Here is a 102,759-nt window from a genome sequence, read left to right on the forward strand (position 1 = left end):
TGACCCGGAAGTGTCTCCGGACAGCGCTGGCCCCTGGCCTCTTAAGTGAGATGGGCGCACAACCCCAGAGTCGGACACGACTGGCCCGTACGGGCAGGGGTACCTTTACCTTTACATATATATATATATATATATATATATATATATATATATATATATATATATATATATATAAAATGCCATATATCAGCTGTTCTCAACATGTGGGTCCCCAGATGATGTTGGACTACAACTCCCATCACCCCTAGCTAGCAAGGCCAACTGAAGAGTATTGGGGGGGCACATTCTATAAAGATTTGGGGGCCCCCGAATCTCTTGAGCGGGGAGCTTTGGGATTCTGCAGCCCCCCTGCTTTGTATTGGGCACATTCTATAAATATTTGGGGGGGGATCTCTTGAGCGGGGAGGTTTGGCTTTCCTCTACCCCTGCTTTGTATTTGGGGGGGCACACCCTAGGAAGATTGTCGGGATGGGGGAATCTCTTGAGCGGCCCCCCTGCTTTGTATATTGGGGGCGCCAGCCAATTGCTTGATTTCCTCCCCCCCACGATTTCTCCAGCCCCCCCGCTTTTATCTCTCCCTCCCTCCCTCCCCCCATCCGAAGCCCTGCCCCCCCCCACTAAACGACGCCACATTGGTGGGCCTCCTCCTCCTCCTGTCTTTGCAGGGGGGTTCCGGCACCTGCTTTGTATATTGGGGGCTTCAGCACCGCAGCCAGCGGCGGATTCCCCCCCTTTCTTTGCAAGGAGATCCGATGGCTGTTTGCAAAGGGGGGCCATTCAGAACGAGTGATAGATGCGGTTTCTGCAGGGGGCCAATTCAGCACCAGGGACTGTGACGTTGTTGCAGGGGGGGCCAATTCAGCACCAGGGACAGCTGCATTTCTTGCAGGGGCAATTCAGCACTAGGGACAAGGGCATTTTTGCAGGGGGGGCCATTCAGCACCAGAGACTGTGTTTTTTTGCAAGGGGGTGATTCAGCACCAGCAATAGCTACTGGGTTGTTTTTTTTTGCAAGGGGCAATTCAGCACCAGGGACAGCGGCCGCCTCTGGTCCTTCTGCAGGGCTGGTTGAGGACCACGGATAGACGCTCTTGCAGGGCAGTTCTCCAGTGCCTGGGGCCCTTGCGCCACGCCGGGCGATGGTGGAGTGACTGCCATGCTGCTGGCCGTGCTGCTGTGCTTCTTGGTGGCGCAGGGGGACTGCGAGCCCAAGATGGTGAACATCGGAGCGGTGCTGAGCACCAAGAGGCACGAGCAGGTCTTCCGCAAGGCCATTGGCCGGGCCAACAAGCACCACGGTGCCTGGAAGATCCAGCTCAACGCCACCTCTGTCCCCCAAAGCCCAATGCCATCCGGATGGCCCTCTCCATCTGTGAGGACCTAATCTCCCACGTAGCCAGGAGGCCCCCGTTCAGTCCTAAAGAATAAGCCTGGGGTCTCCTCGAACTGATGGACCAAGCTCTTGACCTGATGGACTTGTTGGCCCTAGAAAGGACCATCCAGGGACCCCTGGATCCTGTGGGCTTGGGGCACAAACCTGGGGGCCGCCTTGGCTCTAGAGACCAACCTAGGGAGCCCCTTCCCGCCCTAAAGAATTAGCCTAGGGCCTCCTCAACCTGATGGACCAGCCTCTTGACCTGATGGACTGGTTGGCCCTAGAAAGGACCACCCAGGGTCCCCTGGATCCTGTGGACTTGGGGCACCAACCTAGGGACCCGCGGGCCACAGAGACTGACCTCGAGACCCTACCGCCCTAAGGACCAGCCTAGGGACCCCATGGCTCTACTAAAGACCGGGCAAGGACCCCTAGACCCTACTAAGTAGTTCCAATTGACCCTATGGGTCAGGCTCTTGGCTTGGGGGGGCAGCCTAGGAACCCTTGGCCCTAGGGACCACGCTCAGGACCCTACCACCCTAAGGACCGGCCTACGGACCCCATGGCCCTACTAAGGACTGGCCAAGGACCTCCTCACCCTATGGACTAGCCTCTCAGCTTGTGGCACAACCCTAGGGCCCCCTTGGCCCTAGAGACCAACCTGGGGACCCCCTTCAGTCCTAAAGAATTAGCCTGGGGTCTCCTCAACCTGATGGAACAAGCTCTTGGCGTGGGGCACCAGCCCAGGGACCCCTTGGCTTTTAGCAACCAACCTAGGGGACCTTCAGTCCTAAGAGACTAGCCAAAGCACCCCTTGGCCCTACTAAGGAGCACCCAGTGACCCTATGCGTCAGGCTCCTGGCTTGGGGGGCCAGTCTGCAATGAATTGAAAACAGGTCATCAATAGTTGACTGCAGTCATCTCAAAAACCAGGGATAGGGAACTGTGACCATCCAGATGTTTTTGGAGTAACACTAGATAGCCAGCATGGCTAATAGCCAGGGACGGTGGAAGTTTTAGTCCAACATCTGGAGGGCCACAGGTTAGCCACTCCTGATGCAAATTCATCCTTCTAGAAGGCAGTTTGTGGCGTCTGATGTAATGTCTTAAGTAACATTTGAACCATTTTTACTGCAAGCAGAACAAAAATAGTTGCAAGTTTGATTAAAATCTTGATTGAGAAAAAGTCTTGCTGTGTCGTGCTAGAAGATTTTAAGTGAGGATTGCTTGTAGGATATCAGTAAATGTTAAAATGCTATGGACAAACAGGTGGCAGATGCCTTTAAGGGAATCAGTTGATTTTCATTATTAGTGCATTGGTCATATGCTCATTTGGTTTTGTAAAATACTCAAAAGTCAAATAGTAACATTTGCTACTACTACTACTACATTTTCTATTGCAACATTATACTGTACATCAGTGGGTTTAAACCTTTTTGAGTCCAGGCTCCCTTGCGGCTTCCCTCTGGAGTGTAAGTGTCCTTTGGGAGGTTGGACTCTCCTTCCTTGGAGGATTTTAAGCAGAGGTTGGGTGGCCATCTGTCATGGATGCGATTCCTGCATTGCAGGGGGTTGGTCTAGATGACCCTTGGGTCCCTTCCAACTCTAAGATTCTATGGCTCTAAGTCTGCAGGTGAGTCCTGTGCTGTGTGTTTCTCGCTTCCCTTCCCCGCAATAACGTATTTCTGCTTCTGATCTTAATCTTGTTTTGCTCTCTCCACCCCACACTATGTGCACCCTAATTTCGGGAAAGGCAGGCTGGGGCTCCCAAGTGGAATGTGCCATATCAGCCCTAGAGGGCGGTGGTGTTGCTTGGGTTCACATCGACACACACGAGCCAAAAATGGTGCTGGAAAGGGTGGAGCAGAAGGGGAAATCCCCACTTACATGTGTAATGGCATGGAACCCAGTGTTAAGTGGGGAGCCACAGAAAGAATGTGGTTGGTCAAGGAAGCCGTGAAAACCACTGCCTTAGGTTAAGGATGTACTGTATGAAGATACAATTTCCTTCTGTCCGTCCTCAACTTCCAAACATTCAACTTTATTGGCTGTGAGCATTTACCAATACTATTAAATTTGATACAGCCTGGATTAGAATTTGACCATCTGTGAGAACCACTATCTTTTTTGTCCAAAAAGCAAGATGCAAGTCAGTTTCTTTTCCCTTTACATTTCAAAATTTCCATTCTGGAAAAATACATGAACAAACCACACCCTTTGCAGCAAAAGGGAAGAACTCCAGGCAGCAGGCCTAATTTCACCCAGCATGGGTACCATGAGGGAATTTCCCCCCAAAACACACACCTGCCTCACACCCAACATCACATGTCTCTGGGACAGGCAGACTCAACTGCCAATGTACAATGGGGAGCCCTAAATTGTCCCCGATTGGGCACTGGCAATGGAGGCTTGCCTACTGGGGCTGGCTGCGCTTCTGAGTTCCTCGTCAGTTTATTTGCTGCATGACCCCGGGGGGGGGGGATGCATTCCCCAGGGGATGGGGTCTACAGAATACTCCTCTAAAAACACTACCCAGAAGGCAGGAAATTGGCTGTTGCGAACCACTAACTTCAATGTACTGCTACACTTTATTGAATAGACTGCTATAGATTACCCTTGAGGGCAAATGCTCTTAGATTAAATCTGATAGATTTCCATCAGCTTCTTGAAGCTGTATTTCTACTGCACTTGAGCTAGTAGTCATCTCTGTAAGTGGTAGTTGCAGTTTCAAGAATAACGAATTACTGATCACACAATACAAATCTATCACCCTATTAAGTCCACCACCAAAGAAAAAATGTATTCTGCTCTTACTTTTTAAAGAGGTTCTCTAGAAAACCATTGTGTCACATTCTAGTTCAGTTCTCTTTTAACTGCACAATTATGCATGCATGGACATACCTTGGTGGTTTTCTCTGTAAACCAATCCATTTTTATTGTGTAGAACAGATGTCCTCCAACGCAGAAAGGAAGATTTGAACCTTTGAGCTGTTACAAATATCTTCAGGATATGTTGCTCTTTACAGAGGATAAAGCACTGCACTATAAGGTAATCATTGGAATAAAGATATTTATTCCAATATTGTATTTTTTTTTTAAAAAAGCATTTAAGGAGAACAGTAAGCCAAAAGTACTTCAAGAGATGCAAATGCAAAGAAACGAAGATACTGGTGTACAAAAGTATGGCCAAAAATGTTGTAATTTTAACTAGCAAGGTCATATGGGGAGGTTTATACAACATTCGTTCATCAAAAACTTTAAATCCCCAAGCCGTAGACAATACATGCATTTGAAGGACATTAAGAACAAGTGCAATTTATAAAACACTGCTAAGTTAAAAGTATGAGTCCCACCTGTTAAATCTACAGGTCCTGTAAGGCCAGCTTCCAAGATGGTGGTATAAAGACACCATTAACAAATCACATCATATCCTTTGGAGAATTTCTGAGGCAGCTGTATCTTTAAGCTGTCTGGCATTTTAAATCTTTCATTGTCTATTTAACTTGTATTCCTTTCCCCATTTTTCAGAACTAAGGTCAAACCAGGGGTGTTGTCTGTAGCATTGTAAAAACTGCCATCAAATGTTAAAATGAGTTGCGCTTATAGCAATAATTATAGTAACAAAGTGCATAATTAGAAAGACTTTTGAAAACCATCAGTCGAGGTTGAAGGAAGTCTTAGGCTGTGATAGCCCAAAATTTTCAAATGATGTTTAAAAGGATGTTACGCTGGAAAATACGTATAAAAACTAATACAAAATTATTTATAAAATGAGTGACCAATTAGCATTAAGCAATTAACACAAGAAATTAATGGGACCACTCATACTTAAGTGGCCACTAAATGATCCAAATGTAGCAATAATTCCCTTTCTGGATAAAGAAAAACTAATTTCTGGATATAATGCAGCCTGATATGGCAATTCCTCACAGTCATGGGAAGCCCAATGTATACATGAATTTTCTTGCCACTCTTGGGTCACTTCAACAAATATTTTAATCGAGTCCCAGTCAGTAAGGAAACAAAATAATAAAACCCAGGTACACACCAGAAGACACAGAGCTCTGGCTGAGGGCCAACTTGATTTGAATAAAAGTGTGTAATTTCTGAATTAGCATAAGGCTATGCAAAGAATGGAAGATACACATTTAATGCCTACTATGATGTGAGAGGTATAGGTGTATGTTGGGACGGCTATTACTTACAATACTAGGTTATCTGAGTGTCTAAAATACAGCAGTCAGGCATATGCAACATGTTTCGTAATTTGATGGTGGCACTGTGATGGAATCCCAAAGACATGAGCTGGCTATGTGATTAGGGTTCTTTTCTAGCTAAGGCTGGTCTTTGGTAGGCCATGTTAACATATCAAGAAAAACTGCCCTTGTTCTGGGCGCAGTACTCGGTCTAAGATTTCAGATTAAAACTGCAGAGTGGAAGGAAAGGAGGACCTTTTTCTGCCCGTCCCCCCACTTCCAGCTACTCTCTGAAGATTGGAGAAAAGACCAAACCATGTGAAAATTGAACATGTTTTAGCTTCAGTTCATTCATTTTCAGCTTAGTATTCTAGTTATAAAAAAAACTGTGCCTAGACATTCCATTATTGTGCCCATAACCTAGGTTTAAGGTGCGATTTAGCTCCTTGCTTTCATATCTCTGTTTCTAACACTGCACACCATTAGTTAAGGAAAAATACTGTTGTAGTTGGCATGAAAAGCTATATATATATATACCGGTATTTTAAAAAATTTCAAGAAGAGCAACACATCATTATAATTTATTTGGGTACATTTTATTTTTTTTCATGTGTGTTAACATTTGATTTTCTATCATTTCAGGCTTTTGTGAGAAATGCAAAACCAATGGGAAAAGTCAATCATTAAGTCAAAAGTAATTTGCATCTTACAACCAAAGGCTGGGAGAGCCTAGAAGTCACTTAATATGCAACCCTTTCCCTCCCCATGTGATTTTTGTTTGCAAATCATGCAGTCAGTTCCAACTTGATATTCCCACATTTTGTTTTTTTTTTAAATGTCTGCTCCACTTTCAAACTTGGGGTTGGGGGAAAAACTATACTAATGTGATGGCATAACTAAAAACAAACAAACAATTCCTATAATCTTGGCAATCAAAGTAGTTTTGAAGAATAAAAAATGAAATGACCTTGTTCATGTATTTATCCTTCGCATATCTGGAGAGCGCCAGCCATCTTGTGAGAAAAGCAAGTTTTACATGTTGGTGTTTTTAAGCTACCCATGAACATCTCATATATTAATAAGTTTTATGTGCTAGCACACAATTCTGTTTCTTCTGCACAAGCCCCATTGAGTTGAATGGGAGCTGCACTTGCTCAGCTCCTACGATCTCTAAAAGGGATTGTGCACAACTTTATAGCTAGCAGACAGTACTCCTAATGAGCTCAAGGACACACACTTCCAAGCAGCTTCCTTTTGGTCCATTTATGATATGCCATGTTACAATGCTTTGGCAAATGTACACATCTTTTTCCTTTTGTTAGCTTTCTTCCAGCTCCCTGCTAAGAGGCACTAATGTCTGGGCTCAAAACCTGTAAGGCATAGCAGAAAACAACCAACAGTTTATGAAAGTAAAATACATCTGAGCAGTATAACTTACACGTGGGAAGAGCAGTGTCATTTCAAAAGGGAAAATAGTGGCTGTGAGGAACTGGCACATGGCAATGTTGTAATGGCAATTTAAGGGAAGCTTGCCTCAGCACACCAAAGTCCCCTTCTTTCAACCAACAAGATGATCCAATGCTCTAAGCATTTGCCACAAGTCTTAACTTTTCCTAGAAGATGCTAGTGGAACATCTTTGTAATACAATGAGGAGACATAAGTAAACTTTGATTCCTTGTTATACAAGTTTTAAACCTCCCCCCACCAGACCCATAATAATAATAATAAAATACTGTCACCCCAAATAATATTTTAGACTCCTCCATTCTTTCCTTTCTGTAGCTTATTTATAGAAAAATGTATCAAATTAAATTGGAGCGGTCAATTTATTCCCTGTTAAAGAGAAGGAATGTTGTTAGGCATTCTCGCATTTAGTGGGAAGAAAAATCCAGGACTGAGCAGAAGCCACCAAAATTAATGCACCACAACCCCCAGTGAAGACCACAAGCGCCTGGTCAACTACATAAAGATCTGGCAGATCCAGCATCTGCTATAGATTTGTCACATAGCAAGTCACTACTTCAAGGTGGCTTCAGATAAGCACAGCTAGCCCAATGGGTGTCACTTCTGCATCTGGCGGACACAGCTTGTTCATCTTCTCCAAAAGGAATCTTGCGCAGCAAAGTTTCACAGTCTGACTGAGCTTTTTTGTCTAATTCAATGCTATTACGGGATTCAGTTCCCACAAACATCCCACTTTATTTTAATATTTTGAGGAGACCACAGTACAAACTGAAAATAAAATACTATTATAAATGATAAATAAGTGTGGGAACATACTTTAGCTTGATAGAAATGAATGGCAGTTGCGTAAGCAACAGTTCCTGCTGTATTATATCCGTTGTTTTATATAAAAATTAGGACAGATTTCATAATGTTGTTAGTAAAGACTTAAGTATCATTTCCTTCCCATTCCACCCCATTTTAGTGTCTTTTCACATTCTATGCCTATCATTTATAGTTCTGCAACACAGAATACTTTTTAGAGCTGTATCAGTGGTAATTTTGCTATATATTTAAAGAAAGGCACAACCTTTCAAATGTTACTCAGTTGGGTCTGACAAACTAAATTCTGGAATACGGCATATTTAGGGAAGTAGTAATGTATGCACAATAATTTTATTTGCATAATGAATTGAGGTGGCTGTTAAAACCATCTCATAAGGGCCCCCATCACATACAACCATTTCTGTATCTCAACTTCTCATCATATGTACACAATGATATAGGCACACATGTGCTCACCACACATGGGAGTATATTAGTAGTATATATATGTTTGTCCCTACACTGAAGAGATGTTCATGTAGGAAGACTGGCATGTGTGAAGCAGCACAAGAGTGGAACCAAACAGTCCTCCCTGCTCACTTTGTTGCATTTGGAGATCTATGAGAGCCACACTTGTGAATGGGTTCAATATACACCAAGTTGTCTCATCGCCACACACACAAAAGACAAGGCCAAGAAATTAGCAAGTTTGCCAGTCACACGTTTCTGAACAGTCAGAAGTGTTGAACTCGCACAAAATTGGTACCATACAGATCTCAACTATATGGTGACTGTAGAGCATAACCTGGTGGTTAAAAGAAGAAGAAAGTTTGCAAAGTCAGGGAGGTAAACTAACCTTCTTTTCATTTACCAGAATCAATGCAGCCCAGCAGCACATTTTCTTCTAAGAAAGCTACCTCAAGAGTGAAACCTTCTGAAAACTTGTATAGAAACATCAATGACTTTGTGTGTGTGTGTGTGTGTTTTCAGTCCACTTCTATTCAGGCTGTGCAAATGATTTGACACAGCGCGATGCTAGTACCGCTCTGCACTGTAATAATTATTTTTGTAAATAAAAATAAAAAACCCTAGTCAGAAATAAACTGACAAAAAATTACATTCTTCTCTCTTAAAAAAGTAAATAAAATAACATTATTTAAAATGTGAATTATCTATAAGACATACATTACAATTACATAGATACATATCAATACAGCACATTCAATCTGCCAAAAATTAATGATTACAAAGCCAATATGGATGCTGCCATATATATATATATGTTTGTTTTGTGTGTGTGTGTGTGTACAATGATTATAGCATTCATAATTGCACTATACCTACAACCATTTTTAAATTACAAGATGTTTCATTATGAGGGAACAAAAGCAGCTCAACTTTTCATTAATTTTAATGGAAAAAGTTAAGTGTGAACGGCATCTCATTAGAAATCATTGAGAAGTATCCACCAAGCATGGGTGCACTCACACTCATGCTCATTGTAAATGGGAATCTTGCACCAGCGCCACTGAAAATAATGCTTGATAGATTGCAGCCATAGTTAAACTTTGGTACTAAACTAATACACCAGTCTCACTGCCCCTCTGCCACAAATGCTGCTGCTGAGCTACAGTTTCTACTAAAGGGCTGCAACATGGCATTTTAGGAAAAAGTTAGTCAATTTCTCATATGCTCTTTCTAAACTTCATACACAATTTTGCAATCTGACAGTAATCTTATTTACACAAAGCCTAAAAAATATCTTTCAATCCATGATGTGAAAGAGATATCCATCAAGGCATACACAGTCTTATCTCTCCACCCTTTATATTGTTAAAAATAGGCATACTTACAATCCCATACATGTCCACTCAGAATAAATTGCTCTCAATGGGAAATGTGGATAGGACTGCAGCCTTCACCTTCCAATATGTCCCCCCCCTGTCATTTCACATATAATAACAATTCTAAGGCCAGGTCCTATTTAGAAATCCCCAAATAAACCAATTAAGCAACCACATCAAGGATGCTGTACTTCCAATTTTGTGTTTTTCAGTTAAGAAGAAGAAGAACGAAATACTGTGGAATGCTATGTCACCTAGACAAGAGTAAAACTGACTTTGAATTAGCAGACCATATGTATGTAGCACCAAATAACATTTTCACTCACACTGCAGTGGTTTTTGGCATTGACAAAGGAATGTTTCCCAATACAAACAGGGAACAGAGAAGCTGAACTCTAGCTGCTTAAACATTTGGCTGTCATCTGGAACAGACAGATCCCCAATCAGTTAACTTGACCTTTAAAATCAGTAACTTACACTTCCATTTTTTAAAAAGCCAGATCTGGCAATGTCAAACTTGGTAGACAGTAAGAATAGGCTTGAAATGGTGAGAGAAATCGAGAAGGTCTGATTAATTAAAACAAAAAACAAAAACTTCCAGGCTACTGTAGTGTCCATGACATCTGTTTGGCATCTGTGATTAGGACGCAATAAAAAAAAGGGGGGAAATAAATTTTGTTATGGCACATGAAAATTAAAAAAGCTATCCTATTTCCTTATTTGCTTTTGTGTCTTAGTTGTTTGTTATTGTGTTCTGCGCAGTTTGCCAACTTTCCATGAGAAAATTAAAGGTAAATTCTGTAACACTGCTACAATTCATGTTGCCACTGAACAACACTCCCAGGCCTTCAGTGCAAAGACAGTACCAAGAAGCAGATGCATTTGACATCTCTGCCAGAAATTAAATGAAAAACAAAAGAAAGTTAAGCACATCAATACTTTTGATCCTTCCAAAAACTAGTTGCTGAAAAATCAGAACAACTGATGGCTTAAATTCTAGAGACAGATTTTTGCTGACCATATCACTATAGAGGAAATGAAAGAATGAAACTTGGGTAAAAGGCCACTGTACCTCTTAAGACAAGAGGGGAGAGACACCAACTTGATTTTGCTTCAGAAACAAACAAACAAAAACCATCCAAGTCCCTATCCTTTGTGAGTGCACGACTGAGAATTTAACACACATCGAGTCACAAAGTTTTGACTAAAAAAATGAGGAAATGTGCTGTGAATGTAGTTCAGCATCTTTTGTTTTTCCTCTGCAAAGTTTAAATAAAATCATAATATTTACTATAAACCCTGTGAACATTCACAGAGTCCAGGCCAGTAATAAATTAGTATTATGCAGATCGTTTTCACAGATAATACAGTCCCTCTTGAATATCTTCCATTGCCCAAAGGGGGAATAAGGGGTGGTAGAGACTTTAGAGGCACAGTTAGACCAAGTTGTACTCCTTCAGGTTCAACTGTAGGATAGTGTCTTTGACAGCAGCAAAGACAAAGCGGATATTCTCCGTGTCTGTGGCACATGTGAAGTGGGAGTAGATAATTTTTTCGCTCTCCGGATTCAGGTCAACAAACATCTTCAGGATGAACTCCCTTGCCGCTTGTGCATCCCGCTGAGGTCCTGTTATAATAAAAACAACACCAACAGATGTTCAAATTAGAAAGTGATAAATGTTGGAAATGTAAATAGACAGTAGGAACATTCCACCGTATGTGGTGGTCTTATAGTGTTATTTAAGACTATTGGGAATTAATCCATAATGAATTGAAAAAAATGTTTAAAAGATCCTTTCTTAAAAAACCAGAAGCTTATCTTCTAGGTATAATAATGACAGAAATCCCCCCCCCAAAAAAAACCCAAGTGAGTCTACTGGTGCATGCGACCACGGCTGCACGAATTTTATTTGCACAAAAGTGGAGAACAGATGCGTTTCCAAAAAAAGAGGAGTGGCATCATAAACTATTGGAATATGCAGAACTAGCGGGTATGACTAACAGAATAAGAAACACAGATTTTAAAAAAGAGGATTGGATGTTATATATAGAATACATGAAAAGTTATTATAATAAGACAATCAACCTAGCAGAATGATGTAATTCAGCAGCATAAGTTATTACATGAGATAAAGAGAAGGAAAGAGAAAAATTTAGAGGAACAAGATGAAAGGATAGGTTGGGAATAGAGAGGAAAGCATGGAAGGAGTGGAAGGGAAGTATATGAAAAGAAGTTTACTTGTCTTAGGAAGCCAGGTTCTCTCTTACCATCATACTCTGGGAAATAGTCAACTAGATGCGAGTACATTATTTTCTCTTCTAGAAGATCTTTCTTATTTAAGAACAGAATGACTGAAGAGTTCTGAAACCAGGGATATGTGATAATTGTCCTAAACAATGCTTTGCTTTCCTCCATTCGATTCTGAGAGGGAAAATACAGAATTAAAGGAGAGAATAACACAATTCATACATACATGTTAACTATAATAAATGTTCCAAGGGCATAATCTGTAAATTAAACATATTGTATTAGGTAACATTCTCAAAAAAAATGTAGCTCTAATTACATTACTGGACTCAATGAAGTGAAAGAGCCTTTTTGGTGGTAGCACAGTATCTGTGGAACGACCTCCCCTACTGAAGTGCATCTTGCCTAAACTTTTTGTCAGGCTTTCAAAGGGTTATGATCACGATGCTTTTTTAAAATGTGTGTGTGTGTGTGTGTGTGTGTGTGTGAGAGAGAGAGAGAGAGAGAGAGAGAGAGAGAGAGAGAGAGAGAGAGAGAGAGAGAGAGATTTGTTGTAAATTGGACTTTGACAGTTTTTGGTGAAGAGCTGTATAGAAATATCTTAATAAATCAATTGATTCATAAATAATCATTCAGAAACGAGCTGGGGGCTTGCGTGCTCCCTCTTCCTCTCTTCTTGCACAGGGCTTCATTTTCTTGCTTAGCACTAACAATGGTTTGCTATAATGTCTCACTCAGCCGGCTATGCTTAGCATTCTTCCTCCAAAACCAGATCGGAAACCCACTTCCCTTGGTTTGGAGCACAAGCACCAACCTCCCCACTTCCAGCTACTCTCTGAAGACTGGAGAAAGGACCCTCTTAAGAATATTAGGGGACCATGTGAAAATGAACATATTTTAGCCGCAATTCATTATTAATTTTATTATTCATTTTCAGGTTTGTATTCTTGTTATTAAAAAAGCAAGCCTAGACATTCCTTTGTTGCATCCATATCCTAGCTTTAAGGTTCCATTTAGCTCCTAGTTCTCGTATCTCAGTTTTTAACACCGCTAGAAAGTAGATAGGCTTTTCTTTTTGTAAATTATGCCAAGCAACAAGCTGTGAAAATAACTTAAGAGTCACCATTCCTGCTTAAAGCAGATCTCCCATTAACCCCAAGATCTCAAGCATACATTACCATAAAAGACAAAACAAAATCCACAAATGACATGTACAATACTGTATAAACAGACACTGTACATACATTTAATGACTACAAAAATATGCCACGTGAGTAAAGTACGTGAGGTTCTTGGTGCCTCGGCATATACTTTATCAATACAGTGAATTTGCTGAGCCTGGCTCACTTATCTTATTTCTCTCTGCCCCCGCCCTCGCTGGGATCCTGAAGGTTCCCAAACCAAATAGATGTTCAATACAACAGAGGTACATGATCTGGCCCTATGTAGAGAAAGTATGAGCTTTTCTCCTGAGTATTTTAAGCATAATTCCTGACACTAGCCAGTGGAGACTACTAATTCTAGGGATGCCAAACTTAAGCAGATGTGAGATACGGTAAGTTGTTTTGATTCAACCAGAACAATGAAAATAAAGAAACTGTCTTAAGATGTAAATGAAATATTATCTTGACTACAAACTACTGTATACACACTATGCATGCCTAAGAACATTGAATTGTTCATCAGAGTAAACATTATACTTATTCTTTCATTTACTTATATACTGCCACATCTACACCCAAGGGCTTTTAGAATGGCATTGTGGAGTAAATGTTGCATTCAAATAATAGTCACCTAAAATCTTAGAGCTCATCTCAACTAGGTCCTTTATTTCACATTTATAAAAAAATAAATCCCACAAGTGTTACGCTGCTTACACACAGTGATATCACTGCTGCTCATTATTCCAGATATGGATGCTGGTCCTTGATAAATAAAGTAATTGTGATGCATAAGGAAATCATAGTATTTAAACTGTTTCACTTTTACTCAGATGTTGCAGAACTAAACTGGATTCGAAACATTGGCAACTTGAGAAGTGATCTTGTATCAGAAACCATCAATTTCTGTATGCATGGTTGTAACACTAAAACGGTTTCTGAAGCCCAGAATACTGACAGGTGGCTTTACGTGAGGAGGGAAGGATCTTAAAATCTTACCAACTTCTAGGGGGGCTCAAAAGATAACACTGAAAGCAGCTGTGGAAAAAATGTTTGGTGTAGAAACAGATTTATTTCTTGTATCCAATTAAAAATTTTAACAGCTAAAAGAAATGAAGCAGACTCAGGCAGGGAGCCGACCAATAAAGAGGATGTCAATGCAAATCCAGAAAATCCACAGCAAAAATTAGGAACAGCTGGCTGATGATCATGCAAAAAATGTGGAATGAGCACCCAAACCTGTCAACACCCAGTCATCATTTTGAGGCTTAGTCAACTGAATAAAGAAAAAGTCAGCCTGTTTTAAGTTGGGCTTATCTACGGTGAATGAAATTTAGCTTGCCGTATTTAAATCAGAGGTTTTGTTCATTAGCTTCATCAGTAATGAGTTTTCTAAAAAATAACAATTAAAAAACCACACGAGATTCACACATTCAGGTGTGTCATCAATATCAAACAACTGAAATGCTTCTGGTGTTGTACTTGGGGTGGGGTGGAATGATCTGAAAGCTGTTTTTACACATGCAAATTACGGCTGGATTTTATAGTCGCCATGGGAGAGGTTCACACTGGCTGGCAGCCCCCAAGAAGCATGTGGCGCTGCAGGCAGACTGCTCTCCTGGCGCCTGAACATTCCTTTTGTCTGAAGGAGTAGAAAAACAGAGCAGGGTACATTGAAATTGCAGAGGCCTTAAAAGAAATTCCAACCTAGGACCTTATGGAATTTTCAAGAAGTGCAGACACGCAGGATGGCTACAGAGTGTAGACCAATGTTTCCCAACCGGGGGCCCCAGGTGAAAATTGCATGAATGGGGGGCCATGGCACAAGACTCAGAGGCCACAGAGGGAAGTGAAGAAAACAGAGAAGTGACCAAGAAAAGAAAAAAAGGAAAGGAAACGGAAAAAAGAGAAGTGAAGAAAGCATAGAACAGAGAATGAGAGTAAACAGAGAAGTGGCGTGCTTGGCAGTGGAGGGAGTGCCATGTGCTCTCTGCACCAACTTGCTGCCACTTCCTTCTCCCTCCCACTTCTGCACTCCAATCCTGCCTGCGCCAACCTGCCCACATCTCGTTTGTCACAGGCAAGGTGTGTGACTGCAGCAGCACTAGTGTGTGGGACGCTGTTTCTTTGTGCAAGTATTACTGTGAAAGGAAGTATGTTACTGCACGCAAGAGGTACGCAGCCTAACCTGGAATCACCTTAACACACTGGACAGCAGAGGGGACAGCAATAGAACCAGATATAAAAAAGCTTGTTTCTGGTCATCAAGCACAAGGGTCACACTGATCGAGAAATACTTAAAAGTATAATTTTTGTATTTTGTATAAGTTATAAAAATATAAATAAAACATGTTCTATTTACAAACAAGGGTAAAATACCTAGGGGTTAATATAACAGCCAAAAATCTGAGTCTATTCAAAGATAATTATGAAAAATGTTGGTCTGAAATTAAGAGAGACTTGGAAAGCTGGGCAAAGCTGAAGCTTTCTTTGTTAGGCCGAATTGCTGCAATTAAGATGAATGTGCTGCCAAAGATGTTGTTTTTGTTTCAAACATTGCAAATTGTGGACAAAACAGAGTGTTTCCGGAGGTGGCAGAGAGATATTTCCAAATTTGTCTGGCAGGGCAAAAAGCCCAGAATCAAGTTTAAGATATTAACAGACGCAAAGGAAAGAGGGGGCTTTGCCCTGCCAGACTTAAGGTTGTATTATGAAGCCGCAGCTTTCTGCTGGCTAAAAGATTGGCTACTTCTTGAGGACACTGATGTCTTAGATCTGGAAGGTTATAACAATGCGTTTGGTTGGCATGCATATTTGTGGTATGATAAAGTTAAGATCAATAAGGCCTTTAAGAACCATATTGTCAGAAAAGCAGTGTTTAATGTCTGGACAAAATATAAAGACTTACTGGAAAATAAAACACCAAGGTGGCTTTCACCTTTGGAAGCTAAGGCCCGAAAAGGAACCAATATGGAAGCCTACTGGCCAAAATATTGGGAACTGTTAGAAAAAGACGGAGACAATTGGAAATTGCAGAGTATGGAGAAAATGAAGGATAAAGTGCGAGACTGGTTACACTACGCTCAGATTAAGGAAATTTTTAAAAGTGACAAAAAGTTAGGATTCCAGGTGGAGAAATCGAAGTTGGAAACAGAACTGTTAGAACCTAAGACCAAGGTACTTTCAAGAATGTATAACTTGCTGTTGAAATGGAATATTTACAAACAAAACCTTTACCTAAATAGCTACCTTCTTATCAGTAGGAACGGGGGGGGGGGGGCGCCACTGGAAGGAAACAAGGTCGGAAGAGGGCCATGGTTGGAAAAAGGTTGAGAAATACTGGTGAGATTATTTGTAGAAAGAAAAAAAAAACTCACAAATAGCTTCTGGGTGCCTTGAAAGAAAAGAAAGCACAACCATATCTGTTGCATCCTAAAGTTTCAATAGGAAAGTGCAACTAGCACCCAGCACTTAAGCCATGAGACTATGCGAATTATTTGTCCCCTTGGATAATTTCTGAATGCATTTTCTTTTTTCGTTAACTGATGAGAGACTGATAAATCTTTTGATACAACACTAAACTGAATGGAGGTTAATCCAGATATTTATACTATAATCCAGAGGATTATAGCACCATCTAGTGTTCAATTAGCATAAATTAAACGCCACCCTTATTTTTAGCCAACTCACTCCTTGCTTTTTCTTGTAAGGCAGTCGTTAGGTCAACAGGTTTATCACACCTATCAGCCAATCACCCATTCCCACCACCCTTCTGAGTAATACCCCTCCCCACCCTCTCACTATATATAAGGGTCTGGTGACTTCTGTTTCAGTGTATCTGAAGAAGTGTGCATGCACACAAAAGCTCATACCAATAACTTAGTTGGTCTAAAATGTGCTACTGGAAGGAATTTTGTTATTTTTTTAATTTGTTTTGTTTTGTTTCAGCCACCCTTATTTGTAATCCACTAGGTGGATACCTGCTAATCTGGTATCTGTTGCATACCAAAACTTCACTCAATACTGAAAGAAGAATTTGGGTTGGTTTGGACAAACATTTACACATCAACATTTTCATACTACTGTTTTAACTTTAGCCTGCCACATTCATCACAACATAATGGTGTAAGCAAACTCATTTAAACCCAAAGTACACTACTTGTTAGCTATAGTATTTCGTTACAACTAATATCTGTCATGTGTGTATGCATCCTATATTATCCTAAAGGATAAACTGAATCCTTGAGGAAATAAAAAGAATTAAACTACTTTGTACAGTAGGCATTCACATGAATTCAGTTATTCAAACAGGTAAATTGCTCCTTGTACCTTGCATAAATATGTGAAATCTGAAATTTATGAATGAAAATGGCAAATTTTATTTGCGCGCGCGCGCGCACACACACACAATTCTGCCCCCACAAACATGCAAACCACACAATAGTAGCATACACTTCTCAATACACTCCAATATTTCAGTTATCTTGCCTTTTCTAATCAGGATAATTTTGGATTTGAATAAGCTTTAAATCACTCAGTGCAAAATGTCTGAATCCTTTAATGAACTGAACACACCTGGTATTCTGTCACCTAAGAATCATTCAATTGTTCACAGTATGCCAAAAATAAGCCAGTAAAAACTTGCTACTTTTCATTCTTTGGCATTAAGCATTTTCACTGTACATCTATATTGAACAAAAGTATGTCCCATTAAGATTTGTGGACCTTACAACTAAGGTAATAGAGAACTGAATATTTCACCAAGAGTCACAGAGCAAAGAAAAATTTGATGTGCATTATCAGGTTATGGGCAACAAGCAACCCAAAGTACTAACAGTCTTGAGCCAGAAGGTCTTCCTTTATTAACAACTTTGAGATCCAAAGGACCAGGTGCACAGCCTGGGGCTCATTTTAGACTCACAGCTGTCCATGGAGGCACAGGTTAATTCTGTGTCCAGTGAAGCTGTCTACCAGTTCCACAAGGTACACCAGCTGAAGCCCTACCTGCTTGCAAACTGTCTCACCAGAGTAGAGTGGTGCATGCTCTGGTTATCTCCCACTTAAGATTACTTCAATGGGCTCTGTGTGGGGCTACCTTTCAAGGTGACTCGGAAACTACAACTAATCCAGAATGCAGCAACTAGACTGGTGACTGGGAACAGCCACTGGGACCATATAACACTGGTCCTAAAGGATCAATATTGGCTCCCAGTACGTTTCCGAGCAGAATTCAAAGTGTTGGTACTGACCTTTAAAGCCCTAAACGACCCAGGCCCTGAAGGAGCGTCTCCACCCTCATCATTCAGCCTGGACGCTGAGGTCTAGTTCCAAGGGCCTTTTGACAGGTTCTCTCAATGTGAAAAGTGAAGTTACAGCGAATCAGGCAGACGGCTTTCTTGGTAGGAGGGCTGGGTGATACCAGCTTTGCAACATTGTGGTATATCAGCAGCCAAACATCACGGTCTGGTGATATACTGTGATATTGAAAAAACAAGCTGCATTGGCCTCGGCCCGCAAGGTGCCAGGTGAAACTGCCTCAGCTCTCACCGCGGGAGCCAAGGCGGTTTCACCCCAGTGCCTCACAGACTGGGACACAACAGCTCGTTTGCACGGCTCAACTAGGGCACGGGAGGCCTCCCTATCCCCAGCTGAGCCAGCCCTGGTGCTCCTCCCGCTCACATGCAAGCCTGGGCTGGGGGCTCTTTTAATTGCTTGGTGTGCTCCTCTCAGCTGAGCAATTTCACAGAGCCCCAACCTCGCTGCTGGCTTACGGGAGCCAGCGCTGGGCTGAGGTATCCTTTAACTCAGGGTTTCCCAAACCTGGGTCTCCAGCTGTTTGGGGACTACAACTCCCACCATCCCTTGCTAGCAGGCCTAGTGGTCAGGGATGATGTCAACTGTTGTCCAAAAACAGCTGGAGACCCAAGTTTGGGAACCTCTGCTTTAACTGCTTGGCTGAGGGGAGTGGCAACCGTAAACCCCACAGCCGAGCAGTTTAAAGATGCACAGGGAGGAACAAGATGTATCGTCGCCTCAGCGATGCAGCTTGTTTCTCCTTCTGTGCCATATGAGGGCAGAGTGGGGTGGCAGTTTCACTCAACGGTGTATCACTGGTGAAACTGCTGCCACTCCTGAGTCCTTCTGCCAGCAGCACCCACTAGAGGAAGTCAAGATGTGGTCTGCTCCTCATACCAGTCCTGGGTGATATATTGGTATATCACCCAGGCCTACTTGGTAAGAGCCACTCACCCTGTGAAATACTCTCCCATGAGATGTCAAACAGATTAACAACTGTATGACTTTTAGACGACATCTGATGGCAGCCCTGTATAGGTAAGATTTTAATGTTTGGTGTTTTATTGTGTTTTTCATATTTTGATGGAATCCACCCAGAGTAGATTGTTGTTGTTAGGTAACAGATTTTTGTATTGCTGTTACTTTGCATGAACATATATATGTATTTGAAGTTGTACTATACAGAAAAAGGCCCACTGGTCCATTTGCCCAGCACAACAAGCAACAGCTTTCACGATCTCAAACACATATTCTTCCTAGCATACAAAAGAAATAAAGCCAGACAAAACAGGTATGAAATCATCATTTTTTCTTTGGCCACTAAGGACTCTCAACTTATTAGTTGTTGCCCTGCTGAAAAACTATCCCATTATGAAAAGGAGATTTCCCCCCACATTGCTAGTCAAGTGTCTTCAGTTATGTCACATTTTAAGTTTGTGTTCCAGGAAATTCTTAAACTCATTTGGTTAACAGGTTCATATCTGAGCAAAATTTTAACAATACTTTAAATTGTACCTTTTGAATAGTGTGAAGAAGTAAGAGACTAAAATTTTCAAAATCGGAAATCACATGTGGCAGAGGTTTCAACAGTTTAGTTGTGCAGAAAAGCACTAATCTGTTGTCATGTAAACCAAGGGATGTGGATGTTTTCCAATTTCTCGTTCAATTCCATTTCTTTGATAGGTTTCCCATTTATATAGAAATCTCTCTGTCAGTAAAGTCCCCTACTCCTCCAGCCCTTAATATCTACTGTTCTTTAGAATGAGAAAGCGGGTGAAAATACAGGGGACTAAATAGAGAGATTTCAGAGACATAAGCTAAAGGTTTCTGTTTCCGGATTTGTATGGTTGTTTGTAACTGCCACCTACTTTTAAAAGAGGGGGAAGGCATTTTAGAACTTTGTTGCAGACATGTATAGCAGAAGTGGCGCTTCACAGAGCAATTTGCCCAACCGCCCTGTCCCCACTCTATTAAACATTTGGGCTGCCTGCCACCCTGTCATAATGCTGGAGTCGGCACGGCCACCTATTGGCAGCCACAGAAACTGCAGCATGACAACATTCTGTCACACTACACTAGATACAGAGTGATACCAGGACTGGCAGTTTCAAGTGATGAAAACTAGTTATTCTGTCATTAATACATTGAAATGAAATTACTTACACTTCAAGAAACCAACAAATACAATTCAGAAAGCAATTGTTCAATTATTTCTTAATAATAGAAAAAAGTAGAGAAAATTGAGAGGGGGATGGTTAAGGCAATATAACTAAGAGGTCCTCTTTTTATAAAGTATTTAAAATAAAGTATTGAAGAAGGAACACAGCAGAGCAACCACGTATTGTTTAATCTAATAAATTAATTATGAGATTAAAAGATCAAACAAATGCAGAGTAGGATTATACTATATCATATGCTTCTCATAGTGGTGATAAAGGATAAAGTGTCCTCAACTTTCCTTTTGGGTTGAGATTTTCATAAAGGCTCTTGACTCAAAACTGATTCATGAGTACATGAAAATAAAGTCCACCCAGCCTTAAACAAATATGAAAAAACTGCCCTGAGACCTCTGAGTATAGGGTGGTATATAAATTCAATGAAGAAGAAGAAGAAGAAGAAGAAGAAGAAGAAGAAGAAGAAGAAGAAGAAGAAGAAGAAGAAGGATGAAATGATTTTTAAAAATAAAAACCCCCAACCTTTGTTGCGTTATACAGTGGACGCTTGGGTTGCGAACGTGATCCGTGCGGGAGGCACGTTTGCAACTAGCAGCGCTGCGTCTGCTCATGCACGGGTCGCGATTTGGCGCTTCTGCACATAGTGCGACTTAGTGCTTCTGCGCATGCGCCGAAACCCTGAAGTAATCTGTTCTATGCACATTTGCATTTAAATGTGATTCAATCTTGCCGAAAGAAAAACTACATGGTAGAAAAAGGAAACACCCAGCTAAATGGGATGGTTCATTGCACAAGTTCAAAAGACATTGTGATTTGGATACAGATTTCTTCCTGCTGTCAGGAAGTTTCCCTCACTGTAGCTCTACTAAAGGAATGTGGCCCTGCTAGTGGAGACAAATGACCTAATTTTCCTCTCTAGCTCCTCAACGCTGCGCCCCAAAAGCAGGATCCTATGTAGTAAAATACAACCATCAGAAAACAGTAATCAATACATATAAAACTACATTACCTAAAGCCCCCAAAACACAGTCCAGCAGGAAGTGATACTAAACTTTTGGGTTCCAAATCTAATTTTGTCCCCAAAGCCCAGATAAACAGATGTGTCTTTAGCCAATGGTGAAAAGGTTGTCAATATAGAGGACTAATACACTTTCCCAGCAAAGGAGCTCCACAACTGGAGCACTTCCACCAAGAAGGCTCTGTTTTGCGTCACTGTGCCACAAGCCACAGTTCTGGATGAGACCACAAGGAGGGCCTCAAAACTTCGGCTGGCAGCTATTGGCTGAGAAAGTGAGTAGGATTTCAAGCTCCAGCATCCTTAGGGCTACAGTATTTCCGCCCACAGAAGGAGTAGTCAGGGAAGGGAGAAGCAGAAGCATAGAAAGTGTGCACTATGTGATGAACACACATGGGTGATATTTTCCTAATCTGAAATGATGTGATATACATAAAATATTATTATTTTCATCATGTACTTCCGTGTTACTCCTCTTGACAGTTTGATAAGCAAGAGTAATCTGAGCAAAGCTTGTTATAGTATGCCGCTATATCAATTACATGAAATGAATAGACATTTATTTGAACAGGGCTATGCAAAGGATAAGATAGGGATCCATCCTCTTCCTTGACTGAGGGAATTGTGAACAGGGATTTCATAAAACGTCAGACAAAAACAACAAAAGAGACTCAACAACTCCTCAAAAGCCCAATGTATTAAAATGTCTCAGCCAATTTGCAAAAGACCATGGAAGGACCATCCTGACAAACTTCTTTGAGCAGCGTCTTCCACAATAGGGGTGATACCACAGAAAAGGCCCTGCTCGCAACTTATCTGCATGGCCTCAGAATGCCATGGGAAAATGTCAGCACATGGGCAAATTCATATGGGAGCCTTAAATTACTTCCCAAGTAATGGTGCATTTTTAAAATTGCTTACCTCATTGTCTGATTCCACAAGTACTTGATCATATTCACTAAGGGCTACTAGAAACATGATAGAGGTGACATTTTCAAAGCAGTGTATCCATTTTCTTCGCTCTGATCGCTGCCCCCCCACATCCACCATTCTGTAATAATAGCAAAATACATGGGTCAAAAGGTAAGATATACAAACCATGGTATTATTTACATTATTGCAATCAATTAGAAAGGCATTAGATTCAGCCAACTATACACTGGCATTCCATCCACATTTAAATGGAAAACAGGTGTGTGTTCTGTATCATGAGTAAACTACAAGAGGAGGACCAGCTTGAGGAGTTGGCCAGTCTGTAGCAGCTCAGTAATAACCAAACCTACCTAAATAGAAGTTCAGTGAGATTATTCCATAATAAATTGAGTAAAGGTGCAGCCTTAAGAATTCTGATCATTAATGCCTCAACGTACACCTTGAATAAAGTTATGGAAAATATCTTGTTGCATCGAATATTGACACCTGCTTTGCTTCAGCATGAGATGTCATTTAGAAGTCAAACTGGGATATAAAAGATTCTGACAACTAATGTGAATGTATAAACCTTGGAAGTTGTGTATGGAACAAAAGCCAACATGTGGTCTATCTACTTCACTGCTGCATTTGTGTGTGAGTCCAAAGCTTGTGCATTCCCCCCCCCCTACCATTCTGGTGCAGCTGCAGGAAAGAGACTGAACTTTCTCGTCATTTTTGATTAACTAAAGTTAATCCAAACCCTAAACTGTGGTTAATCTTGGTTATAGTTTGTTTGGAACAAACTGGTTTAATAAACCACAATTTGAAGATGACTTATTTTAGTAAACAATCATAGGTCTGTTCTTGCAATATGAAAGCTCAGTTTACTATTGTGTGAGAATGCAGCCTATATTTTACATTAATCTGTAACAAAATAGCATGTATAGTATGAAATACTCTTTTTTTCAAGAGAAAGCTAGCATTCAAACACATTATATAATTATATGGGGGGGGGATCTAAAGCAGAAAAATGAATAATGGAATAGAGCTGATGGGAAATACTGCACAGATCTGACAAATAACTTTTGTTAGTTATAATTCCTAAAGACATTTAAGAAGAAATTTAACAAAAAGTTATAATGTTTAGAATGCATAATGCACCCAAATCCGGATTTCAGCTTTTGTTGAGAGGCACTGGTGCTCCAGACATCACCGAGCAGGAGACCTATTCATTACTTTTAGTTCACGTAAAAAAGTTTCTGTACAAGTTGTTATAAACACATTATAGTTAACTGGCATTTTAAAAGATTAAAAATGAAACTTTCTGCTTGATATGGTAAACAGTCTGCTCCTTTAAAACAGATTATGGTAACATTCTGAAATCTTTTAAACATGCACAGCTAATGTCAGCATAATAAGGTTGTAAAACGCATAAAATGTGGAGATTTCTGTTCACTAACAATTTGTTATTTTTAAAGTTTGTTTTTAAAAAACTAAAGATGAGGCAGAATTTGTAGTGAGGATTTTATACCAGCAACTGGTTAGTGGATGCAATGTATTTATATAAATTTGCAGGTGCAGAGGCACTACTTTCATTTTAAAAAATGGGTGCTTGTTTGAAACTTATATTTAAATTGTACATTAAATTGTATGTATGTTGTACATACGTTAATGCAAGTAAATCTCTTCTCTACCCCACATTCTTGAACAATGTAAAATAAGAGGTGAAGATTGCAGTTTGACAATAGTTTCCCTGAATGTGTATCCAAATGGGAATTGTTGTTACCATTTTTAAAAAAGGAAAGGACAGAAATTCTTCAAAATTAATATTTTCTCACAGTTGATTATACATGCTAAAAAAAACCCCCAAAATTAATGTATCAAGTAATAACAATTTTTAAAGCCTTTTTCTCTACCTGAAAATGACACTTTGCAAGTCAAATGGGTATTCAATGATTCCTGTAGTTGGAACTCGGACTCTAAGGACATCTTGTTGGGTAGGTAGATAGCCAGAATCTGCTATACGGTCCATATCATTAAGATAACTATAGACAGGAAAGAAACAACAGCAATGAAATACAGTGATACTCTAGTCCTTTTGAAGAAAGACACAGTATGAATTGAAAGGACAAATAAATTTTTGAGTGCATGTGGTAAAGTTGTAACTAAGTGTACTGGAATGTAATTAATTCTTGAATAACTGTAGAAGAAACAAGCATTTTGACACCAAGAACTAACAATTTTGTGTATTATGGCTTTGTTAGTTTTAATCAGTTGTGGCTGAAAATCACCACAATTCCAAGAATGTTCAAAATCTCAGGGAAGATAATTGAAAAATGGAATTAGCCTGTCACAGAAAATACCAGCTCTCACCATGTGGAGGGGTATTTGAACAAAAGATACTCCATGTGAAACAGACATAGCAGGATTAGCCTTCCAGGGCAGTAAATCAGAATTTGGACAGGGTACTTGACTGCAATCTATGGAGAGGGAGATAATCTTGTGTTGCAATCACTCTTCTCCCTTATTACACAAAGGTTTGACCTACTACGTTTTAATAGGTGCCTAAGTAGCAGTGTATTAAGAAACAATATTCAGCCATCTTCCTTTGAAAATGATCTCAAAAACATAGAACTGAATTTAAAAGCACCATAATTACTCCCCCGCCCACCGCAGATCCAGACAAAATGAAAGCCAGAAACTGATGAAAAGAATAGGATACTTCAACTATTAAATTCCCCTCAAAAGAACCGATCATAATTTACAAAACTAAAAGGACACACTAAATTACTCAGGGTAGAGGGTGAGAGTATATAGGTGTGGCATTTTCACTATATTCCTACATTAAAAAAGGTAAGCTGCCTGCCCAAGAAGAGAGTGTGTCTTAAGCCCCTTAGATGCTGCCAGTCTCTATGCCCCTTGGCCTTTTTGCACTGCAACCCCTGGGAAGCAGCCCCCCCACTTCAGAAACTCCTGATGTGACTCACTACCTTCACAGGTTCACATTCCTTTCCTGCATTTCACATCAACCTGTCTTGACTAATCAGAATTTTTCATACAAGATCAAAGACAGGTTAGCGAGGCCTAATGAGGGGCTGCTGCACAACGAGGAAGAAATAACAGAATCTGACTTGCTTTGCAGGTTACATTCATGTTTCATTTCTACAGCAGAGCGCAATGCCAGGTACATACAGTGGTACCTCGGGTTACATACGCTTCAGGTTACAGACTCCGCTAACCCAGAAATAGTACCTCGGGTTAAGAACTTTGCTTCAGGGTGAGAACAGAAATTGGGCAGCAGCGGCACGGCGGCAGCAGGAGGCCCCATTAGCTAAAGTGGTGCTTCAGGTCAAGAACAGTTTCAGCTTAAGAATGGACCTCCGGAAGGAATTAAGTATGTAACCAGAGGTACCACTGTATTTCTCATATTGGTGAGTCTACCATGAAAGTCTACCACCACATAATCTGGCACCCTGAAAAATAACAGCTTACATTCTGATTTTTTCACTCATACCAAGGGGGGGGGGGGACAGTGGAAGATGAAAACCAAGAACCAAAGCAGTTTTTCCACTGGTCAGATGGGTTTGTGGATCCATAACCAAAAAGCTCCTCCCACCCACTCCTCTAGAACAGAATTCTTGTTCTATTAAAAGCTTTGTTTTCAAACATGAGGGTACTCTGACTGACTTTTTCTTTATGAAGAAATATCTAAGGCTACTGCATTTGTGGTTTTTCCTCACAGGAGGCTACTTTTTAAAGGACTTCTTGCTTTTATCATATTTATTCCCAACCTAGAGTTGCCATTTGACATGACATTTTTAAGAGTGAGTTTGTAGTTGTGATTGTGTGGTCTGAACCTTTGGTCACATGTCACTCTTATTAAAGATTGCTGGGTTTTTCTTTCCACATGAATGGTGGGGTGCTGTGCTCAAATTTTGTGGCTTTGATTACAAACTCGCATGTTCCTCCAGCCAGTAAATGCAGGAGTTATGAGCATGCACACACAGAAACCTGGACGATGATTGAGCACAGGCCACACAAACGAAAACATTAAAGATCCATTCCAGATCTTTCAAAAAAATTCTTTTTTTATTGTGGCAAAAAAGATAATGTTTTTAAGTACATTATTTTAGAATACTAGCTGATTAATAACACTGTGTGGCAGCATGCTGAAAAAATCCCGTATTAGTCTTGTATGAAGGTGCACTTGATATGCATAAATCTGGTTTGGAATATTTGGTTTCACAGATTGTACAAACCTGCTTAATTCTTAAAAGTGGGTTTTAGAATATATGAACCTATGATAACTTCTCATCAGAACAAGGGCTGTCACATGGCAATGTGAGAGTCTCACCTTACCTAAGTATTATCAAAACTTCTGTTAGGAAAGTAGCAAGGTACGTATGTATTCTGTATGTGGATATATTCACCTGCTGTCTTAAACTGATCAATAACATATTTGTGCCTGTTTAAAGTCATTCAAGTCAGGAAAGCTCATGCAATTATTTCTGGAAAAAACACTATAAGACACCACTATCTTTTGTCTCTCTCAGAACAAGTGGAATCTATCCAGCTATGCTATAAGGCTGCCCAGACAAAGAGAATTCTGTCAAGAATGTAAAAAAAGATGCTAACTGCCCCACCAAATTCTGTTTCTTCCCCGTATGCAAGAAGAGATGGACTCTCCCACAGTGGTAATGTGGGCAACCATGTGGGGTGACTTGCGCTATGGGGGAGAAGTGGAGATCAGCCTATTTAAGCCCCATACTCTCCCCTCTTTTCACTGAGGCTCCCACCCTCCCGCCCCTTTTGCAGTGTGGGCTCTGCTAGTCACTTTCATTGCAGTGACTGAGTAGGAATTTTTTGGCTGACACTAATTGACACTAATTGGCCCAATAGGTATGCGGGTGGCGCTGTGGGTAAAACCTCAGCGCCTAGGACTTGCCGATCGCATGGTCGGCGGTTCGAATCCCCGCGGCGGGGTGCGCTCCCTTTGCTCGGTCCCAGCGCCTGCCAACCTAGCAGTTCGAAAGCACCCCCAGGTGCAAGTAGATAAATAGGGACCGCTTACTAGCAGGAAGGTAAACGGTGTTTCCGTGTGCTGCGCTGGCTCGCCAGAGCAGCTTCGTCACGCTGGCCACGTGACCCGGAAGTGTCTGCGGACAGCGCTGGCCCCCGGCCTCTTAAGTGAGATGGGCGCACAACCCTAGAGTCGGACACGACTGGCCCATATGGGCAGGGGTACCTTTACCTTAATTGGCCCATGTCACATCTTTTTTGCCTACTTCACACTGTTGGGTGTTGTCTGTGTGACTGGAGTGGCGTTTTGTTTTAATCTGGCTAATTGGCATTTGGTCCGGGTAGGTGAGTGGATTTTGGAAAATATCTGACAGAGTGGTGCTTGGGCCTGTCTGGCGCACTGGGGTGAAAAATGACCAACGGGGTCACAGTGTGCATGTCAGGTTCATATACCCAAGGACTATGCAGTGAGGGGGAAGAATATCATTAGACCTTTACGCAGGATCACAGTGTGCAGCTGGCAGCTGGATCAGGAGATGGGAAAGTTGGAATATTCCCATAAATGTACCTCACCACCCAGATCTCATTGGTGTTGGCTACTTTTGGTTGAATTATTCTGATGGCCAGATTCTATAGTTATTATATTTTAATAAATATAACTTGCTGCCCATCTTTCTTGTCTCGAGTCTTCTTGAGTGTGTTGGCAGTTTCTTATTGTCAGGCAGCCTTTGAATCTCCTCTTTGAAATTTACATTTCTTTCCCACCTCATCCAAAGGACTTTAATGTAATATTATCTAGACTCTCCATGAAATTTTTATCTGCCTGATAACTGTGACCATATTCCTATCTCCTAAACTACACTGCAAATCCATGCTATACTAGGATTCTGTAGATGCATCAGAAAGTGTTGTGGCCAATTGCTTGTTATATGCATATTACCTTGGTAATGCACCTCAGGTCTATCTCTATGGCAACCCAGCAGAATTGCCTTAGCAGCCCGTTAATATTATTTTTATAAGATGAATTACAACTATAATTAACTTGTAAAATATGGCCTATACTAGACATATATTAAGATTTGTAAAAATGTGTGTGCGCACACATGCTTCATTTTTTCTTGGTTAAATAGTTAACTGAATGTATCTATCAAAATATAAAAAGCCAGTGACTGAAATAGCCTTCCAGAAACGTGTGTGTGTGTGTGTGTGTGTGTGTGTGTGTTTGGAAGGAGGGAGGGGGAGAGGGAGAGAGAGAATATGTGCCGCACAGCTTTCAAAGGTGCCTGAATTATTCTAAGTCTAATGAGAATTTCCAGGAAAAACATTAGAGAGCATTACTGCAAGTATAAATTATGCAAACGAAGAGTGTCAGTTCTTAACCACAACAGTCAATGAGATTTCTTGTCTCAAAGTTGAAGGTCATGACTTTTGAGTAAGTCTCCTTTAGTGCTACACCCAAACATAAATTTCAGCATTCACAAAGGATTATAAATCTTATTACAGGTTTTGTAGCATGCATATTATTAGTTATGTGGCACTATCAGAATAAAAGTTGCCTTATAGCATTACACAGGCAAAATGCAAGGGCAAACCACCACCTAAGCAGTTTTCCAGAGAACTCCAGGGTTCCTTGTAAGCCTACCCTTGTAAGCCTCCCTCCAAGATAATGTAGTACAGCTTACCCATCACAACCAAACTTCATCTGCAACATGCAGGGAAGAACAGGCTATGTTCAAGAATGCACTTCCAAAGCAAGGGTGAGGCCAAACTGCCCTGGTTAGTCCCTGGGTGAACAGAATGTGCTAAGAGAAATACATGGGGAACCAAATGCTATTGGAATACAACTTCCATCAACCCCAGCTAGCACTGCCAATGGTCACAGACAAGGCAAGATGTAGTCCATTAGCATCTACTGTACAAGCCCATCAGTTTGCCATCCTTGTCCCGGCCCATACCTCAAGAATTCTCCAGAATGTGCTGGGATTCCACAGCTGACACAAAAGATTTCCTCACATACAAGCTGATATAAAATGGGTTCTGTGAATGTAGATAGTTAGCAACAATGGCTTTAGCTAGCAGTCTTCCATGTGCATTTTCTGTGGCCTACACTACATACGGTAAATGTTACTAAGCTCAGTTTAGCTGGAACTCTGCAAATGTACAGGGGCTGTGTGTCTCTTTTGGCTTTGACCTGAGCAATGAGCACAGCATCAATACAAGGAATCAGATGGAGGAAGTGCCATTCATGTGGTGTCCGCCCATCAAAGGAAGCACCAGTGGTTTCTACCAAAGACCTCTCCATAGTAGTTGTGATGATAGGAAGTTCTCAACCATAGCATAACATGCCTGTCAAACTGATCCACCGAAGCTCTAGCCATCTCTAATGCAAGTATCTGTTAAGGATAATGATATAATTTCCTGAAATGCGGATGTTTACTTATGCTAAATTACTGGGTATTTTTAACATGGGTTCCCCCTCCCCCTGGCAGTTGTTCTCATGTTTTTGGCTGACTGAATCACATGAGAGAGGTATTTCATTCTGTTGTGACTGTTATTCCAGTAACTGTTATTTTTTAACTGTTTTCTGCTCTCTCTCTGTGTGTGTGTGTGTGTGTGTGTGTGTGTGTGTGTGTGTGAGGGACAATGGCTGCTAAGGGAGGGTATTTTCAGGATACTGCTGAGGACAATATTGTGTCAGTGTGATCTGTCAGAAGTGAAACAGACAGAGAAAGATCGCTAAACGTTAATAGGGAGAAACCTGTGCAGGAGCTCTCTGTAAGGAACAAAGAAAATACTGCTGAGGTGAAAATAAAAACCTTTCACAATTGTAAGGCCTGGGTGAGGTAACACTCTGGTGCACATCTCAACACAGTTTTGTTTATAAGAAGACTTTGATCAACAATTCAAATGGGAACATACCCATGTTTGAATAAGCATGTGAGTGTTTATGTTTAAGAAAGTAAAGTAAAGCTTAACACAGAGCAGCCTCCTGAAGGACTAGAAAACTTAACAAGTGGGGAAACCAGCTCTAACAAAAGGGGTAAAGTCCGGTGGGAAAATGATATTGTGACAGCTCATTACAATGTACCCAGACCCCTTTTGTTAGAGATGGTTTCCCCACTTGTTCAGGTTTCTAGTCCTTCAGGAGGCTGCTCTATATTACGCTTTCCCAAGATGTTTCAAGCCCTGCAGGAACTAGATTTCTTCAGTATAGGCTGGTTCCTTTCTTTTCTTTCTTTCCTGTTCACCTGCGCCTAAGTAATGCTTTCTTTGGGACTTGTCAGGACCCTTGTAAGAAGTGCAAGTCGGTGGTATCCTGAAGAGGCGAGTGGATCCCTGTTCTATTTTAAAGCATATTAAGGCCCTTCTCTGTGTGCCGCCTCCGAGAGGGGTGGGGTGGTCACATTCCCCATTTGTGGAATGCTTCAACCAGGGAGGCACGCTGGTGCCATCACTATCTGTTTTTAGGCACTAGTCAAAAACAATTTTATTTTTTCATTATGTTTTAATTTTCAACATGTTTAACAAATACAGTCAAAACAGCTTTCTCCTTCCTCTTATTTTTGTCGACTTCCCACCCCTTTTTCCATGGAGTTGTTTCTCTGCTTTTGCTGCACCCTATTTTCTATCTATCAAATCACAACCACAGTATTATGATCTAATTACTTCTGATGCTCATAGCTCAAGTCCTGCTATCAAGTTCATCATACTATAATCTTTCTTTAAATAGTCCGAAAAAGGCATCTATTCTTCCATACAACACTCATCATTAGATTATCCTAATTTTGCTTAACGTTTTGCCAGTTCTGCATAGCCCATTATCTAACTTAACCACTGCTCTTTCGTTGGAACGTCTTCTTCCTTCCATTTCTGTGCATATAGAATCCCAGCTGCTGTTGTTAAACAACTTTAGCATGGGGGGGGGGGATTTCTACCCCATAAGCGTTTCTAAAATGATTGGCAGTACAGAAGAACTGGAAAGATGGGCAGTCTTTCAGAGGAGAAAATTGAAGAGCGTCCCTGGGCACGTGTACAGTGATACCTCATGTTACGTACTGTCCCCCTTACCAATGCTTTGGGTTACGAGCTCTGCTAACCCGGAAGTAGATGCCTCTTGTTGTGAACTTGGCCCTGGGATGCGAGAGGAAGTTGCATGCCAGCGGCGCAGCAGCAGCAGGAGGCGCCATTAGTGTTAAGAACAGTTCGGGGTTACAAACGCACCTCCAGAACAAATTTAAGTTCGTAACCGGAGGTACCATTGTACTTCGATCTTTTCCTATTGAAGATTACAGCTTCCTTTGCTACTCTGTTCTGTATCAGAAACAACTGTAAATCTATGTGTGTATAAAACTTTGAATAGGAAAGCCATTAAAAATTTGCACCACACTGAGATTTTCTTAACACTCAGTAATCAGGTAGTTTAAACGGCTTTATAAAATTATACAGTTTTTACCACATTTGTCACAACAATGATGCAAGCTGATGTTATATAATTGTAAGTTAAAATAGGTACATCATTTGACTACAACACATTGCCTAGAAAATCTAATTAGGGTGTGGGAGGACATGCTCCAATCCATCATTTCTGGTCATTTTCAACACTGCAGACTCTATGTCTGAGGATTCTTCTACATCAAAGATGAGATCATTCTGATGCACAACTTTGACCACGCAGCAAAGACTGAGGGGAGAAACTGCTGTGGTTTATATTCAGCAGTTATTTAGCTGAAGCAATGCCACCTTGAGTTTTCCATACAAATAAGTGAAAACAGGGACAGAATCTTACAGTGTATTCCCGTCTCTTAAGAGAAATACTGCCATTTTGGGCTCCGAAATAGGGTTCTTCTTGTCCTATTTGGGATTCTTGGGGACAAGGGAGGAGTTTCAATCCGAGCTGGGAATAGTTTAGTTCAACCCTATGAATCTTATTCATAGACCTGCATAGGATTTTACTCTTAAATACACTAAATTATATTGTTTCCTTACTGTGATTTGTATTGCATTGTATTAGATGTATAGTCGTACCTTGGATCCCGAACACCTTGTGACTTGAACGTTTTGGATCCTGAACACTGCAAATCCGGGAGTGTTCCAGTTTGTGAACGTTCTTTGGAAGCCAAACGTTCGACGTGGTTTCCGTGGCTACTGATTGAGTACAGGAAGCTCCTGCAGCCAATCAGAAGCCGCATCTTGATTGTTGAATGTTTGCGGAAGTCGAAGCGACTTCCAAAACAGATTCTGTTCAACAACCAAGGTACGACTGCATATTGGAAACATGAGGTCAGACAAATTTTATTTTATCCCCTTCCCTCCTGCATCACTAATATATTAAGATTTTTCATCATTCATAACAACTAAAATGAACAATAGAATTATCAACTACATTTAGAATAAACACTTGAACACAATTTGAAAAACAGAAATATATGGTCTTTGGGCAGCTTAAAAGTACCAAGATCAAAAAATGCTTCTAGTAATTAAATTATTTTAAATTTAATTTTAGTCTTCACAGTTGTGTGTGTGTGTTTGTGTGTTTTAGAATTCAGTCTTTTGATTTAAATGAGATATGATGGATTATTAGTACAAGACAGGCAAAGATAGATCTGGTAAGGAAAGGATGAGTTGGTATGGGGAGGATGTTTATGTGTGGCAGCTGGGCAAGGAAACTAATTATTAAGTAATATTATTATAGTCAAAAGTATTCCAGAAAAGCGGGTGGCATGCCTACCTTGGCTACAACAAGGTGAAAGTTTACAAAGGATTTACTAATCACGTAGTAAAGAATGCTCTATATAAGCTGTGGACCAGATATCAACAATTACTAGAACCAAAAATGCCATGGTGGCTGTTCCCGCTAGAGGCATTCGCAGTTAAAAAACTAAATATGGAAAGTAATTGGGCAAACTATAGTCAATTATTAAAAGATGATCAGGGACAATTAAAGCTCAAAACATTTGAGGAGCTAAGACTTCACCTCACTGTTTGGCTTCAATATCATCAATTAAATAATGTACTGTATTTAATTCAGATAAAAAATTAGGGTTCAGGAGAGAAGAATTTAAATTACAAAAAACAATACTAAAAAATAATAAGAAATTGTTGTCCAAAACTTATGACCTATAATTGGAATGGAGCTTAAAAGACAAGGAAATAAAAGAAGTTATGGTCAAATGGGCGCAAATATCGGCCACACAGTATATACGGAACAGTGGGAAAGGCTTTGGAGGTCGGATATACGCTTCACTGCCAGTTACACTATTGAACTGCGGGAGGCAGTGGAAGACAGGAGTGCTTGGCGTGCTCTGGTCCATGGGGTCACGAAGAGTCGGACACGACTAAATGACTAAACAACAACAACACTATTAAAGAGAATTTAATGAAAATGTGCTACAGGTGATATTTGACACCTTCCAAACTCACCAAGATATATAAATTTAAAAACAATTTATATTGGAAATGTAATAAAGCTGAGGGAACAATGATGCATGCATGGTGGGGCTGTGAAAAAATTAAAAATTTCTGAGGATGTATTCATGAAGAGTTAAAATTTCTATTGAAAAGAAACCAGAGGCATACCTATTAGGCATTTTGGGGGAAAGACATCCCACAGGATAAGAAAGGGCTATTTTTATATGCCACAGCCGCCAGATTATTACTTGCAAAAAACTGAAAAGGAGTTATTATTCCAACAAAAGAGGAATGGATAAGTAAATTATGTGAATTTATAGAACTGGCAAAGTTAACAGTAGCCACAAGACATCAGACAAATCAGAAGTAAAGGAAGGAATGGCAATGCATTGAGGATTATATGAAAAAACACTGCTCTAAGGTTAATATGTTGCTATGCTTAGACTAAGTGTGTAAAGTACATATTCAGACAAAATAGAAAATATATATATAAGGAATAATATTCAAAAGACGCAATGTCAATAAGATTAAATAACTACACAGAATGTTGAGTTGGGGGGGGAAGGGAAGTCATATGGGTATACAGTGGTACCTCGGGTTAAGTACCTAATTCGTTCTGGAGGTCCATTCTTAACCTGAAACTGTTCTTAACCTGAAGCACCACTTTGGCTAATGGGGCCTCCCACTGCTGCTGCACCGCTGGAGCACAATTTCTGTTCTCATCCTGAAGCAAAGTTCTTAACCTGAGGTACTATTTCTGGGTTAATGGAGTCTGTAACCTGAAGCGTATGCAACCTGAAGCGTATGTAACCTGAGGTACCACTGTATGTGATGGTATTGATTTTCACTAATGTATAGTATACATTTTGCTTGTCTGTTTTTGGTATGTTCATTTTTTTTTTGTATTTTTGTGCAATCTTCAAATAAAGAAAAGTGTTAAATGGAAAAAAATAGTACTCCAGAAAAGCACCTAATTAAAACCTGTATAAGGAAGGTATGTTTAATTATTTTTCGCTTTAAAGACCAGTGGCTAACTTTCAAGGTTTCGGGGGGGGGGGGATGCCAGTGGTGGGTGTGGCCATCCCACATTCTACATGCGCACTTTCTTACTCACAGCACACAGTCCCTTCTCGCCTGATCCATGCAGATCAGCTGAGATGAGGAGTTAATCACCCCCCTCTCCCTGATCCTTCTTCATATGATTTCCTGGGAAGAGCATTGTGCTGCAGCTGTTGGAGGTAGGTATCACTGCTGTGCAGTGGCTGATATTGTCACCAACAAGACACAGGAAGCGGAAATGGTAGCAAATCATCTAATCTAGTTGTGTGTGTTTTTTCTCTTTATGCTGCTGCCATAAATTTTGGGGAAGTGACAAAAAATTGTGTGTGCCTGTATCAGGCCTGCAGTTCATTACTAGTGTGTGTATCTACACACACACACACACACACACACACACACACACACACACACTGACTGTTTACAATCTCAGGATGCCAGTTTTCATCAAACTCTATGCAGTAAGACAGTGGAGTACATGCACATTTATAAACTAAATATATTATCAGTAGTGGTATACATTATCCTAAAATAAAACAAGGTATGTATCTTAATTCAGATAGAAAGGAAGTTTGAACAACTAAGATTCCCAGTGACTGGACACCTCAAATAATTCTTGAAAAACAGCTGCCCATGAGATATGTCTAAAGCATTACTATCCAAAACATCTTCCCGTTTATACTTACTATTTAGTAGAATCTGACAATTGATACTCTCGCCGCCTGTCATAGCATTCTTGGATTCCAGGGTCATTCCATAAATACCTTATTGCATCTACATAAGGGTTCTCAAATGAGCACACTTTCTCTATGTCAACGTCTCGAACTAGCTGCGCATTAGCCTATAATAATAAAAACAAAATCCAATTACATTTAAGTGCATTAGAACTATTGAACAAAATATATATTAGGTTACTTACGTACTTACTTACACACACACACACACACACACACACACACACACAAAAGCATAATGTGTTGATAAGAACATTTGGAAATGTTGTTTCCTAGACATGCGGTCAGACTTCTTTTCTAAAATATGTGGTATGTTTTTGTTTTTTAAAAGAAAATACTTTCTGGAAGGTAAAATGGGTAAAGGTAAAGGACCCCTGGAAATTTTAAGTGCAATCGAATTTGACTTTGGGGTGTGACACTTATCAGAAGGCAATGACAGCACTCAGGATATTGAGATGCGAGTCACAAAAGGAAGTAGAATAGAAAAAGAGAAGTGATTGTTGGCTGGCAATCAGAGTACCGGTAATTTGGACAGAGCAAAGGTGTGTGGACATCCTAACTAGGTGGAAGCTGGGGTGCAAGATTAAGACCTGCTAATATTAAACTGTATTTGAAAATACTTATATTCACTAATTCATTAGCAATACTACAGTAGCATATATGAAAGCTATAATAAATGTATGTTAACAAATCAAAAGTTGTTAATAAATATAAAATACACTACAAAAATAGTGTTATGTTGGATATAAACCTCCAGTAGATTATTGGGAGCATGAGGGAATCGTATTATTTTATTCACTTCATATAACTGGGAAAATGTCAACGACAATTCATCTAATATAAAAGTAAAACATTTTAACTGGCAAAGATATTGGCTTAAAATCAATAATCCCACAGTTGGCTACTGTAAGAACAGGATGCTGGACTATATTGACATTGGCCTGATCACACACATTCGTCTTATGTTCACCTAAGATAATATGAAGAAGCAGCTCTCTGTGCCAACCAAATGAACTTTCTCAAAATGATGTACATGACCATCACTTGCTCGTGCAGAAAGTGAATTATCCTTGACTCAATTCACTATACAGTGGTACCTCAGGTTAAGTACTTAATTTGTTCTGGAGGTCCGTTCTTAACCTAAAACTGTTCTTAATCTGAAGCACCACTTTAGCTAATGGGGCCTCTTGCTGCCGCCGCGCCGCTGGAGCACGATTTCTGTTCTCATCCTGAAGCAAAGTTCTTAACCTGAAGCACTATTTCTGGGTTAGCGGAGTCTGTAACCTGAAGTGTATGTAACCTGAAGTGTATGTAACCCGAGGTACCACTGCACTCAATACTTGCTTGTAGGGAACTGTCTGGAACTGACACCAAAACATCAACAGAAACTTATTTCGATAATGTGGAAAATCCCCTTCTTTGTTTGCTTAGCTATCAGACATTGCTAAACAAACAATTCACAGGCTCAAATTTTAATTTTCAGTTCCTGTTTGAAGTAGCCAAAGAAACAGCATAGTTTCAAGCTAAGGAAGTTATCTTTTCTTTAAGCAAGCAGTCTGCATTACCGAAAAACCTTTTCAGTAAGTCCATATAGTCTACCAGGTGTTAAAATTTAGGTCAGACATGGGAAGCTGGGGGAATCAGCAGTTACTCGTGAAGTCTAATGAATGTCTACTAACATTTAACCAAAAGATTGCACAACATCTTGCAATAACAGCCAAATAGCACCATGCCTTGTGCTTATATAACACTAGCTTTGTGCACCGGGCTCCAATAGTTATATTCATTGATGCTACCTGGAACTATAAAATAAGGGGAAGTTACTGGTGCAAGAATTAAAAAGTTCGTTCCTATGTGTAGCTATTAGTTACATTAGAACCAACTAGTACTGGTCTTCATAATTACAGTAAGAGCAATACAGTCAAAGTGGCTCACTTGTCTAGAAATACTGAGGCACTATTTGGGACAAACAACTCAACCCCTTATTCAGCAGTGTAATTTGAATACATGCCTAACAATATGCACACACTGGAGGAAGGAATGGCAATAAGTATGGAACATGAGACACTGTTTTTAATCCGTTACCTTTTGCTGTTCAATTACAAGATGCACAATACAAGTTACTATGATTTTTGTATTTATTTCAATGTACAACGTACCTTTTCCTAACTGTAATTAAACTGTTTTATGGTAGAATTTGATCATTAGCCAATTAGCTACTATCATGAGTAGTTAATATCACAGCAAGCATATATTGCTGTTCATTAATAATGAACATAGTCAGAGAATGCACTTTCCCCTGAAAAGTACACAGACTAATTTATTCAAATATTGCCAAGGATCATTAGTGAAATCTGCAACACACAAAAAAGGTGACTGCTTAAAAGAGAAATGTCAATAAATCGACAATAAAGTATCCTTGGCAGTTGTTGTCTTTTTAAAAAAGGAAAAGTTACAAACATTAAGTCCGATTGTGATGCATATAACAAAAATGGGCAGACTATGGGCAATATCCCATTTGCAAACGGGTTGCATTCTGAGTCACTGCAAGCTTGTGTGAAATTGTGTGCAACAGTAACACCTATTGAAAAAGCCTGCAAACACCCCATTCTGCTCCCCTGCCCCTTTCTGGGATGTTTTTGTAATGTTTTTAGGTCACTTCCGGGTTCGGTGCAATGTGTACATGTGTGGTTATGCCAATACTGGATGGACCTAAAACGTATGCTGCCTGTATATCCATCAGTATCTTTCCACAATATCTGCAAACAGATCTTAAGAACTGGAGACTTGTTAAAGCACTTGCTGTACTATTAAATGATATCAGCAAATGCTCAGAACAGAGGAGTATTTCTAGTAAAATCTAGCTGTTACAATTGTAGATCAAAGATCTGCAGCAGACGAAATCTACAATTCTGTAGTTGTGAAATGAAAGACAGACTAAACATTCAAGTGAGAACAGAACAGATACAGAGCCAGCCATAGCAAGAAAATGCTGGTAAGTTCCTCACTATGGGAAGCCATGGTTTCCAGTAATTAAACATTTGACGTTATAAAAATGATGGCACATCCATTTTTGTAAGCCACAGGAATGGGAGTTAAGTCCTTTATTTTAATCAAAGGTCTCTTGTGAACATAGGAATCAGTTCATTTGTACAGTGCTGTCTTCAATGTTTGGCAGCGATTCTCCAAAGTTCCAGACGGGAGTCTTTCCTACTCATACCTGAGATGCCAAAGACTGAACCTGGGACCTTTCACACGCAAGACATGTGCTTTCCTACTGAGCTGCTGCGCACTAGTGCCATGATGCCAGACATTAGCTAAATGCAAAAATTCCAGGACTTACAGTATTATCAGCATCTGAAGTGCAGAGGCTGTTAAGAGGGTATGGAATAAAGCTTAGAGGTGCACTAGAGCGAGAAAATATGCCAGATCGGTAATAAGAATATAAAATAGTCACAATGGCCAACATAAAGCACAAAATATCTTTCTGTTAACATGGGCCTATTCCAAATATATGTAACATGGGAGAGAGGAAAGGAGTGTAACCAGGGTGGATGAAAATCAATAATTTTTAAATAAAAAAATAAAAATAAATCAGATTTTAAAAAAAGTTTAAATCAGATTTTTTAAAATTTTAAACTGGATTCTTAAAAAATAAAATGCTTTTGGAAGAAAATTCTTTCTAAAGATAGTTTTCTATTTAAGTTACATTATAGTCCAGGAAATAAAGATGTGCTTTTAATTATGTAGCATGAGGCTTTATATGCAATGTTTAAATGTTTTGGTAAATGAATTCCATTAATCCATTCACAATGTCATGCTCTTCCAGAGGTTTCTGTAAGATTATTTGGGGCAGTTTTTCTAACGAGATGATATTATCACAGGTGCTTGTTTTTGCAGTTCTCAAAAGTGTGAATTTGTGTCTGCAGAGATAACATGCCTTTTCACAGGAAAAATGTTATAAAATAAACATATAGAGTTGAGGAAAATAATTTAAACCCATTGTTCCTTTGCAAATCTATATACACAGAATCAACCCCATCTCTCTTAAATGCTGAGTTCCAAGAAGTTCGATCGTTTGGAGTGGAATAGATCTGCACAAGTAGCCAAGTGTGAAGCAGTAAAAATGAAAGTGCAGTCTTGTGAGCAGAATACTCCACAGGTCTTGGGATCTTTGTGTAATACAGTGGTACCTCGGGTTACAAACACTTTGGGTTACAAACTCCGCTAACCCAGAAGTAGTACCTTGGGTTGAGAACTTTGCCCCAGGATGAGAATGGAAATGGCGCAGCGGCCCCATTAGCAAAAGTGTGCCTGTCAGGGAACTGCAGGCAGCGAGGGAGGAAAGAATGGGAGGATACAGAGAACGATCTCCACTGCTCAGTACTGAGTCCTCCTCAGAAGACAGGGAAGAGGATAGTGAGTCTGGGGAAGAAGGGTGCTTCCGAGAGAGGGGGATCCACGCCACGGGGAGAGCGTTGGCTGTGCTGGTCTCGAGGGCGAGGGAAAAGAGAAACCAGTCAGAGCAATGCGTCATGAGAGGCGGATCGCTTTGTTTATTCTGCATGTAATCTTGTCAGAAGGAAATAAAGAAAGCAATTTATGGCTGGCTGCCGGGAGTGCTTTCTCTGCTGAGAGCAGCAACCCATGCAGCTGGCTAGCTGACAGTGCCTCAGGTTAAGAACGCTTTTGGGTTAAGAATGGACCTCCAGAACGAATTAAGTTTGTATCGCGAGGTACCACTGTAATTGTGCAAGTCAGTAATTTTTGATATAACTGTAAAAACTGCTCTGAAAATTTATTATTCCAAAAATGAAACCTTCATCTGCTTGTAAATATTAAGATTATACTAGCAAGAATGAGTCTTTCTGTAAAAAAAAAAAGATTTAAATCAAGTCTTACTGAATAGTGATTTAAATCGTGATTTAAATCAAATCCACCCTGCTTGTAACCGTGTGCTGCAGGGATGCTGAGCTCCCCCCCCCCCCCCCCGCCTGCTACTTCACTCCACCACAACCCATCTCCCATTTCTCTCTCAACTTGATGCACTAACCAGAACTGAGCTCAGAGGACATTAAACTGCACCTGCCCCTTGGCATCACCTGTTATTAATACAGACCTGTGTTGAAAAAAGACACAGGTCTGCTGCCACTTGCTGCTTGGCCCTCTGTTGAATAGCTAAAAAGACTGGGAGCATCATAAGACTCTGGGTGCTCTGACCCCCCTTGTCCTGGGCTGGGGAGGAAGTGGATTCAAGGAGGAAAAGCGCTCAGCAGGCAGGAAAAATGAAAACTATAAAAACACTCCCTTAGCTTAATACATATGGCAGAGAGGTTGTTGTTGTTGTTGTTGTTTAAGTATTCTACCATTTAAAAATCTGTACATTCCATTCCTTATAAAATAGATTAAAATTACCCTATATGTATGAAATTTAGTAAAGAAAATCTCTTTGGTGAGATACACAAGTCCTCCAACTTTTAGAAACACTGAATGGGGAAAAACAGCTGTTCAAATCTGTGACTGGGCCAGCGGTTTTTTGGGGAGGGTTCATATTAACCGGGGAGATGTTTAACTTGAAAAGCTGATATGAAAAACTGAAATGCTTTGAGCAATTCAGGTAGACCTCTGGGGCATGCCAGTGAGAGTGTAGTGTGGTGTAGTGAGAGCCAGTGTGGTGTAGTGGTTAAGAACGGTACTCTCGTAATCTGGTGAACCGGTTTCACTTCCCCGCTCCTCCAGATGCAGCTGCTGGGTGACCTTGGGCTAGTCACACTTCTCTGAAGTCTCTTAGCCCCACTCATGTCACAGACTGCTTGTTGTGGGGGAGGAAGGGAAAGGAGAATGTTAGCCGCTTTGAGACTCCTTAGGGGAGTGATAAAGCAGGATATCAAATCCAAACTCTTCTTCTTCTTAATTTGAAGAAAAGACATTGTGCCATTTTCATTATGTTTAAAAGCAGCGTATTTTAGAGCAGCCGGTAGATGCTTTGTACTACAACTTCCATTAACTTCCCAAGCTGGTTGGGGCGAATGGAAGCTAAAGCCAAACCAGGTTGGGGAACAGGCAACTTATCAACACAAGTAATTTGTTGTGAGTGAAAAGTCCACCATGCCCTGGGAAGTATCAGTTACTTATCCCTCATTTGGTTGTATTTAAACACTTGTTGGCTTCAAAGCCTGGCTAGCTTAAAACTGGAAATGCTGGCTAATTTTTTTGCATACACCTTTCAGTCAAGCTGTTAGCTCAGCCAGCAGAAGTGTTAATTTAATTATTTCTTAAAACAATTACAGTTGAAAATCATAAGCTGTTTCTCCATCATTCTCTCCTGAGGGTGCCCACAGAAAACAAAATCACACACACACACACACACACATATCGTATTTTTTGCTCTATAACACGCATCTGACCATAACATGCACATCGTTTTTAGAGGAGGAAAACAAGGCAGGGGGAAATTCTGAAGAAACAGTGGATGTATCATTTTTGTGCCTCATGCTGCGGCCACAGACATGTGATCTGATGGTGAATTTGGGGTGACCCAATGCAAAAATCCTGAGAATCCCTGTGGATCTGTGCTTTGTAACCACATTTTTGCACCATTGTGGCCCCAGGAAACAGTGGGTGCGGGATTTTTGTGGTGCAGGCTGTAGCCATGGACATGCTATGTGATCTGATGGTGAATTTGGGATGACCCAATGCAAAGATCCTGAGGATCCATGTGGATCCATGCTTTGTAACATTTTAAGTGGGGAGGGAAGGAAAAACACAGAAGGGACAAGGAGCAGGAGAGGGGTGTGCAGAGAAGCAGCTGGCTAAGAATGCAGGAGAGGGATTTAACAGGAGGGAGGAAAGAAAGGCAAAAGTTTCCCCCCACCCAGCCACCCCCCCTCTCTCTCTCCCACCTGCATGTTTTCCGGCTACCTGCGAGTCCCTAAAATGCTTCCCTGGACGCAGCAGCAGCAGCACCGGAGCACGGAGTGGAATTAGAAGGAAGGACGCGATCCTTTCCTTTCCCCTCTGCTTGCCTGGAGGGGAGGGGATTTGCCTGGAGGGGCTTTGCCTGCTCTTTGTTCCATTTGAGCAAACAGCAACCGAAACAGGAGAGGGTGGGCAGTAAGACCCTGAGGCAGAATGCAGGAAAGCAACAGCTTCCTCTCTCCAGCGAGCGAGGGACAGTCAGCTCCAGGGACCACACATTCGCTCAATAACACGCACAGACATTTCCCATTACTTTTTAGGAGAAAAAATCTGCGTGTTATAGAGAGAAAAGTACGGTATATATATATAGGCATGAAGATAAAAGTTAAAAAAGGACAAGACGCCAGGGCCAGAAAAGCCTCTGCTACAAGGCGGTGATGGTCAAGGCACTTCACAAAGCATCCGCAACCCACTTTCCCAAGCCTTGCTGTCCACAGAACACAGGACGACCAGCTCCACCTCTCACACAGCAGCTTCCTTCCACTCCAGTGCTAGAGGACAGCTTGTCCCTCAACTCCGAGCAACCATTTGTAAGCAAGTCTTGAAAAGCATGAAGAAAAAGCAGGGCAGTCCAGCACAGACACAGGCAGCCCGGTCTTATTCAGGCCAAGGCATAATGAAATCCAACGGGAGATGTTAAGTAACAGTTGCAGAAAGGCTGCTCTGTGACTGACAGCGCTGCAAGCCTGCTAAAACAGAAAGCCAACTTTCAACTCCCACCAGGCAGCCTCCCTTCTTTTGAAGTCTTACATAAGCAGAACTTGAGTATAGCACCCACATAGTCCCTTCACAGCATAAATCACAGTTCTTAAGTTTGTTGCTTAACCAGACTTGCCACTGTTGGGAGAAAGGGTTCATGTCAATTAACTTTTATATCAAATTTATCATACTTTTTTTATAAAAAAAAATACATTGGGTTATAATGCATTGCCCCAGCCTAGGCTTTTATTTTCTGCTGAAAACTGTTTAAAACCTTAAAAAAACAAATTAGTGTGCAGATCTTATCTATTTCTAACGTTGGTTACAGTTACATAGGCATGATGGTGAGAACCTGTGACCTGCCAGATGTTGTTGAGCAACAACTCCCATCACACCTAGCCAGCATAAAGATAAGATAAAAAATACCTCATTTAAAAACTGTTTAAAATATCTAAAAACAATTAAACATAATAAACCATTTAAAGCAAACTTAAGAACAGGTGTACCCAAATCAAGTGTCTGGCTATGCCCAGTACAGTGGTACCTCCGGTTACGAACTTAATTCATTCCGGAGGTCTGTTCTCAACATGAGGTGTGCTTTTGCTAATAGGGCCTCTCGCTGCCGCTGGCGTGCGACTTCTGCTCGCATCCCGGGGCAATGTTTGCTACCAGGAGCATCTACTTCCAGGATGGGTGATGGTGGCTGCCTAATGTCAGCAGGCAGGGAGTCCCAAAGCACAGGGGCTGACCAAAATTTCATTTTGCAGTTATTATTAAGTTCTAGATTAAGTTACAGTCTGTCATCTAGTTCTGTATTTTAGTAATTGAAACACCAAAGAACAGTATATACACTTGAAATTTTAGGATATAAAGGAAACTGTTTATTTAATTACAAATAGCAGTAAATTTTTGAGATTTAATTTTTTAGTGTATTAGTAAGTTTATCAAATAATAGTGGGGTTTTTTGTAAAATTGAAATCATAATAAAAACTCATTGTTGTAAAGAGTGCACTTTTTGCCAATGTGCATTATATTCACCAGCAAATCCTTGTTGTTGTTGTTGTTTCAAGGTTCTGACAATTGAGGTGAGCATTAGACTCGATGGCGCATTAGACTTGAGTAAAGACGGTAATACATACTGTACTTGGGAGAAAGCTCAGTGAGTGTTACACTGCATAGGATCAGGTTGTTAATCTATATTGCGCAAGGTTTCAACAAGGTGAAGTGGCCAATCTTTCAACTGGAATTAGCTGAAGTAGTGTTGGGACACAATTTTGCTTTGTGAGAGACAGAAAGCATAAACACACACTTGTAGAAAGCACACTCATATAAGTGCTTGACAATATTGGATTAGTGAACCACAGCCCTCAGAAAAGTGCATCAATTCTAAATGTGACAAGATTAGTAAACAGACTGAAATATATTCCATCCAATCCAAATAACTTTATCGTTCTAGTCACTGGCCATGACAAATCTAAATAAAATCCAAATCTTAAAAAAAAATACAAACAAAAGTGGTGTCGCGCCACAAATAATAGTCTCTATTTAGATCTCTGCATCGTTCTCACAGTTCACTGCTATATTGTCCAGGGTTTTCTTTTTGGCTGCCAAACAGGGCAATTTTATGAGTCACTGAAGCGTTTACATCACTAAGAAGCCATAGGACCTTCTCTGCCAGGAGAGACATTTTTCCTGTACAGATGGTAAGGTGAGAAATCGCCTTCTGGGTGGGCAATATAGTAAATAGTGCAAGATGTCTTTCACCTGCAGGTGCCCACATATACAGTCTTTTTAGGATGCTGGAGGGCACAGTCTGAAAACACAGCCCAGTAAAAGCGAATCTTAGCGAGCCAGAGATTTGACAGGTAACTGGCTCTAAAATGGACCATTTTTAGAAGGGGGAACCAAGCAGAGCATTTAAAGGATTTAATCGCTTGCAGATCATGTAGCAATTCTGTCTGGTGGCACCAATCACTGAGTTGGTGTTTGTCTGTGGATGTAATCTCCTCTACCTTATGGAAATAATACGAGTTCAAGTAATGTTGGGTGTTAGATTCCACCACTGGCTGTTCTCCAATTCCGCATAGTACAGGGCTGGCAAGTGCTCGCAAGGCATGGAGGACAGTCTTTTCAGGTAATTAAATCTGGTGCAAATAGCTCTTGCAGTTAGATGTTGGCCATCTAGCTTCCATGCGTAACAGTACAGCTGCTGTTCCCATGTGTAGGGGAAACAGTCAAAATTGGTTTTGCATCATTTCTAACCCTTTGATAGCATTCTTATCCGTGTCCCAGATTTCAACTCCATAAAGCATTTGAGGGATCACTTTACTGCCAAATATTTTTAGCACCGCTCAAACTGTTTTCCACCCTTTGTGAAGTAAAACTTCACCAGAGCCCCAATCTCTCTCTGCACTCTGGTTTTCAGCACCTTGATGTGCCACTTATAAGTCAATGTTTCATTAAAAAGGACGCCAAGATATTTGAAAATATGGGTTTGCTCTAAATCATGGTGCTCAAGCATCCATTTATAGTGGGGGCTACATTTTCAGAAGACCATGATTTGGAGTGTTTAACCAGGAGGTCTTCTTGTTTACAATATGAACTGAGAGCCTCCAGGAAGTTTTTAAGGCCCAGGCGGGAAAGAGAAAGAAGGACTATATCGTCCGCATACAGCAAGCAGAACACCTTCCTGTTCCTAAGTACTGAAGAGGGAAAGTGAGCTTGGGCTTAACGTGGGACTATGTCGTTGATGTAAAAGTTGAAAAGTGTGGGGGCTAAAATGCAGCCTTGTTTTACACCACTAGCTGACTTGAAAGATTGAGACAAGCAGTCATTTAGGCCCACTCTGACTCTCGTGTCAGTACAGCTCTAGAATCAACAGGAGGAGTCTATGTTCTTTATTGGTGAATGGAGCAAATCAGGAAGATTTGGCTTGTTTCTTCATAACCAAGGCATAACCAGGACCATGGCTTGTTTCTTCATAACCAAGCATAATTAGCAAGCCAACAACAAATCATGGTTTCAGGTCAGCTAGTTATTGTGGCTTCTTAGAGAGAAACAAACCACAATCCCTGGTTTGGACATACAGTAATGCAAAGCTCAGACTTCCTGGTTTATTTTATTCTGCTCATGGCACAGAAGGGCAGTAGTGGTTAGGAAACATGCACCAGAGCACTGCCTGTACTTCCTAAACCATGATTAGTCTAGGTTACTGTGATGTGCAAATAAAGCCAAAATATTGGAAGTGGTACAAGCTAGCATCCAATTGCACCACACCACCAACGGTATATATAACATCACCCAGTAGATCAGAATTCATACCATAGAAGCCAACTCCTAGGGACTGAGGTCCCTTTGTCGTCGTCCCCCCAATAAAATATTTGAGGGGGGCAGCCACCCCAAGTTGATGGGCACTGCCATTCAAATGGTATACATGCACCATGCCATGTGATCGATTATGCAGGGTGGGCATTTTATTCAAGTTGGCATCCCTGGTTCAGACTATGGGGTGTGCAGCATAGGGTTGTATCTCTCAGGCCTTATCTCATGCATAAGGGTAAGTTCTTTTGTGGTGAACTTTGTTGTAAGGATGCTTTGCACAAAAAGTGAGCAACCTGAACTTAAGCACACTGCTAACACTTCTGTTCCAAGTATCTTGCTTTTGGACTCTAGACCCAACCAACCAACACCACATTGCATCCCAGTTCTAACTATTGGGGATTGCATGGGCAGAGCACCCAAGCAGAATAAACAAGGGAAGAGGAAACATATTCTGCATGTGTTAAGTGCCACAACTGCCTCCCATGTACTCCACTCCTCTGTTTTACGTGAATACTGTGTCTTGCTAAAAATGGATTATTGAAACACATTCCTTCCTCACAAAACCAGGAGTCTCTCCGAGACAGGGAATGCACTCACACGCACACACAAAAACACACACATAAGCTCTCTGTTGGCAAAGGCCACGTGCTCCACCCCAACCATTGCCAAATCTGGTCAAACACTCATAAATTTGGCACTCCAGGCCTTTCCCCTGACCCCCCCCCACTGACCCAGCTCCACAGCCTCCTTGGGCTTTTGCCTGGCTGGAATGTGTTCTTGAACAGGGATAAAGCGTCCTGCCTGCATGGAGAATGTGTGCGCATTTCTATGGTTGGAATAGAAATGGTTGCCTACTGTATACAAAGGTAAGAGTCACACCCATTGCTCTACTTTCTTATCCCTCTGGCCCTGCCTGCTACTGGAATGTGGCCTCCCGTATGTCGTCTGTGAGGGAGAGGACCCTCAAACTGAAAAACACTCCCTCTTCCCTCCCTACAGATATGTTGCTCAAATCAATACAAACCGCTTTGAGGTTTTGTTTTTTAACCATCAAGCAGTGTATAAATCTCATGAAATGAATATATAAAGCCTGAAAATGAGTTCACAGTTTTCGCAACTAAATGTGGCAGAATTTCAAGCAGGAATATTCCTTCTTGGGCTCAAAGAGTAATCTCCTCTCCCTGATACGTTATCCTTCCTGCAATTATTGTTGGTAATTAATTTCCCCACAAAAAGTAGGTTACTGCTTATCCAATATTATTAATAGACATACTTCCATGTCTTATAAAGATTTTGAGATGCACAAAAGGAAGGAATCTACATCATCATGTATTTTAAAATGAAAGGGTTTTTTTTTGTAATATATTTACTGCCTTTTGTAAAGATTTCTATAGGATCTTAAAAAGTATTACATTAAAAATATCATAGCTGTAATGAGTGTTTAGCTAGGTAAAGAAACCTGGCGAAGAATAAAGCCCAGAGTTTGGTGTAAGTGGAAGAAATTTAAAAGGGATTAGTGTTGCTAGATGCCAGGATGTGTTTCCGTGGACAAGGTGCTAGTCCTGGACAATTAAGAGAGCAATCCAAACTTGCAGAGGGTCTGGTCATGCAGCTCTGGAGGCCAACTTCTTGCAGACTCTTTCTTTTCTTCTCTGTAACAAAAGCTTCCAGCATAGAAAGTCTCAATCTGCAGATGTACACTCATCATGCTTAACTTAAAACTCAAGGCAACGTAGGGGGGAAAGTTGCTTCTGCAAAAGCATTGCTTCTCTTTGGCTTCCTATGGAACAATCATTGCCTGAACATTCCCTATCAGAGAACTAAAAGTGCCCAACAATCCAATTTAAATGCCCCTGAAGGAGGATATTCTGTGTGGGGAAGAATTTTAGCAGCATCAAGCAGTAAACAAAACTGCAGTGAATGCTGTTGAAAGCGATTTCCTCACCCTCTGGTACCTACCTTCCCGCCGGAGGGGTACCTACCGTATTTTTCGCACTATAGGACGCACTTTTTCCCCTCCAAAAATGAAGGGGTGTGTGTGTGTCCTATGGGGCGAATGCAGGCTTTCAGTGAAGCCTGCTCTCCAGGCTTCGCGCAGCTCTCCACAAGCCGTGGGAGCCCGCACCCCAATGGCATGTCCAGATAGGGATGGAAGAGACCCTGGAGAGCTGCTGTATGTTAGTGTAGACAATACTGACCTGGAGGAAAGCACTGGTCAGCTTCATATAATCATAGACTTGTCGAGCTGGAAGGTATCCTCAGGGTCACCTAGTCCACCCTGGCACCCCCTGCAGGAATCTCAACTAAAGCCGCCATGACAGAAGGCTGACCAACCTTTCTGTGCACTGTGCTTCCTCCAGGCTGAGCTGAGATTTATAAGCAGCTGCAAGCCCGCAGCCAGCCAAGGAAGCACAGCACACCTCGCCTCTCCCTCAAACTCATACAGATGCCCCCAGAGGGTTCTCTCTCCACCATAGTGGCCTAAGCCCCCATATCCACCGCACGCTGGCCAGCCTGCCTCCTGCCCCCCAGTGGGGGAGGCAAGGCGAGAGGAAGAGGCACTGCCGAGCGTCCGGCTCAGCTCGCTTCTTGCACACGCGGCCCAAGCCTTCTGGTGCCAAGACACCAAGTCCCCCAGGCCTCCTCAGGGAAGGAGCTGCTCGGAGTGAAAGAATCCAGACCAAATCTTCCTCGAAGGGAAAGCTGGATTCCTGCTTTCTCCTCACTTCAATTTATTACTTATTTATTTGAATTTCTATACAAGCTTTCCTAAGAGGATCACAGGGTGGCTTGCAATATAAAAACAAAAACACATAATGTGGTAACCAACAAAACTTTACTTCCCCTCCCCCTTTTGGTGGACTAGCCCCTTAAGTATCTCTCTTCCGTTTTGGCAGAGTGTGAGGAGGAGCAACGGGGGGGGGGGGCATGCCTGTTGCATCCTCCTCAGCCATCCTGGCAACCCTGTACAGCATCACAAAGCGGAGCATAGGCTTTGTGATGCCGATTCCTCCTTTGCCACACAATCCCCTCCCATCACCAGCAGCAGCCCAGCCACCCTCCTTCTCTCCTCACCTCACTTGCCTGCCAGCTCTCTCTTTCTCTGAGCCTCCTACATCCGGCACTCTGGGCAGTGCACGCATGCTCCCTTTGTCCCTCCCCCACCCAAAAAACAGACATTTTGGCAATTTTTAAAAATTCCCCCCAGATGGTGATTTCACCCTTGCAGTCTCGGACGTATCGGGGGGGGGGGGGCACGGACTTATTGCAACCCTACATTAGGGACACCTATATAACCCACTGTCCATCTCCTAGTATTTTGAAAGAGAAATTGAAGGGGAGGGGAGAATTCATAGCTCAGCGTGAATTGGATTATGTGGGATAATGATAAAAACAGATATCTTAATTTATTCTTGAGCTACTTAATTCCTCTGTGAGAAGCTGACTGTGCTAGTTCTGCAGACCCTGTCCTGGTACAACCATACAAGGAGGGTTTGCAGTCTGAATTTAGCCAAGTCACATAACACAACAAGGTTGACAGCCTTACAAATCTGGAGGAACAACATTCTTCATGTGTGTCAACGGGAACTGGTTTTAGGCGTGTGCTCTTCACAATGTTGGAGGAATTTATACAAGCATTTTTAATAATTTCAATCCACTGTGTGTGATAGTTCTTCAGCTGTTCCTTGCATTACATTCAAAGAAGGTGAGGAGAGGAAAAGGGGAGGGTTCCTATTTTAAGTTCCTGCAGTCTAGGCTGTGTTGGATAACTTCAGTTTAAAACACTACTTTTTTGTTTCCTTATAAAGAATAGAGCTCATCTAGATTCTAGGAGACCTTACATAAAAAGAGAACAAGTGTTGGGAGGTGTAGAGAAAAGGAAAGAAAAAACACTGACCCCAATTGAGCTGCACATGCAATAGCACTGACAAAACAACAGCAATAGCAGCAATCAGCTATTTGGTGGGACACAGACAGAAACATGCTTCCTAGCACATACAGGACATTGTCCTGTTCGCTTCTGCATCGTTCCTTCCTTATTTCAGATATCGTGACATACTGATATATCACAGTGTTTAGCTGGTGATATATCACTAAAACCAGATGTCGCCCAGCCCCATCTGCAACTAAGCGCAGAAAAGTGAAAGTGAAAATGCACTTCTATCATTCTCATTTGCAAATTCCAGCTCACTTATTTCCGTCACTGCAGCTCTAGTGTAGTTAAAGAAAAGCAGCTGTAGCCTCCCTCCTAGTGACATTACTGCATGATCCCAAAGCATATAGTCAAATCACTAAAATTAATGGTACCTATGGGGAGCTTAAAGGGATGCGGGTGGCGCTGTGGGTTAAACCACAGAGCCTAGGACTTGCCGATCAGAAGGTCGGCAGTTCGAATCCCCGTGATGGAGTGAGCTCCCGTTGCTCGGTCCCAGCTCCTGCCAACCTAGCAGTTCGAAAGCACATCAAAGTGCAAGTAGATAAATAGGTACTGCTCCGGCGGGAAGGTAAACGGCGTTTCAGTGCGCTGCTCTGGTTCGCCTGAAGCGGCTTAGTCATGCTGGCCACATGACCCGGAAGCTATACGCTGGCTCCCTTGGCCAATAAAGCGAGATGAGCGCCGCAACCCCAGAGTCATCCGCGACTGGACCTAATGGTCCGGGGGTCCCTTTACCTTTACCTTTATGGGGAGCTTGGGGTGTTAGGGGAACGTTAATATTTCTGGTGGGGGACAGAGCATGCTCCTTCTGGGTACATAATCTACTTTGGTCCCCACCCTGCACTCAGTCCTCACCTGTGGATCCTAGAAGCTGTCATCATGCAACAGTGCCCACACTTTGGGAAATGGTTTTGACTGGCTGGCAGCCGCTGGCTAAATCAGGTGAGGGTAGCCAATTGGTCTCAAATGCTCAGAACCCAGCACAATCCAAAATAGAGTCCCTAAGATGGTTGGATGGCATCGTGTGTACCTCCTTCTGGCAAATCCTGCAGCCAAGCTGGTGCCAAATATATTGCTCTGGTTTCCTTTGAACTACATCAACAAGGCAGAGGGGAGGGGGTCTTCTGGGCAGCCCGGGACCTCCACACACAATGCCCAGGCTTGTGCCCCTGAGAGGTCACTTTGGTACCAGTCTCCACAGCTACAGGTTGGCACTGTCGTTCTCCAGCAATTTGACTTTGAACCCAGAGGCACACTCCATTCTCTTTCGAGACAGATGGATGCCAACAAAATGGTAGTGTTTTAAATTGCTTTATTTTGGCTGGACATATGCAATAGTTATCGCATACAGATAAGAATAATAGGTATAAAGTATTTCATCTCATTCTCTTCATTCTCTGGGGTGAAGGGGCCAAAGCTTATTGAACACGTTTTGCAAACAGAAGGATCCAGCTCCAATCCCCAGCATCTCCAGGTAGGACTGGGAAATGAACCTGGAGAGCCACTGCCAGTCAGTGCAGACAGTCCTGAGGTAGATGGACACACCGCACTGTGAGCTAAGCTATGGATTTGCAAAGCCACACAAATGTGTGGGCTCCCAGAGAGGAATTCACAGCCACTTCACTCTTCCCCAGTCCTTATTACTGCTGCACTGTGCTGAGCCAAGCCAAGGTTTGAACTCAAGACTCCTGGCTACTGTCTCTCTTCACTTACTACTAACTGTGTTTTAAGCTCAGTTCAGTTTACTGCAAATTAGGTTAGTATAAGGCAGCCTCCTGTGTACCTATAAGCGACCCAACTGTATACATACTGTTGGAGACCGGGAGTCTGCTTTCAAAAGGAAAGAACCCCGTGGCTGTAAGTCAGGCACCCTGAGGATCTTAGATGGTACAAATTTGTCTTTCATATCCTATTCCATTCGTTACAGTTGTACAGGTTTCAAAAACTGTCAGCTTGCTACAACACTTGCATTTTCACGTCTATTTCTTTTTGGGAAAATAAATCATTTTACTTCCCTGGACAAATGAACAAAATTGTTGCAGATCAATAGTGAGACAGAACAGATGAAGATGAGAAGGAGTGATCTACCTGATTTCCAAAGGCTTAGCAATGACTACTAATCGGAAATGAAGAAAGAAGACACTCCCAATGCAAAGAGTTTACTGCAGCATCTTGCTGAGTAATCATTACATCCTATTAGACAAATTTAATAAGAAGAAAAAAAGATTTCGTATGTACAAGTAAGATCAAAGAAGCTTCACTAGATATGGCCTGTTTTCAGCATAAGACTGCTTAAATTGAATTTTATGACTTTACTATATGCAGATTTCCCCCATCCCATTTGATATCCTCTTTACACCTGACCTACAAATGTCTAAATGAGTATTCTGGAGGTGTAGTATTAGAATTAGCATGACCTACAACAATACTGCTAGGCAGCAGACTCAAGTAGAACTGGACACAATGAAGGCAACCATATATTTTCCTGACAATGTGGTCAAATTACGCTTAATCTTGTGACCACTTGCTGATTCTCCCCTGCAAATGACACTTACAAGCCACCACAGTTTATTTTTTCTCAGCTGGGTGGAGTGGGGGGCTGAGAGGAGAGCATGTGGCCACGGGAGAAAGATTAAGTACCCCTTTACCCAACATTCCCCTTGATGGCTCTCCTCAATGCATTTGAGTTATCCAAGTAAGCATGGTATTGGGAACATGCACTTGCAGAAAGAATACCTCATTCTGTACTCACAGGATTATCCGGATCTCCTAGTATTTTCTTAGCATGTGAACTCTCCCTACATTTAATTTTTACCTTCATACTTTACAGAATGTTTGACAAATCCCATTTATGTATTAGGCTGAATATGAATAAGAAGTACAACAGACAGAGGAAGCTGCTTTGCACTGAGTAAGACCCAAAGGACCATCGGTCTCAGTACTGTACACTGACCAGCAGTTGCTCCAGTGGTCTATTCCAGCCCTACCTGGAGAGGCCGGAGATTGAACCCGGGGCCTTCTGCATGCAAAGCATGTGTTCTACCACTGAGCTACGATCTTTCCCCTAAACATGAAGCAGAAGAACATGTGAAGAGTTCTGCTGGATCAGACCAACTATCTAGTCCAGTAGCCTCTTACCACACATCGTCCGGTAACCCTAGCTGGCTGAACAGATGATAAAATGGGGGCCAGCCAGCAAGCAACTGTAAGGTAAAGGGACCCCTGACCATTAGGTCCAGTTGTGACCGACTCTGGGGTTGCGGCACTCATCTCGCTTTAGTGGCCGAGGGAGCGTACAGCTTCCGGGTCATGTGGCCAGCATGACTAAGCCACTTCTGGCAAACCAGAGCAGTGCACGGAAACGCCGTCTACCTTCCTGTCAGAGCGGTACCTATTTATCTACTTGCACTGCGTTGCTTTTGAACTGCTAGGTTTTGAACCGCCGACCTTCTGATCAGCAAGTCCTAGGCTCTGTGGTTTAACCCACAGTGCCAACCAGGCCCCTCATGCAACTATAACAGTACACAAATCAGAGGGACAAAATTATCCACAGAATTTCAACAAGAGTGATAAGCAAGTTCTCTTTTCTTGTTGAAGGCAGTGCTGAAAGCCAATAACGTTCCTCCAAAATAGCAGGTTGCATGACTGACTGAGGTATATTCGAGACACACTGTTCCTTTACAGTTTGCGAAGAGGCAGGAACGCCCCCCCCCCCAACACACAGTCACACACACAACTTGATTAAAGTCATACATATCCTGTGATATGTATGGCTTACACATACTGGGTTATTTAGTCTAAATAGTATGAAACAAATTGGTTTCAGTAAAGGACCCTTATAAACACTGTTGTTTTAGCTTTATCTGTTGTCTAATGGGCAACCACCACACACATTGCTGAATCACACAGTATCATCAATGTTCAAGTAAAATAGGAAGCTCTACAGGAAGACTGCAAGAGGATGTGTGTCTAAATTTGGCTGAATACAAGGAGCAAACTAGGCTATGCACATCCTATATATTTATTTCTGGGAAGGGACAGAAGAAAACACAAATATGGCAAAGCTTTTTGCTTTCTTAAAATGACTTATTTAAGAAGCCTCTGGATGGAGGGAAACAATATTGCTTCAAGAGACAGCAATGTTGCATTTGCTGATTATAATTTAAACCACACTGTGGACAAGACAGAAACAGTTATCACACAAGCGGAACTGTCAGCTCTTTAATTTCCAATGAGCTTCTCATTCAATAACCATTTCATTTGCCAACTAACAGGAGGCTTTTCCTTGACAAAACTAATTCCAAAGCACGTGTATGAGTGTGTGTACACATGAAACTATTTTGTCAAAATCAGCTGTCAATAGACCTTTACTGGCAGTGATCCTACAATTAAAATTCTTTGAAGTTTCTTTTCACTGCATGAACAAACAGAACTGATTTCTCTATTTAATAGGATACTTAATTCACATCATTGTTAGCAGTGCCTTTAATCATACCACCATCCTGATTTCCTTGAAGTTATTTTATTTAATATATAGTGGGTGTCTTAGTGCAACTAATAATTTTAAAGGGCACAAAATTGTGTAATTAAAAAGAGGAACATTTCGTTGATTAGCTGAAACGTCTGAGAATCATTTCTTTGACAATGGCTTGCAAACATGGGGAAGAATCTCGTAGACTAGAGAGGGATGATGGGATGGCCAAACAAGCATCCTCTATAAAACTAGCTTTGCTTCAACACCTTTTGAATTCCACCACCCCCCCCCCCGTTTGCACATATTTAAATAATTATATGCAAGGTAACTAACTCATGGCTTCTCAGAACATGTTCAAAGTTTGAATTACATACATGAAAACTGATTAGATTTATAGGGATATAGCTGCATACATTTTCCGAAAAGAGAGCCCATGTTTTCTTGATGAAAGGTTTAGATAGGAGGAGGCACCTGTGTGGCAGAGGACAGAGCCCTGAATATTTTAGGCATCAAAACACCTACTGCTTCTACAAGTTACTAGACTTCTGGCTTGCACATACTTCCATTCCCTAAATGGTAGCTTATCGAGACATATTTCCTTAAGATGTATGCACAAAAAATGTGTTTCTATTTTGTTTTCTTTGTCAAAAGACCTATTATTAAAGTAACTGCACAAGGTGGTCTGGAAGCCAGCTTTGCTTCTGCATAGCTATGAGCTGTCCAGGGTGCAGACTGAGAGATTAGAAAATGAGCCCTGCAGGTGTGAAAAGCTGTTAAAAGGCTTATTTAGTATTCCACAGGCTCCTGTTCCAAGTGGACCTTGAAGGAGTCTTGTATAATTTCTGCTACCGTATTTCTCCAAGTGAACATGCCTAACTTAAACCAGAAACAGAGAGTGCAGCAAAATTAACGCACAACTTGAAAAGCAGCAAAGTGAAAATACCCAGTATATAACCTTCAAGGAGCCTAGTCCAAATCTGAGCTACACTTTTGTTAAAAATGGAAGAGCTTGTGATATAATTTGTTCAAAAACAGTTGTCCCCTCTCCCACTGGCAGAAGGGATCCTAAGCTCTTCCCGTCCAGAAAGGCAGTGCTGCCTATTAATTACTGGTGTCAGACGACAACTTCAATGGGACTCCCTCCCGGGACTTATCAGCTAATCAATGCTGAGAGCAAGATCCCCTAAAGGTGTGCTTTTAGTTATTGCACTGATTGGTCTATTTAGCTAAAAACCATCCTACTTCTTCCAACTGGCATAACGTAAGGGGCACATACACCATTTTTGTGTGAAGTGCAGTGATCATGCATCACCATGATCAGGAATAGATTCCTGATCACACATGGAAACCAAACTATTGCCTTTGCAGAATTCTGGCTCCATCCTGATCCATTTATGAACAAACATCTCACAAGACCATGAAGATGTCCATAAAATAAGCCATTTCCAGTCCCACGAGAAATAACACGAGTACATCGAACAAGTACTATGAGGCAACACGCTGGGGAATGTGGCTGTCTGTGAGAAGGCAAAAGTAGCTGTACGCTTCATTAAGACCCAGATTTAAGCAATGCTACAGATCTTTCCCCTTTACCGTTTTCAATATCACAGCAGACTCTGTTTAGCCTCTGGTAATGAGGATTACGAAGCAGATCAGAACAGTCACATCCTTCCACTAAAAGGCATGTATCACTCAGCTCTCCCAGCATCACACCAACACCAATAGCAGTGTTCAGTTAACTCAGGGGAGGCTAATCCATGGTGCTCCAGGTGTTGGACTTTACATTCTGTCAGTCCCAACCAACATGGACAATAGTCAGGGATGTAGTCCAGCAACATTTCAAGGGCCAAAGGTTAGACACCCCTTAGTTAACTAGTCACATTCTACCTCTTTCTTCATCAGGGATAATGGACCTGTGGTTCATTCCTGACAATTTCTCTGATCCTGGCTGCATGGTGGAAAGGAGCTGGAATACAGCAACATCTGGAGGACCACAGGTTTCCTATTCCTTCCTCATACAAACACAAGCTTGATTCACACTTCACTTTAAACAAGCTTTGGATTAATCCAATGGGTGTATTCTAAGAATGACTAATGTTGGATACAACCCTAAGATTGCAATCCTAAACCTACTTACTCGGGAAAAAATCCCATGGAACACAGCAAGATTTACTGCAGAGGAAGCATACATAGGACTCTGCTGCAAATAGGACTCATGAAAACTTTACTTTTAAAATAAAGTAGCCACAGCAACAACATACTTAGGAGTTCTAGTTGTAAGCTGCAATTAATGGAAGAGTGTATTTATTATAGTAATTAAAGCTTACATTTAATTTAAGATGACACCAATGCATTCCTGGTTTTATTGAAAATGTTCAATAATCCAAGCCAGTGGCAGAATCTTTAAAAAAGAGCGTAGATTTTTTGAAACTGATGAGAAAAACAAAGTGGCTTACTAAAAATACCCTGCTGCTTTAAAAGCAAAAACGAAACTCTGCATGGATAGAATTTCCTGATATGAAATTCAAGCGATTAGGTAGTGCCTTTCCTGTATTTTCCAGGAGATTCAGAAACATGGATGCAGAAAGGAAATGGTTTTAAGATAACTTTGCCTCTGCTTATCCAACAGAGTAGGATGTTCAGCCAACTTTTTGTGTAAAATTTACATTTTTATATCACCCGGAACATATTTAGCAAAAGCACATTTCCTGGTGAATTCAGGTCCTGCTTTTGATTAGTGTGATCACAGGAGACCCTAACAGCTTTCTTCATGGTTGTCATTCTACGGACAAAGAGTATCGGAATTCAGAACTTAAGGTGGCATCGAAAGTCTAGTTCACACATCCTCAGGTGACCTCAGGAGCGGTTTCTATGAGCAGGCTGGACAGACTGGCCATGCCTGCACCAAGGCAGCATTTGTGTGAACTGATGCCTCCATATCAGTAGTGTACACATACTTCCCACAAATTCCATGAGAGTGGTGACACTTTTTAGAGAAGCTGGTTCATACAAATTGGACATCCACATGAGCATAACATGGAAGTCTCAGACAGCCCCATAGGCACCCAAGACAAAGGATTTAAACTGAGTTCCACATGGCAAACGTGTTCACTGACTCAGAGTTCCACTAAAGCCAACAATGGCAGAGCATCGTAATTCCATACCCACACCCACACAGCTGTGTTCTTGCTTTTGTCCAGAAGCATCACTTTACTAGTATATTTTTTTTAGTTGGATAGCAGGAGAACGTTATGGTTTTTTCTGATTATCTTTTACTTGCTCAAATCACACAGCCATGAAAATAGTTCAATTGTCCCTTACCTACCCCAAGACTGGTGTGTTGAATAACCAGATGTCCTCTAAAAAGGTAAAGATAAAGAACCCCCGACAGTTAAGTCCAGTTGCAGACGACTCTGGGGTTGCAGTGGTCATCTTGCTCTATAGGCCAAGGGAGCCGCCATTTGTCCCCAGACTGTTTTTCCGGGTCATGTGGCCAGCATGACTAAGCTGCTTCTGGCGAAACCAGAGCAGCACAAGGAAACACCATTTGCCTTCCCGCCAGAGCGGTACCTATTCATCTACTTGCACTTTTTGGCATGTTTTCAAACTGCTAGGTTGGCAGGAGCTGGGACCGAGCAACAGGAGCTCACCCCATGGCAGGGATTCAAACTGCCGACCTTCTGATTGGCAAGCCCAAGAGGCTCAGTGGTTTAGACCACAGCGCCACCCGCATCCCCTACTAGATGTCCTCTAGTACAAAATAAACTGAAATATTTGAAAATACAAGTGCACAAAAAATATATATAGTGGGCTCTTAACAGTATTGACTATAATCACAAAATGTACTGATTTTTAAAGTTTTACATAATCCTTGTGAACCGTATAATAACAGACACCTGAATTTAAATGATAACCATTTAACTTCAATAAATTGATAATTGGAGAAAAACCATATGTTCTTATTGGATTTTTCTCCCACATTTCATTTTGATGTAATAAAAAACTCTATAGATACCTGAACGTGTCCTAAGGGTTGTGATACAATCATATTAATGTCAGTCACATTAATTCTTGCACAAAGCTGGTTAGCAAATTCAGACCTTTCCACATGGAAGAGAGAAATTAATTTCCTATCTATTATATGCACACAAAGCTCCAGTACCTTTTGACATTAGGATTCTACTACCTCTCTCAGAAAAAAAATGCTGTGGAAGTTTTTTAAAGTATAAATATTGTGCTGTGAACCAAGAGGGGAAGGTTCATGTCTGCAAGTCAAGTGCACTATAAATAATACAAAAACACATTTCCAAGTGTAGCCTAGCACAGCTGGAGCTGACAGGAGTTGTAGTCCAACAACATCTGGGAGCCCAAGGTTAAAGAGGCTGCATAATTTCAAGGCGCATAAATACAATCAAGTCAGTTTCCCCTCCATGCATCTATTCCAATCAATTTTTATGTCCAGCTTTACATCAATCCAAGTTAAGTTATCAATGAGCGCGCTCTGCACAAAAGCAGGATCCATCCATGGCTCAGGAAAGGCAGAAGAGGCAACATCATGTTCTTACATCACAACATCAAGAACGGCTGCACTTTGAGGAGCCATTTCTGTGTTTGACTATACCAGTTCAGGTAACAGTGAGCTCACAGCACTGAAAATTCTTCCATGCAAGGATATTCCTTCCACATAGAACAACAAGCAGATCAGTGAGAACTAGGCTAGAACCCTAGTCGCTAATTTGCTAGTTTTCTATTAGGAGAGAGGAATACTTGCCATAGTTCCCACTTGTAATGTGGTGGTGGTTCAGCACAAGTAGGTTTATCACCTATTACAGTTAAACTAGGCTAGAGAAACAGGTCTGGTAAACCACATCCACAGTAGTCATCTCTACCTATACTGGATATCAGCTGTAGATACCTTTCTACCACCTTCTGTGACAAAGTGGAGAAATACCAGTGCTTAGTTTTCTGATGTGCTGTGTTTAAAAATGGCACTCTTTTCCCTCTCCAGAAATGGCTAAAGCAGATCCACAAAGTCAAAGCCATCTGATGTGATTTCAAAAGTAAAGCTGGAAAAAGTTCTGATCCATATTTAAACTGACAGCTTACCTTATTATGTTCATAGCTGTATGGGATTCTGAGTGTATCCATAGCTCTGATCATAGACTGCATTGCTGTGAATATATTCTGATACACAAGCTTTGTGAAGCCCCTTTTGTCCTCATCAGAGTATCCAGAACCATGGATGATTCTCATCTGTTTGATAAATGTGCTCTTGCCACTTTCTCCTGTACCTGAAAAATAATCAAATACAGATGCATCATTAGACTACAGTATCTGAAGAAAAGGCAGCAGTCGCACAACTTCATTTGTCCAGTTAAAGCAAACTTTATTCCCTATTACAGTAGTACCTTGGGTTACATATGCTTCAGGTTACAGACGCTACAGGTTACAGACTCCGCTAACCCAGAAATAGTACCTCGGGTTAAGAACTTTGCTTCAGGATGAGAACAGAAATCGTGCTCCAGCGGCGTAGTGGCAGCAGGAGGCCCCATTAGCTAAAGTGGTGCTTCAGGTTAAGAACAGTTTCAGGTTAAGAACGGACCTCTGGAACGAATTAAGTTCTTAACCCGAGGTACCACTGTGCAACCGTTTTGGGTTCATGTATTAATTCAACTCTAACACTGTTGTTGTTGTTATTGTTATTCCTCAATCACTGCTTGAAAATGCATAGACACAATAAACTTATGATTAAACACTTTTACACACAATGTAAGAACTAGATTGACTAATATATTTCCTTGCCACTGCACAACATTACCATCCATCAATATTCAAGCAATTAGCTACATCAGCTAGGTAGTATTATGACACAGTACTTACTTATGAAACCCAGTTTCAGATCCAAAATCATTTAAAAATATATTATATTCATTATCCTCTCCTAGCAATTTTCAAACTTCTCGAATTTGGTTTTGAGGTTTTACTAAATTGAAATTCCTGAATTATTTAGAAAATAAGGTCACTTGTGAAGCTTTGCATTTCCTCCACGACAAACACACACATTGTATGTGGCACAGTATTCCCTGAAAGCTGAGAAAAGATGCAAAGTGTCTATTTTATAAAATACTGGACAACTTCAAGAATTAGGAAGGATGAGACACTTGAACTTCCAGATCCTGACACCATCCTGGGGTTTTCAAAGAAGTGCAACAATTTTTTTAAAAAATCATTATCAAACATTTGCTTTAAAAAGAAACAGCAGAACATCATACAATCCCAACACAAAAAACAAAAACAAAAAAATCAGCAGCTAAAAAAATAAATTGAATATCTGAGTGAATAAATAAGTCTTAAGATTTATACCATTCAGCGCAGTGATCAGACTGAGAAGGTTCTTTCCTCAGTAGCCGTCAGCCTATTTCTGATAGAAGTGGAAGCCAAAGAAGGGCCTCTGGTGCAAAGCTTAGCATATGGGAAATTTCATGTGGAAGTTACTGGTTAAATCTTACCTCCTATATAGTTTTTAACAACATGACACTTAGCACTATAAGAATACGTGTTAACTGAACCCTGGGTTGCCAGATGCTGTTGGAATACAACTCCCATCATTTCCAGCCAGTTTCACCAATGGTCAGGGATGATGGGAATTGTAGTCCAATAACTGCTGGGGATCCAAGGTTGAGGAACAGTGGAGTATAATATATTTGAGTTTCCATGTATGGAATAATAGCCAAAATGTGAGGGGTGTGTGGGAGGAGAAAGCACGCACAAAAATGTGTACATACAAACTTGCAAGGCAGATTTAAAAGAATTGTATTTTTTTTAAATTGGCAGGAACCCCTGAATGTGACTGAATTTGGAACTCTTCAAATACTTCCTCTGACTCTCTAAAAGCTGTACGGTATGTACACCAGAAAATGGCAGCTCGGCTGCACGGGTCTCCACAGTAATTGATGGGCTTCACTCCAAATAACTGGTCGCATCCTGTTCCCTCCTCTGAACTGCACTTATTTCTGGAATTAATATTTTATCATCTTTCCCCCATCTACTGGTATTAGTCCTGCTCCTTTGGAGATGACAGTTCCTGGAAGAAGGTGATGACAATCCTTTCTGCATCTTCCTCTCCAGAGGTAATATGAACTTCCAAATATTGACTCAACAGGAAGGCCCCTTTCCTTCCTTTGCCTAACTGTTCCTTTTGATATCAACCCCCTTGCTGCACAAAGGAATCACTCTGGCTACTTCCTGTTAAGGTTATATAAGCAGAGCATCTTATATAAAGAGAATTTTCGTTTTCTTAATTAATAGCATAATCTTCTGAATATCAATTCGGGTCACTTCTGGGTGTCTCTCCCCCCAATACCAGTAGGGCAAGAGGAAAGACCAGTAACCTGCATCTTTGTGATTTCTTTCTGGGCGCTTTTTATGTTTACTAGCTTCCATACTTCTCTTTTACCAAGGGAATCCCCAAGTATATAGAAAGCATATTCTTATTTTGGGGTGCACCCTTTTGATTTCCAAACCCCAAGTTTGCAATTAGAAGGAATGATCAGTGACCTAAAACAAAGGTCATGAGCTTCACATTCAGCAACCTCCCCCTAACACTCTGTTATGCACAGCTCTGAAATCCTTCTGTGCTTCTAAAATAATTAGCAGTACAGAAGAACTGGGAAGGGGGGCAGTCTTTCAGAGGAGAAAATTGAAGAGTGTCACTAGGCACATGTACAGTGATACCTCGTGTTACGTACCGCCCTCCTTACAAATGCTTCGGGTTATGCGCTCCACTAACCCAGAAGTAGATGCCCCTTGTTGTGAACTTTGCCCCAGGATGCGAGAGGAAGTTGCCCTTCCATGGCGCAGCAGCAGCCGGAGGCGCCATTAGAGAAAGCGCGCCTCATGTTACGAGCGGTTTCCGGTTACAAACGGACCTCCGGAACAGATTAAGTATGTAACAAGAGGTACCACTGTAATGAGTTATATGGCTCTCTGTTATATGTCCTGTAACTCACCAAGACATTACAGCCAAATCTGTTACCTGTTAAGACACCTATCAGCGAGCCACTTGAGGAATAAATATCAATTTTTGAAAAATGGACAGTCATACCTCGGGTTGAAGTAGCTTCGGGTTGAGCATTTTTGTGTTGCGCTCCGCAGTGTCCTGGAAGTAACGGAGCGTGTTACTTCCAGGTTTCGTCGCTCGCGCATGCGCAGACGCTGAAAATGACATCACGCCCATGTGCGGAAGCAGCGAATCATGACCCGCAGTCGCGGGTTGCATTCACTTCAGGATGCGAACAGGGCTCTGGAACGGATCCAGTTCGCATCCAGAGGTACCACTGTAGCTGATTATGACCCAAAAGTATACACTAAATTCCTATTTATAAGGTCCCTGGAATTCGTGCAATAAAAACAGAAAAGGAGATCTGTGCTTCACTTTGGGGAGGGGAAGAGAAGAGGCAGCACTCATTCCTAAATAGCTTTCGGTACAATATATTTTTATTGTGCGATCAGTCTCCTCTGAAAGTGTCTCTGTTTATGAGCAAAGTGGGGCCTAGAAGAGCTATAACCTCACAAGAAACAGATTTCCTAGGAGTTCACTTGGCTATTTTTCCAATACAGTGGTGCCCCGCAAAACGAACGCCTCGCAAGACGAAAAACCCGCTAGACGAAAGGGTTTTCCGTTTTGGAGGCGCTTCGCAAAACGAATTTCCCTATGGGCTTGCTTCGCTTGCCGCCCGCCAGCATTTTAAAATCGCCCCGGGACAGTGAAGAAGTCTCCACTGTCCCGGGAAGGCAGGCGGGGGGAAGCAAAGACTTTCGCCCCCCGCCAGCCTTCAGAAGAGGTCGGGGGACAGACTGTCCCCGGACCTGGTCTGAAGGCGGTTTCCATAGGAACGCATTAATTGATTTTTAATGCATTCCTATGGGAAACCGTGCTTCGCAAGACGAAAAACTCGCAAGACGAAAAGACTTGCGGAACGAATTAATTTCGTCTTGCGAGGCACCACTGTACTTAATAAAACATAGAAGCAGGTGCATCAAAAATAATAAGTAAGCATAGGTTTAAAAACAGAGCATGAATCACAACCTGTGGTCAATTGCAGCAGTGATTCTAAACTAACTTCAAGAAGGAATTTAAAGAAGTGAGCAGTTTTCTACAATATGTTTAGAATTCTGCATATAGAATATACAGTGTGTGCATCAGACATACGTGGAAATCCTTATAAAATACACATGAATGGATTTTTTGGTACTTCCTTGTTCATGTCTACTTGAAGTGTAAATATGCAAAGTTTAAATACAAGTCTGTCTAATATTTGATGTATTATATATGTATCTTGCACTCTGGCATTTACCTAAATACACAAATATTTTCTAAGAAATGGCTCTGAGGTTTCAAATGGCTTGAAATTCGCATTTGTGAACACATCTGCTCGTGCTAAGCTTAATCAGTATGCCAATATGCCATGTATGTATCATTGTTTAAAAAAATATTAGGATGCATACAGACAAACATATCATTACACTTCTACACCTGATGTGTGATACAATCCTATTTGACATTTGCAGGATGATACAGATGACTAGAGCTGGGGGATATCTGGTTTTCAACATCACAATATTACACCAGCTAAACATCACGATATCTCGATATATCACGATATATATCTGCGGCGGTGGAAGACCTTGCTGGCCTCCCAACAGCAACAAAGAATCCCGTCGTATCTCCCCAAGGCGAAGGAGGATACAGAGGGTCTTGCCGCACCTCCCCAGGTGGCAGAGGGTGTGCAGCACTTCAAGCAGAAGCCCTTGCTGCGCCTCCCCACAGTGGCGGAGAGTGTGCCACACTTCACTGCAGCTGCAGAGGGCCTTGCAGCGCCTCCCTGTGGCAGAAGGGGTCCTGTCATACCACAGCGGAAGAGAGCCTAGCCACACTTCCCCACAGCAGCAGAAGGCATTGCCGTGGCTTCCCGTGGCAGCGGAGGATGTGCCATGCTTCCCCACAGCAGCAGAGAATACCACTGTACCTCCCTGCAGCTGCAGAGCATGCACCACACTTTCCCGCGGCAGAAGAGGGTCCCGCCGCACTTCCTCGCAGCAGCAGAGAGCCTTGACACACCTCCCCATGGTGGCAGAGGGTGCACCATGCTTCCCCGCAGCAGCAGAGGACTTTGTTGTGGCCCCCCCCCCAGTGACGGAGGATCACACTGCACATCCCTGCAGCGGTGAAGGGTGTGCTGCGCTTGACAAGGCTCCCTGTGGCGGTGGAGGGCCTTAAAATGTAAGGAAGAAGTACAATTAATAAAAATATTAAATAATCTTTCGTATAATATATTGAATATATTTTCAACTAATTTAAGAGTATTTTAAGTGATTTACTAGTCAAGTTGCATCTGCTTCCCCACTCAGAGGTCTGAGTGGAATCTGTGCATGCAAAAGCCCCACTGAGTTCAACTAAACTTACTTCTACTTTCCTGGGAGTAAGCCTCATTGAATTCAGTAGGGCTTGCTTGCAAGTAGACATGTATTTACCTGCACTGCTTATTGAAAAACACCCTCCCCATCATTCTCATAGTACCCAGCCTCCCATAAGACAGCCAGCTACATCTTCTCCCCTCCATTCCCGCCCACCACAGAAGTCTCCCCCAAAGCCCTCATCCCACCAATCTCTCCTTTTTTATCAGAGGGAGGGCAAGCTAGCAAAAAGATAGTCTCCTTTAATATATATATTTTTAAACTCTTCCTTTTTAATATGGAGGAAAGCTATTTAGGGGGAACCAACAACATAAACACCAACAGAAAATACAAATAAAAACTCTTTCCCCTCTTTTTTTGACAGTGGGAATGAGTGTGAGGGGTTTTTTTTATTACATTCTTTGCTGCTGGATCTCTGATTGTCTATTGTTAGCAAGCTCTGCATAATTAGCTGACCTCTAAGTGGAAAGATAGGGGTGAAGCTGAAACAGTTTGCTGGTTTGTGTGAGGGCTTATCTACTTTTCTTATTGGTTAGGAGGAAGGAGGGAGAGACAGTGCCTGCAAATTATCTGTAAAGTATCCGTTCAGCTGAGCTGCCCCCAGGAAGCTGTTACGGCTCCACCTTTTGTTCACTGGCATATTGCCTCGTGGAAGCACTTATCACGATGTTATTTCAATACCAGTATTCAACAATATGGCGATTTATTGCACAGCCCCACAGATGACCAAGAACTGTAGTAAAAGTACCGTAAATCCTGGATAATAATTTTTTCACATTTCCTTCCCTTCATTATGCATTTCTTTTCTTCCTTCCTTTCAAATATGGTCATGTGCCAACTTTTTTTTAAAAAACAACTGAATAAAAATGTCAAATCGACACAAAACCCCGGGTGGCAATCTCATTTCTGATCTATTCTTCTTTACTCCTAATTTCAAGGTGGAGTTTTATTCTTGCTGATGGTATTAAAGTTTCACTATTTTTGAGGCGCTGCCATTTTAACAATAGATTCTTGTGATTTCATGGAAACAGCCATTGCACACAGGCAACCCTATTGTTCCAGATATGCATTAAAATACATATAAATCAGGGGCATATTAACAGTCATAAAGAGGCACCTGGAATACAGCATATGCTTTGGAATGCCCATATTGTTTTGATCTCGGACATTTCAAGGTTTCTTGGATAATCCCTGGTCCAAAGACACTGGCGGAGGAAGGGGGGTGGGAGGAGTGGTCCACCCCAAGTTCCCCCAGGGCTGCACAGCGAGGGGGGGCGCCATGCTGAACGGCTCTTCCTTTCCCCCCTCCCTCACCTTCCCTCTCCATTGGTGGCAGAGGGTGTGCCCGTGCCACCCCCTGAACCCGCTCAGGCCCTGGAGCTGCAACTACACTCTCTTGGCTGCAACTGCACTCTGCAGCTCTTAAGTACCGTATTTTTTGCTCTATAAGACTCACTTTTCCCCTCCTGAAAAGTAAGGGGAAATGTGTGTGCGTCTTATGGAGTAAATGCAGACTGCGCAGCTATCCCAGAAGCCAGAACAGCAAGAGGGATTGCTGCTTTCGCTGCACAGCGATCCCTCTTGCTGTTCTGGCTTCTGGGATTCAAAATATTTTTTTTCTTCTTTTTCTCCTCCAAAAACTAGGTGCGTCTTGTGGTCTGGCGTGTCTTATAGAGCGAAAAATACAGTACCTACACTCCTGTATTCACTTTTCTCCCTCTCTCTGCCCCCTCCCACCTTTCCACATCTCTCTGCTTAACTCTGGCCTTGCTTTAAATCCTTCCTCAACCTGGAAAGACACCTTTGGGGAGAGGTTTTCCTTTCTCAAAGAATTATAGTACTGAAGAGTGGGAAGGGACCCTGATGAGGATAATCTAGTTCAACCCCCTACAATGCAGGAATATGCAGCTGTCCCATCCTTTTTACATTTGTTCTCAGCCCTAGTTTGCCCCCCCCCATGTAAATTTACACCCCCCCCACACACGGTTGCCTCTGATGCTAGTCCTATTCAGAGCACTCACTAAAATGAATTAAAAATCCAAGCATTAATTTCAAAGGGTCTGCAGTAAGTAGGATTTACTTGGATGTAGCCTCTTATTATAACCAAAGTATCTTAGCCAAAGTTATACACAACCATTCCTCATAAGACTTGCTTTCCAGATCCTTGATCATCTTTGTTGCCCTCTTTTGCACGCATTCCAGCTTGTCAACACCCTTCTTAGATTGTGGTGCCCAGAACGGGACACAATACCCCAGGTGTGGTCTGACCAAGGCAGAATAGAGTGGGACTTGATCTAGAAACTAGACTTCTGTTGATGCAGCCTGGAATAGCATGAGCTTTTTTTTTTGCTGTAGCATCACATTGTTGACTCATGTTGTGGTCTACTAAGCCCCTTAGATCCTTTGAATCATGTATTGCTGGTAAGCCAAGTGTCCCCCATCTTATATTGGTGCAACTGGTTTTTCCTGCCTAAGCATAGAACCTTTCAGGCTAAAAGGGACTGGTGGGACTTAGAAGAACACAAAGGAAAATCTCTTCTAATGCAGTTTGGGGATTTTTTTAAACGTGGAATTTTGTGAAGTACTTACCTAGATTTGGGAAGGTTTAAAATGGCAGCCCTCATGTGACCATACCACCCATAGGCGCCAACTCCCTATAGCTGAGGACACCTCAGCCCCCCCCCCCAAAAAATGGGATGGGGCTAAGCCCCCCCCCCCAACTTTGAGGAGCTAGGCCTTGCCAGGCCTTCCCACACCTGCGACGAGTCCCACTGGGCTTTCCCACGCCTACAGCGGGCCACAAGAATGCCCGACAGGGCTTGTTGTAGGTGCGGGGGAGGGGCACCTATGACACCACCTAAATCCACCGTACTTGAGCAGTATTATAGGTGTCCACAGAAACAGCATGCAAGTATGAGAGATTATATTCTCCCTTATTGCTCCTGCTTTGCACTATTTTGGGGTTCTCTTGCCTGACAGGAATAGGTGCTTGAGCTCTGTTTGTGTTTGAAGCAAGAGGAACAAATAACATGATGGGTCATTAAGTAAAGCAAAGAAGAGGTGACAGGAACTGAGTTCCTTCCCACCCTTTGGGAAGCGGGGGTGGGTGGGGAGGGAAGGACAGTTGGAGCAGAGGGGAGGACCATGGCAAGACTCCTGGATGAGAAAGAGTGAGAGTGACTCAGTGACTGCCCCAGGCGGCAAAAGCCCTAGCTACGCTTCTGTCCAAAGATCATCAGAAATTAGTTTCTAGCAGGCTGCGGCTCATATACTTAAAGATGAATGATAGATAAATGAGTTGTTGATTAACTTATTCACTCGTTCAAGTTCATAATTAGGAATACAAAGTACGAACTGTGCATTACAAATGCAAAACTGGATAAAATTATGCAGCAAACCATATACCTGAATATGACATGTCAGGTGACATATGCCACAACTTTCTTTAAAGTCAATGTTTTGTTTCATTTATGTATAGGGTTAGAGCCAAATTTATTCATGCTAAGACAAGCCCTACTGATTTCAATTGGTCTAAACATAGCCATAACTTGTTATGACCTATCCATTTCCTCCCCCAAAACCACCACCACCTCCATCTCCACCTCCTCCTCCTCCTTCGAAGTAAAAGTTGGTCAAAATATAATTACAACAATGAAGAAGAGGAAAGCACATTTGTTGATGGCACTGATGTAAGCAAGACCTACTATTTCAGTAGGGCTACTCAAAGCATGACTATTCTGGATCCAACCTGGGTCTGAGACACAAAAAGCAATAGAGAAGAGAGTCCTTACTTATTTAAAACATTTTCATACCTCCCTAAATTTTAAAACAGACTAAAACCAAGATCTATTAAAATGCTTGGGTAAGTCTGAAAGTTTTCGCCTAAGCCTTAGCAATGTTGGCACCAAAAGAATCTCTTTAGGGAGGGCATTCCATAACTAGATGCCACTCCTGAGAAGGTCCCCTCCTTTGTAGATGATCTTAGTAGGTCTGATGGAAGTAGCACATGGAAAAGGACCACAACAGATTATCTTGAACTAGTAGAGTTAAGCTCTAACAGTTCTTATTGGAAAGCAATTTATAATGCAACTTAACGTAAGTAGGACAATGCATATGACTGGCTTCAAATAAAGTACAGTACCAGCAAAATAGAAGTTGACATACATTAATTGTGGGGAATGGGTGTATCTGAACATGCAATATGTCTGGCAATGAGCACTGCCTGGACAGGAGACACCGAGGACCTACAGATGTTTCTCAGAATACATTGGAAGTTTGCTACAAATATATAGCAGCTAGGAATCTTTACGCTTAGAAATGGAAAGATGAAGAAGTTCCTACTAAAGAACAATGGATAAGCAAAGTAATGGACTATGTTGAATCAGCAAAGCTAACGGCTTTAGTAAGATTGTCTTACTAAAGGGAAGCCCCTTTCAGACTATTTGAAGAAATATTACAACATGAAGAATCCGCGAACAGGTTGAGTTATGAGCAACGGAAATAATTGGAGACTAATGTGCTCTGATTATGATAAAAAGAAGAGAGAAGATAGGATGCAGCAAAGAGGGGGTAAGGATAACATAACGGAAAATGGGTTGGGAAGTCAAAAATAGAAAATAAATTTCTTTTTAGAATGTATTGGAATTTTATGTGTAATTTTATGGGGGAATTTAATAAAAGTATTTTTTTAAAAGGAAGTTTGCTGCAAATATACTAACCAACTAAATTAAAGAGTTTCACACCTTTGAAGGATGCCTCAGTGCTTCCGTCTTAGTGTACACAATGTTATTAAATACCCATCTCTGCATTAAGAAACAAAATGTGAGGCCTTGCATTCCTAACACTAAAAGCCATACAAATGAACACAGAGTTTGGACTCAAGCCACTAAACAAGGAATAAAATCAGTCCCAACCAAAGATAGAGGCCAATGTAAGTTAATTTTGCATTAAATAGTGGAACTATTTATTGTTTGGGGGGGGGCACTTAAAACTGTCACATAAAACTGAACAGGATGCAGATCTTCTGGAGATTGGTTTCGACATTCTCAGTCAGACCAGCAGAAGCCTATTAAAATATATAATAGAGAAGCTCAAATCCACTTTGCTGGTGTGTATGAACTGGGAGGAATGTCATCAGAAAAAAATTCCAAAAGCAATGCAAATTATCCTAATTCAACTATCCTTCCAACCAAATAAAATTAGCCTAATGCCCTATTTCCCCACAACCAAAAAAAGGAGGGGCTTAAATCACATAAAACAGTCCAATTCAAAATTTTATAGAAAACCTACCAGCGTGTTTCAAATCAGTAAAATAGGAGCATATGCTAAAACTTTCTTCCTTCAGTTAAAGCACAACTAATCACTGCGGTGTGATCCTGAGCATGCAGTGCTGGATCAGACCAACTTGCACTATTCTTTGCAAGACTCCAGTAACTGACCAGAAGGGAAACTTAGCATCATGAAAGGCAAGAACAAGAATCTTTCCTATGAAGATTTAATATAATCCCCAGGCTCTGTGTAAAACAACTTCAGGTGATCACCAAATGTCATTCCTATTCCCTTGGGAAGGTTCAATTTAATACTTGGTGGGACACTGAAATTGCGCAACATATCACTGTCACAGGTTCTTTCATAAGGCTCAGCTTACCTTCAGTAATAACTTTATTCCCCAAAGTGTGTCTTTTTCCACAATTCAGTTTCCATTTAGTTTGTATCATTTGAAGCAATTACTGAGGAACTACATCCACAGCAATGCAGTTTTAGAAAAAACTTCAGCGTTGTTCTAATATTTAAGTTTTTTCTTGTTCACAGGACCTGCTTCCCCAGAAGGCCTCACATTTTCCCATCACCTCTCCAAGCTTTACAATACTATCTCTAATGTGATATTCTTGTAAAAAAACAAACCCTAAACCATTAAGTTACCTGTTCAGGTGACCCAGGTTTACCTCTGACCCTTTGGGTGCTATTCAGCTAAGCTTTTACTCAATCAACTCACTGAAATAAATTAACCTGAGTTACTAGTGTTCATTAATTTCAATGGGGTTACTTTGAGTAAAAGTTAGTTGCATACCACCCTATAAAATCATAGATCCAAAATGTTACCATTAACATTCTACTGATTAATAAACAAACAAGATACAGTTGTGTCTTGAGCTCTAGATACTGCAGAGCAAAAACTTCCCTGCAAACCTCTGTCAGGCAACATTTACACAAAGAATGTAAAACTTTTCATGGGTATGAAAAGGCATAAAATGAGAGAAGGCTCCATTTTTAATATCTTTCCTATTCAAAACAAGAGCACACAGTTGAACAGAGCTGGGATATTTGTCAGGACTTGACCCTCAAATGGTGAGCTGAGTAATAAGGATTAGTCCTGGATGTTACTTACTATTTATTTATTTATTTATTTCATTTATATCCTACCCTTCCTCCTAAAGAACCCAAGTTACACACACATATTCTGCCCCAAACATGTGGTCAGGAGGAAACTGAAGAGGCTACTTATACTACTGAAGGAAGTCTCCTCCACCTACAGGTCAGAGTAACTCAAGCAATACTCCTGGACCTGATACAAACTTTTTGCCGATATGAGCAACTCTAAGACCTTGTTGTTGTTGGCTGGAGGGTCTTGGTCCTCAGCATTGCAGGAGCTGCATCTGATAGCACTGCAAGGATACTGCCATGTTAGGTGAACAACCCAACTTGCAAGCTTGATTTCATACCTTCTACGCTAGTGGTTCCGAATGAGGGGTCCGTGGACATTTGGGCGTCCACAACCCCCTCCCTTGCCTCCCCCAACTAAATTTTTGCTTTTTCATGGTAGTATCACAAATTTTATAGCTTGTTTTAGCGCTGCACGATTTTTCAATATATTGGCCAAAATCAGTTTTGAAATCAGACCGCGATAACGATTTTGAGCCGGTAATACGCAGCAATATATCATTCCTCACGCAAGGGAGAGCAGGGCAGGCAATTTCAAGGCACCACCAATATTGCACAATGATCTCGGCCAATAACGCTGCTGATCTGAGCTGCCCTTCCTCATGCTAAAGCTGGTTACAGCTACTTAAGAGATGCACATGAGACAAACCAAAGAAGGTATAGAGAGTACTAAACACATCTCAGTTGCTTCTTTTTCTCCCAAAGATTCCAGGGGGCTAAAACCTTTGATAGCATCAGTGTGGATACGTGCTGCATATCTTCGTAGCTACTGATTCATGTATCCATCACTGCAGATAAGGTACAAAAGTTATCTCAGTACACAGGCTACCAAAATATCCTAGATGCTTCTCCCATCAATATGCAATTCCAGACAGAGTCCTGGAGTCCTGGTAATGTCAAACCTGAAAGGCTACACTACCTGCTTCATTGTTGTTTTTAAAAAACCTACTACATTAAAATACAGAGAGAACTTCCAAGTTATACAGATTACACCTTAGATGTTCAGAACAAAAGCATGAAATGCCCAATGTTAGGAATTGTTGCCATGTGAGCAAATACGTAGCTGGTAATAAGGGCCTCCTCTGCAATAATTTTTAATTGTTATTGGGCATCCAATAACATCCTGATTTTAAAGGCTAGCTGGTACTACTACAAAGAGGACTTGAACAACAACAAAAAAGAACCCTGCCACTGCTTGTTTGATTCAGGAAGAAATGCTAAAAGTTCAGAAAGAGTATACTGTATATATTTGTAATACAGCAGTATATACATAAGTGTATTACTAAATAAGAAATGCTGGACTTGCTGCAAAGACAGAAAGCAGCTGGAAGATATTCTAGCTGCACATTTTTATTTTTCAGGAACAATTATTTGGGGATGCAAAGCAACCCTTATCTTAATAAGCTCCCATTAACTATATATAATGGGAACATAAGAAACAGAAGAGGACATAAGAAACAGGAAGTAGGGAAGTAAGCCGGAAGTAGTTGATTGCTGATTCATTCATTCATTTATATATTTATTTAAATATATATAGAGAGAGAAGGGGAGAACAGATAGCTGACCATTCCACCCAGGGTGACCTCTGCTACAAAACAGATGTCTCTTACAGAGGCAATATTAGATTGGTGGTGGTTTGACTGGACATTTCGTAGCCCCATAAAAAAGTGTTGAAGCCACATGCTACAAATTACATATTGTAATTTTCATTTTTTTTAAAGGAAGTAAATTGGGTGTTCATTTTCATCCACTCATAGGGGAAGTACAATAAAAACACAACTGCACTTCTTTTCTTATTCAAATAATTCCTTTTCTTTCTTCTGTAAATCATCATCTTGATTCTCCAAACAGGAAAAAGAGATGGGAAGGAAGCTGTTTTCTTCAGTACTGACAAACATTGAAAACTGTGCACTGATTTACTCTGTTGTCTCTTGTTTATATTTCTGAAGATTACATTACATTACAATTCTGAATATGCCCTTCCAAGAACAAAATGTGCAAATAAACTGCTCTTTCATCCCGCTTTCCCCCTTGATCACACCTGCTGCCTCTTTCTGCTCCTAGAATGCCAACTGCTGCTTTTTACTGGCTAAGAATGGCAAGGTAGATAAATACACTGAACATGCATGCTTACTGAGCAGGGAAAGCACAAACGGTAATGCAAGTGCAGAATTCAAAATAGCCACCTCTCTGCCTTGAAACCTCCAGTCCCTGTGAGCAGCAGGTGAGTAACTAAGCTAGTTGTCAGAGATCTCATACATTTCCGCCCACTCTGTCCTGCTGTGGAAACAGAATGGTGGCAAACAGCAATAACAGAATGAAGAATAAGAAAGGCAGGAGAATATCTTGGGACTTGTAGCGATACGAAGGGCTTAGGGACAGTCTCATGCCAGCTACTCAGCTGGCAAGGTAGTGGGATTTCCCCTTGGAGCCTCTCTCTGGTTCATTTGTCTGCTCTCCTCGAGACCAGAGTGGTCCAGCACAGAGCAGCAGCACTTGGAGTGGCAGGAGCAGACCAGTAGCAGCACCGGATCAGACTCATCCTGATGATGGCAAATTCCCAGTTTCTCAGCCCTGGGGCATCAGTCTGATGCCTCCTACTGTCTGTCTGCTCTTGACTGGCTTTCTGTTTTGCCATGGATTTTCCTGGATGGACTCTGGTTATAGTAAACCAAACCAAAGGACTTAGCATTTGAGTGACGTTGGTCAATTAAATCACAGAGTCTTGGTATGCCCATTTGTAAAACGGACAGATGTTTTCAGGGTGCTTAATTCCTTGATCTGTAATCTGTTCACTTTCTTGAATCATCTGTCCTGCATGCAAGTTATTTTCTGCTATGTGAGCTTGTAGCCAATTTCTAGTTTGGAACATGGTGTGATCTGTGATGGCTCGACTGTCATGTATAAGCAGCATTAGCTAATGACAGACAGGGGACTAGTAAGCATATGTAATAGCTGTGCAATTTTGACACAGTTTTTTTTTTTTTTTAGAATGAATGGCTTTAATAAAGACTAAAAAGAAAATCTCAATTTGAAAAACAAAAGGAAGACGTCTAGTGAGAAATATTGCCTCCAGTGTTAAGTTTCAACCTGGGAACAAGCTTTGTGAGTGCACATTGAAGCCCCTTTTGCCCCTCTCTTTGTTGCATGAGCAATCCAATTGAAGCCCTCTAATTCAGAAGTCACGAACATGGCACCCATGGGCACAAATCTGCCTGCAGTGGCCTTTCCTGATGCTCAAAGGGTCACCTGCCTGCCCTCGAAACTAGGTTGTCCCTGTGTGTTATGCCCATGGCAACTTCTCCAGTTTGCAAGTGTGTCCAACGGCCCCAAAAGTTTGCCAACCGCTGTTCAAATTAACCAAAGTTCACCATTTTGTGTGAACAGGGAAACCATGGTTACCAGTTTCAGAACAAGCTAGGATATTTTTTAAAGCAGAGTTTGGGTAACCATCTATCCTGGATTCCTGCATTCTACAGGGTTGGAATAGATAACCACTGGAGTACCTTCAAACTCTATGATTTTATTACAGTCATACCTTGGATCCCAAATGCCTTGTGAGTCGAACGTTTTTCAGCTTCCGAATATATATATATATATCTTAGTTTCCAAAAATATGTGCATTTTTCAAGTTGTGTTTTCAACAGATCAGTTTCATTTGTTGTGAGATATTAGTGTTGCGCATGCATATATATATATATATATATATATATATATATATATATATATATATATAATTTGAAGCACAGCACTTACTGTAACAACTTCGTGCAGTGTTTGTCCACAGTTTTCTGAGTCATGTGGCAAGCATGACTAAGCCGCTACTGGCACAACGGGACACTGTGACGAGTGCCAGAGTGCATGTTAACACTGTTAACCTTCTCGCTGCAGTGGTACCTATTTATCCACTTGTATATGTTATGCTTTCGAACTGCTAGGTTGGCAGAAGCTGGGACAGAGCAACGGGAGCTCACCCTATCGTGTGGATTCAAACTGCCAAGCTTCCAGTTGGCAAGCCCAAGAGGCTCAGTGGTTTTAGACCACAGCGGCACCCACTCTGCCTTCTCAGTGAGTAACCCCAAAATATGCAAAATCCTCAAACCACCCACTTCTTCAGCAGAGGTTCTGGACTCTATCATTTCCAAGACATTCTATCCACAGCACTGAACTACACCAAGGTATCTGGCTGGACCCCATTACGTATTCCTCCCCCCACCCATTTTTTTTTTTAACCCAGGAGCTTTATGTTCCCCACCAAACTTACCTGGGACAGGCGAACATGCCTGCTATTTTACGGATCCCCCTTTAAATACAGCTTTTGTTTTGACCATCTTCCACAGAGGCCAATTGTAACGTGGAGGGAATCCACAATTTCACATTTGAATTTAAGAACTCTAAGGTGTATGTTATCTAGACCTGGTGACTGGTTAATTTCTAATTTAATAATCAGTCTTAGAACCATTTTTCTGGTCGTCTCTATTTGTCTTAGTTCCTCAGATATCCTCCGAGAAAGAAATGGTTCTTGTTTTAGTATCAGTCTGACATCTTCTATAGTGAAGGTTGATGCAAATAAGTCATTCAAGTTCTCTTTAATCTCTCTGTTCTCCTTCATGATACAATCCTAAACCTACTTACCCACTTACCCATTGAACCCAAGGCATGCATAGGACTGTACTGTCAATAATGTCCTATCTGTGTCATAAATGGTCCAGCCATTTCCTTGTCTAGATTCCTGCTTCTGATGCAAGAGATAGAACATTGCTGATAACTTTGTGCTATGACAGAACGCTGAAACCTGTTGTTATTTTTAACAATCCTCCTACAGAATGAAATACTGTGAAATCAGTGTGTTTAGATTTGTCTTAAATAGACACAGATGAAATTATAGCAGTTAAGAAAAATATGAACTGTGTGAAACAAGTGGATACAGATAGCATTTTCATTTTCTTTCTTTTATTAGATCTCAGGGCATGACCAATGAAATGATTTTGTGGGCAATGTACCAACTTTTGCACAATTATTTTATGGAATCCACCATAATTCACCACAGAATGTGGTTTCTGTCAAAATTATTTATTTAAAACATTTTTAACTTTCTTCGGAGTCCAAGGCTATCAATAAATAAGAATTAATATCGTACAAAAATAAAAATGCAAAACTACCATAAAAAGTTGACACAGCCAAATAAAAACTTTACCCCTAAAACCAATTCAATTAAAGCAGTTTTTATCAGAACACAATACATTTAAAGGCACAAAAGACTTCCTAAAAAGGAATGTTTTCACTAAGCAGAGAGCAGCAAGTGAGCAGGGCAAGGCAGGTCTCCTTTGAGAGGGAGCTACAAAGCCAAGGTAGCCTCTATGTCTTTAGAAAAGGAGTTCAAGGAGGACAAATTCCCAATGGATGTTAGCCATAATTGGTAACTGGAACTTTCTTGTACAGAACCTTTTGGCTATGAACAGCAGGTGCTCTTTCATATCACTGACCCAGGAGATTACCTTACCACACATGTGCCCACTCAGCCGCTTTGATCAACAGAATTAGCACTACTACAGGTGCCACATAATACCCATTTGTAAGAACTTGGTTGTTTAGTCTAGCAGTGCCTAATCTTTGGAACTCCCTGCCTTTTGAGATCAAGCTGGCACCTTCACTATACTTTTTCGGCATTTGCTAAATACATTCCTGGTTAGATAGGCCTACCCAGATGCTTAGAAAGTTGTGGTGTTTTTTACCTGTTTTTGTATTTTAACTTTTGTATGTTTTAAAGTAAAGCTGTATTTTTTCCTTAAATTTGCTGTTTGTTTTTTGGAAACCAATCTGAGGGTTTTTTTTTACTATCAAGTAGTGCATTAATTTCATGAAATAAGTATGAATCTATGTGGGAAAATAGCAGTCTCATGAAGGCAAGCAATTGAGTTGATATTTATATACTGTAAACAGAAACAGAATATAACAGCAGTGATCTTTGTGCCATAATAGTGGGACCAAATGGCCTCAGGACAATTTGTTAGCACCTGCACACTAGTCTCGATTGCTGGAAAATCCCCAACAGCTTAAACCTAGCGTGCTCATGCCAACTATAGTGTAGCGGTGGTGGTGCTTGTTTGAAAGGTAGCAACGAAGTGAATAAAGACCACAGACGCTGCTTGACTGCCAAGTATCCACTTTGGAAGTCCACACATGGAGCCAAGACTGCCATTACGTATATGAATAAGCAGCAGAGGTTATTTGCCCAACTGCTTTACCAATATTCTAGCTAAATACTAGATGCCATAATTTATGGAGTTCAACCTCAAATGCAGTTTCTTTTCAAAGAAATGTCAGAGTACCGGGAAACATTCCAAGAATACAGTATGATGTGGCTGCTGTCGGTAGATCACTCCTTTAGGTTTGCCATTTTAAAATTATGAAGTTATATTGTAAGTATGTTAGAAAAAGAAAACTGTCCCAACAGATTAAAGCAGATTAAAAAGCTTCCACTGAGTATGCAAAACAAGGTCTACATGAAGCCCAACTAAAAAGCCCAAAGAATATGCAAATTGCTCAGCACAATGACTCCACACATTAACATATAACACTTATTTTTCAAAACAACAATGATGTTTATTTCTTTATCAGTTACAAGTGGGATATCCACTATGCTCTATCTTGTACGATAGAGATCTAGCCTTCAGCCTGCTGTTGTAACTTCAAGGATGGATTACTGCAGTGCATTAACCTGAAGACAATTCAAAGATTGCGGCTGGTGCAGACAGAATGCCGCTGTTCCATGTTATACTGTTAGTGAAAGTATACTCAACCAGCACTAGAGAAACTGCACGGGCAATTCAAGGCCAAAGCAAGTGTTGAATTTTATTTTTAAAACACTTAAGGGCCTGCCTTCTGAGGAGATCACCTCTCCTTTTACAATCCACTCACTACTGCCAGTGAAGATTAGCAGATAATGAGGAGCAGGTCCTTTTCCACAACAACCTCAAGGCTGTGGAATGGGTTGCTGGAGGAGGTTTGCCAATGTATTTAGGAAGCAGTGCAGATCTTATCCAGGGAAACGTCTGGAGTCCGAGCTGCTAAGTAATCAAACAGTGCTTCTTGCTAACAGGCACCGGATTTTATTGCTACAGGCGGTAATAAAAATACACATGTTTATGATTGTTATGTATGCCATCTAGTCCAGTAGAGAAAGATGTGGTATCTGCAAAATAACTCTATATTTTATCATATATAAATACATGGCTGGAATTATTTTTGAGGCATTATATTGAAATAGTTTCATTTACTTGGAAGCATGTGCTAGTGAAAAATTGGGGTTTATTTCCAAGTAGATATGCATAGAATTGGGTGTTAGATTCAGAGTATTATTTTTTTTGTACTATTTCTAAACTGCTCTGTTGATTGATAGTGCAACCAGGAAGTGGCACCCAGTTCCACTGTTGATGCGTAATCCAGAACTTCGGTTCAGTAAAGGGACACTCAGCCCTTGAAACATGAGGAAGGAAACTTTTATTGCTTCATAAATATGAAAAAGGCAGTCTGACACCCTTTTTATTCCAGATACCACAGAAACAAGAAAATGAGCAAATACAGTTAGAAATCTGAGCTGTTGAAAGAGAACTCCTAATTCAAAATCACGGGGGGGGGGGCGGGGACACACTTAAAAAAATTCCAAAGGGTGTCAGAGTTAAAGTTGGGGGTAATTTTCAATTATAAGATATTCAAAATGAAGAGAAAGATGTTCACATGTGCAGCAAATGTATTTGACAAAAAATAAAAGAATGTCTAACTATCAGGAGGATGCTTCAAAACTTAACAGAAGACCATTAAGAGTATGGGTAGGCAAACTAAGGCCCGGGAGACGGATCCGGCCCAATCGCCTTCTAAATCCAGCCCGTGGGTGGTCTGGGAATCAGTGTGTTTTTACATGAGTAGAATGTGTCCTTTTATTTAAAATGCATCTCTGGGTTATTTGTGGGGCACAGGAATTCATTCACCCCCCCCCCACAAAAAAATATATTCCAGCCCCCCCCCAAGGTCTGAGGGACAGTGGACCGGCCCCCTGCTGAAAAAGTTTGCTGACCCCTGATAAGTTGAGTACAGTTGAGTACAGACATCTCTAGAGCGCCAGGCAAAAAAAATAAATATCTTGCATGTTGGACTGCTTTATGGTCCTGATCTAGTGAACTTATTAAGATGGCTCACAGAAAACAAGAGATTCCACACAAGTATCAAGTCTAACGGCAGCTTCAGACATTACAGGCAGTGCAGCCATCTCAATATTCAAATGTCTTGCACTTCCAGTCTGTGGCAAAAGGAACATGGACATGTATGACTTGTAAGCTTTGGTTAAGCACATTAGTGTGAGAGCTTGTGCGTGTAGCAACATCAAAAGTCTCTCTAATGAGAAACAAACTGATCTATCATTTTTTCCTAAAGCATTCCTGGACAATACTCTGGAACATATTCTTTGACATCCTAACATACGTAATATGGTACTGGGTGCAAATTTGTGTCACTTGTTTCTTCAGGGCTGAAGGACTATTTTAAATTGAAAGACAATGACATCCTTTTTTTCCTTTTCTTTTCTTCTACAAGCCAGGGACTTGGGATTTTTCCAAGGTTGCTTTTCGCACTCTCCCCGGTGCCAGTTCCTGGCAAATTGTATACAAGGTGACTAAGATTAGGAAAGCATCCATGGGATTACACTGAATGAAGTCAAGGCCGGCCCATGAGGTGAGGTGAGTGCCTTTGCAACCAGTGGGAAAATGTCACTGGTATCAAGACCAATTTTCAGCGAGATCTTGAGAGATCTGAGAGTACAAGAGATCTTGCAAGATTTTGGTAAAATCTCACTAGAAATCAGCGCCACTCAGTGTTAGAAACTGAGATATATAAGCTAGGCCCCAAATGGCTCCTTAAACCAAGGTTACAGCTGCCAAAACAGAGTGTCTAGTTGCCATTTTGGGGTAAGAGGGCCCTAAAGTCTTATTTTTCAAATGGCGGGCTGACTGTGAATGATTATCAGTCCAGATCCAGTGATCCCCAGGCCTGCACCTCCAGATGGTAGAAATGTCAGGAGCCATCTTGGCACCCAGGCATCTTCTCTTGGTTGCAAATTTTGAACACTGGTGCCAATGCCAGCACCACGTTTGTGGAGTTGCAGCACAGCAGGGTGGTACTTCCCAGGGAAAGGTAAAAGGCAAAGACGCCTGGCCAGTTAGGTCCAGTCGAATTTGACTATGGGGTATGCCAAGGAACACTGTGACGAGTGCCAGAACGCATGGAAACACCATTTACCTTCCCACCACAGTGGTACCTATTTTTGCTTTCGAACTGCTAGGTTGGCAGGAACTGGAACAAAGCAATGGGAGCTCACCCCGCTGCACAAATTCGAACTGCAATCAGGAAGCGCAAGAGGATCAGTGGTTTAGACCACAGCACCACCCGCATCCCAGTACTTACAACATGCCGTCCCTGACTGAAGTGTAAATGGTGAAGTTGACTCACACCACTGAAGGAAATTAATTTGGAAATTAATTAGTTCTACTTGGGTGTCAGGATCCAATTTTGTATGTGATGTATACTGATCAAAATATTGTTTTCATTTTGTGATGACATTGTTGGAAACAAGGGTAATCTGATCTAAGTAAATCTTAGGTGGCAACTAGGCCACTCATCTTACTCCAGTCTTGCAATCAGCAGTTCCATTCATCTTCCTGTACCACATCTGGCAACCGTGCAGCAGGTGCCGGTGTAACAGGGCTTACCTATTATGTTGCCAATGCCCTGGACACAGCTGTTGGCCACTTTTTTGATGACCCACAGAAGCAAGTCTGTAAATATCCTCTTAACTATTTTGAACTATATCCCTCCTAATCTTAGAGCTGGTGCTTACAAATATACTGTTTGTGGTATTGTATTTTACTCCTTCTGTGTCCATGGCAACTGTCAACTTGTGGTGACTCATTTGCTACGAACAAAAGCTGAAACTTTGCAGGCTATCTCTCAGTCCGCAGAAGCTTGTGTCAGAGTACATTTCAGTTTCTACTTGCAGAATGTAAGATAGATAACTTGCTCAGCAGGAACAGACAACCAAAATGGGTTTTCAAAGGAAGGGAGGGGAGCAGCTGCAACAACTGCATATTACACAGACTGACACTTGGGTTTTTTTTTAAACAAAATCAGAGTGCTTAAGAGCCTGTTAAAGTAACCTTCTGAATCTACCTGTTAAGTTTCTAACGTGACTTTTATGTACAACTGATCTACGTATCTATACAGTTCGTCCTGTGACTGTCCTGCTTCAGAACAATGCAGGTGTCACAAACCTGAATCTCCTGCACATCAATTTTTTTCTGAAACTGGCCTGTGGTAATAGTACTTTTTGTCTCAACCACTTGGTTGTGTGATTCCCCAAATCAATGGCTTATATCCAGGGCACTATTGCAATTATAAGAAGTGTTCATGGTGAGTTCTGGCACCTCTTTTTCTAGACAAATACCACTGCTTGTTTTCAAACTAGCACTAAGTCTCATGTTCCGTTAGCACATGATTGATGCTTGGTGCAAGGGAACTTCAATCCCTTTCCCGCCCTCACACTCCCCCAGCAATCTGTTCCAGGGGCTCTCCCAACCCTCCAGAGCAGACTTGGGGATTCTGCAACAGGTCGAGGGGCAAGTTCCATTACACAAGCATTGCATTGTGCTAATGGAACAAGAGTATTTGGTGCCGCTAAATGCAATCCCTCTACCACTAAGTTAACACTGATCTCACACAGAACACACACAAACTCCTACAGCAAAGGGGCAGGACACAGCTACATCCCATGTTAACATTCACAGGATAAATATTGTGCTGCTGCATGTCAAACTTGTCAGGGACTAATTTTAGCAAAATTATAATTCTGCTTTATAAGCCTGGCATTCAATATTACATATTACATATGTCAGCCATTTTATTGTTATGCTTCTATATTTTGTTTTGTTTGTACAAAGTATACTGGCCATTGACCATAATAAAGAGATTGATGTAATCCTCTTCATATTTACTCAGAAGTTGCACAGTGTGCATATGATTACAACCTTAATATTAAAAAAATGCAAATACGGAAATTGGATCAGAACAGATCTTTACTTGCTGGAAAATTCTTCTTCTTAACCCCTACCTAGTTTTGCAAGGCTGCTTCAACAGTCATTCTCCCTCAATTTCCTAGTCACAAGAACCCAAATGAATATGGATAGATACTACAGCTTTTATGTCCCATGATCTCATACACAAGATCAATCACTGTTTGTGATTTCTTGACTCAAAAAAAATTACCACACTGGATTTCAGTGGAAGGGGAAACCACTGCTACACAGGAATTTGAGCTCTCTGCTTTTGAAGTCTGCAAAATTGAACTTCCATGATTGTTAGCCAAATAAATTACTATGGGCACCACATTAAAAAGTTATGCTGCCTCATTAGATGTTCAAAACCACTGAAAAATCTTGTTGTATCCGAGGTGCATAAATTTAGGCTGGGTTGAGTAGCCAGTCATTCTTTCCAGTATCCTGTGGGGCTGTCTGCACTCTATACCTTTACAGAACATTATTTCCCTCAAAGCTTTTGCTTACCCCTCAGAGTTACAATTCCAAGCATCTCTTAACAAACTATAGTGCCCAGAATTCTTTGAGGAAAAGGAGGTGTCTCGAATGTGCTTTAAAGCAATAGTGGATACAGCATCTCAGCTTTCTTGCTTCTTATTGAACAGAGGCAAAGTCCATTTCTGTAGTATGTATTGCCAAGTGAGGGAATTATTCAAGGCCAGGGAGTAATGGAAAGCACTTCTCTGAACCAAGATATTGATTCCGCATTACTGTACAATACACATATTGGCGCCATTTTGAAAGAGGCACTCTTTGGCTTCTTGTGTTGGTAGCAGTTTGTTGTTGTTGTTTTTTAAAGCCTACTCCTGTGGCTGAGTACACAGAAGGTTTTCAATGCTTGTCACGAATGCTAAATTTCTGGCCAACACTAACAGTCATTATTTGTGGACTCCTGACTAACAGAACTATTTCTAGTTAATAGATATGATAAACAGAGGTTGAATGCAAATCAACAAGTCAAGCAAACCAAACAAATAAAGATGCATGAATGAAAACCTGAAAGGCAGAAACCAAAGCCCAATAATTTATTTATAAAACTTGAGTCACTGTATCTATCCCTAAATGGGAAAAGTAGCATACAACACAAAACAATATATTAACTTCTAAGGAGAGGTTAAAGAAATATATTTCAAAGTTTCCCCATTTGTTCCCACATCTCATAAAGACACTGCAAAAGCCAAACATTACCGCAGATCTCTCTAAAACAAAAACACAATATTTCCCCCATCATGTGGAACCTCTAAAAGATCTTTACCAAAAGAATTTGCTTTCTGACTCAGCTGTAATGAAATCCACTAGATTTCCAATTACAACAAAACAATTATCTGAATAATGCCAGGTTCTTGAATATTCCATTATCAGCATCGCCAGAAGATCTCCATTTCCACTACTTGACTTTATCATCTCCGCATTAGCACCACTTCCAGTTCTCATGAAACAATTCCACTGAAAACAGCTTTTCATTTTTCAACAAACAAACCCAAATCTAAGGCTGCACATGGAAGTCTCTGCCAAAGGGAAATGTGGTTGAGTTAAAAGGAGTTGCGTATTTTGGGCATTTTTCAACCCCCACCCCAAGCTTGAGAGGTTAGAACAAAAACAAATCAACGTATTATGGCATCCTTCCAACTTTTTGTGCTCAAATTCATTTTGGCCTTGTAAGTCAGTAGTCACCCTAAGGAAACCTTTTGTTTGACTTCCTGGCTGACACCCATTTACCCAGAAATGTGGGAATAGCTTTAAGTGTTCTATTCTTCTATTCTCACAGAATAAAAAAGAAAATTGTTGCTGAGATTGCAAACTGCAGGCCTTCAGAGGTTCCCTATCCCCATGACAGAAATACCAACAAAGTAGATGGGGGAAAAGAGGAAAGAGCAGTTCCTAACTCACGTGCATATTTCTCACCCAGTGTGCAGGCTATAGTCAGATAACCCCCGCCCCCAGTCTGCCCCCTTTGCTGATTAGGGAAAATATACACACTATTTCTTTATGCAATACCACAGTAAAATAGCTTGCTTCACACTAAGCTACTGGCAAGCAGCTCAGACATACTGCAAAGCATGAGAGGATGACCCATAGCCTACTAATGTACCCTATAGAGCATTCTGATGCTGTACTATATTTATTTGAAATTTAAGATTTAAGATGGAACCAGATAGAGGGCCTTCTCGGCGGTAGCACCCTCCCTGAGGAACGCCCTCCTGTCAGATGTCAAGGAGATGAAGAATGACACAACTTTTAGAAGACATCTGAAGGCAGCCCTGTATCGGGAAGTTTTTAACATTTGGTGTTTTCTTATGTTTTTATATTCTGCTGGAAGCCGCCCAGAAGGGCTGCGGCAACCCAGTCAGATGGGCAGGGTACAAATAAATTGTTGTTGTTGTTGTTGCTGCTGCTGTTGTTGTCATCATCATCATCATCATCAACTGCCCACAACAGTTTAAGAGTCCACTCATGTTTTACCACTGTGATTAGCACACAGAAGTAATATACTATTTTCAATGCATGTTGTCATATTTTACTACATCAATCAGCAATTTAGTCACACTCAATTTATTACTCTTACTACTATTATTATTATTTACATATGTATACTCAAGCACATGCTGCAAAAAAACATGGGAATTTAGTATCAAATGCAGAGAACCATGAAGATATGGGTGTATTTATTTATTACATTTATATCCCAAAATTCCTCCCAAAGGAGCCCAGAGAGACAGTGAGCAGCTATCCCATAAAACGGTTTACTAAACCTGCAAAGACTAACCTCCAAACTACTGACTTTTCCAAATATTAAGCATGTAATTGCCTGAAAACCTAAGCTTTATGTGATTTAAATTTAATGCTCAGTGGATATTTGCCATTCACTTTTTTCACGATTAAAGCACCTTAATGTAATACTTAAATAGCTCCTGCCTTTAATAGGAAATTATGCATGCTATGTTTATAGCAAGAATACCAAGGTGATAGAGTGTAGAATATAAAAAATAAAATCTTTGTTATGTTAAAAGTATTTGTTTAAAGTGTACTCTTTTTCAAAATAAAACTGAACAGCATGATAAAATTCTTATTAAGATGAAATAAATCTCAGCGGAAAATATTAGGTGATGCTTGCTCACCGCCATGGCATCGAAGTATATAGTTTCTGCCGCTTTTTTATGTCCGTTTGTTCTTTTAAATCAGAACTCTGTTAGTCTGAATATAACAGGGATTTCTCTCTCTCTGGTTCAGAGTCCTAAAGCCTAATATAGTCAGGAGTGAAGTATGGCCCTGAAGGCAGATTCTGAGCTAGAAACAAAATCTTATTTGTATCTTGGGAATCTCTGGTTGTTTTAAGTGACAGTAGCTTTCTAACGTTTATTTCAGAAAAAAAGAGCATCTGTATACAAAATTTCCAACACAAACACCCCACAGACACCATTTTAAGACACTTAGTAAGGCCTGACACACATATTGCTTGAAAGTTCAGAGCTCACAGAAATTTTATGATCACAGAAAAATTGCAGCATGGCCAATGCCCCTACTCCAACAAACACCAAGTTCCCCCCAATTCATAAATTACCATCATAGGAGGAGAAAGGGGGAGGGGCTTTTCTTATCCTTAATTTAATTTCTGCTGCTTCATGTTCTGTTCACATTCCCTAACGTGCCTTTTAACTTCACAACAATTCCTTCACCACAACTTTTAATGTGAAAAGTTCCTATTTTCTTTCGTCTGGTGATGAGGTCACCAGATGGGTCACCAGATGGATGGATGAATACTGCTGTGATAACATTGCTTTCATTCATTCATATAAACCATGTCTGCAGTGTTCAAATTAGCCAGGCACCACGAGCGTTTTGCACCTGGCTATTGACCATTTGCAACCAAGTGAAGATGCCTGGGTGCCAGGATGGCTCCGGACATTTCTACCATCTGGAGTTGCATGCCCGGGGATCACTGGATCGGGACTCTTTTCACACACTAGAAACACATCCTGCAAAATTCTCTCAGTTATATTTTATTTGCACAACTGGAATGAATTTCAGGAACCAAAATGCTTTTTCTGCGCAACAGCACTCCCCATTAAGAAAGAGAGGTAGAAACAGGCCAATATATAAATGTAGACTGTCCAGGGATTAAATGTATTTTCTTCTTAATTTAATTTCTGCTGCTTCATGTTCCTTAAATTCTCAAGCTCAATGTTGTCATCTGAACTAGCCTGATTTTTAACTGATAATCACAGTCAGCCCACCATTTGGAAAATAAGACTTTAGAGCCCCCTTACCCCAAAATGGCAACTAGACATTCTGTTTTGGCAGCTGTAACCTTGGTTTAAGGAGCCATTTGGGGACTAGCATATATCTTGGTTTCTAGCACTGCATGTCCGTTCCCAACAGCCAGCCAGAAGGGAAAGTTGTGAGGAAAAGAGATGAGAGCACTACCCATGAAGGATCTCACAATTGCTACACAATATTAGGGTCTTAAGTTGTGGAGATATAATGGCAGTTTTTTGTGCAGAAACCCGAAATGAAAGGAGTTATTTCCAAATCTATTCTATTCCCACATATAAACTGCTATACAATTTAGCAGCTCCCAGTTAGTCACCCCAAATGATTTTATACTTCTAAAGTGTGCCACTATTTTCTGTATACAGTGGTACCTCTGGTTGTTTAAGGAAATATGGGAGTAAATGTAGACAATAACAATTACAGAATTGTGTTTGACCATCAGTATGCACTAAAAGGCTCTGAATATCTTCCTTTTAGATCAGGTAAGAGAGAACCATTACAAGATGATGTTTCAGTACATTCTAGCACTTGACAGAAGCATTACACGTTGGAAATATACACATATTAAGGCTGACGTTTTGTTGGAATTCTATTCTCTTCTAGTCACTGATTTGACTTAGTTACAGTCATACCTCGGGTTGAAGTAGCTTCGGGATGAATATTTTTGGGTTGCACTCTGCGGCGACCCAGAAGTAATGGAGCACGTTACTTCCAGGTTTTGCCGCTCACGCATGCGCAGACGCTCAAAATGAAGCCACATGCATGTGCAGAAGCAGCGAAACATGACCTGCGCAGTCGCGTCTTATGTTTATTTCAGGATGCGAACGGGGCTCCGGAACGGATCCTGTTTGTATCCAGAGGTACCACTGTATTTGGATAAAATAATTTAGAAGGTTTACCACAAACTAAATTTGAACCCAATAACAGCAGCATATACCATATTTTTCCGTGTATTAGACAAGGTTTTTTTACTCAAAAATCGTGTCAAAAAACTGGAGTTGTCCAATACACTGATAGTGGCATGGGGGGGGGGACAAGCGGTGCACCCGCCAGCCAGCCAGTTGGCAGGAGAGCAACTTCCCCCAATGCCGCTGCATGTGGGAAATGATCTAGGGAGTTTTCCTTCCCACAGCTACGTGAGGGGAGAAGCTCAACTTTGGGCCATCTCCCCTCATTTTCTTAAAATTGAGTTCCCAAAGATAGGGGGTTCTTATACATGGGGGGGGGGGGCGTCTTAAAGACAGAAAAATACAGTAAATTAGCTACCAAGAAATGGTGGGATACACTGGCCCTTTGTAAAGAGAATAGCTGGTTCTGCTTGAATTAGAGGACCACATTCCCTTCTATTTTGTGATAACCCCTTAGTTATTATTTTTGAATGGTTATGTCATTTTTTGTCTAGAATTTGGGTGGGGGTGGGGCTGAGGTTTATGCATTCATTACGAGGTCTCTTACCCTTTTCCCTATAATTTGAGAAGATATGGAGACTGGAATAAAAGTTTTTGAATGACAGTATCTGAGAGACTATGAGAAACAGATCCCTTTTATTATTTTCATGAAGGCAAATTACAATTTGAATATAACATGCACAAAACTTGCTATTCAATATGAAAAACTGTACAACATTTAATATTTGCAGAACGATAATCCAGAGAGAGAGAAATGTCATTGCAGTGAAAATTGAGCCTGTCAACATCTAATGTTAGTCATTTGATGCTTAAAAGAAAGAGCTCAGTTTTGTGATTTTTCCTTGCCTAGCCATCAGAAAGCAATTTTTACTTCTTGCAAATCACCAAGCAAATGGCTATTATGTAGAATTTGCAACCTTATAACAACAAACTCAGACTGTTTGCAATACATACACCACACCTAGGATATTGGTGGTCTTCCATCCAGGCTCTTGCATCCATACTAGCTTCACCACCAGGTTCTCCCAGGCCATTGTTCTGAGGTGCCTGGTCTCCAAGACATAATTCCTTAAACATCCAATCACTTTCTGAAATATGAAGTGCTTCATTTCAAATCATCTTTCCATAACGTATTGCAAAATCTGTCTATTATAGATTACTGAAACACATTATATGTGGGGCTGCCTCTCCAGACAGTTTGGAAACTTCAGCTGGTATAGAATTCACTGCTGGGACAAGACACTTTGAGCATATAATGCCTATCCCGGCCCGATTGCACTGGCTGCCAATTAGTTTCCGGTTTTGATTTATAAAGCCTTAAATGACTCTGGACCACAATCCTTCAAGGACCACCTCTACCCACATGAACCAACCCCAAACCTATGATCACCATCTGCCAGGGACTAATAGGGCTCTGAAGTGTGTGTGGAGGAAACAAGGAGCCGCGAGAGTGACTCAGAAGTGAGGGTCGGCAATTTATGGGGTTTGGTGCCACCTGCAAAGCCAGGGCAGGAGTAGGAGGGAGGATCAGGGCAGTCCGAGATGGAGGGTGGCACAAGGGTGTAGCCAAGGGGCAGCAGGGAGGGGCAACTACCCCTCCCAATCAATAAAACTACATAGCAAACTGAGGTTCTGCCCCCCCCCAACAAAAGTCCTGGCTGTGCCCATGGGGCGGCATACAGGATGTGGCGGAGGAGAAAGAGTGTGCTATGTGCCAGCTAGATGGTGGAGATGTCAGCTGCCATTCTGGCACCCAAGCATCTTCACTTGCATGCAAGGAGCTGATAGTCAGGTGCAAAATGCGCCTACTAAGTTCCAGCACTGCTCCTTTGCGAAAGGTCCGGAGGGCAGCAACACAAGAATGGGCCTTTTCCGCAGTGGCTCCTCACTTGTGGAATGCTCTCCCCAGGAAGGCTTTCCTGACACCTTTGTTACATACCTTGAGGTGCCAGGCAAAAGAATTCCTCCCAGGACTTCTATGGCGTTTTAAACTGTGAAAGGGGTGTTGGAATGTTGTTACTGTTTATTACTATGGCAAGAATTGTTTGTGTGTCAGATTGTAAACCGCCCTGTGATCCTCAGATGAAGTGAAGCATAGAAATTTAATAAATAAACCGTAACAGAAAATATTAAAGCATTTAAAGATATACCACTGATATAGATATATTTTTTAAAAAATGGAACTGGCAATAAAACAGCTATACAAGCCAAAGGTTTCTGACGAAATGCAGTAAACAAAAGACATCACTGTATTTTGAGATAACTCTTCAATATCAAACACATTTACTTGGAGCTGGAGGTAAGCCCAGTGTGTTCATTCCCAGGTATGAATGCTTCTGATCAGTCTGACACCTCAATCCTAAAAAGATTTACTTAAATGTAAGCAGTGTCGTAGCGTGGGGGGTGCAGGGGGGGCCGGCCGCACCGGGCACAACATCTGGGGGGGGCACCACTAATCTAGTGGAAGAGACTCGAGTGCTAAAATCCACGGGTTAGGGGGCGCAAATTACTTGCCTTGCCCTGGGTGCTGACAACCCACGCTACGCCACTGAATGTAAGTAAGTCTCATTGTTTCTGAATGGCAAATTCAGTTGTATCAAAATATTACTGAAAGTTTGCAGATGCTGCAAAAATCAATCCAGCAAGAAAAAGTTATTTCTCACCTCTTTGATGGCTTATTGTCTTAACTTTCACCGAAAGGGCAATCAATCTCAAAGAGGTCCATTTGTCTTTGAATGAATGCATTGCACAATGCTAAATCTACTTGCTAGTCATAGATAAACATCATAGTCATAGATTTCAACTACATTTGTGAAACCACCAGTTTGCTAACAATGGTCTAAATATACTAAGCCCTGCAGTAGATCAATTCATTTCAGGAAAGCTTGTTTAGAGAGTGCAGTGCTCAGCAGGAGCATCTGTTAGTTAGACATGAGTAAGAAAGAGGAAAACTAATGTTTTCAAAGAATTGTGCAGTATATTCTCACTGTAGGACATCTATTTTTTCATATATATTTTTCCCTTACACTGGGAAAACCATGCAAGTTTTCAGATAAGCCATACTACTACTACAACCTCCCATTTTAAACTAGCACAGCACTGCTATATAGATAATGTGGGAACCAAAAAATCCTAATGTTCACCAACACTGAAATACAAACAACAGCATTTATATATTGAACCATCTATTATCATTAACTGTGTAAGCAAATTATTACAAAGATCTGATTGTGCTTTCTATCACAAAGAGCATATACATGGGTTAATTTATTTGCATATGTAAACCACGTTTGTAGCGTCCTAGATCTCAAAATCCACACTTTTCAAAATCTACATTTCCTCCAGTTTCAGGTCATGCCTAACTTCATCTAGGATTGCAGTCTTGATAATGCATGAAATGGGAAATAAACATATCCCTAAGGCAGACTATATGATATGTAAGTCAAATATAGCAACAATGTGCTATAAATGTTTCACTCAGTCTCATTACAACAGCACACCCACCCACATTATTTTCTAATCCACCTCCCATGAAGCACTGAATAATAACCCAATTACATGGAGGTCAAAAAGTAAGGGTCCTTTTCTTTTCAGAACTATGTTCTTCTCCACATTCACTACCACACAACAGAAATTAGATAAGAACAAAATGGATACGTGTACATGGCTATGCAATCACTGACTATAAAGTTTATTGTTTTCCTAATTGCAAATCAATTTTACTGAATCTTGAAACAAGCTGTATCCTAGATTCGGTTGCTCCATTTATGTATAAAGCAGAGAAGGGCTTCAATAAAGCAATAATCCATTCATGCTTTTCACACATGGTAGCCAGTTTTATAACACCACGCCTTCTCAACTAACAGCGCTGCTGCAGTCCCACAAAACCTGAACAGTCCAGATTTTCACAGTCATGAAGCAGGACAGATATTGTGTGAATAGTTTCATTTACACTGCCCTGGAATCTTCTGACCAAGAGGGCTGTGACAAGAGGGTGCCAGAAGAGGACAACTTGCAAGGCAAAGGCTGTTCAGAAATGTTTTAAATCCAGCATCCCCGTTCAAACTTTGCCTCCTAAATCATTCTAATTCATCTCGCTTTAAGCGCATTTGGTGTCGAGCCAGCAGCTCCACAGGGAAAGCCAGCCATTCACAGGCACACCAGGTGTGGGTGGGTGCAGAGCCAGGCAATTAAAGGCAACCCACCATCCGAGCGCGGCCCCCTTTCCTTAAGAGCAAAAGGCAAAACCAGGGGGCAGGCAGGGAGAGAGGAGTCGCTCCACGTCCCCAGGGGGAGGGCGCTCCCCCCAATGCAGATGTTAAGCCCCGTCAACATCCATCCTGGAAGGCTACTCCTCCCGCGCACCTCCTCCTTTTCCTTCAGCTTTGTTGACAGGTTCTTTCCCTCGCCGCCGCCCCCCCAAAAAACACGCATTTGCCATCCATCTCAGTCGCCGTCTCTCTTCCGCCCCCCCCATTCTTCCTCCACCCGCCCCCCCCGGCTTCCCTTTCGCCCACTCCACACGAAGCCCCCCCCCCAGGTAGCCATTCGCCCCGCTACACGCGTCTGATTTGCACAGGGAGAGAGGGACAGACGTGCATGTGGAAGGTGGCAAAGGGGCGCCGCTCGCCTTTCCTCCATGATCAACGCCCCCCCCCCAAGCATCATCGATGGACGCTCGCAAAGCGCCCGTTGGGAAAGGGAAGGAGGAAGGGGGAGGGAACTCGAGTTTGGCTTGTCTCCCTTCCTCTCTCTCTCCCGCCCCCCCCCCCGCACACACCTTCCCCACCACCAGGATCTGGTTTCCTACAGCGACAGCAGCAGCGGGCTGCTTTGCCACACAGCGGTACAGAACAATACATCCAAATATATGCGGCAGCAGCAGCCCCCCCCCCTCGCGGCGCGCTCCCGCGCCTCCGACGCACACCCCAAAGTGGGGGGCATTTCCTCTCTGGCTCCGCGCAGATCGCCGATCTGCAGGCAGAGACGCCGCCATCCGCCGCTGTGTGGGAGGAAAAGGCAATGGAGGAGGCGCGCGCGGTGGGGGGGGGGGCCGGGGGCAGCAGCCGCCCCGCGATGGGGCGCCGGGCGCCGCGGCGGGCCAGACTTACCCAGCAGCAGCAGCTTGAGCTCCCGGCGGGCGTCCCGCTTGTCCCGCTTGAGCTGCCTCTCGATCTCGTCGTTGATCCGGCGCGCTTCCTTGGCTTCCTCGCTCAGGCAGCACGCCATGATGGACTCCAGAGTCATTCTTCCCAACTGGTTGAGGCGCAGCCCCCGCCCCCAAAACACGCGCCGCGCCCCCCGCCACACAAAGCCACCCACGCAGGGAGGAAGCCCAGCTGCCGATCCCCAGCTGCGAGACCCCCGACGCCGCGCCTCACTCCGGGATGAGCAGAGCCAGGCGAGCCCAGCCGCGAACACGCGGAGACGCGCGCTCACACGCAGCCACCGCGCGCCCCCCGCCTCTCACAGCCTTCCTCGCCGCCGCCGCCGCCCCCCGACGCCGCCTCCGGGCACACGCGCGGCTCCCCACTCCGCCTCCTCGCCCGATCATGCACCAAACAGGGCGAACATCCAGCCGGGAGGCGGCGGCGGCGGCAGCAGCAAGAGAAAGGGAGAGACCGTCGCGGGGAAGAGCAGCGCCTCTTTGTCCCCCCCTCTAAGCTGCCTCACCCCGACGTGCCCTTCCCGCCCGCGGCTGGCCAAGCGAAGCGCCCTCCCTCGCCCGCGCCCAGGAGCCGCCCGAGGTTGGCCGCGCGGGGCGGGGTCGGCAAGGGCCGAACCCGCGGGAGCCTCCGGGGGCTCCGAAGCTGCTCGCAGCCAGGCTCCCTCCCCGCTCCCTGCGCGGCCCAGGGCGGCTTTGGCCGCTGGTCGGGCCGGGGAGGAGCGGCTCTTCCCCTTACTGCAAGAAAAGGGGGGTGGGCGAGGGCAAGAGGGCCGCCCGGCCGCCCGAGGTGTGTCGCCCGCCGGACTCGGGCGGCTCGGCTCCCCGGGCGTGGCGAGGCAGAAATATGGCGGACCTTTTCTCTCGCTCGCTCGCTCGCTGCTCTGCGCGCACCACGCTCCCCTCCGCCCCGAAATGAAATCCCAGGAAAGTAATAAAAAATACCCTTCGGATCCACTGCGCTGCCTTTCTACTGCAACGCAGCAGCAATAACCGAGGGAGGAACGAGCCCTTTCCCCGCCGCACCCGCTACTTAAATGGCCGCGAGGAACACGGGCTGCTTTTATGGGTCCTCGAGGGCCGGGCTGCTATTGTTGTTCATGGGCTCCCCAGCTCCGCCAGATGACATTTTATGGCGAGCCTCTTATTTTTAGAAGGATCAACGACACTGCTGGGGCAAAGCGGGGCTGAGAGGCTGAGATGAAGGGGGCGAGCTCGCTGTCGAAGAAATGTTCTGTCTGGGCTTGGGGCTTGTACCCCAGCTCCCAGATACCCAACAGGAATTAAGATACTTCTGTTGGCTTACGTGCTGGGACTAAGTAAATAGCATATTTTATCGTATGGATAAAATAGCATATTTTATCGTATGGATAAAATAGCATATTTTATCAGGGCAGGAATGGGGCTTATTTTGTGTGCATCACTCCACTTGCCAAATGGCAGAGCTAACCCAGACAATTTGAGTGTGTGCCATTTCCCCCCATTAGGGCCGTCTGTCAGGGCTTCAGATTACTGTCAGGGAGTTAGGGTTGCCAAGTGCACAGTTGGGATAGGTGCTTACCTGCTCTCTGGACTTGAGCCCAAAGAAATCAAAGGCGTTGGGCAGAGACTGGACTGCTTGTTTGCCAAAAGACCATCCTTTGAGAACAGGGTTGCAGCCCGGCCTGCTACAGCTTGATCCGTTTTCACAACATGGAGAATAAATGTACAGCAAAAGGCACAGTTACTGGTTGAAGGGCTGGCAACCCTATGTGAGAAAACAATTGATGATATTGCTATTATCGAAATTGTGCTACCTAGTCCAATGCACATTCACACATAATTCCTGAGGATTTCATTGAGGTTTATACCTAAGTAAAAAAGTACAGAAAACCAGTCGGGGGGGCAGGGAGAGGTTCCTACCACTTGGCAATTGGCAGTGCCATTAATAAACAACAACATAGTGGTTGGCTGAAATATGTAACTTGAGCAATGTGACACTAGTTCTCATGGAGTACCCAAATGTGCTTGGCATTATAGACAAATATATAACGGTTATGCCTGGGTGTTGGCGAGACCAATGTGCCAAATATTTAAATAACCATACCTATTATTTTTGTTGGCTTATTTATTCTCATATATATCAGTCTGGGCATCTCTAAGGCATTAGTAAGATGAGAAATAAACTCATTCATTTATATTGTTTTTTTCCATATGCTGTACATTCCTGGCAACACTTACCATAAATATAACATTAGGGTTCCAGCCTTTGACCCTGTCTCTATGAACCTTCAACAGCAGTTTAATGTGCAGATATTATGAGGTGATAGTTTATCTTCATGCTGTGAAATGCCTCACACACTGATCTCTGTAGCTGCTATTCAAAACAGAAGAGCAAGCCAAGGCTTCTACTTCCTCTGGTCAGTTGGCAACCCTAGCCATAGTTAAGTTTGGTCCCCAAAATGAAGTAATATCTACAGCTAGCTTTCTGGAATAAGAACAAGAACAAAGTGTTTCCCTATGAATGCAACGCCCATTGTGAACGTGTATGTGATCTTTCCCTTCTCAAAACCCACCTTTTGCCCTAAATCCTCATCAGAATCCATTGCATTGCCCACGTTCTTCCCTTCCCCTCTCATTTTTGTCATTGTCTATTTTAGAAGGTAAGTTCCATGTCTTTGTAACTTAGCCACTATGTACACTAATGGTTCTGTATAAATCGTCATCATCATCAATATAATAATTTACTTTAAAAACAGCTCTTTTGTGTGATTCACATGACTGTATAATGATGGCAACTATCCTGTAAGAGCTTGTTAAGAAACAACCTCACCATTTCTGCCAAGACTGACTCTTTAAGGTCAGCTTGGGACTTCATGGCCTCCATGACAACCATGGAGATATCTCCAATAATAACTAGCCATATACGTGAAACAAGCCACACGCTGGATTTGTTTTTTTCCACTCCCCTAGAAGTGCTGGAAGACACTCTCTTTGGACTGAATTTCATACCATTAATCTGCAGTATGAATAAACTAGTCTCCCTTTGGGCAAGCTACCTATGGGAGACTACTTTATTTATAGTGAAGAATAATGTTACCTGGTATTTAATATTGCTATCTTTCCTGAATCCTCTGTACATCATAGGATCATGGAATTGTAGAGTTGGAAGGGATCCCAAGGACCATCTAGTCCAATCCTCTGCAATGCAGAAATCTCAACTAGATCATACATGACAGATGGCCATCCAACCTCTGCTTAAAAGCTTCCAAGGAAGGAAAGTCCACTACCTCTTGCGGGAGTCTGATCAACTGTCAAACAGCTCTTACTATCAGAAAGTTTTTTCTGATATTTAGTCAGAATCTCCTTTCTTGTAACTTGAATCCATTGGTTCAGGTCCTACCCTCCAGAGCAGGAGAAAACAAGCTTTCTCCATTCTCAATCTGCCAGCCCTTAAGATATTTGAAGATGGGTATCATATCTCTACTCAGTCTCCTCATTTCCAGACTAACCATACTCAGCTCTGTCAACTGCTCCTCATAGGCTTGCTTTCCAGACCCTTCATCATCTTGGTTACCCTCCTCTGCACCCATTCCAGTTTGTCAACATCCTTCTTAAATTGTGGCGCCAGAATGGGACACATTATCCTAAATGTGGTCTGACCAAGGCACCAGGACCACTGGGTATTGGCGAAGCTGGGCAAGGCGAAGCAGGCAGGAGATGATTGGGATGGGATGGGGGAGGCCGTCTTGCTGTCACTAGCCCAACAGGGGGGAAAGCGGGGGCCGGGAAGGGGGGGTCCTCCTCAGTGCTCATGAAGCTTTCCTCTCCTTCGCCACCAAGAGGATGGGGAGGAGTCCAGGAAAAGCTCTGGAGGGTGGAGGCTCTGGGGTGATCTGAGCCATCACCAGGGTGTGCACCAGGCTGAGGAGAGATGCCCCTCCATGGGCATAGCCAGGTTTTTTGATGGTGGGGCAGGACTTGGTGGGGGGCAAGACTTTTGTTGGGGAAGGAGAACAGACATGATTGGTCAGTTAAGTATTTCTATTGTTTTACTTTCTGGGGGGGGGAGCTGCCCCCCTTGGCTATTCCCATGGGCTCCTCCCTGGCCTTTTGGGGGCTCCATTCATGTTGACGGAGTAAGGAAGCAGCAGCAACTCAGCCCAAAACAGTGCCTCTGGTTTCCTGCTCCCCAGCTCAGAGCCCATCAAGCCGTGCCAACAGGACTGGGCTGTATCACGAGCTCACTGGCTAACTGCCTAGTGAAATCAGAGACGCAGAGAGCTTCTTCCAGTTCTTTTATTTAAATCAACAGAAATACAGAGACCATGAAATATGGTCCCTCAAGACTTTGCTCAGAGTGCCCACTCCACCCCCCTTGCAGTACTTCCTGGCTTCCAAACCCCTCCTGCTGCCTATGGTGGCCGGTAAAGGAATCTTTCTGTCTCTGTTTGGTTTTCTTCTCTAAGATACAAAGGGAGCATCTGGTTGTAGGAGAAGGAGGAGGCTCTACCAGGCTTTCAAGTGACATGGTGTCAACTGTATGCTGTACTGTTTCTACCACTTCTGACTCCTGTCTCTGTTCAGGACTGGAGCATCTGCTAGCTTGTTCCTGTTCCTCATCCTCCATTATTTTGCAGCTTTCTTCTTCTGGGTTGTGTCCTGTTTGCCACCACTACAAACCTGGGTCCATACTATCTTTATCTGCCTCCTGCCAGGAAGCCTCCTGGGGTGGTGGTCTCCACCACTCCTCCTCATCTGGCCAGTCCCTGACAGGCTGTAAGTTGGACCATCTCCAACTTTGAATGTGCCAGTACTGTGTACCGTTGAGTACTGCCAGAAAACAAGCACTTACTAAAACCCTCAGATCCTTTTCACATGTACTACTGGCAAACCAGATGTTCCCCATCGTATATTTGTGCACCTGGTTCTTCCTGACTAAGAACAGAACCTTACATTTGTCCCTATTGAAATTCATTTTGCTAGTTTGGGCGCAGTTCTACAATCTTTTAAGGTCATATTGAATCCTGATTCTGTCTTCAGTGGCGTTGGTGTCATCTGCAGATTTGATGAACATCCCCTCAATACCTTCATCCAAGTTGTTTATAAAGATGATGAAGAATAATAGGCCCAAGACAGAATCCTGTGGCACCATATTTTCCAGTTTTTGCCAGGATAACGAGGAACCGTTAGTGAGAACTCTTCAGGTTTGGTCAGTCAATGAGCTACAAGTTCACCTAACTGTTATCTTGTCCAGTCCACATTTTAGCAGCTTCTTTGCAAGAATATCATTCTGCAGCAATTGTAAAGAGAGTGGGGTTGGATTCAAATGAGTTGTTAATTAACCCACATATATAATGATAACCTTATCACTGGGCCTCCTAACTGTATTGGGCCACTATGCTTTCAGTTTTACAATTTTCTAGGCAGTTAGGGTTTATAATTGTGTTTTCCTTATGATTTGTTTTAAAACACATTACAGTGGTACCTCGGATTATAGACGCTTCAGGTTACAGACTCCGCTAGCCCAGAAATAGTACCTCGGGTTAAGAACATTGCTTCAGGATGAGAACAGAAATTGTGCAGCGGCAGCAGCGGGAGGCCCCATTAGCTAAAGTGGTGCTTCAGGTTAAGAACAGTTTCAGGTTAAGAACGGACCTCTGGAACGAATTAAGTACGTAACCAGAGGTACCACAGTAGCCTTTTCTCATCTAGCATATTTTGTCATACCAAAATCTGCTAAATAAACACAACATAATAGACACTGTAATTTCCTTGTCTTAGACTCTAAATGACTGCCATTTCATGAGAGCTTATTCTAAACATACTTTACAAGTTAACACTTCTCAATAACACTTTCATGTTATCCAGACTAAATTGCATTCACATTCTGTTTTTGATTGTCAGATATCTATCTGTATCAAATTCAGTATGGAGACATTAACTTCCTCTTGATGTCATGTCTACTTTACTATTTTCTGAACCTATTGGAGTCAGCAGCAATGGTGCCCATGAGCCATAAGCACAAATAGAGGCTTTCCCTGTCACCAACAGGATCACCTTCCTTACTGAAAATGGCAATACTTTCTGACAAGTATCTACTGCTATCAAAGGCTGACCTTCAGTGCAGCAGGATAAAGAGACCTCCTTTAGGTGGCGCCATGAGGGAGGGGTGAAGGCAGGAATTCAGTTTTGAATGGCACTGTATGATTTTCAAAGTATTGGTCCTAAAAGAGGGGGCACCATTTGAGCTTTGCTTCTGACTGAAAAAAATGTCTACTTACCATATTTTTCCGTGTATATGACACCCCCATGTATATGGGGACTATTTTTGGGGACTCCAAATTAAGAAAACACCCCTCAGCACTACCTGTGTATAAGATGAGCCCCAATTTTAAACCTAATTTTTTGGTTAAAAAAACCTAGTCTTATACACTGAAAAATACAGTATATTGACCACCCCAGACTTGAAGGGCTGTGTGAAGGACAGCTAAGCTAGCCTGGAGTCTGGTGATACAGTGCATTAGAATTCCACCAGAGGGCTGGAGCCTCTCTCTGATTGGCTACCAAGACAGCTAACGAGCAGGGTGGAGTCAGCACTTTGCGGGGGGGGGGATAAAAGGAGCCGTTTCTGGGAGAGTGTTCTCCCTCTTACTGCAGTTCCATACACACACACACACACACACACACGCTCTGTATATTCCAATTCAACTTAATCATTTTTTCGTCTACTTTAAATGTATTCCCTTATAAAACTATAGGCTGTTACAATAATCTTGCCAATGTTTACAGTTCCTTTGTAAATATTAAATAAACCGTTTCCATTCTTTTATAAAAAGTTTGTTTTCTTGATTTCTTATTTTTCTGGTAAGTTTCACCAAATCTGCATACTCCACAAGTTTTTGTATCCATTCTTCTTTTGCTGGGACTTCTTTCCATTTTGGGGCAAATAACATTCTTGCTGCTGTAGTCACATACTGTACATGAGTAAATTTCTATACAGTTTGGGTAGTTCTGTCCTAAGCAAAGCTTCTGTAGTTAAAGAAAAAAAATCCTTTTCCAATTCATTATATATCATTTCTTTCCCCAGTAAGCTTTAACCTTACTGCAAGACCTCCACATATGATAAAAAGAACCTTCTTTCTCTTTACATTTCCAACATTTATTTGATTTTGATTTATACCTTTTTCCTAATTTACTCACTGTTAAATACCATCGATACAACATTTTCGTACATTTTTCTCTTAGATCATAGCATGCTGTGAATTTTATATCTGTATTCCACAATTGTTCCCATGCTTCCATATCTATATTATAACCAATATCTATTGCCCTATCTATTAAACAAATCAACCTGATCTTTGTCCATCCTGGCACCATTGCACTAGTCTCACAGCCAGAGGCTCATCTGGGGTGGGGATTGATAAAGTCATGACTCATGACTAGACAAACATGTTGTTGTCCCGCATCTGGACTTGATTTCCCCATTTCTCCTACTTCCTGGAATAGGCCTCATAAACGCATGGTTCAGACTGAGCTAGCGAGGAAGGGGCAGCAGCATGGAATAGTTGGAGCGGGTGTCTCCAAGCAAGTAGCATCTCAGTAGCATCTCTTGAGTGATCACCACAATCTGATCACTCAGCTCTAGGTTGGTTCTCTGGTCTTATGGTTCTTTATCCTTAAACTGGACTTGGATCAGAGCGCCCTTCAAATAGAGGGCTGACACCTGCAAAGTAGGACACATGGCGACCCTGCAATGTAGCCAACAAGTTATTTTTCATTTTTAAGACTTCCATCCAGGCAGGCAAGAGCCATGATCAGAGTTCAAGGACACATTCCAATCAGGTAATGACTCAAGGTGGATGTAAAGCAAGTCTGGTGAGGGGTGTGGCTAATGAGGGGGTGCACCCTGGGGATGAGTTGCATGGGACAGATATAGTCTCAGAGGGCCAAATTTGGTTCCTCACCTCTGTGCTAGAGTTCTTGTTTTTAATTATCTGGGGTTAGTATCCATGATCAGAGAGATCAATTGGCATGTTATGATGCAAAGTACTGTGCTTCTGGTTATTTTATTGCATCAGCAGACTATCAAGAAGCAATTTTCTGATTCCTTTTTTAACACATATCTTCTGATTAAGGCTGCTTTCCAAATCCAGTTATTGTGAAGTTACACTGTATTCAGTGTGATCTCATTTCTGCATCCATGCAGTTAGAACTGGGGTGTGAAAATTTTATTGGCTCTTAATAGGGAGCCCATATGATATAACCCACTCATTTATCTCAGCCTATAGAAGAGCAGGGTGACTGTTTGCCTTTGAACAGATTATCTCTTAAAATGTGGTTTCAATTTTTTTTTCTAATCATTTGAGTGTTCTATCAATTGAGCCCTAAAACTTTATTGATGTCTACATTCCTTTGGTGTTCTCCTTTGTTGTCCATCAGCTGAACCAATGATACCTGCCATTCTTATGAAGCACACTTTACCTGTAATCCTTCCACTGTTAGGTATTAAAAACTATTATGTTCTAAATATTTGTGGGGATACCTAAATTTGGACTTTGCATGGAAATGTCACATACCTTGCATTTCATGGTTTCTTGGCATCACTGGTAAACTTCAACCCTCCTGATCCATGTGTGCATTTGTGTGTATATACGGAAGATAATACTTTATGCATTAGATGGTCTTTAGTTTCTACATAAGCAGTGGCATCTCTCATTCTCCATAGTGTTGTCTAGTATTCCAGTATGCTCTCTTATTATAGTTTAAACTTGCATATAATTTGTAACTAACACCCATTACCTAATGTAATTCCATTAAGTCTAGCCCTATTATAGTGAGTAATCCAAAATCCATTTCCAACCCAAAAGCAATATATTTAGGCTGCAGCCAGGTACTGAATCCTGTGTGCTTATCACTGATGAGCTTAAATATGCATAGAAATATATAAAAATAAAATAAAATAAATTGTCCAGTAGCACATTAGAGACCAACTAAGTTTGTTCTTGGTATGAGCTTTCGTGTGCATGCACACTTCTTCAGATACACTGAAGACCAGACCTTTATATATAGTGAGAGGGTGGGGTATTACTTTTACAGTTATTCTTCTTCATTGCCCTTTTTGTTATTAACTTTTAATTCATGATGAAGTAAGTTAACGTAAGAGCTAACTATGTATATTTAGAAGTAAGTTCTGTTGAATTAAATGGGGTTTGCTCTCAGGTAAGTGGACTTAGGATTGCAGTTAAAATCTTTAAGTAGGTT

The 102,759-nt window shown here is 41.8% G+C and overlaps 1 protein-coding gene across 2 annotated transcripts; it reads right to left on the reverse strand.

Annotated features, from left to right (window-relative positions):
- Window positions 1-6,145: 6,145 nt before the first annotated feature.
- LOC309380585 (guanine nucleotide-binding protein G(q) subunit alpha) lies at window positions 6,146-93,646 on the reverse strand. Of its 2 annotated transcripts, none has more exons than XM_081930734.1 (7): window positions 93,464-93,646; window positions 60,221-60,405; window positions 35,658-35,812; window positions 24,405-24,533; window positions 22,498-22,627; window positions 11,953-12,106; window positions 6,146-11,311 (listed from the first exon to the last, which is right to left on the reverse strand). In XM_081930734.1, the coding sequence occupies exons 1-7, from the start codon at window positions 93,597-93,599 to the stop codon at window positions 11,121-11,123; spliced, it is 1,080 nt and encodes a 359-aa protein (XP_081786860.1). In that variant the 5' UTR covers window positions 93,600-93,646; the 3' UTR covers window positions 6,146-11,120. The 2 variants fall into 2 exon arrangements, with proteins under 2 accessions (XP_081786860.1, XP_081786861.1); XM_081930735.1 differs by lacking the exon at window positions 93,464-93,646 and adding an exon at window positions 91,016-91,112.
- Window positions 93,647-102,759: the final 9,113 nt, after the last annotated feature.

The sequence above is a fragment of the Podarcis melisellensis genome (genome assembly GCF_964234715.1).
Source record: "Podarcis melisellensis genome assembly, chromosome: 11".
NCBI lineage: Eukaryota > Metazoa > Chordata > Lepidosauria > Squamata > Lacertidae > Podarcis > Podarcis melisellensis.

Excerpts from the sequence above, each read along its gene's own strand:
- LOC309380585 (XM_081930734.1), bottom strand. The coding sequence starts at position 93,599 with ATGACTCTGGAGTCCATCATGGCGTGCTGCCTGAGCGAGGAAGCCAAG. Across the intron at positions 35,813-60,220 it reads ACAGCTATGAACATAATAAG|GCTAATGCGCAGCTAGTTCG; the intron begins GTAAGCTGTCAG and ends TTATTATTATAG. Across the intron at positions 24,534-35,657 it reads TTGTCAGATTCTACTAAATA|TTATCTTAATGATATGGACC; the intron begins GTAAGTATAAAC and ends TCCTGTCTATAG.